This window comes from Macrotis lagotis, chromosome 1 (assembly GCF_037893015.1).
Source record: "Macrotis lagotis isolate mMagLag1 chromosome 1, bilby.v1.9.chrom.fasta, whole genome shotgun sequence".
NCBI lineage: Eukaryota > Metazoa > Chordata > Mammalia > Peramelemorphia > Peramelidae > Macrotis > Macrotis lagotis.
This window is the reverse complement of record NC_133658.1, coordinates 342,250,074-342,352,416: the sequence shown is the minus strand read 5'-3', so window position 1 is coordinate 342,352,416 and position 102,343 is coordinate 342,250,074. Positions and strand designations below refer to the sequence as shown.

The 102,343-nt window shown below is 37.9% G+C and overlaps 1 protein-coding gene and 1 pseudogene across 3 annotated transcripts; both read left to right on the top strand.

Moving 5' to 3' along the window:
* The first annotated feature begins 29,858 nt into the window (after nt 1–29,858).
* RAD21L1 (RAD21 cohesin complex component like 1) lies at nt 29,859–83,060 on the top strand. Of its 3 annotated transcripts, none has more exons than XM_074211785.1 (14): nt 29,859–29,959; nt 38,399–38,574; nt 39,278–39,407; nt 40,291–40,390; nt 41,637–41,743; nt 44,660–44,830; nt 50,490–50,594; nt 51,471–51,584; nt 53,839–54,068; nt 54,768–54,867; nt 62,569–62,708; nt 71,757–71,855; nt 80,661–80,741; nt 82,682–83,060. In XM_074211785.1, exons 2-14 carry the CDS (start codon nt 38,431–38,433, stop codon nt 82,868–82,870), a joined length of 1,710 nt encoding a protein of 569 aa, XP_074067886.1. In that variant the 5' UTR covers nt 29,859–29,959; nt 38,399–38,430; the 3' UTR covers nt 82,871–83,060. The 3 variants fall into 3 exon arrangements, with proteins under 3 accessions (XP_074067886.1, XP_074067887.1, XP_074067888.1); XM_074211786.1 differs by having other exon boundaries at nt 71,757–71,875; nt 82,682–82,762; XM_074211787.1 differs by lacking the exons at nt 71,757–71,855; nt 80,661–80,741; nt 82,682–83,060 and adding an exon at nt 70,266–70,427.
* Nucleotides 83,061–83,252: 192 nt separating this feature from the next.
* On the top strand, nt 83,253–85,588 carry LOC141505708 (T-complex protein 1 subunit zeta pseudogene; annotated as a pseudogene).
* The last annotated feature ends 16,755 nt before the right edge of the window (nt 85,589–102,343 follow it).

Sequence of the window (102,343 nt, the reverse complement as noted above, 5' to 3'; positions counted from 1 at the left end):
TAGCTTGTATGACCTTGGGCAAGTCACTTAACCCTGATTGCCTCACATCCAGGGCCATCTCCAGTTATCCTTATTCCTATCTGGCCACTGGACTCAAATGACTAGAGAAGAAAGTGAGGCTGGTGACTTAGCCCAGCATCCCCTCACTCAAATTTAATTTATGTGCTTCTCATCTCATTATTTCGATGATGTCATGGTCTTCTTTGAAAATGAAGGATAAACATTACACACACATGCACACACACACACATTATCTGTATATATTTAAATTTATTCAGCAATATTATTTTAAGAATTATTTTGAGCAACTAAGTCATTTTGACTATTATTAATTCTCAAATTAACTATTAAGTACATATGAAGAAAAAAGCTAACTGTACCCTGTAGATTAATTGAGTTCATAATCTCCTATCACCCCCTTCAAAGGATGTGAGTCTTAAATCTCTCCTGATTCCTTCCTGGTCAAAAGCATGGGATCATGGATTTTCCAGGCAGGCATAGAAAGGGGGAAAAAAAGGAAGGATAGAAGGAAGGAGGGAAAGGAGAGAGGACGGGAAAGAGAAGGAAGAGAGGGAAGGAAGAAGAAAAATAGGGAAAAGAAGAAAGGAGAAAAGGGCATGGATAATTTTAAAAAGAACTTTTCATTGTATTTTCCAGAGAGCTGTTATATGCTTTCCCAGTAATGTGTGGTCAGTCAGACAATATTAATTGATGGTGATGAGATTATATGGTCTCATAATACTTCCAATTCATGTGGATCTCTGGGGGGAGGGGGCAGGGGGGCATGGTGGCTCAAATTACCTTTATAGACTGACCTCACATATGCATACAAGTCTGGGAATATAGTGAGAATACTAAGTTATTTTCCCTGTAATTGCTATGATTACTAGAGAACTGGATTCAAAAGACTAACTTCCATGTACTGTATCCTCCTAGATACTAAGCCAGCAGTCCAGGTAAGAAACCACTAGGGACACAGTGGTGCCTGGGCTAATTCCTCATGGACCATTCAATTGGTTTCAACTCCACAAACATTTACCAGGTGTCTATGATGATGTGTAAAGTGGATGTTGGGGATACAAAAAATGAAAACTGACACAAATCTTGCCCTAAAGGACCTTACATTCATCTATGGTTGGACCCCATAACCTTGTTGTTTGTCAAAGATTCCTTTGTAAGTATAGTGAAATCTATGGATCACTTCTCAGAAAATATATTTTTTAAATACATAAGATAAAATCATAGGATTACAAAGTAAAATACAATCTTCAAAGGTTTTAAAAATAAGTTTGGGGATCCCTAATTTAAAACCCTTGCTCTAGGAGATGAGTAATAAATGATTTACAGAGTAGAGTACAATGTAGTCAAAGGAGAGATCTAGACAAAGGACTCTGGGAAACTTTAAGTAGGATGACTTTCCTTTCAGTTAGAGGGAAGACTCCAAAGAGAAATCTGACCAGATAGACTCTAAACAAAAGAGAATAGATGGAGAAAATTACTCATATATAAAGTGCCAAACCATAAACCACAAGAGGTAGCAGGTACAGTAAAGGTAGAAGAATATTAGTAGGAGGAAGTAATAATTCACAGGAAATAATATCTAAGAACAGTGAGTAACTGGTAGCTTCAATTCTCTATACACAAATACCCAGAGAATGGATAATAAACAAGGAGAACCAAAGATCCTAATGAAAGGCAGCACATCTATCCTCATGGGTATCACTGATACTTGGTAGCATGGGAATCATAACTAGAATATGGCTATGGACAAGAATATAATGTTCAAAAGGAATATGGCTGTAGAAGGGCACACTTCCACTCTTCAGTGTATCTGTATTCTCACTGAATGTGGATATTTCCTCCATCAGTACATTTCACAATTATTCACATCTCATCCTATATGGGTTTTGTCTAAGGTCTTCAATAAACCTTCCATGGGAGATTTTTTCCTATCATATACTTTGCTTTTTTGTCTAAGGTCTCTTTCTGTCATATACTTTGATTTTTGTTTAAGGTCTCCCATAAATCTTCCATGGTGAATTTTCTATCATACACTTTCTAGTGTCTTCTAAACTACTTCCTGTGATCTTTTATACTACTTCTTGTATTCATTAATGCTCTGCAAGACTGCTTTCTCCCACTATATATTTCTCAATTGACCTCTGAATAATTGATAGTTTTGAATCTTCAAAGATAGTTCCATATTTCATAGTCACATATCACTAACTAAAAGAATATTATTAGTCTTAAAAAGATAAATGTTTGACAAGATATTCCTTATTCAAAAAAAACACTAGATAAAAATGTGGTGGAATAGCAATTGGGTATTAAAGTAATATCCACTTGAGGAAATCCAGGAGCCAGGGTAGGTAAGCATAATACAGAGCATTTAGGTAAGGGTAAACAGAATGACAAACAGAAGCAATGTTGTCATGGAAATATGTTGTTAACCATCTGGACAGAAGGAGGACATAAGCAGAGAATTCAAGAAGCATAGAAAACATAGCATGGAAACATGGTGAGGAACTTCATCAGACATCTGCTAGAACTCTTTGTCTCCAGAATAACTGATAAATTCTTGATTTGCTTTATTCTTTGAAAGGTAAAGGAATCAATAAAGGTAACCAACTATTGCCCCGGACATGTTTTGACCCATAAAAAGGAACTGGCTAGTGAAATAGGTATGAGAACTTGGAGAAGTGATTATTGTACCTTTGAAAGCAGAATGGATATGGAGAGGAATTCCAGGCATCATCTGAAATACACTATAGTTTTAGAGAACCAGTTCCAAAGGGCTCAAAAAAGAAAAAAGATAGGTAGGGTCCTACAGGATGAAATTAGAAAAAAATAGACTGGCTCAAGAGTTGATATTCAAGAATGAAATTTCAAAGACACAAACACAAATATCCTAATGAGGAAGAAAAGGGAGGGAACTAAAGAATAAAGAATTTATGGATGTACCAGTTTCAATTTTTTTTATTCATATATAGAAAATAGAAGCAAGAGAAAGGAATTGAGAATTAAAACAAAAAGATGCAGTTCTGTAAGAATGTCAGAACTACTAAAGCTTTGGCTAAGCAGATTGGTAACAAATGCTAACTGTAATTAAAGGAGCTTTTTATTTTAGGCTACAAAAAGAAGGAGATCAAAGAAGGGATAGGATTGCTTCTGGGGAAGATGGAAAGAAAGCTGAACTACTCATTGCTTTTTTTTTTCTTCCAAGGAACAATATCTTTGTATTGAGGATAGAATAAACATTTAACACATAGTTAAAACACAAGTTAAGGGGGACCCTAGGGAAAAATTGATGATTGTGGTTGCTGGGCATTGCTAGAGGGAGTTTTCTTGACAGGAGTAACCAACAAGAATAAAATCACAGGTCTAAGGGAAAAAAGTTTTAATGCTATTATCTTTTCCCATTTGGCAGTTTCAGTTTTTATTCTGTCTTTGTTGTTTTCTATTCCTTTTATTTTTTAATCCTTGAAAGCTATTATTTATTACTATAGAACATTTATATTATATGTTATAATTTATTTCATCTTTATTATTTTAAAAAGCAAAAGCTTTTAAATTTTTGTGTAATTGAAATTGCCTATTTTGTCTTTTATGACCTTCTCCATCTGTTCTTTGGTTAATAATTTCCCTCCTTGCCAATAGTGAAGAAAGTGTATCTTATTTTATGAAGAACAATGAGAAGCTGGAACAAATGCAGAGGAGGGCAACCAAGATAATTAGATGGCTAGAAACCAAGTCAGAGAGATTAGAAAGAATTTAGAAAGTTAGGAAGAATTAGGAAGACTTGGGAAAGGTTTGATGGCTATCTTCAGGTATTTGAAAGGCAATCATAAGGAAGAAGAATTAAATTTGATCTGCTTGACCATGTGGGGGCCAAGGGGGAGATGGGTGGAAGCTACTGAGAGGCAGATTTAGGCTATAAAAGGAAATCTTCTGAGGCATGTTTCATGGACATGTCTTATCTCTTTAGGAGCTGGAGGGCTGCTGAGGGTCTCCTTAGAAGAAACTGAGCCAGAAATAATGTTATATGAAAGTAATAATGCTCAGGGTGGCTTTAAGGAATGATGAAGACTCACAAAAGGTCAAGGGATAGGCAAGATTTTTGTATGTGGGAGCAACCTGGTCTGGTCCTTCTGCCTTTTGCCTTTTTCCAGTTTCTGATGAAAGAGACTAGCAATCTATCTCTCCATTCCATCCCAGGAGCATACATTTTGGTGGCCTCTCCAAGCTACTTGTTGCCATGTTGCTATTGCAGTTTGAGTTGGAAGCAGTGGAGGAGGAGCTGGGACTGATCTTGGCTTGTTGGATATTGTCAACAGAGTTAAAGGTTCTGGGGTATAGACAAGATGAAGATATAGTGGAGAGACAGACCAGAAAGCAAAATCTGGAGGGGAGAGGGATTGGTCCCCAGAGTCTGAAACAGGAGACCTTCCCAAAGTCTAGCTCTTTCCCAAGTTTGACCATTGTTTGATCAGTGATCCCAACAATTTTCAAACACAAAATTCCTTCCCTTAATTTTTCCCAGAACTAGCTGTTATGGGAAGAAGTTTGGAGGTGATTATTGAGCAATACAGTCCATGAGAAGGGAAATTTGGGCTATGTTTTAACAATCCATGAGGTCACTGAAAAGTCCATTATCTGAGTCTTATGAATGAAATTGGTGGACAGATGGAAGATTTTCTAAGTATTAGAGCATAAGGGCTTTGGAAGTTATTCTATTTTTTACATTTGGAGCAGTTATTTCATTTCTTTAACCCCAGATCATTGTTAAACCAGACTAGAGAACACTATACTAAGAAGCCAGAGAAACTAGAGATAATAGGAGAAGGAGATAGGGTAAGAATTTATGAGTTGAACTCTCTCCAAGGAACAACTGGAAATGCTGAAGTCTTTGGGAAAGCCTATGTAAGCAAACCAATAAAATAAATTGACTAGTGACTTGAGTGTAGTGCCACCTGGTGGGAAAATTCTACATTTCCCTCTCTTGCCAGTGAATCAATCAATCAATCAATCAATAGACTATTGGAGTAGGTTTACAGAATGTGGAACATGAATTTGTGAAGGTTCCTAATGGTACTTTAAAGTTTCCTGAGATACCTATCAAGTGCACAGCCTTGTCTTTCTGTGAAGCTTCCTGATGATTGACTGTACAAAGATGAAAGTAGTTTTCCATCTTGAAATTATATGAATCTGGGGAATTGTCTATCCACAATTTGAAGAAAAAAAATATTGAAGAACAGAGATGAAAAAGGTATTCCAGACACAAGAGGTAGAATGGTTAGTTTGACTGGAGTGTATAATGTGTGAGGAAAATAAGTGAAGTAGATCTCAAAAGGCAGGTTGAGACCAAATAGTAGATGACCTTAAATGCTAAAATAATTGTTATTTTATTTTATAAGTAAAAGGGAGTTTGGGGCAGCTAGGTGGTATAGGAATAGAGCACCAGCCCCAAATTCAGAAGGACCTGAATTAAAATACAGCTTCGGACTTTTATTAGGTGTGTGATCCTGGGCAAGTCACTTAACTATGATTGCTTAAAAAATAATAGGGAATCACTGAATTTTTTTTTTAATCAGAAGAGTAATATGATCAGAGTTTTGGCAAGGTTTTTTTTTTTTTTGGACTATGTAGAGGATGGCATTAGAAAAAGAATGTCTCCAGAAGAGACATTCTATGACTACTGCAAAACCCCAAACAAGGGAAGATAAAAGCTTGTCTTGCCACCACTCAGATGGTGGCAGGGTGTTAGGGACTGTTGTGTGTGGGAGCACTAAGAACTATCTTCACCTAGAGAGCCAGTCTTATCTTAAGTCTTATGTTAATCTTATCTTATCTAAATGCCATGGGAGTGAGAATAGATTAGAGACCGAAAGGTATTTGAGCAGTGGTGTTTTGGCAAATAAATGGAGCACTTGGAGATCTTGATGGAGTACTTGTCTCCCTTGTCTTCCTTGTCTCCTGTCCCTCCAAGGCTTGCCTGGGGAAGATTGAGGGAGTCCAGAAGTGGGACTCAACAGCAGGGTGAATGGACCAAGAAAACAAAGTGAAGAAATGTTACACAGGTGGAATCAGCAGGATTGGTCCATAAATTGAATGTAGGGAATGAGGAAGAAAGAAAAGTCAAAAGTAATTTCCAAATTTCCAAATTTGGGGAATGATGATACCATCAATAGAAATGGGGAAATTGGGAGAAAGGGCAAGTTTAAGGAATGATGACTTCAGGTATAGGCATGTCAAGTTTTATGCACCAGTGGAGTATCTTAGAAAATATACCCTGTAAATAGTTGAAGATAAAAGACTGATACTCAAAAGAGAAATTGCATACAAACACACACACACACACACACACACACACACACACACACACACACACACACAGAGTAACAAAGAGGTCTAAAAATAGGTTAGGAAAGTTACAGATGCTGAAACAGGAAAAGAGTCCAATAGAAGGATTGAAGTGTGGAATCCAATTGATAGGTCAAGGAAAAGGAGAACCAAGTAGAACTCATCAGATTTAGAAATGAAGAAGTCTTATAAATCTTGGAAAAACTGCTTCAAAAGAGAGATCAGATTAGAATCCAGATTGCTAGGAGCCGAGTAAGTAGACACTGAGTAAGTAATGGTAATGAGTAATGACTGCTCTTCCCAAGAATTTAGCAGTGAAAGAAAGGACAGTTATGGCTTGGAGGAATGGGAGGGTGAAGGGAGAATTTTATGAATAGGGGATACCTAAGTATGTTTGTAGGCAGCAGGGAAGGAGCCAACAATAGGAGGTAAGTTAAGATAAGAGGGAAAAAGAAGTAGGAAGAAAGGGAAGAGGGGAAGAGAGACAGATAGACAGAAATAGAGACAGAGAAAAGGAATTATGGAATAGCTCCTTGAACAGACCTGAAGGGATGGATTTTGGACTTTGTATCTGCCCATCAGTGATCTAATACTATCATCAGTTCAGCTGATGGCAGTGTTTATAGTGGGAACTCAGAACAGACCGAACCAAAATTCTTGGCTCCACAAATTCTTGGCTCAACAAAGAAACTATGCCATGCCTAAAAGGAATTGCTTTGATTACCCCTTGAAGGGGAGAAAAGAACTTCCAAGTAGATAAGAATTATGAGTTACCCCTTTAATACATATGTTTTCTGAGTTTGAGCCCATTTTCTCTCAGAATTTGAATGTACTCGTGAAAGAATATATCATAGACTTTTTTGGGGGGAGGGTGGGTACCAACTGTTCTCCCATTCCACTTGGACAAAAAAGTTAACAAAATTGATTCATCAGATAATCTGAAGAGTAGGAACAGTTTAGATCTGGTAGGGACTTGCAAGCTATACTACTACAAAAAAGATATCCCCTACACTTCATGGGTACCCCTAGAGCCCCAAGGAGTTCCCAGTAGTCTCTGGGACCCCAATTCATCAATCCAAGAAAGAATTGAGGTAAGTCCATTTTTACCTCAGATAATATAATATGACCTCATACTTGAGATCTATCTCAAGATGATAGATTGATAGATCAATGAGATTTTATCTTTCCAGAATGTACAGAATTTTGAAGTTCTTGATTCTGTCATCTAATTTGTTTAGCTATCTCTTTCAGTTTTATGTAGGTTTTGTAAGCATGCCATTTATGCTTTCATTCAAGTCATTGATAAATATATTGAATAGAGCAAGGAACAAAGTTATCTAACTTCCCTGTACCTCAGGTTTAACATATGTAAAATGAGGGCTAATAAAAATCACAGGATTTAAAACTGGAAGGGACCTTAGAAGCAGCTCATTCAACCTCCTCATCTCACAGCTGAGAAAACAGATCTGCCCTTTTGCCTCATAGGACTATTATGAAGATTAAATAAGATCATGGATATGACAGTTGTTCGAAGGAAGCAGCAAGAAGAGTACTGACTTAAGAATAAAGAGATATGGTTTCTAGTCCTAACCAAAGCTTTCTTTGTGACCTTAACCCTCGCTCTGTAAATGACCTCTGTAAAATGAGAGGGGCTAGATTAGATCTCTTGAGGTGCCCTACAGCTCAAATATCCTATGTTTTATTTCGTAAATTCCCTTCCAGCTCTTACATCCTCAGTACCATGTCTTGTTTTCTTGTAGTCTTAAGGTCCCTTTCATCTATATACTATGACCTGAGATTTCTTCTAGCTTTATATAAGAGACTATTATTAAATTCACGTTCCAACTCAAAACAAGGGAACTTATGATATCACATGCTCACATCTGCCTAGCTGAACTTCCCTTGTCCACCCTGAATATGCCCTCTCAGAAATGATGAATCTGCTCTTGCAGAATCTTCAAAGTAAGACAACAAATTTGACTCACACTCAAACAAGTTACACACTAAGCTTTGAGTTTCCAAGGCAACAGGGATTCAAGCTCCAGGTCCAAAAGAGCTTTTTAGACTCCACAGGTAGCTGTATTCCTTCTTGTGGGTTGGGACACATTCTAAGGCAGAGAGCATGCAACTGAGGAAGGCAGGTAGACAACACCAGCTCAGAAGTTTGAGACAGCTCAGTGCTTAATGGCACCTAGATTTGATGTAGAGACAGCTAGGTGGCACAGTAGGTAGAAAGCCAGTCCTGGAGTCAGGAAAAATCATCTTCTTGAGCTCAAATCTGACCTCAGACACTCATTAGCTGTGTGACCCTGAGCAAGTCATTTAACCTAGTTTGCCTCAGTTTGCTCATCTGTAAAATGAACTGCAGAAGGAAATGGTAAACCACTCCAGGGTCTTTGTCAAGAAAATCTCCTTTGGGGGTCGCAAAGAATCAGACATGACTGAAGTGATTGATAACAACATTTAGTTTAAGTAGTTTAACTTCTTTAGGACTGTTTTCTCCCCTGCAAAATTAAGAGGTCAGACTAGAGAATCTTTAAGGTCTCTTTCAGTTCAAATCCCATGATCTTTTGCCTAAGAAAAGTAAAGCCATCAAACAGAAATATCTAAATGGGTGGCCTTTTTCTTTTCATGGACAAGGGGGTTAAATATTGAAAGGCTTCAGATCTCTTACTAGTGCAATGATCAATTAACAAAGCTGATGATAAAGCATGCTGCCCCCTGCCCTCCTGCCCCCTGCTCCCCCACCCCCATAGAGCCCTGATGGACTCAACACAGAGAGAGATGGGCATTTTTAGACTCAGCCAATGTTTTGCTTGTCTGTGCATATTTGTTACAACAGTTTTATTTTGTTTCATCTCTAAGGGCCCAGAAAATAGAATATGCAAAAAAAGTGTGATATGAGCAGGTGCTTACTCAGACCCCATCAGCCTGTTTAGCCAATGTAACCTCTCTACACAGAGGATCTTGGAAGGCTCTTTTCTGGCAAAATCATGATGGTATATAATAGCAGTACATTGGAGATATTGTGGCATATGTGTAGGCCTTCTGTAATTGGTTTAGGTGTGCTAACCACATGATGGAGGGAAGCATTGACTTTGAAAGTATTCATAAAGGCCTGTCAACTTCATCTTCTTCCTCTTTGCCTTTCTTTGCCCAATTTGTATAGCGATCAGTGATTGCCACAATGTCCAATAAGGGGAAGAATTCTTAGGGTCTTCTTCCCTTCTAATGTTTTAGGACTGATAGGAAATGAGCATTAGTTCTTGACCTGTTCATTCATCCTTCTACTCTAGATTCATGAAACAGAACCTTTACCCTTGGTCAAAAAATGAGTCACAAAAAAACTGAGTGTAGAAATCATCCAGCATTGTATTAATGGTCTAAGGAGAAAAGAGTGATCTTTGTGAGTAATCTTTGGTACCAAAACCCAGAGAAAGGGTCATGCTGGCTATTGAACATGAAGTTGTGGGGACAATGCTATGTGGGAATTGAACTTAAGTGTTGAGCTTGCTCTCCTTGAGACCAAGATAATATAGAGGACAAGATGCCCTTGAGATAGCTAGGGAAATGCTTGTGTATTTGGTTTTGTCCTATCTGTGAAGTAAATATTCCTTTGTAAAACCTACCCAATGTTATGTGGTTGGATAGAACTGGGATTCTAGTTGCTGGCCCTTAACAGTGAGCTTGAGTCAATGATGGCAGAGAGATGAAATGTCCCCAGATCTCCTCTGGGTACCCTGACTCTGTGAGAGGGTCAGAACATACAAACTATATGTAAAGCCTCATCTAACATGAAATTGGGTTCTTTCCATTTGTAGGGACTTTTGGAGAGATTCTCAATTTAGAACTTTCAAATGTATATACCTTAGTTTGCAGAATCCTTAGAGAAATTGGCAATTTTTTTAAGGCTCTAATTATACAGCTATTTTCTGGTGTGCATTTCCTTATTAAGTCAGCTCCAATGAGGTAATTTTGCAAACTTTGAATTTGTTGATTCACTGAAAATTTAAATATTGAGACTTGTTATATTACTGATTTCTGTATAAGTATAGATATTGCCTACTATGAGACATGGAGTTTGTAATGCTAGAATGTCAGTTACATAATTTTTCTTATTGCCTAAACAGATCTAAATTGCTTGCTTTATTTTGTGAATGTAATGTCCTGCAAGTTCATAGGGTAAAGCTTGCCTGTGTCCCTGAAAATTCCAACTAAGCAATTTGTAATGTTTAGTTCTATTTTGTAGGAAGTTTACCTGTCCTTGGGACTTATTTAACTTTGTTTGCTAGTTTCACTCTCTGAGTCTAATTGTTTTGTCAAGTGAGTTTCTAATCTCTTTGAGATTGCCCTTGAAGTGACAGGGATGCATTGAGGGAAATTGCAGCTCCCTTTGGAATAAGGGCCCAGAATAAATTTGCCTGTACTTTTTTTTTTAAAGGTTTTTTGGCAAGGCAATGGGGTTAAGTGACTTGGCCAAGGCCACACAGCTAGGTAATTATTAAGCGTCTGAGACCAGAATTGAACTCAGGTACTCCTGACTCCATTGCTGGTGCTCTATCCACTGCACCACCTAGCCACTTTTAAGAGTATTTCTTGGTGTGGCTAGGTGGCGACGCTTAATAATTAACTAGCTGTGTGGCCTTGGGCAAGCCATTTAACCCCACTGCCTTGCAAAAGCCTAAAAAAAAAGAGTATTTCTTATGGTCTTGAGACCCACTAGGGAAATTTTTGTGTGCCCTCTATAGAAAAAGAGACTTAGAAATTTTATCCAGACCCCAGCTGTTGACTTTTATGCACTGAGTCATGGAGGAGTTTTCAACCAGGACAATTGATTTCTCTTCAACTTTAAGATTATCTGAACTGGAGCTAAGTGTGTTGAAACTAGCTCCTATGGGCTCACAAGAGTCAATTGTTAAATCCTTAGTGAGAACATTTACACTTTGGAAATCATGCTACAAATCAGTGCTTATACTTTTTCTTCACCTGAAGAGCTGGTTGTTAAACATTTCCCAGCTTACCAATGACCCTAGGACAGCCAAGTGGCTTAAGAATAGAACACTGATCCTAGATTCAGGATGACTGAGTTCAAATTTGTGACTGACCCAAGACGAGATATTGAACCTTTGATTGCCTTAATTTCCTCACATGTAAAATAGGGATACTAATTGCACCTACCTTGTTGTGTGGATCAAATAAGATAATATTTATAAAATGCTTAGCATAGTAGCTGGCACATTTTAGGTTCTTAATAAATGCTTTTTTCCCTTTCCCTTCCCTTCCCCCCAAGTCTCTAAATTCCTATGTGAAAAGTCCCACTCATTCTGGGACTTGGATAGGAACAAAGCTTTCCTGAGATAGGAAGTTTAAATGTCTTTTTCTTAAAGTTAACCCATTCTGTTAGTGTGGATCTAGAGGGGAGGAGGGAAAAGAGGGAGGGAACCAAAGTAAGGAAAAGAACTCTTGGCTCCAAATTGGTTCTAAAGCAATTTGCAGGTGCTGAGTGAAGTCAGTTTGGTTTCTCATCTAAGAGAGAAGTGATGAATCAACCCCAGGTCCTAAATCCTTTTTAGGAGAATAGAAAGCACCATATGAGCTAGAAAACTCAGTTTTTTGAGTTGTTTTTGTTTTTTTCAGACAAGAAGCAGATTTTCTTTCCTTTTCCTTTTCTCTTTTGCCTTTGGCTTAAGGAAGGCCATTCAAGTACTGAGTCAGCAATAATCTGGTAAATTTTGTGAAATGTTCCTTGTTGGTGTTCCAGACTTCCTTTACAAAATAAAAAATGATGAATCATTGTGTTATCTTTTTTTAATTGAGAGAAAAGAATAGAAAGAAAATCAACCTCAAAAACCTAGTTTAATTTTATTATTTACTTTAAAAAAAATGCAAGGTATACCTAATAAAGATCTGTAATGCATGTGCCATCTTTTTTTTCTGATCTACTGTGTACATGCAAATGCCTATCTTATTTGGTGTTTGTGAAGTTCAAAAGAAAAAATTTAAATAAAAAGAAAGAATGGGAAGGGGGTGGAAACAGTGGAATGCACTTAAAAATTGGCTATATACCATGTGACTGGGTATGGCACAATTAGACTACACTACAATCAGACTACAACATTGGCCACTGAGAATGAGTGAAAAGTTGAAGTTATGGGCATTGTAAATGAAGAGAGCACTGGTATCATAGAAGTAGTACTGGACTGGACTCAGAATTTGAGTCCTGGCTTTGCTATTTGCTCCTTATGTGACACTGGGTAAAGAATTATTACTAGTTGTAAAACTTTGAACAGATTGTTCCACTTCTCTGAGTTTGTTTCCTCATCTGTGAAATGGGAAGAAATTTGTCCCACCTGTCTCATAAGTGCTGTTGTGAGGGAAGTGATTCATAAACATAGATATAATCATCAATTATTATTATTTTTTCTTATGACAGCCTGGTTCCCTGGGGAAGGATTTGAAGTCAGAGGAACAGGGTTTTAATCTTGGCTTGCCTACTTACAGACCATGTGACTCAATCTCAGTTTCTTCATCTTTGAATGGGTTTGTATCAAACTAGATGGTTTCCAATAATACTTTCAATTTTAAATCCTACAACAAACAAGAAGTAACCATTATTATCCTTGCCTTCAGATGCCCTTTGTTCCTATTTTACTCTAAACACTACAACACTACTCTAAACACTACACTAACAAAAACAATTTTAAAAAAATACAGAAATAAAAACACGAAATTAACCAATGCCTCTTGCCCAGCTACTCTTTGGGAGCTTGAGGGAACTGCAGCAGCTCAGTTTACTTGGTGAGACTAGCCAGTGGACAGGACCCTACAGTATTATAGTCCTTGAAAAGGAGGTTGATAAGTAGCCATAGCTCTTGAAAAATTGAAAAAGAAAATTATCAGTCAAGTACTAGACACCATCAAATGTTTAAATTCTTCCACATCAGAAATGATTTTATCAATGAAAATGATATTACAGGAAATGCTTTATCATACAGTTGATTATTGCACCCTAAAAGCCCATGGAGGGATCCATCTGATCTGTGGCTGAAATTACTACATGTATCACCTTATTTTCCTATTTGTATCCCCAGTACTTAGCACAGTACTTTGAACAGAGTAATAAATGCTTTTTTATTTATTCTTAAGTAAAATTCACCTTTGTCCATTTGGTTTTATCCTGATCCCTGGAGGAATATGGTAGGGGGATTGGATGATATGCTTCTAACAGTAACCTGAAGACTGTGGCAGATTCCCATGGAAAATGAGTATACATGCATACATGCTTTGGATATGTGCAGGTTGATTTCAGACATTCATGCAGGTAGACTATACACAAGACTTTAAACAGAGAGACACAGACTGACTCCCAAATTAACATGAAAAGGACAAATGGTTTAAAATTTAGCAATCTTAAAGTTCAGATAAAAGGACAGTTTAAACGGGGGACAAGGGGGAGGAGAGGAAAGGTATATTAAAGGGGACAAAAAAGTTAGATTTAAATTTTTTGACATCAAAGCAGTAAGTAACCTTAGAACACAAAACCCAGAATCAGAAAAACCTCAAAGGTCACTTAGTTCAGCCTAAAACTGAAATAGAAAGCCTCCATACAACCTCAGAGAAAGTGTACCACTTTCTCAGGTCACTGGAAATTACTTGTCCAACCACATCATCTCTCATAAATGGAAGAAACTTTAGGATAGAATATAAAACATTAAAACTGAAAGGGACTCATTTGAGGGGTGGCCAGGTGGCTCTGTGGATAGAGTGCCAGCCATGGAGTCAGGAGGACCTGAGTTCAAATGCGGCCTCAGACACTTAATAATTACCTAGCTGTGTGGTCTTGGGCAAGCCACTTAACTCCATTGCCTTGCAAAAACCTCTAAAAATAAAAGGGGGACTCATTTGTCAGAGAAGCTTATTAGGGTCAAAAGAGAGAAAGTGACTTTTCTGAAGCACTTTGAAAAGACACTTTGATGTGGAGAATAACTCATATGACAGAAGACCTGGATTCAAAAACCAGCTTTGCTCTGTACCAAGTTTGCAACTGTCACTTATAGTTCCTTCCCTAAATATAAATTCGAAATGATATATCTTGTGCCATCTTTCTCAGAATTGTTTTGAGAATCAAATGATATAATCTATTTGAAATCTTAATTCTGTTATTTCGAGAAGATTGCCCAGGGTCTGAAAGAACTAGCAACAGACTGGAACCCAAATTTCCTGCTTCCCAATTAATGTTTCTTTTTCCTGTTAAATCAATTCGTCTCTAAGTCTCCATCAGCATTTAGAATTGTGCTTTAGGCAAGGTTAATATGTATCAAATATTTGTTCAGTTCATTTCTACAAATATCTATTAAGTTATCTAAACAAACAGTCTTGGCCCTCAAGGTGCTTTCATTCTAAATGAAGAGATTAACATTAATAAATAAGTAGATAAATTAATTAATGAGTAAATGAATGAATAGATAAATAAATATAAATACACACATATGTATAAATAAATATACTCACATGGGATAGCTATGTGGCACAATGGCTAGAGTGCTAGGCCTACAGGCAGGAAGCTCCAAGTTCAAATCTAACCTTCAACACTAGTTGAGTCACATTTAACCCTGCCTGCCTCAGTTTCCTGATCTGTAAAACAAGCTAGAGAAGGTAAGGACAAGCCACTCCCAATATCTTTGCCAAGACAGTAAATGGAATCATGAAGAATTAGACACAATTAACAAAGAAAGAACAAAACAACAAATATGTATGTTATAAACAGACATATGTATGTGCACATGTAGGTATTTGTATACATGTAATTAAATACAAAGTATATACGAATTAACCAAATCTTTTCAAGAAGGAGAGAGTGCTAATAACTGGAGGGATCTAAGGATAAGGATCCAACAAAGCAGAGGTAAAGAAGTCTATTTGAAATATAGAAGACTTGTGCAAAGGCACAGGAGGGGGAGATCCTGCATGTGTGGAGAAAAGCTAGCAGGATAATTTGATTAGAATGCAGGAATAATATGGAAGGGATTGTTGAAAGGTGAGCAAATGACCCAGATGTGGTGGCACATATTTTGTAGTCACTGTTACTGGGGAGACTGGTGGATTACTTGAGATTAGGAGTTTTGAGCTGCAGTGGGCTAGGCTGACCAGGTGTCTACACAAAGTGCAGTACCAATATGGTGAGTTACTTGAAGCAGAGGGAGACCGGGCTGCCTAGGGAGGAACAAACTGGCCAAGGACAGAGAGACAGAGAAGGGAAATGCTTCTGTTCTGACCAGCCATGAGATCAGACCTGTGAGTGTCTGACTACCACAGACAAAGAGAGAGACAGATTAAAAATGAGTGAATGTATGAATGAATGGGAGGTTAATTGCCCAGCTGGGTTGAGAATCTAGGACTCTGCCAAGGGAGGGCAGATCAGGAATTGGTGGGGTAGCATGTATTGGTGGGGATACATTATACATACAATAGGAGGAAGGCAGGGTAGTACATATTGGGTTGTATTAAGAAAAGAGGACTATAAGGCAGTGAGGTGGTACAGTGGATAGAGCACTGACCCTAGAGTCAGGAGGACCTGAGATCAAATGTGACCTCAGGTACTTACCTAGCTCTGTGATCTTGGGCAAGTCACTTAACTCCATTGTCTTGCAAAAAAAAACAACAACAAACAACAAAAAAAAAAAAGAAAAGAGACTCATGTCTGTTCAAGATTCATGTTGTAAAACACACTTCTGAGGATAGACATTGTGAAAGGAGAGAGAGAGAGAGAGAGAATAGACTAAATGGGGGTGGGGTGGGAGGAATAGGATGAAGGGAAATACAGCTAACAATAGCAACTGTGAGGAAAAATATTGAAGCAAACTTCTCTGATGGATTTATGATAACGAGATCCATCCTAGAGACAGAGCCAATGGTATCTGAACACAACTAAAATACACTTTTTTTTCTCATCTTATTTTTCTTGAGGTTTCTCTATCTTTGTGGGGGGAGGGGAGATTATGTTTTCTTTTACAACAAGACTATTATAGTAATGTGAAAGTAAATAAATGTCAAAAAAAATTCAAGTTGTAAAGGAGGCATGCCAAAAACAGAGGCAGGCCACAAGTTGCCCCTCACAACTCTTGAGTGTGGCCCAACCAGATTAAAATCTAATTGAGAAATGTTTAATAAAATAAATAATGATACAATACAACATAGATAATGTTACTTTTTTTCCAAGTCAATATGCATTCCTGTTTGAGTCTGGTCCTACTATAAAGTCTCTTCCAATTCTAACAGTAGATATTGCATGTTCTAATAGTCTGTAATTCCATATTCTGAATGTCCCTTCTTTCAGATTTAAGGTTCTGTGTTCCAAAAGTCTATGTTCTATAATGCTTTCCAATTCTAATACTCTATGATTTCATGATTTGCCAGTTTTGCCAAAAGTAGTCCCAGGACAGGATCTTTGGATACCACCTGATCTTATTTTCTGCAAAGTCAGGTGAGCACAAGGTCAATAAGAAGGCAGAGAATGAATGGGGTCATCTAAAAGGGGTCTCTAGATCCAGAGAGGGTGCATGTGTTTTTGTCTTTCTCAGAAGTATCATTTTCATCAGTTTTTAACACAGTAAAATTGGTGAATTTCAAAGAAAATAATAACATTGTGGATTATAATTCAATATGGACTCTAATTACATGTTTAAAAGAGAATGTAATTATATTAAATACAATTGTTAACAAATACTTCACATTCAGAGCTCACAAAATTATTATGACTTGTGACCTGAGCATTTCAAATAATTTCCAATTCAGTCCCAATGTTCCTTTCTATACTTAGACTATATGACCTGCAATCTTATTATGTTCTTTAAGAATAAATGTTCCTCTTCCTATTCCATGTTCACTTGTGTAGCAGGCAGTTTGTACCTGTTTTATTTTAGTTTACACATGAACACAAATCCTGTAAAGATTTTTAGTTAACATAGCTCCTTCCCCTCCTTTCCTTCCCTTTCCCATCCCTTGCCTCTCCTCTCTTCCCTTTGGTCCTTTTTTTCTGGGAGTTCTGAATTGGGAAGCCTCCCAAACCCTGGCCAACAAGTAGAGCAATTATGACGTAAGCACCTGTGTTTGCATGTTTCATCACCTCCAAAGGAGGAAGCAGAGGAGGTAAATCCTCAGGGGGCTGGAATGTTCTGCCGTCCGCCACTTAATTCAGGCCTGACCTCCAAGTCACCTTCAGTTCTGGCTGCTGGGGCTCCGTGAGCTGCCAGATTGAGGTGGGGCTGTGCGGGATGAGAAACCCTGAATCCTAAGGGCTCGGCTCTCCAGTAGGAACTTTTCCCAGCACCAGGCCCCAATCAGAACTCAGCAGGTCCCCGGAGGCAAGCCCTTGTCAGAGATTGATGCAGGGGAAGATGAAGAGAATTTGAATGTAACAGAAAGAATTTGGGTAGAGATGTAAATTGACTCTTGAGATGTAAATTGACTTGAAGTAGAGAATTATGATTGTAACAGAAATAATTGTAATCTTGGGTGGGAAACCTCCCCATTCTTAAAATATCATTGTTTAATGTAAAATTTATATCCTGATCTCCTTGGGCTTTACCCTCTACCCAATTCCTGGTTGAGTATAGGGGAAGGGAGTTCACCTTTTGCCTTCAGGATGAGAAGCAAGGCATAAAAACCTGAGCTGGACTTCAGTTCAGCAGTCTTCTCTGACAATGGCCCAGCCAAGGCTGCTTGACTGTTCTTTTATCTCTCTCTCTCTCTCTCTCTCTCTCTCTCTCTCTCTCTCTCTCTCTCACCCTTCCTATGTCTTGTAACCTTTTACATAAATTGTTGTTTTATTTCCACCCATGTTTTCCCAGTTTGAATAATGATTCCTCATAGACAGAACCGAACCCAAGTAGCCAGTGGCTACAAGATGGATGCCATCTCTCCTGTAGACCTCCTCTCTGACATTGACATCAGCCTGGCGTAAGCCTTTATTGCCTCCAGCCCTGACAACTGTAATAGACTGGTCTCCTTGCCTCCAGTTTCTCCCCCATTCAAGTCCATCTTCTGTTCTTTTCCTATAGCACAGGTTTGATTTTATCACTGGCCCCCATCCTTAGATAAACTCCGTTGGCTCCCCACACCATCAGTCTCAAATAGAAAATCCCGATTAGCTTGGAAAGCATTTCTAACCTCATCCTTTCCTATCCTTCCTGTCTTCTTGCAAACCTCCATCCCCTGCATTTATTGTTATCCACTGACAATGACTTCTCTGCTGTTCTTTAGATAGAATGCCTCATCCCCTGACTTCCAGGCATTTTTTTCTATCTTCTGTCAAGTTTCAGCTCAAGTTCTCTCCTCTGTAAAAAGTCTTTTTGGGGGGCAGTTAGGTGGCACAGTGGATAGAACACCAGACCTGGAGTCAGGAGGACCTGAGTTCAAATCCAGCCTCAGGAATTTAATAATTACCTAGCTGTTTGACCCTGGGCAAGTCACTTAACCCCACTGCTTTACAGGAAAAAAAAAAGAAGTCTTTCTTAACCTTAGCACCTTCCATCCGTAGATTTCTCCAAGTTTTCCTTTATAGGTCTTGTTTCTACATAGTTGCTGGCATTTTGTTTTCCCCATTAGACTGTGAGCTGTTTGAGAGTAGGGACTGCCTTTTTGTGTTTGTTTGCTTTTTTATTGGTTTTATTCCACCTTTCAAATAGCAGGCATGTATTAAATGCTTGCTTACTTATTGATTTCTAATGGGCTCTTCCTAAACCCTTAGCTTATGATGCCCTTCTGGTATGTGGGTACTTTGTTGTTATTATAGGCCCCCACCAGAGATCAACCATCCTGGTCACTAGAAGCTGAAACTGATGTTTCATACTAGTGACTGATTCCAGTTACAAAGAGAATAAAACGGGGTGGCTAGGTGGTGCAGTGGACTCCTGGTGTCAGGAGTACCTGAGTTTAAATCCAGCCTCAGACACTTAATAATTACCTAGATGTGTGGCCTTGGGCAAGCCACTTAACCCCATCTGCCTTGCAAAATCCTAAAGAGAGAAAGAGAGAGAGAGAGAGAGAGAGAGAGAGAGAGAGAGAGAGAGAGAGAGAGAGAGAGAATAAAATGACATAATCAATCAAAGGAGGCAGGATGGTCCAGTGGAAATCCCCCTATAGCCTGCGCAAACTTGGACCTCAGTTTCTTCATATATAACATAGAGGAAATTGAAAAAAGATGCCCTCTAAGTCTTCCTCTAGTTATCAATCCAGGATCCATGATGTTCATCCTTGTATTACCTACTTTGCAGGTATTCTAGGGGCATATCATCTCAGACTGGCTTCCGCTGCTGGGAGCCTGGGGAGGACTTTCCTCCATTATCCTGCTTAATATTTCTACCCTATCCATGCCCCCATCTCAGCAACAAATGATCATCAGTTGGCATATTGAAGAATTCAATCTCATTTTGACATTAGCCAAATTTTTTTTTTTAAAAGATCACTGAGTTCAAGTTGAGGCTGGTTGACAATGGAGAGAGGCATTCTAAAAAGAATTTCTGGTTGTGGTTGGACTAGTTAGTGACTATAGGCCCTTGTCAATTAATATTCTTTGCTACCAAACAATGATGATGATGATGATGGTATCAAAGAAAACCATGACAATAGAGAGGTGATGCTATGACAAACACATGAATTAGATTTGAGTGAGGGGGGCTGTGCTAAATCAATAACCTCACTTTCTCCTCCAGAGTCATCTGGGTCCAGTGGCCAGATATGAATCTGGTTGACTGGAGATGGCCCTGGATGTGAAGCAATCAGTGTTAAGTGACTTGCCCAGGGTTACATAGTAAGTGTCAAGTGACAAAGGCTGAATTTGAATTCAGGTCTTCCTGACTTCAGGGCCCTTACTCTATCCACTGTGCCACCTAGTTACTACATAATACTAGATTCATGAAATCAAAACTATAGAACTAAAAGGGATCTCTGAGGCCCTCTAGTCTACCTCCTCATTTGACAAATGAAGAAACTGAGACTCAGGGAGATTAAATGATTTATCTAAGTAATATCAGAAACAGAATTCTCACTCTAAAGACAGTGTTCCTAATACAAATTACACATTTATGTCACCATGGTACAGTTTACTAAGTATTTTCATAACTATTATTTTGAAAAAGCACTAGATTTGGATGCAGATGATCTGGTTTCAAATCCTGACTCTACTATTTACTATTCATGTAACCTCTGAATTCCCTGTTCCTCATCTATTAATAAAAATGAGGGGATTGGATTAGGAAGACCCTTTTCTATTCTAAAGTCCTATGACCTAGTTCTAATAATACTCCTCCCTGAGGGCAGATAGAATTACCTGCATTTTATTAAAGAAGTAACTTTCCCAGAGCCATCCAGTTGCCCAATGGCAAAGTCCAGGCTAGAAACCCTGATTCTGGACTCCTACAGCGGACACTGCTGCTCAGGTCTTGCTCCCAGGATTACTTCCATTCCTTGGGAGTTCAGAAGGCAGGTATTACAGTATAGGAGTAACTCTAAAATATCCCTTTCATTCCAAGAGAATTGTCAGCAAGGTCCCTGATCCCTGAGCAGGGAGACTGACTACTAAGCGCTGTCTTGGGAGGAAGCTGGCAAATGTAAGATATTTTAAAAGACACCTGTTATCTCCACACTGTGAATCCCATCTGCTACCTTCCTGGTTTTTTGTGGGTTCCTGAAACTCACCAGTGATTACAGCAAATTTCAATGACAATTGCTAATGAGGGCAGAAACTACCAACTGTGGTTGTCTTACTTTCAACAACAGCAATATGGTAGGCTCTATAATCTTTCTGTAAATGATGCCTGGAGACAGTTGGCTTCCATTGAAATCCAGTCATGAAGAGTTCATTTCTCCCCACCCCTAGTGGTTTCCTACATCATAATGTAGAAAATCAGTGAGGTTTTGTATTTGACTAAATATAGCTCAAAAGCCAGTTTATTTTTTGTTATGGCGGACAGATGTACATAATAAAGGCAGGAATGTGAACCACAAGAGTTGAGGGCAGTAACCCTGCCTCCTTCACTTAGCTTTTATTCTTGCTTAACTACATTTGAATGCCAATTAGGGAGTATGGCAGAGGAGGTGGATGCTTCATGGCTTCTACCTTTATACAGCTTCTGTGGGTTAGTTGTTTTGGTTAAAGTATCTAAAATTGTTTTAAGTACTATATGTGTTTCCAGTGTATATGTTCTTCATATCTGTGTCCTGACTCCATGTGTTCCCAGTACACCTCTTTCCTAGTCACATAGATATTCCTTGATCACACAAGTTTTTGTGTGTTCCCTTCTCTACTAATGACCCAGGTGAGAATGTGATCCATGCAGCTATGTTCTGGAGTGAACTCAAACTAACTCAAGAGAGCCAACTGATAAACTTTCAGTGTGAACATTTACACCTCAGAAACTGGCAAATGTTAAAAACTAGGGCTGGATTTGTTTAGTTTATTGGCTAGACAAGAAAGAAAAGGGGAAAGTGGGAACAATGAAGATTAAATTTAAAAGTGCTGTGTATATGTTTTTTGGTGGGGGAGATTCAGTTGTTAAATATTTACAGAATGCACCAGACTCTATTTGTGCCCAGGAGAAATTTTTTCTTATTACTTCATCTGCTATGCTTCTTGATGAAAAATTAATCAGAGAACATTTAAAAAGCACCTAGTATATATTATAATATATATACATACATACATATATATTGTATTATGCTAAATGCTGTGGAAATAAAGAAAATAACCAGAAGAAATATCTTCTTGAGATACATTCTGTCCCTCAGTTGGCTGGTAAAACTATATATGTTTACCAGTTGGCTGGTAAAACTAAATATATTCATCATCTGAGGCTTATGACTATAGTTTTAAGTGGTTTTTCACTGAAAGAATGGCTCAAACTTGGAGTAGTTCTTCTGGTGATCCATATGTAAGAGGGTGTGCTTTAGGTGCTAGGTATAACAAAGTTAGAGTTAAAAGGAATCTTAAAAACAGAGAACATGTAGATTTTAGAAAGAATATAGGCCATTGAGATGAAAGGGACCTTAGAGACCAACCAGTTCAACACTATTTTATTGATGGAGAAATTATTTGCCCAAGGTCACACAAAGTAAGTCAGTGACAGAGTTGGAATTAGAATTTAGGTTTCCTGAATCCAGGATTCCAGTTCAGGGTTCTTGCCACCACAATCTCATTGCTTCTCTCTATTGCAAAAGACAGAATCACAAACCTGGTGGGCCTCAGAACCACATTGTTGAGCATAAAACTACCCTGGAGTGTTGGGTTATTTACTAAGAAGAGGTGAAGCCTTTGTCATTAAACCATTTCCACCCTGATAATTTGTCCATTTCCAGAAACAAGCTCATACGAGTAAGGATCCAAGATCTCCATCAACACAAAGGATTAATCAATTTATAAATCAATAAACAAATATTTATCAAGTTCCCACTATGTATCTGAATAAGAATACAGATAGAGGAGTGAAATAGTCCCTCCTCTTCAGGTGCTTTCATTGGCAGAGGCAATAAAAAAATAGATGCATATATCTTTTTGTACAAAATAAAGACAAAGTGATAAATTATTGGAGAAGAAGAGAATACTAGCAGCTAGCTGGAGGATGGGAGGCAGAAAAGGCCACATTTACAAGGTGACACTTGAACTAAGTCTTCAAGGAGATTTAGGATTATTAGAGGTAAAAATGAGCTCTGTGTGTGTGTGTGTGTGTGTGTGTGTGTGTGTGTGTGTTTAGGAGTGGGAGTCAGTTTCAGACATGGGGACAGCTAGAACAAAGATACAGAGATAATAAATGGAGTGCTATGTCTCTTCTGGACTTGCGCCCAGGAAAGGTCAACCTGAAAGGAAAGACACACACACACACACACACACACACACACACACACACACAAAGAGTAGGGCCAGTCATTAGATGTAGTGAGGATGTGGAGTATTCCAAAGGTTTTGATGGAGAGATTCACGGAGGAAGCCAAGTACAAAAGCTCTGTCAGTAATAGCAAAGCCAGGAGAGGGTTACTTGAACACATGCAATTTTGAGAGTCAAAGATGGCACCATGGGAAATTCAAAGAGCTATGAGACAACCTAACCCGCCTTTTAGAAACTTTTAGTTTAGGGTGGCTAGTTGGTTCAGTGGATAGAACCCAGGCCCTGGAGTCAGGAGGACCTGAGTTCAAATCCAGCCTTAATACTTAGCCACATAATGTCATTGCCTTGCAAAAATCCAAAAAAAAAGAAAAAAAGAAAGCAACTCACAGTCTAGTTTGTATATCTAATAATATAACAACATAAAATAATCTTTTCTATATATCTAATGAACAGTACAGACATTGATTATCACTAATTCTCCAGAGGTTCTTAATTTCAGTTTAGTGAACTTAAAAAAATTATTCTTGATAGCTTTTTTAATAAATATAACTTACAAATTACTATTACATATATGTATTTAAATTCTAAATGTAATTTCCTTCCCTTATAATATCATGTACTTTGTATATTTAAAAAGCACAATTCTGAAAAGGGATCCAAAGGTTTTGCTAGGCTGCCAAGTGTCTATGATATATATGATTTTGGATGATAGCTTCCCTAGAGTCTTCATTCTTCCTCTGAAATTGGAAGGGTTGGATAAGGTCCCTTCTAGTTCAGGCATTCTATGTTTGAAATTTCAATAGAGTTCTGATAGTCTCTGATTCTTTAAGCTTATGCTCGGTACTCAAATGTGTGATATAGCTGGCAAGTACTATTAGAGTTCAGAGAAGGGAGTTTTCTCCCTGATGTGGACTGAAGTGATCAGTGAAAGCTTTCTAGAGGTGTGACTTGAGTTCAGGTGCAAATGATGCTAACATGCCACAACCCATGACCCAGAACCAAAGCAAATAATTTTCTTCCACATAAACATCTCTCAGTCATAGTCTTCCAGTTAAAACAGAATAATAAATGTAGTTGGAAACAAAAACTGACTTGAAGGACAAATAAAAAGTTAATCTGAAATAATAGGCCATATTAGCTTGAAATTTTAGACAGACAGTCAGTGAAAATACCTCGAGTCTAGAGATAAGTGTTTAGTTTGAGGAACAAGACCAGTGTCATATGTATCTGGTGGTCCATAACCTCCAGCTCTGGGTTTATAGAGATTAGATTAAATCTTGATTGGAGGGGGGCAGCTAGTTGTCGCAGTGGATAAGGCACCGGCCCTGGAGTCAGGAGTACCTGGGTTCAAATCCGTCTCAAACACTTAATAGTTACCTATCTGTGTGGCCTTGGGCAAGCCACTTAACCCCATTTACCTTGCAAAAACCTAAAAAAAAAAATCTTGATTGGAGGAGGTGTAGAAAATCTTCAAAGTATCCTTTGGCTCATGTCCCCACCCTGTGTCTTCCTAGGAATCACAAAAAAATATATAACTTGTATCTAAATTTCTACAGAAAAGGTAAGAGGGCCCTTAGTTCCCATGCAAGCACTTAGGGTAATAATCCATGGGACTGTCATGTTATCATAAAGTCACAATAACATTTCTCAACTCTCTAACGCATCTTATCTCCCTCAAGATTCTTCCACAGTCTTCCAAAAAATTGCCCTATGGTTGAAACATCCTAAAAGGAGACATTATTTGGGGTCAGTATAGTCAGCTTTCCACAGGTATAAGTCTGTGAAAATCACAACACTAACAAAGGGCTAGGTGTTAACTTGATCCTCCAGGTCGTGGCTATCTCTTTCTTACTGCTCCCCAGGTTCAGCCTTTACTTTATCCTGGAACTACTCTTCATAGTCCAACTTGGAAATCTTCTCCTTTGTCCAGGAAGAAGGTATAGACAGGAATCCAACATTTTCTGGGAACTCCTCCCAGTCTATCCAAAAGGTTTGGTCCTTCACCTGCTCTGCTTATCCAGGAAATCTTCCATTGCCCCATCAGTGCCTTTAGGTTCTGCAATCTTTGTAGTCATGTGGTTCCAGATTTGCCTAAAGCAATGAATGGTTCCCCTGCTGAACTGAAGGTTTCTCTCTAAGGGATTAGGCATCTGTGTCTTTGTATCTTCATTTTCTCCCACTCATTCCTTCTCCCTACTTTGCTAGCCCTCTCTTTAAAAGGCTAATTTCATAGATGTAGCTCAGTTATATATATATATATATATATATATATATATATATATTAGTTATGACTTAATGTGGCATAATGACACCTCATTGTGGCATAAGTAGGATAATACCCAGAAGAGGTAATCATTCAAACCCTATCTAGAAGACATTACCATTACCAAAACAGAATAAACTGTAGTTGCCAATGAGGACAAATATGACATAACCTCTTCTGGAGGGAAGCCAGAACAAAGGTCTTATCATCAGATGAACTAGGTGGCACTAGACCTAGAGTAAGGAAGACCTGAGTTCAAATGTGACCTCAGGCAAATTACTTAATGTCTACCTCAGTTTCCTCATTTGTAAAATGGGGATTTTGTTTAAATTAGATATTATTAAATTATTAATTTAATTTCTTTCCCTTTTAATCTCATGTATTTTATGTGTTTAAAAATATTATTCTAAGAAGATATCCATAGATTTTGACCGATTACTGTTGGGAGCTAGGGTCTCTAAGCTGTTTGACACAGTCACAGCAAGAAGACTCAAGGCAGCCACACCGCCTGATGGAACAACATTTCCTTCTTCAATATATATAGGGATTCCATGTATACCCATATTTATAGGTCTATTATTGATTGCAAAACTTACTCATCCTAATACTAGAATGACTATAAAGGAAGGATTTCAGAGAAATTCCTTGAATAAAACATTGTGAACTCTGTCCAAATTTAACAGGACTGTCTCTCCCTGAGACATACAAAAGGCTTCAACATTATGAAATCTTTGGAAAATACAGCACTGGGAGTTCCAGGAAGACATCAGAATATATACAGGGAAAACAGATTCAAGATGGGTCAGATAGAATTCCAGGGAAATTAACAGTTTTGCCTCCCTTATCATACACAGGAATATATGATAAAGATGGTGAGAGAATAGTTAGTATAGGTGACCAATGTGTGAACTCTAATAACCTTAGTTTATTGGGAAAGAATAAAAAGTCATAGAAACTTTAGCGTCTACCAACAAGGGCTGAAAGGAAAATTGGTTATTGAAGGAGTCAACAGACAGGTGGACAAACATAACTGCCCTTACTATAGGTTGTCAAGGGAGCATATTGAAAAACATTACATATGCGGCACAGAAACATAAAAGCATTCCATTTAAACAAATTATATCAAAGATTATTATCAGGAAAGTTCTGCTTAATTAATAACTTTACTATGCAGCAACAAACTAGGCAACAGGCAGGTTGACGTCATCATGGTCTGAGCAAGGACAAGAAAATTAACTACATGATTGATAATCATGCTTGTAACCACTACATGATCAAACTCGTAACCATATGAACTATATGATTAATGATGAAAATTGTATACTTTTGTAACCAAGGAAATGATTTTAGTTTGCTTGTTTGATATGATTCTGAGACTATAAAAATAAATCTAAGCAGCTGACAGTCAACCTGCTCCTGCCTTTACCCCTTTGTTAACTCAACTCATTTTGCCGATTCTATCCCTCCTGTCAGGTTCCAAGGACCCCATGGAGGCTGGACCCCTGCAGACTACCAGAAGTGCTTCCATGATATATATGATCTTGTATCACTTTTCTAGAGTCTCCATTTTTCTCTTCTGTGAAATTGGAAGGGTGGGACTATATTATAATCTAAGGTCTCTCCAGAGTTGTTGTAAGGGATAAATGGGATAATATTTTTTAAATACTAAATACATTGTACCTAATACAAAATAAATACTATATAAAAGTTTATTCTATTCCTCCCTTTCCTTAACTCTGAATGGAGAATCATCCTCACTCTCTTCCTTCACCTCCCCTCCCATATTCAGTCATTTGCCAAATCCTATTGTTTCTCCTTTGTAACATCTCTCCATTCTTTCCTCTGACAATGCCAACACTTTTGTGCAGGCCATCATGTCTGAGTTTTTGCTGTAGCCCACTGTTTGGTCTCCTGGACATAAGTCTCTCTTCATTCCAATCCATATTCCACTCATCTGACAAAGTGATCTTCCTAATGAAAGGGTCCAACCATATCACCCTCATATTTGATAAACTCCGGAGGCTTCCTGTCACTTTCAGAATCAAATATAAAATTCTGTCTGCTTGTAAAACTCTTCAAAACCAGGTCTCTTTTTCTTTTTTGAATGTTATTTTATTTCAAATACATGAAAAGATTTTTTTGGTAAACTTTTGAGTTTAACATTTTTCTACCCACCTACCTCCCCTTTCCTCATACCCCTCCCCATGACAAATAATCTGATATACATTATACATGTACAATCATGTTTAGCATACCTCAGAGTAGTTTTAATTTGCATTTCTCTTATCAATAGCGATTTAGAATGATTTTTATGACTATAAATTTCATCTGAAAACTGCCTGCTCATATCCTTTGACCATTTATCAATTGGGGAATTTGTTTTCTTATAAATTTGACTCAGCTCTCTATATATTTCAGAAATGAGTTATCATAAATGCTAGTTTTCTGCATTCCCAAGTAATCTTGTTTGCATTGGTTTTATTTATGCAAAAGCTTTTTAATTTAATGTAATCAAAATGATCCATTTTGAATTTAAAAATGTTCTCCTTTTGTTTGGTCATAAAATCCTCCCCTTTTCATAGATCTGACAGATAAACTATTCTTTGCTCTCATAATTGGCTTATGGTATCACCCTTTATATTCCAAATCTCCTTATACTTTCTCATTCCAAGTCACAGTGATCCAGTGACACTGGTCTTGTTCCTCAAACTAAACACTTATTTTTAGACTTGAGGTATTTTCACTGACTGTCTCCCATGCCTGGACTCTCTTCATCTCTATCCCCTTGTTTCCTTCAAGTCCCATCTTCAGCAAGAAGTCTTTCTCAACCCCCCTTCAAGATAGTGCCTTCTAAGATTCTCTCAAAATTATCCTGCTTATAGATTGATTGGATATAGTTGTTCACACATCCCTTCCCCATTAGTCTTGTGAGCTCCTGGAGAGCAGGGACTGTTTTGCCTTTCTTTGCATACTTCAGTCCTTAGCACAATATCTGCCTAGTTAACTGACGAGTAACCTTCATCAGGTTCACACCCTCTCCATATTTATTCTTGAAAAGGGAAGGATTTTCTTCAATCTAGTTGACTTCAATACTTCAAAACGACTCAGGATTACATCAGTATAACATTAGATCACCAGCCCTTCTGATTGGTTAGGAAATAATCTCATATAGTTGACACACAATCTAGTGCGCAAATTAAGTTGCCTGTCCTTAGGGCATCTGTCATGATCATTGATAACTTCAGAGAGAGAGTTTCAGTTGGTCAGAAGCCAGATTATATAGAGAGTTAAGAAGAGAATGAGAGGACAGATTACCAGAAGTACTTCTTGGATGGAATTCAAACATTCCATATTGAATATACATATTCTATATGTGGATGCAAAGAATCAACTGAAGAGGGCCTGTCTATCCCCCTTTTGGTTCATCTCCATAGGTTTGGCAAGTACCTCCAAGATCCCTGAGTTAGTCATTTTATAAGTTCTATAGAGTTGAATTTATGTATGGGTTGAGTTGCAGGAGGAAAAAGGACTGGATTTGGAGAAAAGAAGGTTTATGTAGAACCCTGTGAACACAGAATTTTCAGTCCAGGAAGAATATGAGAGCAAACCTAAATCCATTCTCTGATGTATAGGGAAAGTGAGGCCAAGAAGAAGGGAAATGACTTGGCCAAGGCCAGAGCTAGGAACAGGAGCATGGGTGTTGACTAGAAATAATTCTAATTAGAGAAGTAATTTACCCAAGTTTACACAGGTAGTGACAGAAAGAGAAGAAGAATCTGGATCTGAATCTAAATCCAGTGCTCTTTTCACTATGCCATAATGCCTCTCCTTGGTTTGCCTTCATGACTCTCAGCTCTTCCCAAGAAGAAATAAGCTTTCCACGCTTGACATTTCATGCACTCAACAAATTGATCAAATCAGTTTGTGTGCATGGCCCTTGCTCAGGACCAGAAATAAAAGAGATAGATAGAACAGACATCCCTAGTGTGATCTCCCTTGCTCTCAAGCAGTTTATGACCTCATGGGGTGGGGGAAGAATATGGACAAATAACTGAGAATAGGGAAAGATGTGGGGGGGGGGGGAGGCAGAGGCCATCGAGGGAGGCTCTCCAGGACCCCCCAGAAGAATAAACTGGGGCCCGAAGGGACTGAATGACTTCAGTAGACTGCCTAGAATGGAGCACAAAACTAGAGACAGGAAATGGCAGGGCAAGAATGGGGGGAAACGGAGTAGAGAGAGGGTGAGTGGGGAGGGGCAGGGGATGGGAGCGAGGGGGGAGGGGAGGAGGAGCGCCTCGGAGGCCGGGGCGCGCGGCGGTGGCTGCCGCGCATGCGCCGGGCTTTGACACAGCTCCCGGAGCGCGGCGGCTGCGAGGGGGGCGGCCGGGTCCCCGGAGGGGGGCGACCCCTTTGCTCCAGCCGCCTCCAGGCCTCCAGCAGGCATCGGGGACAGAAGGTAGGGCTACGGAGAGCCAGGAGGAGTCCGGGCGGCGAGGCGAGCTGGGAGGCGAGCCCCGGAGCAGGGGGAGGCCTCCGGCCCGGGGCAGCGCCGGGGTCCCCCCGGCTCCCGGAGGGCTCCCCGCCTCCCGCCTCGGGGCCCTCCTCCTCCTCCTCCTCCTGTCAAGGACGGCGCGTTCCAAGCCCCGCCCCCCAGCGCTCCGGGGCCGCCCAGGAGCTCGGATGACGTCACGGCAGCCCCCCCGAGGCGGGGCCGGGGTTTTCCCGCGCGCTGGCCGCCGCCCGGCGCCTCCCCTCCCCCCGCTTCCCCGGCGCGTTTTCCGCCTTCTCTTCTCCATCCTCCCGCCTCCTCGTGCCCGGATCGGAGGGCCGTGCTTTGGCGCCCCGGTCCTCAGGACGTCGGACTCCGGAATGCCCACCGCCTTACGTGTGTCCCCTCCATTCTTTGCGGGGTTCTTTTGAAGGTTCTTCGTATTTTAAAAAATTTTTAGGAGGCGACTAGGCGTAGCAGTGGATAAAGCACCGGCCCTGGACTCAGGAGTACCTGGCTTCAAATCCGGACCCAGACACTTAATAATTACCCATTGCCTTGCAAAAACAAACAAAGAAAAAAAAATTTTTAGTCAGTAAAAATCCATCTTCTTTCCCTCCCCCCCGCCCATTTCCCTGTATCAGACTGAAATATTCTGTGGTCAGCGGTTTACCATCTCTGCATTTTCCAGTTCTGTAATCCGTATATTAACTACATCCCATCTCTTTTTTGTGTGGATATACACTTTGAGGAGGTCACCTGTCACAGATGCTTCTACTTCCTCTCCTCTCATTCTCTTCTTAACTCTGGCTTCTGACCCACTGAAACTCTCCGAAGTTATCAGTGATCATGACCTTTGCTTAGTCATGTCTTCTTGACTTCTCTGCAGCCTTTGGCACTGGATCTCCTATTCTTTTTTTAAAATTTTTTTATTTTATTTTTTTGCAAGTCAATGGGGTTAAGTGCCTTGCTCAAGGCACAGCTGTGTGTCTGAGGTCGGATTTGAACTCAGGTTCTCCTGACTCCAGAGCCGGTGCTCTATCCACTGTGCCACCTAGTCCCCCCAATCGCCCTAATTCTTGAGACACTTTTCTTCACTCCTTTTCTCTCCTGCCTAACTCACTGCTCTCAGTCTTCTCTGAAGATCTGCATCCAGGTTATGCTTGCTAAGTATTGTTGTCCCACACAAGGGCCCTGTTTGGTGACCACATCAGTTCTCATGGATTTGATTATCATCCCTCTGCTGATGATTTTCAAATGTAATTCATCTAGCCCAACTTCCTTGCTGACCTCCAATTACATTTCCAATTGTCTATTGGCATCGTGAAATAGATGTCTAGTAGACATTTTAAAACTCAACCTATCAAACCAAACTCATTCTCCCCCCCCCCCCATCTTCTCTCCTTTCCAACTTCCTGTTCACTGACAAGGGTACCATCAACTTTTCAGTCACTTATGCTTTCAACCTAGGTATCATCCTCAACTGCTCACTCCCTCTCAGTACCTATAATCAATCTGATGCCAAGTCCTGTCAGTTATACCTTCATTACATCTCTAGTATTATTTCCCTCCTCTGACATTATCACCACCCTAATACAGTCACTTTTCTCCTCACACCTGAATTGCTGCAATAGCCTGCTTGGTTGATCTGGTACCACAAGTCTCTTTCTCACTCCAGCTCATCTTCCCTTCAGCTGTCAGCCAAAATGATTTTCCTGAAGTGCAGGTACAACCATGGTACACATCCTCCCCTCCCACCATTTGGTAAACTTCAATGGCTCTCTTTTGCCTCCAGGAGCAAATGAAATACCCTTTGTGGTGGTAAAAACCATTCATAATCTAACCATCCACACACCTTTGCGGTCTTTTTCGACCTACTCTCAGATCCAGTGATGCTGGCTTTCCTCCCTGCTCAGCTCATCTCCTGACTGTTCCCCATGGCAAGAATTCTCTCCCTCCTCATTTCCACCTCCTGGCTTCCCTGGCTTCCTTCAAGTCCCAACTAAACTTCTAGAGTCTATAGAAGCCTTTCCTAATCCTTCTTAATTCTAGTGCTATCCTTCTATTGATTATATCCCTTTTATCCTGTAACTAGCTTGTTTGTACATACTTATTTGCATGTTATCTTCCCCTTTAGAATGTGAGATCCTTGAGGAACAAGGACTTCCTGTTACCTCCCTTTATTTTTCTTTATTACAGTGCCTGGCATATATTGACTGACTGACCATCCAATCCTCAGGTCTGGGGTATTACCATTACCAAGCAGATTAAAATTTTGAAATAACATTAGAAGTCATTTCCTACAGATTCAGTTAAATCAACATTCATTTATTATGTTCCTAGTATGTGCCAGGCACTGTTCTAATGGCAAAGAATACAATTAAAAAAAAAAAACCCTGACAGATTCTTTGCTCTCAGTGAACTCACTCTATAGGGGAGAAGGGCAGGGGGAAATTGGTAGCATACTATTAGGGAAATTATCATCTGAAAAATAAGAAAACATAAAGTGGCTTAAAGAAAAAGAAGTGATTGATAATTGTACCTATGGGTTCCCCATGAAACCATAAAAGATCTTTAAAATAGTCAATAAAAAAAAGTCTGGATTTAGTTTCAGGATGTTAAAAGGAAAAGTTCTACAATATTTTAAGGCTCCTTGCTATCAGAACAATGTTGTCTGCAAAGAGGAGCTTCACCCTCTTTGACTTAAAAATCTGAGGTGGACATCATTCTTGATTAAGCAAACAAACACCTTGGGCAAGTATACATTTTCCTGCTTTATACTTGATGATATTAATAATTAGAAAGTCAATGAATTATATAATCAGATTTAGAATTGGAAGAGATCTTAGAGGCTAAAAAGATGTAATCCTTTAGATATATAGATGAGGAAACTGAGGCCCAGAGAGATTAAATGTCTTTCCCAAATTCATATATTTAATAAAAGGCAGAATATGGGTAAACCTCGACCCTCTAACAACAAATCCAGTGCTTTTTTATTCTGAACAAATAACACATTAAGATCTTGTATTTTCTATACCTTTCAATTCTGTGACTATAGAGATGTGATCTGCTAGAGAATATCCTTTGCAATATCATTAACATTCAAGATATATTTATAAGTCCCTACTATGTGTCAGGTACTGTACTACAGGATGGGTATTCAAGTATGAAGAATGAAACAATCTTTACTCATTCTAATGATAAAAAATACATTTAAAATACAAACAGCATAAATGTTTATATATGTATATACCTTATATAGACACACATATACAAAGTAGTTAAATACAAAATCATTTTAGAAGACCTAAACAATTGGAAAAATAAGGAAAACCTTCCTGCATAAAATGGTGTCTGATAAACAAGATAAACAAGACCAATATGACCAGAAAGGATAATGATCATTGTTGGAAGGGTTGTGGGAAATCTGGGACACTATTCCACTGTTGGTGGAGCTGTGAACTCATCCAACCTTTCTGGAGAGAAATTTGGAACTACACCCAAAGGGCAGCAAAAATGTGCATACCCTTTGATCCAGCAATACCACTACTGGGTCTGTACCCTGAAGAGATCATAGAAAAGGGTAAAAACACCACTTGTACAAAAATATTCATAGCAGCCCTGTTTGTGGTGGCAAAGAATTGGAAATCAAGTAAGTGTCCTTCAATTGGGGAATGGCTTAGCAAACTGTGGTAAATCTATGTCATGGAACACTGTTGTTCTATTAGAAACCAGGAGGGATGGGAATTCAGGGAAGCCTGGAGGGATTTGCATGAGCTGATGCTGAGTGAGATGAGCAGAACCAGAAAAACACTATACACCCTAACAGCAACATGGGGGTGATGATCAACCTTGATGGACTCGCTCATTCTATCAGTGCAACAATCAGGGACAATTTGGGGCTGTCTGCAATGGAGAATACCATCTGTATCCAGAGAAAAAACTGTGGAGTTTGAACAAAGACCAAGGACTATTACCTTTAATTTAGGAAAAAACCTGATATCTTGTCTGATCTTTCTATTTCTAGTTATGTTTCTTCCTTGGGGATATGATTTCTCTCTCATCACACTCAATTTGGATCAATGTATACCATGGAAACAATGTAGAGACTGACAAGTTGCCTTCTGTGGGGGGTGGGGGGGAGGGAAGTAGAATTGGGGGAAAATTGTGAAACTCTAAATAAAATCTTTAGTTTAAAAAAATAAACAAGAGAATTTATATTTTATTCAAGAAGCTTTTGAAGTTGATTGAGAAGTCATGGTCAGATCTGCCCTTAAGGAAAATTACTTTGGCAGCAGTCCCGAATGGACTTGGATTAGTGAGAGTTTAGAAGTAAGGAAATTGGGGCAGCTAGGTGGCAATAGGAGCGGCTAGGTGGCACAGTGGATAGGGGCAGCTAGGTGGCACAGTGGATAGAGCACCGGCCCTAGAGTCAGGAGTTCCTGAGTTCAAATCTGGCCTCAGACACTTAATAATGACCTAGCTGTGTGGCCTTGGGCAAGCCACTTAACCCCATTTGCCTCTCAAAAAAAAAAAGTAAGTAAATTAATTAGAAAGTTGTTGCAATAATCTAAGCAAGAGGGGCAGCTAGGTGGCGCAGTAGATAAAGTATCGGCCGTGGAGTCAGGAGGACCTGAGTTCAGATTCGACCTCAGACACTTAATAATTACCTAGCTGTGTGACCTTTGGCAAGCTGCTTAACCCCATTGCCTTGCAAAAAAAAAAAAAAAAACTACAAAAGAAATAATCTAAGCAAGAGGTTATGAAGGCCTAAACTAAGATGATGGCTGTGTGAATGGAGAGGAAAGTATTCAATGTAAGAGGTATTGTGAAGGTGGGAACAGCAAAATGAACTGGATACTAAGGCTGAGAAGCTGAAGATAATGTCAATAATAAAAGCCTGAGACACTGGGAGGATGATGGTGCCTTCTAGAGAAATGTGACTATTTAGAAGAGGGAGTGATTTAGTGAGAGAGGTAATGAATGAATTTTAGGCAAAGTGAACTTAAAGTGTCTCAAGGCCGTCCAGTTTGAAATGTCCAGTGAACAATTGGTGATGTGGCTTTAAAGTTCAGAGGGGATATAAAGGCTGGATAAGGAAATCTGAGAGTTGACTTTCTAGAGATAATAGTTAAATCTATGAAAGCTGATGAGGTTGCTTAGAGAGTCTATATATAGGAATTCTTTCCTAGAGTCCATGAATTTTTTTTGGCAAGGCAGTGGGGTTAAGTGACTTGCCCAAAGTCACACAGCTAGGTAATTTAGTATCTGAGACTGGATTTGAACTCAGGTCCTTGTGACCTCCAAGTCTGGTGTTCTATCCACTACACCCCCTAGTTGCTTTTATGAAATTTAAAAAAAAACAATTTTGTTATCTGTATAATAACTTATTTCCTTTATAATCACATGTATTTTATTTTATGCATTTAAAAACATTATTTTGAGAAGGGATTCATCAAACTGCCAAAAGTGTACTTAAATTCCTGATGGAAAAAGATGAGATAAGACAAATTCCCAGGGTAAATCCTTGAAGAATACCTACAGTTAAGGGATGTGGTATGAATGATTAGTCAACAAAGGAGACTGAGGAGAGGTCAGACAAAGGGGAGGAGAACCAAGAGACAATAGTGTCATAAAAACCCAAAGAGGAAAAGAGTTTCCAAGTTAATCAACCATGTCAAATGCAGTAGATAAATTGAGAAGGATTAGAACTGAGAAAACAATAAGATCTGGTAACAGATCATTTCTAACTTTAGATAGAAAAGTTTTAAGGAGTTTGTAGGATCAAATAAGGCTTTTTGGGAAGGATTTGGTTTGTCTTTTTATGAATGGAGATTTAGAGATGTTTGAAGTCAGCAAGCAAGGAATCAGGTGATGGGGGGCAGGTTTTGTTTGCAGATAGAGTCTACTAAAGAGGATGAAGGGGAGCGGCTAGGTGGCGCAGTGGGACAGAGCACTGGCCCTGGAGTCAGGAGTACCTGAGTTCAAATCCGGCCTCAGGCACTTAATAATTACCTAGCTGTGTGGTCTTGGGCAAGCCACTTAACCCCATTGCTTTGCAAAAACCTAAGGAAAAAAAAAAGGAGAAGAACATCATACTTTGGGTAACGTCCAGAGAAAATCCTGAGGGGTGGAGTGAATGAAAGTCAGAACCTAACTGTTGCCATTTCATATCTTCATTAATGATGTCCCTTATGCAATTTGGATGTAAAATTTTGAGGAGAGCAGACCTATGAGTTCATTGGTGTAGGGAACTGTCATCAAGGAAACAGATTGGTAACTTCTACAATTTAAGGTCACTGAGATTTGTCTGTGGACGTTGAGAGACTTGTATCAAATATCAAACAGATGTGCCTAATATCACACAGATTATATTTATTTAAGGGTCTGGGTCAGGTAGGGAGGGGAATGGGAGAGGTGAGACTTGAACTCATTTCTTCCTGACTCTGAGATCTGCTCCCTCTCTACTGTGCCACACTGCCTTTCATAGTAATTCTTTTCGCAAAAATTTTGTAGAAATGCTAAGTTAGGCATATGGATCCAGAGCTTTTAGTTTTCTCAGCCACATTTAAAACAATAAAATCTGATTTTTTTTCTAAAATAAAACCCATTTAACAAAAAGTTCCTTCTGATAACACAGTATGGTTGAGAGTCATGAAATACAACATTCTCTGGAGAATAAAAGTTGAGGAAAGCAGTGGAGAATCATATATGCTTGCTTTTGTCTGTTGCAATTAGTTGCCATCCAAGAATTATACAAGAAAAGTGGTGTAAAGACTGTCTGTAAAAGAGCTGTAGACCAAAATTGAAGATGGACTTCCATTTGGAAGACTGAGGGCTAACCAACAGAAAGTTATCTGTGTGTTCCATTGGTATATGTACCATGTCAAAAAACTAGATGAACTCTCTGTGAAGGGTTTATGAAAGCATATTGGCAAAAGTTTCACAAATTGAGTAGATATAAACAGTTTGAGGTCACACCCCTTTAGTATAGAAGGAAAAAAAAGTCATGGCATACAATTAAGATTATGCATATTATCTTAATTACATGTAGTCAATAATTTGACTACTCTAAAAACCAAACAAATCATATACTATAACCTCTCTTCAATTTTGCTTCAGCACTAAAATGTTTTGCAGAAAGACAGACATAATATGTTGGAATGCATACAAATGCATTACATGTCTTTGCTGTAAATGAATGATAGTCTTTTATTTTACCCATTGTGTTAAGCTATTTTAATTTGCTTATTTTCCTTTTGAGTTTTATACTTATTCCTTTTTGTTTCTAGGTTTCTTCCTCTCTTCGTTTTCACTCTCTGACTCTGTCTTTCCTTTTTTCTTCATTTGAAAAACAAATTTCCTGTTTAACATTTCAGGGCAGCAACGCAGTTCACAGAAATTGTTATATTGTAAGAGATCAGCAGTTCACCCAAACAAACATACCATGTTTGCTGGTATCAGAAACTTTTGATTTAATGTGGGCATTTATTCTGTTTTCTATCTCATGTTTCTTGAAATTTTTTCATAATTATATCTTTTATTTTATTTTCTACTCCCCCTTTCTTATCTTCCTGCTTTTATAAAACGATCCTTTTTCTAAAAAAAATTATAACTGAAAAATATATATGTCAACATTATATTTACAAATCTAAAATAAAAATTCTGGTTTTGATTAGATATTATAGATAAAAGCTTAATCAGTAGGTGGTTTTATAAATGTTGATAAACATTTACTGAAAGGACCTCAGATTCTTTTGGCATTCTTTGTTTGGATCTCTTCTTAATCCATCATCATCTATCTTGTTTCACTCTTATTCATGTACATGTCAGATGTGTATATGAACACCTGCAATGTCATTATTTATATATAATGGTACACATGTGTAGACTGTACCATGTGTCACTGCAGGTGTACACATGCTTATGTGCAATCATATGTCTTTATGTATACATCATTGACATGTCCATGTATGCCATGTGCATGTCATATGCACCCTATTCGATTGTAAGATCTTTGACAATAGGAACTGTGCTATTTATCATTTTTGTATCTCCATTACCTAGCAGAGTTCTTTGTACATGGCAGGCCCTTAGTAAATTGTTTGTTGAATTGAGCAATACTATATGAAAATGACAACTTTATGTTTCAAAAAAAAGAACCTTTTTTTTAGTACAGGTTGGCAAGATTTGGAGCAGAAAGGGTCATTAGAAATCATTTACTTAAAGACCCCAATTTTAAAGATTAGGGAAACTGAGACCCAGAAAGGAGAATTAAATTGCCCAAGATCTTACTGGTGATAAATGACAGCATTGAAATACGAACCCATATCCCCTGATTCCAAATCCAGTTATACTGAAAAGTTTTGACCCTGTTTTAAATATCTTCTTTACTGTTCTTTCCAGCTCATTAAATCCAACTACAAAATACAGGCAACATGTTCTATACACATTTACTTATGAGCAAACGAGGACCATTGGCCAAAATATGGCTTGCTGCTCATTGGGAGAAGAAACTCACCAAAGCCCATATATTTGAATGCAATTTAGAGGCAACTATTGAAAAAATTCTATCACCTAAGGTATGTATTGGTTGAAATAGAATCCTATTTGTGTCAATATTTGTGGGAAGGAAAGGGATTTAAAAAAAGTGGATGGACTATGGACATCATACCCCCTTTTTTTAAACTCTGAAAAACTTCTAAATCACTTCTCAGCATAACTTATTTTAGGTCACACAGGTAAGTAATAATAAGTAATAGTTGAGATTCCAACCCACGTCCGTGTACTCTAAATGCAGAATTTCATCTATTATACTTCACCACTATATTTTCTATTTGGTAACAACTTGTAGACATAGAATAGTCCCTGAGAAGATGGAACAATCTTAAACCACGTTTTAATATTTCTGTTACAAATAATCTATTTCCTTTATCACAGTACAGTCATATAATAAGTACTCACTAAGTGCTTGTTGAATGAATGAAATAATTAATAAATCTCTTTGCACTATAATTCTTATAACAATAATTATTATTATATTATATTTTTACTTCTTCATTTCTCATTTCACTTAAGTGTTTCACTGCTTTCAATGAATATTAGAAAACTTTGAATAGATGAAAATGAAGCAGAGTAGAACTTAGGAAATCCATTTGAAAAGATAAGAAATAATCTTTAAACAGATAAATTTCTTATTGACTTGCTGATTTCTAAAGGATTTGGTTCCTAAGTTCCTTATAATGTGATGTTCTAATCATATTAACCTTTTGTATTTTTTAAAAGATAAAAATTGCACTGAGAACTTCAGGACATTTGCTGTTAGGAGTAGTTCGAATCTATCACAGGAAAGCAAAATACCTTTTGGCCGACTGCAATGAAGCTTTTGTTAAAATGAAGATGACCTTTCGCCCAGGTACATGCAACTATGGATTTGTTTTCTTCTTCTTGGTGCCTTCTTGAATTTCAGTTTTATTTGGAATATTCCAGTTTGATGTACAGTATTGATTTCAGAGTAAGTATAGTGAATGTTAAATTCCTTTTGACTGCATCTAAATTTCAAAGACTAGGGACATATGATGTCATTTTAAATTATTTTTACCTTCCATGTTGCATAAAAAGGTAAAAATTCCACTCAAAATTGTATTATTTCACATTTTTTTGTTTTTAAGCTATAAAATAGTATTAAAGCCACCAAAAGTGAATAATAGCTATTCATTAAAAAAATCTAAAAATACCTTAAGATTGATTAAAAATAAATATTACAAGCTCTTTGGAGTAGTTTTTGAAATCTTTACAACTCTAAAGAACTTCAATCACTTTTGAAGGAGCTCCAAAGTATGACAGACTTACAGCTGTGATAGTGACAAGTACCTTAAAATATAATTCAGTTACATTGTACAAATGCCAAGTTTTCCTCTCATTCTTCATAATGTAGGTGAAAATTACCAATAGATTTATGATTTCATTACATATGTGATTGAGAGTATTTTACTTTCCCTAGTAACATTGCTTACTATGTTTTAAGCATGAAAAGAACCCTGGATTTGGTTTTAGAAGTCCTAGTTTCAAGTCCCAAGGCTGCTAATTAACTAGTTGTATGACCTTGAGCAAACTACTTAACTTCAACAAACACTGATTTTTTTCTTCCATAAAATAGGAATGAATGGAAATATAAGAATAAATGAGATTTTATGTAGATAGTGTTTTATATATTACATATATGTTTCTGTGTATTTATGTAATTTTTAACCTTAAAGCACTATATAAATGTGACATATTATCTCTATGTCCTTTAGGACTAGTTGATCTTCCAGAAGAGAATTTTGAAGCTGCTTACAATTCTATCACTTTGCCAGAAGAATTTCATGACTTTGATAACCAGTTATCCAATGTGAAGTAAATTATTTTTCTTTTATTTCCACATCTCCAATAATATCCTACTCTAGTATCTTATCATACCATAGCTATGACTTGAGTTCTTACTGTCTATGCTAATTCAGTACAAACCCAGCACACAATTAGAGAGACTTCAGGTATTTGCTTAGTAATGATAGGAGGAGGAGGAAGAAGAAGAGGTTAGTTATGTGTGTAGTGGCCCATTACCCAGGGTTGGTCACCAGATGAATTTTTCTGGTTCCAGTAGCTCATAAGGGCAGTCTATTAAGGCATGGAGAAATTGTCATTTCCATTGGTGGAGGGAATATCCACACTGATGGATCATGGATCTTTTGAAATAATACAGTATTTTTCCATATATCTTGGTTAAACAGGGTTTTCAATATTTTTTCTTACATATTCAACTTACTTCAGAGAAATAGATTAAGTTTTAAAGAGAATTACCAAGTAACTCACTGAATACTTCTGTCAAAAACTTTGATTTTAATATAATGACTCAAAATACAGTGACAAAAATGAACTATATTGTCAATTTTTCCCCTGCTAAAAACATATTTTCTGGTTCTCTAATGAAATACAGAGGAGGGGAGAGGAGTAAAAAAATTTTTTTTTAAATCAAACAGTTTTGAGGACCTTGAAATAATTTCTAAAAATTATCTTAGGAACCAGGGAAAAAGGAGAAGAATGTGTTGATTTATGGCTCAAAATAATTAAATATGCTTCACTGGGCAAAAAAAAATGTGAAACCAAATCAATAAAATAAACATGTCATGTCACTGAACTCAAACACACTATTCATACCTATATAGTATTGAAGAGAAGCAATGACGGGAGAGTACAAGAAAGATACTTTGTAGTGAGGTAAAGCAAATTAGAATTTTTACGTAATTTTCCATTTCTCCTCAGACTTGTCTTAGCTTCTATATTGTAAACATATAATGCATAGGAAGATGTGCACTTTTGACAAGTTAATTGTCATTCATCTATTATTTGCCAAGGCAGAACAATATTTTGCCAACATTTTGTTATCAGAGCATATCAGTTGAAGAAAGTTTGTGACTATCTCATCTAATTTGCTCCTTTGTAGTTAACTAATGGTTTATAAAATATACAACTAAGAAAATTATAATCTTATATTTCTTATTTCTAGAATGAAACCAATTAAGGGGTGAGGTTTTCCCAATCTAATTATAAAATCATGGTGCTTCTGTTCATATAATAACTTGGATTTTAAACTTCTCTATAGTGCTATTGATGTTTCTGAGCACTTTACTCTGCACCAGAGCAAAGCTGAGGACATTACACTTAGAGAAGATTTCAGTAATGATCTGCTTTTTCAAGCCGGAAGTTTTGGTGAGAGTATTTTAGAAGTTAGAATTATAAATCATAAGCAAGTTCACTTATATTACTGTGCTGAATATATACCAGAAGAAATACTTTATCTTCTTGAATCTACTTGTATCTAAATTGTTTCTTAGTCTACTCTGTTTTTCTCCTACCCAGATACTGATTGGCTTTGACTAAATCCTTATTTCCTTATGCTAGGAGAGCTATAATAGCCTTATATTAATCTTCTAGTTTCTTATTCACTATATATATGACTTTGAACTGTCTTCTTCAAAATTTCTCCTCTTCCATCTCCTTATTTAAGGACTTACAGAGGCTTCTTTCAAACCCAAAGTCCTTTGCTGACCTAATGGCCTTCCACCAATTCCATTTCTCTATTATGTCCCAACATCTATTTCCTGCCAACCAAATTCACCTGCCACCTCATTTTTGTTTCCTGCTTTCATGTTTTTATCTTCCCCACTTTTCCAATAATTCATATCTTCCTTCAAAAACACATCCAAACCAACTCTCTCCAAGAAGTCTTTCTTTAATCCCATGCCATTTTAATGACCATAAAGCTTTTGTACAGCATATCCTCACTCACTTTCTCCATGTTTATATACCCATTTTGCCCTATAGTAAATCACACACTTAAACTGTTGATTTATAGGTCCTCATATTCTTCATGTGTGTATTCCATTCAACAAATATCTATTAAGTTAGATAATGCAGTGAATAGAGCACTGACCCTGAAGTCAGGAGGACCTGAGTTAAAATTCAACCTTAGACACTTACTAGCTGGGTAACCTTGAACAAGTACCTAACCCTGATTACCTCATATCCAAAGCTATCTCCTGTCATCCTAATTTATATCTGGCCACTGGACCCAGATGGCTCTGAAAGAGGAAGTGAAGCTGATGAGTTAGTATAGCATTCCCTCATTCAAATCCAATTCATGTGCTTGTCATGGTATCACCTCCATGGTCTTCAAAAACAAAGGACAAATGTCATCATTAAGAATAGCTAGCATGTTTATATTGCAGTAAAGTTGACAAAACATTTCATGCGTGTTATCCTATTTGATCCTCACAACCACATTATGAGGTAGGTGTTATTGCTATTGTTGTGGTTGTTATGATATTCTGTATATATTATATGCAAGGGATCCTGCCAGGCCTGCCCTTCTCCAATCAAGTGTCACTGGGAGCTAAGGTGTTTAAATTAGGACATGTAAATAAATAAGAATAGTACAAGGTAAGGATGATGTCACTTGTGAATTTGAAGCACAGCTGCATCATTTACTTAATTTACCTCCTTGAGTTTCAGTTTCCTCATCTGTAAAGTGGTGATAATGCTACTTATGATGCCTACCTCATATGAGAAAAATACTTTGTAAATTCTAAAGTACTAAAGTGAAGTGAGTTATTTCCCTCAGATAGATTATAAAATTGAAAGTAGAAATCCTGCTTTTTATTTCTTTTGAATGGTTTATCCTTACCTTCCCATAATCCTAGTAATACACAGCGGGTACATATGAAGCCATAGCTTGGTACACTGCTGAATTTACAGTGTCCACAGGTGGAGCTTGGTCTAAAGTTATTTTCCTTTTTGGCCTTAAACCCTGTTCCTAGCTCATCATTTCCCCTGATCATTAGTATCTTAACCCTCTTAGCTTTCACTGCCTCTTCTTTTTAATGTCCCGATTCTGGAATCTACCCCTATTATTCTTTGATTTCCTGTCCCCCATTTTTCCCCACAACTGAATATAGAAGAGAATAAACTTACAACTTATTTATATGAGAGATTAAGAATTCTCAAAGTGCTAAAAAAAAGTTTATCCACAGGACAAATCTTGTGCTTAGTAAATCTGCTTTGTTCTATAGCAAATAATAGTCAAAGCATCACTATCTTTCCAATCTCAACTGCCAGTAATACACCTCCTTTTCTGGTTCCTTATTAAGAATATAAAATTCTTTTCCAACGGCCTTATGCCTTTACTTTGACTCTTCCCAGCTTCTTATTCTCATGCTAAACTCAGACAATCAAAAATGACTACTGATACCTGCTGGTACCTGGCCCTTCACCTCCAAAAGAATATAACTCACTTCTTGGTCCAAGGGGAGTGGGGGGAGGGGTATAGGAATATAGAACCTTAGAGTGGAATATGGGGTGATTCTGTTCTCAGAGGATCAAGATTTAAATTACAGGTTCATTACTTGGACAAATTATTCTTGCAGTCTCAGCTTCTTTATCTATAAATGCTAGAGTTTGGACAAAATGACCTTGAAGGACCTTTCTAACTTACTGTACTCACACAAAGGGAAAAGCATCCAGTACATCTGAGCTCTGCAACTACACTGCTTTGCTCTGATAAGTTACCAACTTCCCTTTTCCTTCTATAAATACTTTGATGCATTATATAGGAAGTATAATTGGGCTAGTCTCAAACATCAGCAATTTGAATCTTCCTTTCTCCTGTTTTGTGTGCTGATTAGAGGAAATCTCCAAGTAGAAGGACTACTTGTACCCACTTAGGGCTATTGACTATACCACTGCCCTGACTCACAATTTAGCTATGTTAATACTTATTGATTTTGCATAAGTGTCCATGGGTAAAATTATAATATTCATTTAGTAAGGTTGGAAATATGTATGACATATGTAATAATGTTATTTCTGATCTGATCCAAAGCAGCAAATATTTCTTTAGGCAACAAGTTATTTTATTATATCTTTTCTTTTTTCTTTACAGAAAAGAGTATTTTGTCTTAGCATAAAATTCAATGATACTCGATGTTTTAGTTTATTGACTGCCAATTAAAATTGAATCAAAATTTTCTATTTTCGTTATAGACTTTTATATATTTGCCATTACTTATGTACTTTTGAAATTATAGGCACATCTCAGATCTTATTTGTCCTCATTAATCATGTCTTTAGGTGAGGAATCTGAACTACTTAGGAGACAGAGCTTCTTTGATGACAATATATTGACACATAACAGTACAGTTTTGACTCGACGCAGTTTTCCAAGTCTCCTTGAAGAAAAATCTGTATTGTATGATAGTGGAGATGGATTCGGGGATGAAGGAACTGCAGGGGATATGATAGGTATGGCTTAAAGCTAAACTGACAATAAAGTATTTCATTTTTTAAAGATGTTTTGATGAATAAATATATATGTTGAATTTTCAAAGATGTTCCTGAGGGGCGGCTAGTTGGCACAGTGGATAGAGCACCGGCCCTGGAGTCAGGAGTACCTGAGTTCAAATCTGGCCTCAGAAACTTAATAATTACCTAGCTGTGTGGCCTTGGGTAAGCCACTTAACCCCATTTGCCTTGAAAAACTAAAAAAAAAAAAAGAAAATGTTCCTGAAACTTCTCATCCTTTCTTCCATTACTTGAGTTTCTAATGAAGATATAATATTCTTCCTCATTCAGGACCTCTCATTGTACCCTTAATTTGATCCTCTTTCATTTCCTCTGAGAGATTACCCCCACAATTATCCTCTTTCTTTTTAATTTTAAATCCTTTACAATTTACTGAATCCTTTCCTGCAATATACCAGCTCAAATTGGTTGTTGCAGATTTGTTGGATTGTAGGTGTTTGGTGTTTGTTGCATTTGTAGATTGTGGGAAAGGAGACATTAAATTGAGAGAAATTTAAGGATTCTCTTTCCATTCTTAAAAATTCTTCACTCTACCCTATGCTTTATCAATCTGTCATGATTTATCTCCCTTTAATAACCGAATTCCTCAAAAGAGTTTTCTGTTAGTTCTACTTTCCTTCCCTCTTCTCAGTCCTTTGAAATCAATTTCTGACCTCATCACTCAATTGAAACTGATGTCTCCTAATATCTTTTAATTTCCATACATGACACTATTGAACACCATCTTCTTCTGATTCTCTGTCAAAGTTTTCATTGCATTGTTCTCTATAGCTATCGCTACTCCTCAATTTTCTTTGTCAAATCATATTACATGTTTTATTCTCTAACTGTGAATGTTTCTTAAAGTTCTTGCATGGGCTCTCTTCTCTGACTTAGTAATATCATTAACTTTAAGTTATATTCTCTAATCAGGAGACTCTCATATCTATGTATTCAAGCCTACTCTTCCTTTAAGATATAGCTCCTTTAAGATACTTTCCTACTTTCCTAATGACCTCAAATAGCTAGTGTTTTCCCTCTCAGACTACTTTCTATGTAATTAACAACTTGGTATATATATTTGAATTTGTTAATTTTACATTTATTCTGTATAAATATATATACATATATGTATATACACATATGTGCATAGACATTTATGTGTTTTCCTCATTACCATCTAAGTGCCTGCGAACAGTAATTTTTTTCTTTTTTTACTTTTTTATTTATTCTTATTTTGCAAAAATAATGTTTTTATACATTACTAAAACATTCATGTTTAAGAGTAAACATAATACCCCCCAAGAAAATATAGACCCGCATAAATGATAAATTAAAGGGGAGAGAAAAAATTAAAATTAAAATTAAAAAAAAATAATAATAATAATTGTAGGTATAGCCAGATGGCACAGTGGATGGAGCACTGGCCCTGGAGCCAGGAGCACCCAAGCCCAGATCCGGCCCCAGACTCCCAACAATCACCCAGCTATGTGACCCCATGCAAGCCACTCCAACCCCATTGCCCTACAACCCCCCCCAAAGACCCAAAATAAAATAAAATAGTAATAATAATAGTAGGGGTAGCTGGGTGTCAGACAGATCACAGGCCCTTGAGCCAAGAGCACCCAGCTGTGCAGCCCGCGGCAGGCCACCTAATCCCATTTGCCCTGCAACACCCCCCAGAAAATAATAATAATAAAAAATGTGGTTCAGTCTGTGTTCCAACACCACCAGCTCTGTTGTAGGTAGATCACATTCTTTAGGATAAGTCCATCACAAAAGTTACTTCCATATTTTTCCACTGTTGCCACTGCTGATTGCAACTCCCTCCATTCATACTTCTCTACTGCCATGAACTATATTTCCTCTCTCCTTTCACTCTGTCTCTGCTGTGGGGTAGTTGAGTGGCACAGTAGACAGATCCCTGGCCCTGGGGTCAAGAGGCCCCAAGCCCACATACCACCCCTTACCCAGCATCCACCCGGCCTCTATGGTCCCAGACAAGCCATCCAATCCCAGCCCCTTGCAAGAAGTAAAAAAGAAAATGTTATATCTGACCACTCTCCCCCCCATAGTCCATCCTCTCCTCCATCACTCACATTCCGTCTCTTCCCCCTGTCCCCCTTCTCTCCTTCTTACTCCAGATGTCTATACCCCATTGAGTATATATGCTGTTTCCTCTCCTAGTCACCTCTGATGAGAGTGAAGATTCCCTCATTCCCCCTCGCCTTCCCCCCTTCCATATCATTGCAATAGCTCAGTGTAATAAAGAAAAGTCTTATTATATGAAATATCTTAGCCTATTCCTCCTCTCCTTTTTCTTTCTCCCATCACATTTCCCTTTTATCTATTGACTCCATTTTTACACCACAATATATCTTCAAGTTCAGTTTTCTCCTGTGCTTCATCTATAAAAGCTCCTTCTACCTACTCCATTAAATAAGAAGGTTTATATGAGTATTATCAGTATCATTTTTCTATACAGGAATACATATAGTTCATCATCATTAAGTCCCTCATATTTTCCTCTTCTCCACTCTCTATGCTTCACCTGAGTTCTGTATTTGAAGATAAAACCTTCTGTTCAGCTCTGGCCATTCCAACAGGAACATTTGAAATTCCCCTGGTTCATTGAAAGTCCATCTTTTTTCCCTGGAAGATGCCGTTCTATTTTGCTGGGTAGTTGATTCTCGGTTGCATTCTAAGCTCTTTTGCCTTCCCGTATATTATATTCCAAGTCCTACAAGCTTTTAATGTAGTTGTTGCTAAGTTCTGTGAGATCCTGATTGCAGCTCCCTGATATTTGAATTGTGTCCTTCTGGCTGCTTGTAATATTTTCTCTTTGACTTGGGAGTTCTGGAACTTGGCTATAATATTACTGTGGGTTGTTTTTTTTTTTGGATCTCTTTCTCAGGGAGATCAGTGGATTCTCTCCATTTCTATTTTGCCCTCTGCTTCTAGTATATCAGGGCAATTTTCCTGTAATAATTCTTTGAAAATGATGTCAAGGCTCTTTTCCTGGTCATGACTTTCAGGTATTCCAATAATTTTTAAATTATCTTTCCTAAATCTGTTTTCCATATCTGTTGTTTTTTCAATGAGATGTTTCACATTTTCTTCTAATTTTTTCATTCTTTTGGCTTTGAAGTATTGAGTCCTGATTTCTCGTAAAATCAGCAATCTCCCTGAGTTCTATTCTTTGTCTGAAGGATTTGTTTTCCTCAGAGAGCTTTCTTATCTCCTTTTCATCTGGCCAATTCTGCTTTTTACAGCATTCTCCTCAATAACTTTTTGAACTGTTTTATCCATTTGACCTATGCTGATTTTTAACATGTTATTTTCTTCAGCATTTTTTGGATCTTCTTGACTAAGCTGCTGACTTCATTTTCATGTTTTTCCTGCATCTCTCTCATTTCTTTTCCCAATTTTTCCTCTATCTCCCTCACTTGATTTTCAAAGTCTTTTTTGAGCTCTCTCATGAACTGAGCCCAATTTCTGTTTTTCTTAGAGTCTTTAGATGTAGGAGCTTGTACTTCCTCATCTTCAGATTGGGTGTTTTGATCCTTCTTGGGATCACAGGCAAAGTATTTCTCAGTGGTGCTCTTCTTTTTTCTCTGCTTACTCATTTCCCCAGCCTGTGCCTGGTTTTGGGGTGCTTACTGAGCTTTTGAGTATTAGTGGGACACCCCCCCCCCCCACAAGGATCTCAGTGTGTGAGGCTCTGTCTTCCCTCCTGGTCTGTGAATGACCACAAACACACCCCTCTGCCATGGGGCTGAGGTGGGGGGGCCCTGCTGTTCTATTGGGGGGCCTAGACTGTGATCAGGATCTCAGTGTGGTCAGAACCCCAGCTTCCTGTTCCAGGGACAGAGGACAGAGCTGGGCAGTCTCTCTTCACTCCCCTCCCTAGGTTCAGAGCTCATACCCTGGGGGCTCCTGCTTACGGGCCTGCTTCTGGTTCCTGGATCTGGGCTGCCATGGCCACTGAGAGCTGGGATTCACGTGTTCACTCTGGCAGAGGTCCCCTGCTGTTCCCCCAAGTTGTTCCTGCTGCTCCCTGGGGTGTCTAAGTCAGGAAACTGCCCACGCTGCTATGACCTGTGGCTCCCAGCATCCTGGGGCTGCCTCCTGGAGGCTGAACTTCCTTCACTCTGGCAGGCCACACCTCTGGCAGGCCACCCCTCTGGCGGGCCGCCCCTCCGACCCTGTAGAGCCAAGCCTTTCCACTCTTTTCCAGGTTAACTTGGGTTGGAGAATTGCCTCACTGGATCCCTCTGTGGGTTCTGTCTCTTGAAAATGTAGTTAGAGTCCTTGGTCTTGCTCCAGAGCAACTAAGAGACGGTCCTCTCCTGTCGCCATCTTGGCTCCGCCCCTCGAGCAGTAATTGTTTATTCTTTGTACTTGTATCCTCAGCATCTAGAACAGAGGCTGCCATGTAGTAGCAGTGGACTTTGATTGCCACATAGATTGATTTTTGAGTAATGAAATATGTCTGGAAAGATGAGCTAGAACAAGTTTGTGCAAAACTGGTGGTTTATAGTTTATCTTGGAGGTTGTCAGGATTCTTGAACAGGAACATGGCATAGACCATGTCTTCAGAAACATTGTTTTGTAAGTTTCATGGAGGATTAATTGAATTAATTAAATTGAATTCATTTAATTGAATTCAATTAATTAATTGAAATTGAGAGATCAATTAGGAAAGTACTGAAATAAGGCAGATGATGAGTGTCTCCAAATTTGTGCTTTATCAATATGCCCCACTACCTGTGTCCCTCAGAATATCAAAAGAATCTTTTTTTAACCCTTTCTGTAATAATTCTGTGGTATGAAACTTGTAAAGTGTTTTTTATAGCAAAATCAACATTTTTTCAGTTGTTCAATAAACATTTTTTGAGATGGGAACTTTCAGAAAATAGATTTTTGTCCTAAAAACAAGGAGGTAGAGACAAACTGGGAAGCTAGGTAGCACAATGGATAAAAATGTTAAGCAGGGAGTCAGGCTTATGACAAAATGCTAAATGACGTGGAACACTGTTGTTCTATTAGAAACCAGGAGGGATGGGAATTCAGAGGAGCCTGAAAGGATTTGCATGAACTGATACTGAGCTAGATGAGCAGAATCAGAAGAACATTGTGCACCCTAACAGCAACATAGGGGTGATGATCAACCTTAATGGACTTACTCATTCCATCATTGCAACAATCAGGCACAGTTTGGGCTATCTGTGATGAAGAACACCATCTGTATCCAGAGAAAGAATTGTGGAGTTTGAATAAAGATCAAAGACTATTACCTTTAATTTTAAAAAAATGCATTATCTTATACTGTATTTTTCTTCCTTAAGGATATGATTTCCCTCTCATTACGTTCAACTTAGATCAGCGTATATCATGGAAACAATATAAAGACTAACAGAGTGTATTCTGTGGGGGGTGGGGGAGGGAAGGAAAATTAAGGGGAAAAATTGTAAAATTCAAAATAAATAAAATATTTTTATTTAAAAATGCTAAATCAGCTAAATGTTGAAATTGCATTCAACACATTTTATTCAACTTTTATTTTTATGAGTATACTTTTGAAATTTTCTATGATAAAGTTAAATATTATGTTTTTAAGACAATCTGTTAAAAGATGACCACAATATCCTGTTGGAAGACTTCAATTTGGATAAAGAAATTTCTTTGCCTCCAGAGCATCTTGAATCACCTGAGTCAGTAGTTGGTGAGTTCATATTTGCCTCCCTGAAAAAAATAACCATTCAAATTAAGTATCATAAGCACTAAGCTTATATGGTATTATAATATAGAAAAGAGGTAATAGGAACAAGGCACTATGTTAAGGGAGCTCAAAACACCTTCAAGCACTAGGACTCTAGGAAATTAGGGTGATGGTTTGAGTTCTGAGATGGCAAAACATTGATGTCTTGCTGCCTGGGAAAAGGAGTGACTGAACAATATTAGTTATGAAAGCACATTTAGGTGATTTGTCAAAGTACTATGCTTTTAAAATTACTTAATGTTGATGTACTTGGATACTTCAGGGATCTGTGATTTTATCAGCATGGATAGAATTTTAGATTTCAGTGCCTCTACATATTAATAGATGGTCTTTATGAATTTCCAGGACTGAAAATATTTTTGGACTAAGTGGTGAAATAAATATTACATAAAGAATATGAATATAGTTTATAATAGTGTGTTTTAGAATATAATGGCATAGTTACCTAATTAATAGTATTTTCCTGACTTGAAATGAATATAGACTTGTATAATAGTTTTTAACTTCTTTAATGAGGATATAAATATTGCAGGAATAATTAACTCCCATTTTGACTCTTCTCACTTTTCAATATTAAATTTGCTTTTGACCCTGGTATAGAAATTTGGACAGAGGGGAAGTTATATATAAATATATAATTATAGCTCCTTATGGATCCATAATTATTAGTGAATAATTTATAGTATGTGCCCACTATTTTTAAACTTATGTATATTGTTACCATTACACTTGATTCCTATATTGTCCTATAATTTGCTACACTACTTACTTCTTTGTGTTACATTTATTTTCATGGAATTATCATGATTTGTTCAATAGGAGAAGCAAGCAATTCTGAGTCTACATATCCACCTGACAGTCAGCAAATGAATGGACCTATATTAATGACAAATGAAGAAGAGGAATTTACCCTTGATCCAATTGATCTTAGAGGTCAGAGTCATTTTTTGGCTTTTGTTTCTTGAATATAAAGAGATTAAAAACTTAAAACATAATCATATCTGGAATTCTTTGGAGTATGATAATGTGTTTTAACACTTTGTGAAGTATGGCAAGGAGTCAGAACAAGAAGAAAATTTATAATACAGTGGGGGTATAATGAAGGAACCATGAGATGATATATTCATTTTATTCAGCAATTATTAAACTTTACATCCATTTGATGGAGTACAAAATTTAAAGGTGACTCGAAATCTTTGAAAAAGATAAGGAAATGCTGAAGACTAAGGGAAAAACATTTAAATTTCTCAAATCGGTGTAGCAATTTGGTGGAGAGAGAGGTAGTGACTTACCTCCAGGCATAACAGAATATGAGAAAATGGAATTAGATTGTTGGTGAGAGATAACAAAACCAAAAAAAAAATCTCTTAGTGAGACCTATCAGACATTTGAATGAGATTTAAAGGAAAGTTATGGAATTCCGTTCTCTGAAGAACTTTGAAAGTTAGATTGGTATCCTGTTTAGGAGATGGTAAAGACATTTCTTCCTGGACCACTATTTCCTAAACTCTTCCGTAAAATATTTATGTTCTATGGAGAATTGTTAATGTGGGCTCTGTGATAAAATTTCAATGTATACAAAAAAAATTTTCAATATTTGTGACAATTTTTCTGAATGAAAAAGTCTGTTTTGTTCTAAAATTTCTCTAAACCCTTTCATCCCAGTAGACATTCTGGGTTTCCCAAATTCACCGAATTAGCATATTTTTTGTCATCAGACATCTTGAGTTAAAAATAACATCTCATCTGAAACTTCATTCCTGCTTCACAGTCCAGTCTGGTCCTTGAAACAAGCCTCTGACTGGAAATTTCAAGTTCCAAATTTCATCCCTGTTCTCACTTCCCAAAGTCCATTCCTTCTCTAGCTTAGTGAGTTCTAAAATACCTTTCTGAAATGCAATGAAATTCAGATTTCAAAAGTTTGTTGATGATCAGACTTCTAAATTACCTTCCAATCTGACATTTTGGTTTTAAAAATTAAACTCTGACCAGAACTTTTGATTAATAATTTTTTTCTGATCCAACATATTGTTGGTTCTAAATTTCATTTCTGATTCAACGTTCCAAGTTCATAGATCCATTTCTGATCTGACATTTTAAGTTCTAAATTCCATTTCTGATCATTTATTCCCAGCTGTCATACCATTTCTAATCTGACGATATCAGGTTCCATTTCTGATTTGACATTCTTCGTGTTAATAATTCATTTCTGATCCAACATTTGACATTGAAAATTCTATTTTGAATCTGACATTCTCATTGTGATCAGTGCTGCTGCAAACTTGTCCATGCAGCTATCAGAAGTGCCACAATCTCTGTCATCATTACTGTGGACATTTCTATCTTCAGACTGGTAGGCTAGAAGGAAAGATGTCAGGACATATAAGTGCATCTTCCAAGTCTTCCAATTATCCTGGATAAAATTTTTCTGATGACAAAGGAGGCACAGGGAAGCCTTTATCAGAACTCCCTTTAGGTCCACTACTCTCTTCATAACCCAATAATGACGTGGGAATCGCTTCATTTAAAATGGAGCCTGAATATGATACCACAGGCTCTTTCTAATGACATCTTACTTAATGAACTTTGGGAACTCTGACCTTCTACTTCCTTTCTTCCTGAATTAGCTATTTATGAGTTCTATCAAATGCCAAAATGATCTGTAGCCAAATTACTTTGGGAATTTCTGACATAGAAATGATAGAATGAACTAGATACTAACTGAGCTTTGGAAGTTTCTTCCACTTCCAGGAGTTCATTACAAAAGTAAGTGATATTGTCCCTTTCCCCACTGGCATCCTTCTGTACTCATAACCATAACTTAGGAGAGCAAGCACAACATGTACACAATATGTGAAGAAGCTCTGTGTGTATTTGTGTCTGTCAGTATCTTCATCATTCTGCTGTGCTGTTCCCACTGATGCTCTGAAGAACATTTGAGAGACATTTTTCAAAGTAAATTATTTAAGGACTACTTGCCACTGACTCTCTACCTAAACTACACTGGAAATCAGGAGAGGAGAAAGGGTCAGAATTTCTCTCTTCATGAAATTCTGCAGAATGCATTATTGTACTCTTGAGACCCAGGAAGGGAAAAATTCAGCATACTGTATTCTGTTGATATGAAATCTCTCAGACGCCATTATAATAAGGAGCCTAACTAGTAAAATTTGTGACTATTTCTTAGATATTGCACAGGGAAGGAAAAGTAAACGTAAAAAGAAGGTACTCATTGATCCAGTGAAGGAACTCAGCAGCAACACTATGCACAAACAGCTTAGTAACTTCATGGATACATTGACTGTATTGGAACTTGCACCTCCAACCAGACGTTTAATGATGTGGAAGGAAACAGGAGGAGTGGATACACTTCTGTCAAGTGCTACCCAGTTTCTGATTAATCCTGAACTTAAAATGGTAAAATTTCTGGCTTTTTATGCTGATAGAACACTTACATTATATTCCGGTAATAGAACTTTAATAAATCCCTTTGCAAAATTTTGCAGTTTGAATAAATAGAATTAAAATACTTAAGTGACTAGTCTAGATGAATACAGCATATTTCATTGGGAAAAAATACCCATCTTGTAGTAAGAAAACTTGGGCTCAAATCCTATACCCCCATCTGTGTGACTAGACAGGTAGATCCTTATTGTCTCTGAGCTTGTTTTGTTATTTGTCATACGTATACCATACAATCATAGTTTTAGAGACCGAAGGGAATTTGAAGATCATTTTACAGGTGAGGAGATGAGGGTCAGAGAAGTTAAGTGAGTGACTTTCCCAAAGGCATATTGGTAATAAATATCAGAGTCATGATTTTTAGGTAGATCCTTGAACTCCAAGTCCCTCATTCTTTCCACAATACTGTGCTATTTTTCCTTGTCTTCTCACATAGGATTGTCATGTGAATTGAGGAAAATATTAAATGAAATGTACAACATAAATGACCAAATGCTATGTTCAATATGCTGTATGTGTTACACTATTATACCTTGTCACTTCCGTGCACATTTATATATTATTGATTTATCTTATGCCTAATTAGCTGAATTGTGTCATAAATTTTTTATTTATTTTATTTACAAAAATATAAAAACATATATATTTTCACAGTTGTTTAGAAAATGCTTTCAGTCATCTGACTTTAAAACTAGAAGAAAAATTTTACAGTCAAAATCTGAAATGGAAGAAGAAAGAAGCAATGACCTGCTAGGTAAGACTTCCAATCCAAAGAGAACTCTTTTACACTAAACATAGATATCCTTCTAGAGTGTTTATGCCTAACCTAAGTCCAAATACCACACATGTTCAAACTTAGCCTCCAATAATTTTTATTGAAGTTAAGGAAATTACTTCATTAACATTCCAATTTCTTGCCTGTTTAGTACAATTTTGATTAAAGAGGTTTTGTTGATAAGGGTTTGTGTAAGAGTAATGCCTAAATTGCTGCTCTGACAGAGGAAGTTACCCTCTAAGATAGCATACTATTCTAACAACAAGTAATAATAATGATTGTCCCTTATTTTCAAAGAAGACCATGACATCAGGGAGGTGATGCCCTGACAAGCATGTGAATTGGTTTTGAATGAGGGGGTTGCTGTGCTAATTTACCAGTCTCACTTTCTCCATCTGGGTCCAGTGGTCAGATAATTAGGATTAGGATGACTGGAGATGGCCCTGGATGCAGGGCAATCAAGGTTAAGTGACTTGGCCAACGTCACACAGCTAGTAAGTGGCAAATGTCTGAGGTCACATTCGAATTCCTGTCCTCCTGAATCCAAAGCCAGAGCTCTATCCATTGTGCCACCTAGCTGCACTCCAATAACAAATACAGTTTCATTATTAGCTGGATTATTTTTAAAAGGCGTATAAAAATATACATGTATATCAATATTTCTAAATCTATATATACATACTTGTGTGTGTGAGTTAGAGGAACTGATTTTAAATCTAAATTTATTACAACATTGGACAAGTCACATCCCCCTTTCCCCCAGGTCTTATTTCTTCATCTATAAAGTGAGAGGGTTGGCCTCTGAGTTTTCTTCCAACTCTGGATCTGTGATCTAATATCTGATTTCCTCAGCCATACAATGAAGGAATTACTCTTGAAAAACTCTACATGAGCTTTTGACTTGTAAGTGACTTACATAACCAGTGAAAATTGAAATTAAAAAATATATTTGAAGGGGCAGCTAGGTTGCACAGTGGTTAAAGCACTGGCCCTGGAGTCAGGAATACCTGAGTTCAAATCCGGCCTCAGACACTTAATAGTTACCTAACTGTGTGGCCTTGGGCAAACCACTTAATCTCATTGCCTTGCAAAAAAAAATCTTAAAAAAATATATTTAATCTGAGTCAATACTCATCTCCAACTTCCCTGGTTTCATAGAGAGTACATTGGAATTTATAAAACTCAAGTTAGTATAAAAATTTATTTTTAGTATTATAAATTAATCCCACAAATTCTTCATAGGTAATAAATCCCAAGTACCATAGAATTTCTAAGAACCACCTTCCTTGAACTCAAGAGTATATACAAAAAGGAAGGATCTGTTGGTTTTAAGACATGGAGAAATATAGCTAATTAAATTACCCTTATAAGCAATCTTAAGTCAAATTCCTTCTAAACAATGGCTTTAAAAAATCTATCACATAATTAACCTATTCATTGGCAATTAAGGTAATTAAGATTACTAAAATTGTTAAATACCCATCAGACTCCTTTACAGAAAAATTCTTGATAAAGATTTATGACTTGATGGCTCTAGGAATCCTTTTTCCTTATAATTACAAGATTTTATTTATACTTAACAGTCTTATGAAATTGATGAGTCAAATGTCAAAAACATGGTTACAATAAGCAACAATAATAATACATAAGAAATTTAGTTTTCCTCCTTTCATGTTGTTTGTTAATAGCACAATTCTAAATTCCCAATTAATGAGCAATATTTCTTAATGTTGGAATATTTATGAATATCACAATATCATGATTCAAATTATGTATTTGCCAACTAAAAAAAGAAAAATCTTCTCAAGTTAAATAATGTATAACTTAATAATGTACAGAAAATCAATCCATGTATTATTATCTCATTAAAAAGGTTGAATACATTTCTTAATTTATATAATCGTGCTACCTTTTCTTTCAGAACTAAATTTTGGATTAAATCAACTGGAAATCTGGATTTCTAAGTCTTTTCTTGTTTGTTTTTTTTGCAAGGCAGTGGGGCTTAGTGACTTATCCAAGGTCACACAGCTACATAATTAAGTATCTGAGGCCAGATTTGAACTCAGGTGCTCCTGACTCCAGTGCTGTATCTATTGAGCTGCCCCTGGACTTCTAAGTCTTAACATATACATATAAGTTACAGATATTTCTCTCTTCCATTATTAATTTTTTAAAAAACAAAACTTTTCTTTCTGCAGTTTCTAACCAAGAAACAGTATTAAAATAAGATTTTCAGCTTCCATTCTTTATTCTAGAATCAACACGTAATTATTTCACAAGAACTAACCAAACTAGCACTGTTTTATGAGATTTTAGGGGCTCTGGTGTAGTCCTCGCAAATCCACCCCCCCAAAAGGTACAGTGACCTCTTCTTAGATCTCCAGGCCAGAGGAGACAAAAGAAAAGCTGCTGGGGGAGCAACACAGAGAGACTTTTAATCTAAATCATTATTACTATTATTATTATTATTATTACTATTACTATTAGTTTTTTTGACATGCTAATTAACACCAGTTTTTGTAATTTGCCAAATCAGTAAATAAAACACTGATAGCCAATCAGACCAGAAAAGAAACAATAGAAAATAATAGAACCCTCTTCTTCCCCCCAAAAAACCCCATAATTTTTCAGGAAAATCTGTCCCATGGCACCAAATCATGAGTATTTGGAAAAGAAAAAAAAAGTCTACTTTTGAAAAGGAAGAATGGAGAGGAAAATTGGCCAATCAAAACACAGAGACACACCAGCAGACCTGACTATGCAGAGAGACAGCTAAGGGCTTCCCTCTGTCTATAATTTAATAGAAACACATGTAAAACACATAAAGAGTGAACCAGAGTGGCCCCCCTGAACTCCAGGGAAAACCCCACCATGCTCTCACACTAGAGGGAACCCTAAACACTACACAGAAAATACAGTAGGGTGCCAGGCAATTCCTTTATGCTTATCTAAGGAGAAGTCTTTAGCACCTTCCCCAGCAATCAAATGTTTATTTGAAAAAACCACCACCATAAGTGACAAACCTCCAACAAAACAGAGATAAAAATCCAGAGACCATTCCATTTCCAAACAATTGAGTTGAGCCTTTTTTGGTTCATTTATTTGTAATATTATATGTATAATCTTATGAGAGTAAACATAAATTACCCCCCAAGAAGATGAAAAATCTCAAGAATAATGAGAGAGAAAAAAATGTACTTAAGTCTGTGTTCAGATTCCAATGGCTCTGTCTCTGGGATGAATCGCCTTCTTTATCAAAGAATCTGCTTCATTATTTTTTCCACAGTTGCTGTTACTAGCTGTTATTTCCCTCCACTCTATTTCTTCCCACTCTCATTTATTCTATTCTCTCTCTCTCCTTTTACCCTTTCCCTGTTCAAAAATGTTTTGTATCTGAGTACCCTCTCCCATGATCTTCCCTATCATCCACTCCCTCCTTCCCTTTCCCCATTCCTCTTTATCCATTCCCTTTCTTCTCATTTTTCTCTAAAGTAAGATAGATTGCTATACCCTATTAAGTGTGTATTTTATTTCCTCTCTGAGCCATTTCTGATGAGAATGAAGGCTTACTCATTCCCCATCACCTCCCATTGCAAAAGCTTTTTCTTGACTCTTATGTGAAATATCTTAGCACCTTCTTCCTTGCCTTTCTCTTCCTCACAGTACTTTCCTTTATCACCCATTGACTCCATCTTTTTACTATATTATACCATTATATTCAGCTTCTTCCTGTGCCTTGTCTATATATGCTTCTTCTAACAGCTCTTATAAATGAGCAAGTTTATATGAGTTATCAATATCTTCTTCCCGTGCAGGAATACAAACAGTTCAATATCATTAAATTCCTCATAGTTAGTCCTTATCATCCATTCCCTCTATGGTTCACCTGAGGCTTATACTTGGAGATCAAACTTTCTGTTCAGCTTTGGTGTTTTAATAGGACAGTTTGAAAGTCCCCTGTTTCTTTGAAAATTCATCTTTTCCCTGAAAGAGGATGTTCAGTTTTGCTGGGTAGTTGATTCTTGGTTGTAAACCAAGATCTTTTGCCTTCCAGAATATCATATTCCAAACCCTATTAGTCCTTAATGTAGATGCTGCCAGATCCTGTGTAATCCTTACTATGGAGCCGCGGTAGTTGAATTGTTTCTGGCAGCTTTTAGAATTTTCTCTTTGACTTGGGCGTTTGGGAATTTGGCTATTATATTCAGGGAAGTTTTTCTTTTGGGATCTCTTTCAGGAGGTAATCAGTGAACTCCCTCAATTTCTATTTTACCCTCTGCTTCTAGGATCTCAGGGTAATTTTGCTGTATTATTATTATATTATTATTATTATTATTATTATTATTATTATTATTTTAGGTTTTTGCAAGGGAAATGAGGTTACGTGGCTTGCCCAAGGCCACACAGCTAGGTAATTATTAAGTGTCTGAGATTGTATTTGACCAGGTACTCCTGACTCCAAGGCTGGTGCTTTATCCACTATGCCACCTAGCCGCCCCCTCACTCAGTCTTTCTGTGGGTTCTGCCCCCTCTAAATTTTGACTAGAGTCATCATTTGATAACTTTTAGAATTTTGGGGGTAACAAGTTTCTGGGAATTCCTGCCTTCACACTGCCACCTTGGCTCTGCCCCCTACATATTTTTTTTAAATGTCTATCCATGCAGATTGCTCACCTTCCCATTTGAATGCAAAAATGTATTTACTGCTGGAAGAAACAGGTATGGATAGATAACCATTGCATAGGTCAGCCACTGTAATTACTGCAGCAGAGGGAAGATTGGACACCATAGGAGAGGGAGACAGGACAGTAACTGAAACTGGTTCTGTCCAAGAGGAACAGAAAGAGGAGTTTTAAAAAACTTGGAAGGATTGTGGGAAAGGACTTCTTAATTTCTGGTTTTTACTATTTTCTGAATCTCTGCGAAGGGACCTGCACTGTTTTTTTTTTTTCTGATGTCCAAGTTTTTTGCCATTATGACAAACCCTGGCTGCCTGATCCTCAGAGTGCCTTCTAGCTACAGGAGGATCTTGGGTGGGGGATGTTAGCTGCTTGAGCTGCAGAGGCAGAATCTTATTTTTCTTTGCTCTTAATTCTCTCTTTTTTTGAGGTCTTTTTCCTTTTTGCTCTAGTAAATTTTGACTCAATTTCTGATCCAGTTCAACAATGTATTGTGTATATTTATCTTGCCAGCTTAGCTCACTTATCTTAATATTCCTGGACAGAGTAGGCTGCAGATTGTTAACAAAACATGAGAGAAACTGAGTCTGGCCTCCTCCTTCCTTTTCATGCTTCAATCCTGAATTTGCATTGAAGGCTTCTACTAATCTATCAAAATATCGAGACACTGTTTCATCTTCCTTCTGAACAATAGTTTTAATTTTTTTTTAGTTTTTACTAGGCAATTAATTATTTGCCAATAATTTTGGCAAAATATGTGATCCCTGAATTGTAAGTTTTGGTCATATAAAAAGCAAGAGTTCTCTCTACTGAATGTCTCCAATCTTAGATTCAGTTTGTCCCATATTTTCAACAGTCAGTTAGCAATAAATACACAAAAACCACACAAAAATAAAAACACTAGACAACTAACATACAACATACACTAGACACAAGATGCTAGGAAATATTCCTTTAAGTTTTTATCAAATTAAAAATGCCAGAGATCTAACCACTGAACTATTTTACCAACCAAGATATCTACCTTAGATTCTAGGAATAAGCTGTGATACCCACACTGGTTGGAAAACAAACAAAAATCTCACCAAAATGAATTATTATTTTTTTTTGCAAGGCAACGGGGTTAAGTGGCTTGCCCAAGGCCACACAGCTAGATAATTATTAAGTGTCTGGGGTTGGATTTGAAACTCAGGTTCTCCTGACTCCAGGGCTGGTGCTCTATCCACTGCACCACCTAGCTGCCCCCAAAATGAAAAATTGGCCCCCAAAACCCTCGGTAACAATCCCAGAGAATTTCACTTCACAAAACAATACAGTTCACAAGTAGGGCAAATTAAATTTGAAAAATAATAATCTCACCTTTAGACAAGTGTTTCTGGCTTTAAAACGTGTCCTGGTTTGTTCGCTTTTTTCCCCTTGGGGATCCCATTGATGAGTTGTCCAGAGGAAAAGTTTATCCTTTTTCAAATTCAAGTCTAGATCCGATATCACATGTGCCATTAACTGTAAACCATTTTCTCCCTTTGTCTAAAACAAGACAAAAAAGTTAGTTTTATAAATGAAGTTTAATTCTCTAGGATCTTATCAGAACCCATGTGTGGATGGCATCCTTACAAATGCCAACATTGACCTAACATAATTTTATACACTTTCGACAAAGAGCCATAAAACTTTAGGTGGCCAACCAATGAGATTTCACAAAGATTACATGGCATAGTTTTTACAAATACAATTCTCTCAAATCTTATAATATTTACTGAAAATTCCTATTGTCAAGAATTCCATTAATGCTGAGTTGTTTACAAACAACAAAAGGATTTTCTCTCTGCTCTACCAAGGATGTCTCTTATCTTAAAGTTTGTTGATCAAGGTGCTAACATTGTGATTACCAGATAGATATTGACACAGGTGAAGTCAACATTGTAGGAAATAGGCTTTACATAGCAAACTAACATTTTGTAACCCTTAGTTAAAGGTTAGGAGACTAACTGATCAGAAATATATTGCTTAAGAAATATTAATTCCATCTTAAATACTATCCCATTAGACATGGTCAATGACTTCTCTGATTTAGCTATTTTCTAGGTTTTGCTCTTGAACTGGGGCTTTGTTGAAGTACCATGTTATATACCTGATGGATATTTTGGGTGGGGATAATTGACCTTGCTTAGTCCCACTCTGGGTTCGTATATGCTGACTTCTACCTCCCAGAATCTTTAAGGTTGAGATAGTAGGAACTTCAAGGCCCACTATGGCACATCAGTTCAGAATGCTAGGCACCTAGAAGCCCTTGATGCCTGAGTTGATCCTCTTTTTCTCCTTCAGTGTAATGCTCCCCAACTTTCCTAGGGCTTTCTTAAAGGATCCTTCCATTCCTACTCCCTCTGGACAGAGAACCTTGAAGGTTACAAGTATCTCTGGACCTTTTCTGGTCACACTAGTATGATATGGATTTCTTTGCTAGTGCTAACACTAACTTCTCTGGTAACCTCCTTTTCTCTTGCTTATGGGCTTCTGACTTTTTGTGAAGTTCTGAAGAGGAAAAAATCATTTACTCTAGTTTCTCATTGGAGTTACTGATCATTATTCAATCTTGTAAAACTTTTAGTGTTTGCTGGAGTAAGTATGGAGAAACTGGGTAGCCTGCCATCATTCAGGCAGTCATCTTGACTAGTTCATTGCCTACTTATTAATATATTAAAATATGCTGTGATATCAAGTGGGGGAAAATAGTGTTATGAATAATTGGTTTATACAACATGCTGAGTATTTGGAAGTTAGTGGATAGGGATGGGTAAATGCAAGAAGGAAAAGACTTATAGACATACAAATTATACATACAGACTCAACAAATTTCTATTGAACAATTGCTCCTAAATATCCCATATTCTTGGTTTTCCAGTTCAATGTTTTGCCCAGGTCATGTTCTTTACATATAGGATGTTGGCAATATCTGAATATTAATAATGAACTCTATTTCTTTATTTCTTCATTGATTCAGGGATTGGCATGATTGAAGAGCCATGTAACCTTCACGAGTTTACTCCTACTAAAACAAAGAAAGCTGTAACTGAATATGTCCCATTGAATAAGTCTGAGGCTGGCAGGCATAAAGACATCAGTGAAAATGCTGACACTGTAGTAAGTTTATGATTATTTTGGTGCAAATTTGTATTTTTACTTACATAAAGAAATTTCAGTGAGAAAACTCCTACTACCAAAGCGAAATAACAAATGTTCTACAATTTCTAGTCTAAAAGAAGTTTTTGAGTGACACTGATAGCTTAAGTGACTTGCTTAGGATGACATAGCCAGTGATGAAAGATTAAATTCATATCCTCTGGACCTAAGTTGGCTCCCATATAGTATCTTTCATTGCCTGACAAGTTCATTAACTAGATTTGTAAAAGCATAGTTCTTCATTCTAGTTTATTAAAAGTGAGTTTCTCTAGACTAGGCTAAGAATTTGTGTCTCCCTGTTAAATCATATTTTATATAGTACTTCATCTCTCTAATCGCTTCTTGTACATATAGTGTTTCATAGGCTTTCTTCAATAATTTTCACAGCTCTGCAGGATGAAACATGTTCGCTAAGTGTGGAGCAATAGACAACTCAATAAATTATAAGGAATGCTCTATATAAGTTTGGGCTGTAACAGAATTTTGCTTATTATCTTAAATTCTTGATTTATTTAACAAATATTTATATCACTTAAATTATATTAAAGTTACTGTATTAGGTATTAAGGAAGATGTACAATGTATTGTTCTTTTCTTTGAGGAGTTTACTTTCTGGGAGAAAGAGGGAAATAAGGGATATAAACAGATTTTTTTTTAAAAATCCAAATTCTCCTTAGAAGGTGAACTGCTAGAAGGCAGGGACTGATTTTTGCCTCTCCTTGTAATTCCAGAGCTTAAACAAAGTTAAGTACATATTAAACATTTAGTAAATGCTTACTGACTGACTAAAGATTTTTATATTCAAGAAAATTTCAGGGTTTTAAAAAATATATATGCTATGGAATATTCTTCTAGTTGTCACTTTATTGAACCAGAAGAGCTCAAGTTTTTAGTTTTATTCAAAAATAAATTAATGCATTTAAAGCTTTTTAACCATGCTGCCCTATATTCTTTTTAGAATTAATTTAATTTTATTTTCATTTCCAATTTCTCTCCCTCCCAATCCCCAGGGATTGGTGTCACCAATTTAAGATTGAGAGGTCTTGACAGTGAAAGAATTCACATATAGCCCTGGAATTTTAAAATCACTCAGTTTTTATTATACAAGCCTGCAAAGTATACAGATTAAAATCTTTTATCCTCCTGGAGAAGCAGCAAGGAGTTCCTACCACTGGGGAAGACTAGGACTGAGCTCTTCCCATTTTAAATATTGTCAGAGACCTCTCAGGATCAAGTGCCCTTAGATCCAAGTCTCTTACACCCAATACGGTGGGGTCACCCTCAACCCTCCGTCACCCAAATAGTCCTGACCCTCCAGGAATCCAGCAGATTCCAAGGTCTTACCTTCTTTTTGGGCCCCGTGCACAGAATTACTGACTGTCCCCACTGATGGATCAGATTTTGCCACAGATTTGCTTTTCTCTTCCTACCTAGTCTCTTCGCTTTGGGTCACTTGCACAGAGGGGAAACCAAGACTCCCAGAAAATGACAAACTGACAAATTTTGGGCAGGGGTGCATTTCTACCAAGTTCTGAAAGGGCAATAGTCCCCAGTGGGCATATAATCCCGAATGAGCCCCCAACTGTGTGGGATGAGTTTACTCACTTAAATAAAACTTGGATATTTCTCAAGGTAAGAAAAATTTTATTCTGTTCTTGAGAATTGAACCCCTCGCTCTATCTTAAACAAGGAGAGAGGAAAGGGTACAAGAGCAAGAAATCCACCATCTATTTATCCTAAAGCAATTCCCCACCCCCGACCCATCCTCATTAATGAGGAATGTGGTCTTCACAATCTAGATGTATAAATTACTTTAAAGAAAAAGCATATAATTCAAACAGAAACAGGTTTTCCCCTTCCAGGACAAGGAATGTTAGAAACATCTGGACTTCAATCTAGATAAGACAGGGTCAGTTTACTCTTTACATTTTGGTCAAGGTAACATTAAGTGCTTGTCAGGGGAGGAGGGGCAGCTCAACTATTTCTAATCTATAATATTCTATAATCTAATAATATTCTATAATAATAATATACTATTCTATAATCTAATCTATAATATTCTACTGAAGAAATCTCAAACTTTATCCCATTCAATGTCTTATGTTAAAACAAAAAGCCAAGACTAAATATTTTCCAGTTGTTAAGATAGATAGAATTCCAATGGTTCATTCTTATACTTAATTATTAAGCACCTGTCATGATTATGGCAATTTGCTATAAAGAACACACAGGGACACAAGGACATGTTCCCTTACATATTGGATGTCTGTTACAGACAGAGGTCTTATATGAGCTAGGCTCCAGGTCTGCCAGGTGAGGGATTTCTTTAAAAGAAACCTACCTCAATTGAAACAGTCATTTTCTCAAAGACCCCTCCTACTTATTAGACTTAATTGATATACTGTTGTCTTCCTGTTTTAACATTCCTGATGTCAAACAGACCAATTATCACTATATTGTGATTTAGCAATTATTTATAATCAGAGCTACTAAAGGAATCAGTTTAGCATGCTGTGAATAGGTTCAGTATCAGCAAGGAGATCCTGAGAAAAAAATTATAACTAATTCAATTGCTGTTCATCTACCTAAATAAATGAAATATAATGGCAAAACTTGGGATTTTAAAAATACAATAATCCTAACTCACCTTTGGAACTGGATTTTTTTTTTATAAAAGCTACTCTTTACAATGGACAGGTTTAGTTATTAACCATGTTTAAAAATACATACATATCATAACTTTCAGAATCTTCAAAACCATTAGAACATCTTAGATAACTTTAAATTTTCAACATGTGTTATTAATTCAATGAATTATTAAATTTTACAAGAAAATTTTTCCATTATTATATTATGCATTGTTTAGCAACATCAAGAATCCCAGAGGGGGTCATGATTTTGATATTTTCCCTCATTATCCCTACAAAATAATAATTTGCAATTTATATAGGGGAGAAGATAAACTAAGTTTTGCCAAGAGAAATTAGCACTTATTTCCAAATAACAAATGTTAGATAAGATACTCTAGTCATATTCATACACACACACACATACACACACACACACACACACACACACACACACACAGCATTTTATAAACATGTGGTGGCAAGCAAAAGTTTTCACAAACTTTCTTCTTTCACAAACAAAACGACCTTGTGAAATTGTTGGCAACGTATTCTCTAACCTTCTAAAATTCACATAGCAATGCTAGTAAGGGACTAAATCATTAGATGAAACTTCAGTTCATTCATTCTTTGCTATCAACAACACAATTTTAAATTCCCAAAAGTTTATTTTGAATCTGTCTTTAAACAAAAGCTTTAGATTACCTTGTACAGAGAATACAGACATTATAACAGACCACTCACATTCCAAAATTTCATCCAAAATAATATTCAAAGTCTGAGACACATAGGTTGGACACAGTTGTTTTCAATGTTAGATTAATGTTAAAACAAATTAGATGAGAAAATTTCACAAAGGTATTTATCACAAAGCTTTATAAATTACACAGAAGCACAAATACTTTCAAATGTAGACAAATATACTTCCCTAAGCCAGAGAACCAGGAATAATTTCTTTGATGACTGAATTGAGTTTATTTATTTATTTTCTAGTTTAAACCTGACAATAAACATTTAGACCAGGTTAGACATGAATTATACACTCAAGTTAGACACAAGTACACCCATGAACACAATTCTTTTTGGAACAAAGATTGGACATTTGATGCAGGGAACCATGGTCAAAGGGAGGGTTGAGATCAGTTGGAGACAAATTTTGTAAATCTTTTCTTTGCATTGTTAAGGGAATCTTCCTTCTCCTTTATCAAATAATTTAGGCCATGGTCTGAGGGCCTGCCTGACTAGATTGCATCCTTTTTGGGTCTGGGGCAGCCTGTGCCCACATGTGCTGGATAGACATCTAAGACCACCCATAAGAGACTCCTCCCCAAAAGGCAAAATCTCCAGTGCAAGACTTGGTCACACTCAGATCACCAGACCTTCCCATGGGCCCTGAGGGAGAATTTAAGGAGATTCTGGGAGGGCTCACTGTCTTTTATCTTTCCAGAATTCTGCTGCAGCCTGGTAGTTGGTCTGCCAAGATCAATTAGCAATCTGTGGCCTTTCCTTAATCTCTGCTTAACTTTCCTATCACTTAGTTTTGTGTTGTAACTTCTTTTTTTTTAAATTTATTATTACTAGTATTACAATAATTTTGTTATAAGAGTAAACATAAAGTCCCCTCCTCCCCAAAAGAAGCCTCAAGAAGAGAGAGAGAGAGAGAGAGAGAGAGAGAGAGAGAGAGAGAGAGAGAAATGTACTTCAGTCTGTGTTCAGATTCCAATGGCTTTGTCTCCGAGTTGAGTTGCTTTCTTTATCATAAGGCCACCAGAGACGCTGCTTCAATATTTTCCCCACAATTGCTATTACTGGCTGTAACTCCACTCTATTCCTTGCCACTCTCATTTATTCTATTCTCTCTCTCCTTTCATCCTGGCCTTGTCCAAAAGTGTGTTGTATGTGAGTACCCTCTCCCTTGATCTTCCCTCTCTTCTATCACCTATTCACCCTCCCCCCCCTTCCCCCTTATCCCATCCCTTTCTTCTCATTTTTCTCTAGGGTAAGGTAGATTTCCTCACCCTATTAAGTATGTATGTTAATTCCTCTCTGAGTCATTTCTGATGAGAATGAAGGCTCACTCATTCCCCCTTGCCTTTGCCCTTTCCACTCCATTGAAAAAGCTTTTTCTTGACTCTTATGTGAAATTTCTTAGTTTCTTCTTCATCTCCTTTACCTTCCTCCCAGTACTTTCCTTTATCACCCAGTGACTCCATCTTTTTACTATATTCTGCTCCTTCCTGTGTCCTGTCTATGTATGCTCCTTCTAACAGCTCTTATAAATGAGATAGTTCATTTGGGTTATCAATATCTTATTCCTGTGCAGGAATGCAAACAGTTCAATATCATTAAGTTCCTCATAGTCAGTCCTTCTCATCCACCCCCTCTATGGTTCACCAGAGTCCTGTATTTGGAGATCAAACTTTCTGTTCAGCTCTGGTGTCTCAATAGGAAAGTTTGAAAGTCCCCTGTTTGTCTCTTCTTTAAGGATATGATTTCTCTCTCATCACACCCAATTTGGATCAAGGTACAACATGGAAACAAAGTAAAGACTGACAGAGTGCTTTCCGTGGGAGGGAGGGGGAGGGAAGCAAGATTGGGGGGAAAATTGTAAAACTCAAATAATATCTTTAATAAAAATAAATTTTAAAAAAATAATAAAAAAAATGAGAAAAGAAAAAAAAAAGAAAGTCCCCTGTTTCATTGAAAGTCCATCTTTTCCCTGACAGAGGATATTCAGTTTTGCTGGGTAGTTGATTCTCAGTTATAAACCAAGATATTTTGCCTTTCAGTATATCATATTCCAATCCCTCTGCACCCTGAATATAGATGCTGCCAGATCCTGTGTAATCCTGACTATAGAGCCTCTGTACTTGAATTGTTTACTCCTGGCATCTTTTAGAATTTTCTCTTTGATTTAGGAGTTTTGGAATTTGGCTATAATATTCCTGGAAGTTTTTCTTTTGGGATCTCTTTCTATTTTACCCTCTGCTTCTAGGATCTCAGGGCAAGTTTGTTGTATTATTTCCTGAAAAATGAAGTCTAGGCTCTTCCTGTTCATGGCTTTCAGATAGCCCAATAATTTTTAAATTATTTCTTCTGGATCTTTTTACAGTGTCGGTTGTTTTTCCAATGAGGTATTTCACATTTTTTTTCTAATTTTTGGCTTTTTTGGAAGAGTTTTATTTCTTCCTGATGTCTTGCAAAGTCATCAGCTTCCTTTAGTTCCATTTTGCATTTGAAGGAGTTATTTTCTTCAGAGAACTTTTTTATCTCCTTTTCCAGCTAGCCAATTCTGCTTTTAAGGCTTTCTTCTCCTCATTTGCCTTTTGTTTTGTTTTTTCCATTAGACTTAAACTGGTTTTTAAAATATTATTTTTTTTAGTACTTTTTTGTATTTCTTTCACCAAGCTGTTGATTTGGTTTTCATGATTTTTCTGCATTGCTCTCATTTCTCCTCCCAATTTTTCCTCCACCTCCCTTAATTGTTTTTCAAAGTCTTTTTTGCGCTCATCCATAGTCTGAGCCCATTTTCTATTTCTTTTTGAGGTTTTGGATATGGAAGCTTCGATTTTCTCATCATCTGAGTATGTATTTTGATCTTCCATGGGACTAAAGTAATTCTCTATGGTCAAATTCTTCTTTTTCTGTTGTTTACTCATTTCCTCAGCCCAAAACTAATTTACAGCACTTCCAAGGCTTTGGGGGGTTTTGGGGGGGGACCTTTATTTCCTCCAAGGTCTTATGCTCTCTTGCCTGTGCTTTGATATGAAGATGACCACTCTGCCCTGGAGCTGTAAGGAGGGATCCTGCTTGGCTATCTTAGTATGGAAGCCCAAACTGCAACCTGGGCAAACAGCAGAGTCCTACCTCAAGGGAGAGTAGATAAATTTCTGCAGTCTTGCCTGACCCACTTACCTTCTGTGGGCTGTGCTCTGGAAGTGCAGGCTGCTTTCTCTAGGTTCTCACTGCAGGTTCTGTGGTCAGTGCTCCCTCACTCCACACTCATTTTGGTGTAGCAGTATTCTCTCCCCACCCCTTCAAGCTGTTCCAGGGCTGTGCTGCAACAGGGGCTTTTTTCTATCTCCCAGTCTTGATGAAACACACCTTTCCTGGGGAACTTCTAAGTTATCTTGGACTGGGGAAATGTATCACTCAATCTTTCTGTGGGTTCTGCCCCTCTAAATTTTGACTAGAGTCATAATTTGTTGGCTTTTGGAGTTTGGGGGAGGAGTTCCCAGGAAATGCTGCCTTCATGCCACCATCTTGGCTCCACCCCTTGTTGTAACTTCTTTTAATAAATTTGTTTTCTTTCCACACCTTCATTCTTGAGTCTTGGAATGATTCTTCACAACAGATAATCAAATTCAGTCAGCAACATATTGATCTACTTGTGTATTGAGATTTTGGGAGCTCTGGCCAGCTCCCCTAAATCTCAGATCTAGTGATCTTTTCTCAAGCCCTCCAGATCAGAGGAGAGAATTGAAAGGCCTCACTGAAAATTTCACAGAGATCCCTGATTTTAAAAATATTTTTAAATATGTATACACACACATATACACATATTTTCATATATTTATTTTTAATCATACTAATTAAGACTGGTCAGAAAAAATTTAGGATACATTGTAATTTCTTGAGGAGCCTCATATTGTATATTAAGATTTTAAAATAATCAATCAGTAATTAAAATTATTTGATATAGCTAAATGCATTCTTTATTTACTTTGCACAGATCAAACTCAGTTACCCAACTGCAAAGATCTTAGCTTATTAGCACAGGGTTTAATTAAAATGGAATTTGGATTTCCCAGTCCCAGAAAGAGTCTATAAATTAGCTTTTGGATTATCAGTTCCATATAGAATCTAATTCTTCACTTCTATTTTCTTCTAGCCAATTGATGGCAAGGATTTATCAAACTGCCTGCCTCCCTCCCCCAAGGATGGAGCCCTTCTCAACCTGAATTCCTAGACATGTGGGCAGTCTGGAGTTAAAGCCTTAACTAGATGGGGGATGGAATTGAGTAACCACATGTAGGCCTAGAGAAGAGGCTGTTCCCCACCCAAACCCAAGGAAAAGGTATGGGAGTTCCCTAAAATAGCCTCGGGGCCAGTCCAAGTTTGGGAACTTACCAAATTGTTGAGTAGAAACCTCATTGCAGGTGGGGCAAGGATCAGGCTTCTGGATCCTAGGAGTAAGAACTCTTCCCCACATCCCTCCCCCTTCCCTGCTCACCAGCCATGAACCAATGAACGTTTTACTCTATTCCTCTCTCTCACAGAGAGGAGATAGAGAGACAGTGATAGAGAGTGACAGAAATACAGACTGAGCCATAGTTGCAGCTGTCCTCTGGAAGTGAGGAGTGAGAAAAACTGTAACCAGCCAATTTACTTCACAGAAGTACCAATCAAACTCTTAGTTGAAAAAAAAAAAGATCCTTCTCAGCCATTCCCCAATTAGGTGTCCCTTCAGTTTCAAATTCTTTGCCATCACAGAAATGCCTCCAATAAAAAATTTTTGTCTATATAGGTTCTTTTCCTTTTATCTCTTTGGAGTATAGGTCTACGAGCATTATTACTGGATAATTACTGGATAAAAGGTCAGGTATAGTTTAATATTTTGAGGGCATGGTTCCAAATTACTTTACAGAATGTTTAGACTAGTTCTTATCTCTACCAAAAGATTAATTACACTATATTTTATTAGCATCTAAGAGAATTCAGTGTTTCCTGAAAAAGAATTCAATAAATAGGTTATTAAGTGATTACTTATGTGCAGGGTTGTATGTTAAGAATATAAAAGGAGAAAAATGATAGATAAGAATGGGGAAGGTGAGACAGTATGCATCATTTAAAATTCAAAATGTGTGTGATATTTTAAATTATTTATTGAAATAAACATTTATTTGCTGAATGTCTTCAAAAAATAGGATTGGCTTATTTCTTCTTTGGTAGCCATAATCTGCTCTCCCACTTCTAAGCATTCCTTCTGCTTTATTAGTTTCACTTTCTCTTCCACATATTCCTCCTTTCACAAATTAGTGGACAAGTCAAATTTAGGATTTGTGTACCATATAAAAATATATAAATAAAATGAAAAACAAAATAAAATAAGAACAGAATGAAATATATGAGTAACTATATCTTAAATAAGAAAATGTAATTTCTTGACTATGTTTAAATATAATTAGTATATTATCTGCCCATGAAAAATCACATTATAATCTCTTGATTCTTTGAAGAATGAAGGAAGTATTTTTCGGGAAGTCATATCTGTATTCTTTTAATCTATTGAAATGTAATTAATATATTTTAAAAAGTATAATTGCTTCTTTAATAACTATTAGCTAAATAACATTTATCTTTATCTGTTTTCTCTTACCAGGAAGCAACGGATATGGTTTCTTCTATTAGTGCAAAATCTTTGTCAATGAGTGACTCCTTGGAAAAGGAAATCGAAAATTGGCAAATTGATTTAGAAAATGTACGTGTGATCTTGAGAAGGTTGTAAGGCAGTTTCATTTCCTCTGTTTATTTTATTTATTTCCTTTATTTCTTTACTTCTTTTAGTATTTATTTAAAGTATATACTTTATAGTTATTCAACACTTGTTCATTATTCACAACACATATTCATTATTCAATAGTCATTTTATTGAGCACTATTATTGAAGGTATTAAGGAGCTTACAAAGACAATTAAAATGTCTCCTTGCATTTTTACAGTTTAGAAGAGAGAAAACAAAAATCAAAAATCTATCTAATGGGCTGGCTATTTGGCGCAATGGATAGAGCACTGGCCCTGGAGTCAGGAGTACCTGAGTTCAAATCCGGCCTCAGACACTTAATAATTACCTAGCTGTGTGACCTTGGGCAAGCCACTTAACCCCATTGCCTAGCAAAAACTAAAAAAAAAATCTGTCTAAGCCAGGACTGTCCAAAATGTGGTGCTTGTGGCTCCGCAAGGCGATTTTATGTGGGTGCTTGTGGGTTTACTAAATGCTTTAGTAAACCAAACTGATCTACTGCAGAGCTTTTACTAAAATTGCAAATCAAAATATATTGTCTATTGCTTCAATAACAACTTTTAAAAGTGAGGTTGAACAGCCCTGATATAGGCCAAAGGTTCTTAACTCAGGGTTCACAAACCCCAAAGGGATCTGTGGTTAGACTTCAGGTGGTCCGTGAACTTAGGGTAAAATTGTATCTTTGCTTCAACATAATTTATTGATTTTTATTCCTATGGTTTTTTTAATGCATTTTAAAACATTATTCTGAGATGAGGCTTTTTGATACAAAAAAGGTTTAGAATCCTTGATTTAAGCATTTGCTAACTTTAATGCATAATACAATATGAAAAGCATAAGAGAAAACAGCCGGGCATTATAAGAGGAAACTACTTTTAGAGTCAGGAAGGTTGGAGTTCAAGTTCTGCCTCTGATAAATACTGGCTGAGTAATGCTGAACAAGTTATTCAGTGTTTTCAGGATTCCAGGCTACTCTCTCAGAGCAGATATAAATTGATAAAGGGAATCTGCTCAATTTGATTCTATTTTTTTAAGTTTAATAAATAAACAATTGAGAGAATTACCAAGGACTTTATAAGATTCAAAGAAGGAAAAGTCATTCCAACTGAGTAGATATTTGCTTCGTGAAATCTATAGCATTTGAGCTGGGTCTAAAGGATGGGTAAAATTTCAATAGGTAGATATGGGTAAAGGGTAGGAAGGAAACAGGGAAAAATTATTTAATTCATCCTTGTAACAAATCTAGAAGAATAGGTAATAGTATCCAGTTATATCCCATTTTACTAATTATAAGTTTATAAAAGTACAAAATACATAAAATAACCAGTATATAAATATCCAGATGTATAAAATATAAATTAGAGAATGTTTAGTCATTTTGCACAAGGTTTCTTTGTTTTACCATAATTTGCTGTTGTTCAGTTGTTTTTCAGTCATATCCAACTCTTTGTTATTTGATTTGGACAGATACCGGAGTGCTTTGCCATTTCCTTTGGCAGTTTATTTTATAGATGAAAAAATTGGGCAAACAAAATAAATCCACTTGTCCTGGGTCTTCCTAATTCCAGATTCAGTATTTCATCCACTGCCAACATTTTGCTGCCCCCCTTTACCATCATAGTATATTCCTTAAAAAAGGAAGTTGCCTTAATGCATTTCAAATAACATTCAGTTTAAAAAAATAAATGTAAACCCAGCTTTTCAGGAACATAATTTTCATATGGAGAAAGGAAAACTTTTATTTAAATTACATGAGACCATTAAAGAAGGGAGAAGTTAAATAACTAAGTCATAATGGGTCTGGGGCAATAGCAGAGCAAGAATTAAAAACTAGTTCTCATGACCTCTGCTAGAGTGTTTATCTAATCAACCAAATAACAATAGAATGACAGAGCAGTAAACAACCTCAGAGAGAAGCAGCAATACTCTTTAGTGGAAATATTGTTAACTAACTTAAAGTTAGGAAAGACCTGTATTTAAATTTTTCCTCTCACACTCAGTAGTTATGTGACCATGGGTATTCCAGCAAATTTCTATGTTTTCCAATATCTGTAAAATGGGCATAGTAAAACCTACAATATTTACCTCACGGAGCTATTATTGTTGTTGTAGGTTGTTCAGTTGTGTCCAACTCTTCATAACTTCATGGACCATGGCATACCAGGCCCTTCCATCATCCAGTATCTCTCAAAGTCTTATCCAATTTCATCTTTATTTCCATGAGACTATCTATCCATTTCATCCTCTACCATCCCCCTTTCCTTTGCCTGCTTTCCCAATATCAGGGTCTTTTTCAATGAATACCATCTTCTGATTATGTGACTAAAGTATTTAAACTTCAGCTTCAGTATTTGAGCTGCCAGTGAATAGTCTGAATTAGTTTCTTTAAATTTTGACAGATTTACCTCCTTGCTGTCCAAGGGACTCCGAAAAGTCTTCTCCAGTGCTTCAATCAGAAAACATCACTTCTGTGGTGCTCAACTTTCCTTTCCTTATAGTCAAACTTTCAAAGTCATACATTGCTACTGGAAAAAATCATAGCTTTGACTATATAGATCTTTGTTGGCATGGTGATTTCTCATTTTTATCATGCTGGTCAGATTGGCCATAGCTCTCCTTCCAAGGAGCAAATATCTTTTAATTTTATCTTTGCCATCTTTGAGTCATGGCATATAAAATTTGATGCTGTTTGCATTTCTTTTTCCTCTATTTTCCAGGAAGATATGGGAACAGGTCTTAGTTTTTTTTTTTTTGATGGTAAGTTTCATACCTGCTTTTACACTCTCTTTCACCCTCATCAATAGACATCTTAATTCTTTTTTTACTTTCAGAGTGGTATTTTCTGTATATGAGATTGCAGATATTGTTCTCCCAGTGACTTTAATTCCAGTTTTTGATCCTTTCAGCCTTGCATTTCACATGATCTACTCTGCAAATAAATTAAATAAGGTGACAATATACAACCTTATTGTATACTTTTTCCAATCTAAAATCAATCATTTGTTCCATATTCATAACTGTTGTTTCTTGGTCCTCATACAGGTTCCTTAAGAGACTATTAAGATGATCTAAGTGTTCCCATTTCTTTGAGGACTTGCCATATTTATTGAGATCCACATGGTCAAAGGCTTTAGCGTAGTCAATGAAGAAGTAGATGATTTTCTGGAACTCCCTGCTTTCTATATAATTCTATATAATTAAGTTAATGTTGACAATTTTGTCTCTAGTTCCTCTGCCTCTTTGAAAACCAGCCTGTTCTTCTAGAAATTCTTGATTCATATACTGCTAAATCCTAGACTGTAAAACAAAAAAAAATTATGTGTAACCTTGCTGGCATGTGAAATGAACACAATTGTTGCATAATTTGTATATTCTTTAACATTAACTTTTTGAAGATTGGAATATAGTTTGATCTTTTCCAATCCAGTGGTCATTGTTGTCTTTTCCATATTTAATGGAAAATTGAATGCAGCAATTTAGTAGCATCATCTTTTAGACCTTTAAATAGCTCGGTTGGAATTCTGTCACTTCCACTGAGGTTATTGTTAGCAATGCTTCTGAAGGTCCACTTGACTTCATTCTATCTCTGAATCAATAATCATATTATCATGGTTATCAGTGATGTTAAGATATTTCTTGTAAATTCTTTTGTGTATTCTTGTCGCCTCCTCTTAATCCCTTAGTACTTTGCAAATCTTAAAGGCTATAAATGTCAGCTAATATTTAATATCCTCACTTTACAGAAAAGAGAATTGGAGTCCATGTTCTCTTAGAAAATTCTTCTCAAAGATTTGTTTTTAATTTATAGTGCCCAAATGAACTTAATTCCAACACACACATACATAAATATCACCTTTAATATAGATGATTCTGAGACCTATATATCTAGCCATGTGTATATGGATACATTATTGTTCAGTCACTTCAGACAAGTCTGACTCTTTGTGACCTCATTTGTGGTTTTCTTGGAAAAGTATTGGAATAGTTTGCCATTTCCTTCTCTAACTTCTTATTTTACTGATAAGGAAACTGAGGGTTAAATGGCTTGCCCAGGGTCATCCAGCTAGTTAGTGCATGCAGACAGATTTGAACTCAGGAAGATGAATCTTCTGGATTTCAGGCTTGGCATTCTATCCATGGTGCCACCTAACTGCCCTATCTATTTATCTATCATATATGGAGAGAGAGAAACACAGAGAAATGCAAAATACATCCAGAATAGATGAAAGATAATCTTAAACAAGATAGCCTTAGTAGCTGAAGGGACTTAAAAAGACCTGCACAAGGTGGGAGTTGAGTTCTAGAAGGAAACTAAGAAGCAGAGGTAAAGAAAGAGAGCATTCTCCAAATAGGGGAGAGACAAGAAAGAGGCAGAGACAGATGATAGAATGAACTAGGCCAGCATGGTTGAATTGTAGAGTATGTGGAGTGAAGTATAAGAAGAGTGGAAAAGGATGAATGATAAAGGGACTAGGCTATAAAGAGCTTTAAATGCCAATGGATTTTCTATTTGATCCAAGAGATAATAAGAAGCTACTGATGGTACTGGAGAGGAAGAGTTTATGCATTTTATGAAAATCACTTGGGAAGCTTTGTGGAAGATAAACTGTAGTAAGAAGAGACTTGAGAGAGGATCACAAATTAGAAAGCTATTATAAATTGTCTATAAAAGAGGTGAAAGGTGAGAAGGGCTGGAAATAAGGTAGAAAGGGTAATGTAAATAAGAGATGCTGAAAGCAAATCAGCTATAATGATTTGGCAATTGTTTGGATATTTTAAGTGAGGATGAAGAATGGAAGGTGACATAAAAATTGTGACCCAGAATGACTGGGAGGATGTTGATGCCCTCCAGAGTATTAAAGAAATTGGAATGAAAGCTATTTTTAATGGAAAAAAATTAGTTTGATTTGGGGAATGTTGAATTTGAGATTCTTGAGGAATATCCAATTAAAATGTGTAATAGAAAATTGGTGATATAGAACTAGAAGTCAGGAGCAAGATTAGGGCCGGATAGATACATCTAAGAATCATCTGTATATAGCTAATAACTAAGAACATGGGAGCTAATAAATCATCAAGTGAGATGGGGTAGGCAGAGAAGAGGACCTAAGGATCCCAGAATTTTGGGAAATATCTATAGCTAGTGGCCATGACACAGATGAAGATCCTGCAAAGAATCCTGGAAAGGAGTAGTCAGATATGTAGGAGAAAACCAAAAGTGAGAAGTGTCACAAAAACCAAAAGAGAAGAAAATACCCAGGAAGAGAAGGTGATCAACAGTACCAAAGACTTCAGAGAGGTCAAAGTATAAGGATTGAAAAGACTCAACCAACAATCTTTTATTCATTTCCTTTATTAAAATATTATACTTTTAAAGAAATATATGAGCTCAATTCTATTTTCCTTTCTGAATATTTATTTTAAGAATTTTCAGAACTTTTAAAACTACATGGCATATTTTAAGAAATAAATTAATTTGTTTTAATAATAAGGCCCATTGTACATGGCTAAATTTTGTAAGGCTTGTGAATGAGTAGGAAAAAAATTACCTTCTAAGGATTCCTTCTTGCAGTCTTTGGATAAAAATTTTTTATAAATCAAAGTAATTTCTTTTAACAGTTATTATATAATTTTCATTGTGTATGGTTATATGACTGTGTAAAATAATAATTTTTAAAAATTATAAAAGTAAAAATTCCCTTAGTGAAAAAATTTGCCTGCAGTAGCAAAGGACAGAAGATATAAAATTAGGCTATTCCTATCCATTTAAAATAAAAGCAGCTATCCAGCTAAATCAAATCAAAGCATCTCTTCTGCAACACAAACAAGAATCAATTTTTTTTGTTTGTTTGAGAGGGTGAAGGAAATTAATTGAATTATTTAAATGTTTTATTTCACTCCCTTTGCATACAAATTATATTTATGCATGATCCTAGACCACAGGACCTCTAAACTCTTCAATTCAGCTGTTTTAATAATCCATTGGGATTTTCATATAATTGATTCAGTTGCCAAATGTCCAAATAGATTAAGTTTATAGGCTTTATTGCAGTGAACTCAATTCTACCAAACCTTAGTCTGTTTGTGCAAAGCATGTATAGCCTTAGTTGGTAAATGTTTATTGAAAAGTCAGACCACCACTTTTTTTTATTTTTCCCAAAAATTCTTGATTTGCAAAAAAAGTCATTAAATAGGTAAGCAGCTGTTTCATCGATACTAAGGACAGGTTAGATGTGAATATGCTCATGTTTTAGCAGGAGCAATTTAAGATAAATATTAAAATAAAACGATCATATTTTTGACCCATCAATTTGGGATGATTAATGGATCATAGAAACAGAATCAAGAGAGTAAGTTATATTTGGGGTAAAGTTTTTGAGCTTAAAGACTTAAAGATGGGATAGCTAATTGAAAATCCCTATCTGTAAATTACCTTTACTTCAAATTTCATAAATATGCCAAAATTTTCTTGACTTCCTTAAAAGCATCTTGGAGACTGTAGAAATGGAGACATTAGGAAAGTGATCAGGGTTTCCATGCTGTAGAAGAGAAGTCAAATAATATGGCTCACAAACTGAGTTTTGAATGACATGGCACCTGGGTAGAATTGTAGCTAGATAACTTCATCTATTTCTTCCTTCAACATGCTTTCAAATACCATTAATTTTAGGTTCCTATCTTGGGCTTCTTTAGAGAATGTTAACACTCTTTTTTAACTGATATGTTTCCTGCTTCAAAATGATAATTAAAAGGATGAACCTACAATGGTGAAAAAAATAGAAAGTATGACTAATATTTTTGGACAAGAGGAAGAATAGATATTCTACTTACTTAAAATGACATGTCTGGTTATTAACTGTCAGAATGGTATTAAAAACTACATTGTTTTTTGAAGGAAGAAGAGAATATCAAGGAATTAGCCCCACTGCCCTAAACTTCTGACCATAAAAAACTAAACTTTGGGTAGCTAGAAATTAATAATGTCTGCTTTTAAAACAATAGTTTGGATGATTTAAAAATAAAATTTTTGTTGTTTGTTGTTCAGTCATGTCTGATTCTCTGTGACCCCATTTGTTGTTTTTTTGGCAGACATGCTAGAAATATTTGTCATTTTCTTCTCTAGTTCCTTTTATTGATGAAGAAACTGAGACAAACCAAGGTTAAGTGACTAGTTCAGGTTTACACTGCTAGTAAGTGTCTGAGGCTGGATTTGAACTCTGGAAGATGAGTCTTCCTGACTTCAGACTTGGGTGCTCTATTCACTGCATTACTTAGCTTCCCTAAAAAAATTTACTTGAATATTTATTTTTCTGTTTTGAGTTACTTTAGTTTACATGTATATAATAATGATCAGGGAATTTTAGCAAAGTATGTTCTAAAAATGATTTTTTAAAGTTAATCATTATATCTTCATCTAAAAATTACTTGAAATATCAATAATTTGATTTTTATTGAAAAATATTCCTATCTAATTGAATGAGTGTATGAAGTACTATGTAGCTAACTATATATCTCACAATCATCTGTTTAGAAATATTAATATGCACATGTGAATATTTGTATGTGTGTGTATATATATATACATATATATACACAAACATACATATATATGTGTGCATTACTTTGGGGCAACATGCAACTTGTATCAAATTAACATGACAAATTATTAGGATATAAACATTATTAATATTTTTATCCTCTGAAGCATATAACCAAAATGGTAGCCATTTAATTCTTGTTTGAGAGTTTTTCAATTTAACTCTTCAGCTTGAGTAGTTCCTCTTTGATAATAATATAAAAATATCATCATGTTGCCTTCCTTTTTTTTATCTTTTTTTTAAGTTTTTTTTTTCTTTTTTACAAGGCAGTGGGGTTAAGTGGTTTGCCCAAGGTCACACAGCTAGGTAATTATTACGTGTCTGAGGCCGGATTTGAACCCAGGTACTCCTGACTCCAGGGCTGGTGCTCTTTCTACTGCGTCACCTAGCCACCCTGCCTTTTTTTTTTTAAGAATTTGTATTTGACTTGAGGGAAAAAAAACTAACTTTCTAATTCTTCCCCCTTGGAGCTACTCACCTTGAAAAATGTAGTGGATGGCCTCTCAGTTGAGGTTGTCAAGCTCAGGAGTATGGACCACTTGTCAGATACATCAGATCAGAGAGAATTCTTGTTCAGATACGGGCAAGTCTACATGGCTTTTTAAGTCCTTTCCACCTTCTGCATTCTATGATTCTGATCTATTTGCTCCATTATTGTACCCTGGTCTGGCAACATTTACTGTTCCTCTGCCAACAAGTTGAGTTGGGCAACAGCATGGAGTAGGGGAGGAAGGAAAGTGTGGCCTGTGAATTCCTCTCTTAAATTAGTGCAGAATTATTGTTGAAAACTTGACACACTACTCTGAGAAACTGCTGACCCCTACTGTAGAAAAAAATCACTAAGCACTGTAAATTACTTTTAAAGTATTCAATCACCTATTTCATTTACATATGGCAATTTAAATATGAATCATAGAAGAGACCTAGAGAGCATTTAAATCCAATACACTTGAAAGCACTGCAGACATTTTCTATGGTTACATACAGGCATCTATAGGTATATCAGTACCTGCCCTAAGATACATACATCAAAAATTGGAACTATATTCATCCAAACTGATTTTTTTTCACTTTTTTTAGGAATAAGGGAAAAACCTTCTAAAATATTTAATAGGGACAAATACAGAATCTTCTTTTGAGATACTTTTCATCTATCTTTCCAACAGGTGGAGTCTTTGGAGAATGACCAAATTACTGAGGAAAAAAAGTGGGATGAGAGAACACTTCAGATGTTAGATTATTTACGGGTAAGAAAAGAAATACTGATTTGTTGAAAACTATCAGACGTTAATTAAATGACAATAAATAAATTATTCTGGAGATTGGCAACTTGTGGCATGTGAGATCCATAAATTCAGAAAAGGTTTGTGCTAGGAAAGCCTTAGATACCATCAGATCCAATTCCCTTATTTTAAAAATAAGGCATTTCAGTTTCAAAAGGGGGAGGGGACTTCAGATATCCCCAAGTGTTGGTGCTTTACCTCCCCAACTACTTTTGTTTATTCTCTATGATGTTGTTTATTCTCTTTACATTTATTCTGAATACTTTCATTGGTCCTTTTCTCTTCCCATTAGCATGTAAGGTCCTTGAAGACATTTGTAACCCTAGTGCCTAGCTTTTTGAATGAAGGATTGAAGTCTTTAGCCCAAGCTCATGCCCAGAATTAGCTGCATTCCTCAGTTCTCCTTACTTCTGCTCAATGATTCTTTCTACCCATGCTGTTGACATGACCAGGCAAGATTATTGGCAAAAATGTGGTTTGCTTCCCTATCAATTACCCCTTCCTCCTCCAAGTAGATATCTTGTATTCTGCTGCTCTCATCTGTTTGACAATTGCTGCTATAGTACAGGTCACTGACAGCTGACAACAGGTTAAAATATTACTCCTTCCCAGGTATAAAAACAGAAAAACTAGCTTTATGATTTGTGAACCTCACCCCATCCTTTCAAGGAAATAAATAATTGCAGACTTAGTATGCCACTTTTGACATCATTATAATCCTCAAGCTAGTCCTGTGATATCAATAAAATAATGATTTTGATATACTTGGAGTGAAATGACCTGATTTAAGTCTTTGTTGTGGTCTAGTCATTTTCAGTGGTATTAGACTCTGGTTTTTCTTGGCAAAGATAATGGAATGGTTTGCCATTTCCTTCTGTATATGATTTTACAGATGAGGAAAATGGGCAAATAGGATACAGTGATGTGTCCAGGGTCACACAGCTAATGTCTAAGGCTGGATTTGAATTCAGGGAGAGGATTCTTCTACTCTGGGCCAGAACTCTATCCACTGTGCCACTTAGCAGTCTCATTTAAAGTCAAGTCCTGGGGTGGCTAGGTCGTGCAGTGGATAGTGCACCGGCCCTGGAGTCAGGAGTCCCTGAGTTCAAATCCAGCCTCAGACACTTAATAATGACCTAGTTGTGTGGACTTGGGCAAACCACTTAACCCCAATGCCCTGCAAAAACCTGAAAAACAAACAAAGTCAAGTCCTAACTCCCAAATAGATCTTTTTTTTTTTTTAGATTTTTCAAGGCAATGGGGCTAAGTGGCTTGCCCAAGGCCACACAGATAGGTAATTATTAACTGTCTGAGGTCAGATTTGAACCCAGGTACTCCTGGCTCCAAGGCCAGTGCTGTATCCACTGTGCCACCTAGCCACCCCCCCCAAATAGATCTTAGACAAGTTATTTCATGTCCTTAAAATCAGTTTCTTCATCTGTAAGATGGAGATAATAACATTATGGCCTGCTTACCTTACAGACATGATGTAAGGAAAGCATTTTGTAAATTATAAAGTAATAGAGAAGTGAACTATTATTAGAAGCAAGGTGGATTTGAAAACAAAGGATTTTGATTTGATTGTTGGTTCAGCTACCTATTGTTGATATTGAGCAAGTCATTTAACTTCTCAGAAATTCAGTATAATCTTCAGCAAAATGAGGGATTTGTACTCAATGAATTCAAAGTTCCCTTCTGGCTCTAATTTTGGAATCCTGTTTATGTTGAATTTAGATTTTTTTCATTAATATTATAATAAAATTTGGCAAAACTGTACTATTATTTTTACATCCAGAGGTATAATGTCAGTTTCTCAAACTGATACTGATGATGTTCATTACATGCCCTGAGGTCTACTTTTGACTACCTTTTTTTTCCCTTTTCTCCTTTCTTCCCTTTCTCAGCATTCCAACAAGATGGGAATAAAGACCTTTAGCCTGATGAAACTTTGCAGAAAATGTGATCAAAAGCAAGCAGCTTCCAAGTTTTATAGTTTCCTTGTTCTTAAGAAGCAGCAAGCCATTGAGCTTAGTCAGAGTGCCCCCTATGCAGACATTATAGCAACAGTGGGATCAATGTTCTATAAAATCTGAGCACCAGTGAGAAATCTCAAAGCTTATGGGGCTATGTCTGCAGAAGAATTTCCATCTACATTTTTTAGTTTTTTGTAGAAAAACACTTTTTACCTCTAAGACCAGAATGAGAAATGAAGACAGGAGTGTACATATGTTAGTAAATGATTAATTATAATGGCAGAGAGCTTTTTTAATTATCTGGTTTAAAATATTTTATCTAGATATGTTCATCTAGCTGAACATTACATTAAACTTTAAATAGATTTATAATGGACAATCAGTTTTGTTTTATCTTTTTAAAAATGTGTCAATATGTTTAGAAATTATTTCAAAAATGAAAGAAATGCTTCTCTAATAATTAGAATATTTTGCTTTGAATTATGCAAACTTTATTGAGTTAATTAGCACTCAATTGTTTTCAGTTATCCAATGGATAATAATTTTTCTTCTATTTGGTATGAGGCATATGTTTGATATGCCCTATGTACCTTATTTCGCAGTCCTTGACATTCTTCCTCAGTGAATTAAATCACCTGTGTTTTTTAGTCTATTTGCAAGTCAATAATGCTCCCTATTTATTTGACACGTTTATATTTTTATAAACATTGTTAATTTGAAACTGTCAGCAAAGCAGACATTCTCTTATGGTAAGATGCTGAAACTTATCCTCTTTGCTGTTTATAATTACAGAAATCATACAGGTCATTGAAATAAACATTCTTCTCTTACTGTTTGCAAATTAGCCTGTATTAAGTGCCTGAAAGAATATCTGAAGTTAATATCCCTTACTAGTCTTATTTCAAAATAGGATTTAGAAATCTCTTCCATTATACTTTTAGTACTCCCTAGGACACTTATTCCAAGCTCATAGCTTTTATTAAATTACAAGGAAAAAACACCTGAAGCATGCTAAAAATCTAAGACAAAATTCAAATGTATTTCCCCTTAAAAGATGGATAGTTTAAGAATCATGTTAGCACTGGGTTCTAGAATTCAAAATGTCCAAGCTAGTAGGGATGTTAGGGATTATTTATGTAGCCCTAGCTTGACCAAACATACTCCCAGTTCCCTGCCCAAAGGGCAGACTTCAGGAGTTGCTTCCAGTGTGCCTTCCACCTCCTCCTCCTCTGCCAAGGCTCCCCAGCCATGCCAGCCATGACAGCACTGAACCCCAAAGCCAAGGTGTCCTGGGCCCAAGGGTGCTGGCCATGAACATCAGGGCAGCCCTGGGGCTCCAGGACACCATGAAAATGATGATTTCCAATGTAAACTCACCAAAGCTGGCAATTTGCCAACCCTACAACCTTACATGAGATGCAAATTCAACATTCAACAGCCTCTTTGTAGCAAAAGCAGTTACAGTCCAGGAAGATATCACTGATGGCAACAATACTTCAAATGTTCTCATCTTTGGAGAGCTACTCAAGCAGGCGGACCTCTACATATTTGAAGATTTGCAACCTTAGATGATAACAGAAGGATTTGAAGCTGCCAAGACAATGACCCTTGAAGTCTTGGATCAAATCAAACTAAGCAAGGAAATAGAGAAATACTCATGAATAGAGCCCGAACATCCTTGTGTACCAGACATTGCTGCTCTGGCCTATGTGTTGACAGACAGTAGTTGACTCAGTACTGACCATAAGAAAATCAGGGGACCTTATAGGTCTTTTCATGGTCGAGATCATGGAGATGAAGCATAAATAGGAAACTGACACAACATCTTGATATGAAGAAAAGAATATGAAAAAACAGAAGTGAATTCTGGATTTTTTTTAAATAAAAAAACAGGAGAAACTAGTAAAAGCAGAAAGGAAATTCATTGGAGATAGAGTAAAGAAAATAGAACTGAAAAGAAGAGCGTGGTGATTCAGACAAAGGATTTGTTATTATTAATCAAAAAGGAATTGACCCATTTTCTCTTGCTTGCTCTCAAAAAAAAAAGGCATAGAAGCCCTCCACTGAGCAAAAAAGAAGAAATATGGAGAGATTGACTCTTACATGGTGGGATGGCCTCTAGATGACTTAAATTCGTCTGAATACACACTGGGGGAAGAGAAGTTCAGCATTGTTGAGAAATGCAGCAATCTTCTATCTGTCATGTTATTTATCAAAGGACTGAATAAGCACATGATGACCCAGATCCAGGTGGAGACGGTCTGCAAGCTGCTAAGATTGCTACTGAACAGGACTGCATGGTTCCCATTCCAGTGCAGTGGAAACAGTCATGGCTGAAGCTCTCATTAAACATAAGTTCAGTGTCAAGGAAAGGGCCCCTCTTGGAGGTCAAGCTTTTGTTCATTATTCCCAAGATTCTTGCTCAGAATTCTGGTTTGGACCTTCAAGACATGCTGGTTAAGTATTAGCCTAAACATTCAGAATCCAGACAACTTGTTGGTGTTGTTTCAAAGTTAGGTGAGTCAGTTATTGCAGCCAAAGCTGGCATTTGGGAAAACTATTGTGTCAAGAAATATATGCTTCACTTCTGCACTGTGATTGCCACCACTATTCTCCTGGTTAATGAGATCATGCCAGTGGCTAAAGGCTGAATTGAATCACAGGTTTCCATCATAATCAGTTGAATAATGAAGGTCCTACAGAAAAAATTGAAAAGTAGTTTTTCTTCCCAGCCACCAAAGGATTTTCAAAAAAAAAAATGATTGTTTTTCTTACTGTTGCAGTAAACCTGATCTCTAAAGCTGAAATTATTGGCCCCATTCAATGTAAGATCCTATAACTGATCACAATATATATTTATTTTTAATTATACTGAGACCTACAATTAAAGTTTTAAGTCCTTTTTACCCCCTCAAAAAATAAAAAAAATTAAACTGAAACTCTAGAAAGCTAATGATTTTCCTTACCCCTAGGGCCATAAGTATAAATAAGTCCTCTATCAAACTTTAAACTAGGAAGTAAACAAATTACATTTTAATTCGGGAATTAGATTCAGAGAATGTTAGAGCTATAAGGGACCTTAGAGACCCTCTTTTCTATTTCCCCTTGTTTTTTTAGATAAGGAAACAGAGAGAGGTAACTTACACTTGCTCACACAGTTTTGAAGCAGAGTTCAAACTAGCACATAGATCTCCATCACTGTTTTTTTTTCTTGATACACAGATTATTTTTTCATTAAGGAAAGTAGTATACAGGTAAACTTTCCAAATCCAATGGAAATATAGCTAATTTCAGTCCTCACCTGCCTAAAACCTATGAATATTATTTTCTAAATTATAACCTTTTGTTTTATACTTCCAATCCTCCATTAATATGATTCAATTAGGATTCTGGTTGATATTTATTATTCTAGTATATTGCCACAGACACCTGTGATGCATCCAGGATAATTCTTCATCAGTTGCTTCTTCTCTAAGAGAATAATGGTTGGGAAAGCTTATTTCCACCTCACTGAGAAAGCTGCCAGCAGAGACATCTGGGAAGTGTAGTCTTTTAAATAAAAAGCAACAACAACAAAAAACGGGAGAAGAAAAATGACTCAAAAGGGAGAATTTTAAATATTGCCTCTATAATCAAATAGCAATTAGATGACTTTCTTTGGCTCCCCTATGAATATTAAAAATATTTTTATTTAGAGATCTAGGTGAACCTTAAGACAGAATTACACATTTCATTTATTTTTTTTTTTGTATTTTATTTTTTCCACTTATGTACAAAGATAGTTTAGTTTTCAACATTCATTCTTTTTTTTAATTTAAGGCAATGGGGTTAAGTAACTTGTCCAAGGTCACACAGCTAGGCAATTATTAAGTGTCTGAGTCCAGATTTGAACTCAGGTCTACCTGACTCCATGGCCAGTGCTGTATTGACTGCACCACCTAGCTACCCATCAACATTCTTTTTTTTTTTTTTTTTGCAAGGCAAACAGGGTTAAGTGGCTTGCCCAAGGCCACACAGCTAGGTAATTATTGAGTGTCTGAGGCCTCATTTGAACTCAGGTGCTCCTGAATCCAGGACCAGTGCTCTCTATCCACTGCACCACCTAGCCACCCCAACATTCATTCTTTATAAGACTGAGTTCCTCCCTTCTTTCCCCCCTCCCCAAGACAGCAAGTAATCTTTTATAGGTTATACATATACAATCATGTTAAACATATTTCCATATTAGTCATGCTGTGAAAGAAGAATCAGAACAAAAGGGAAAAGCCAAGAAAAAGAAAGAACAAATTTTAAAAAAATGGAAAGTATATTCATTGATCTGCATTCAGACTGTAGTTATTTTTCTGGCATTTTGGCATTTTCCACCAATGACAAGTCTTCTGGAGTTTTCTTTGATCACTGTATTGTGGAGAAGAACTAAGTTTATCATAGTAGATCATCACATAATGTTGCTGTTACTGTGCACAATATTCTCCTGGTTCTACTCACTTCACTCAACATCAGTTCATGTAAGTCTTTCCAGATTTTTCTGAAATTTACCTGCTCATGATTTCTTAAAGAACGATGGGAAGGGTGAGCCACATAACCCCATTGCCTTGCAAAAACCTAACAAAAAATAATGGGAAATAATACATTTTTAAAAACACTTGGGGGGGGGGGGGGCAGAGCCAAGATGGCGACAAGAAAGGATCGAGTCTTAGGCGCTCTCTGATAAAACTTAGAAACTAAGGACTCTAACTAAAGTTTCCAGAGACAGAACCCACAAAGGCACCCAGAGAGGCAGTTCTCCTACTCAAGGTAACCTGGAAAAGAGCAGAAAGACTCTGCTCCCCAAGGTTGGAGGGGCAGCCCACCAGAGGGGTGGCCCACCAGGGTGAAAGAACTTCAGCCTCCTAGAGGCAGCCCCAGGGCGCCGGGAGCCTCAGCTCACAGCAGCGGAGGAATCTCCTGTGCTACACCCCGGGGAGCACCAAGCACAAATTGGAGGAATGGGGGGGGGGGGGGACACCTCTGCCAGAGTGAGCATATGGAGCCCAGCCCTCAGGGCACACACTCAGCAGCCCCGGAAACAGAAGCAGGCAGAGCCGGTAAGCAGGAGCCTTCAGGCATGAGCCCATTGAGCTGAGGCAGGGGAGTGAAGAGAGACTGCAGAGCTCTATCCTCTGCCTCTGGAACAGGACTCTGGGGTTCTGACCACATTCAGATCCTGATAGCTGTCTAGGCCCCCCCATAGAACAGCAGCCCCCCCCCCACCTCAGCCCCATGGCAGAGGGGGGTGCTTATGGTCATTCACAGACCAGGAGGGAGGACAGAGCCTCACACACTGAGACCCTTGTGGGAGTGTCCCAAAAGCTCAGGAAGCACCCCAAAACCAGGCCCAGGCTGATAAAATGAGCAAGCAGAGAAATAAGAGGAATATCATTGAGAAATATTTTGCAAATGAGCCCAGGAAGGATCAAAATACTCAGTCTGAAGATGAAGAAGTACAAGCTCCTGCATCTAAAGACTCCAAGAAAAACAGAAATTGGGCTCAGGCTATGACAGAGCTCAAAAAAGACTCTGAAAATCAAATGAGGGAGTTGGAAGAAAAACTGGGAAAACAAAGGAGAGAGATGCAGGAAAAACATGAAAATGAAGTCAGCAACTTAGTCAAGGAAATCCAAAAAATGCTGAAGAAAATAGCATGCTAAAAAAACAGTTTAGATCAAATGGATAAAACAGTTCAAAAAGTTATTGAGGAGAAGAATGCTTTAAAAAGCAAAATTGGCCAGATGGAAAAAGAGATAAGAAAACTCTCTGAGGAGAACAAATCCTTCAGACAAAGGATAGAATTCAGGGAGATTGATGAATTTACCAGAAATCAGGAATCAATACTTCAAAACCAAAACAATGGAAAATTAGAAGAAAATGTGAAATATCTTATTGAAAAAACAACTGATATGGAAAACAGAGTTAGGAAAGATAATTTAAAAGTTATTGGAATACCTGAAAGTCATGATCAGGAAAAGAGCCTTGACATCATTTTCAAAGAATTACTACAGGAAAATTGCCCTGATATTCTAGAAGCAGAGGGCAAAATAGAAATGGAGAGAACCCGCTGATTGCCCCCAAGAAAGAGATCCCCAAAAACCAACCCCTGGGAATATTATAGCCAAGTTCCAGAACTCCCAAGTCAAAGAGAAAATATTACAAGCAGCCAGAAGGACACAGTTCAAATATCATGGAGCTGCAGTCAGGATCACACAGGACTTAGCAGCAACTACATTGGAAGCTCATAGGGCTTGGAATATAATATACTGGAAGGCAAAAGAGCTTAGAATGCAGCCAAGAATGAACTACCCAGCAAGGCTGAATGTCCTCTTCCAGGCAAAAAGATGGACTTTCAATGAACCAGGAGAATTTCAAGTGTTCCTTTTGGAATGGCCAGAGCTGAACAGAAGGTTTGATCTTCAGGTACAGGACTCAGGTGAAGCATAGAAGTGGAAGAGAAGGGGAAAATATGAGGGACTTAATGATGATGAACTGCATGTATTCCTGCATAGAAAAATGACACTGATAATACTCATATGAACCTTCTCAGTTAATAGAGCAGGTAGAGGGAGCTTTTATAGTTGAAGCACAGGAGAAAGCTGAATTTGAAGATAAAATATGGTGTAAAAATGGAGTCAGTAGAAAAAAAGGGAAATGTAATAGGAGAAAGAAAAAGGAGAGGGTGAATAGGCCAAGATATTTCATATAATAAGATTTTTCTTTATTACAATGAGCTATTGCAATGATATGGAAGGGGAGAGGCAAGGGGGAATGAGAGAACTTTTGCTTTCATCAGAGGTGGCTAGGAGAGGAAACAGCATATATACTCAATGGGGTATAGGCATCTGGAGTAAGAAGGAGGGGGGAGCAGGGGGAAGGGGTGGGGATGTGAATAAAGGAGGAGAGGATGGACCATGGGGGGAGAGTGGTCAGATATAACACATTTTCTTTTTCACTTCTTGCAAGGGGCTGGGATTGGAAGGCCTGTCCAGGACTATAGGGCCAGGTAGATTCTGGGCCTAAGGGGTGGTATAGGGGCTCATGGCCTCTTGGACCCAGGACCAGGGATCTGTCTGCTACACCACTCAGCTACCCCACAGCAGAGTTAGAGTGAAAGGAGAGAGAAAATATAGTACATGGTACTGGAGAAATACGAAAGGAGGGAGTTGCAATCAGCAATGGCAACGTTGGAAAAATATGGAAGTAACTTTTGCGATGGACTTACCATAAAGAATGTGATCCACCCATGACAGAGTTGTCGGTGTTGGAACAAAGACTGAAGCACATTTATTATTATTATTATTATTATTATTATTATTTGGGGGAGGGTGCAGGGCAAATGGGGCTGGGTGGCCTGCCTGGGGCCACATAGCAGGGTGATCTTTGGGTGTCTGAGGCCAGATTTGGACCAGGGTGCTCCTGGCTCAAGGGCCAATGCTCTGTCCGCCACCCAGCCACCCCTACTATTATTACTATTTTATTTTATTTTAGGTCTTTTTTTCCCTTCTTTTTGGTTTTTGCAGGGCAGTGGAGATCGGGTGGCTTGCATGTCACATGGCTGGATGATTGTTGGGTCTGTGGGGCTGGATGTGGGCTCAGGTGCTCGTGGCTCCAGGGCTGGTGCTTTGTCCATTGTGCCATCTGGCCATACCTACAATTATTACTTTTTTTTATTTTAATTTTTTTTCTCTCCCCTTTATTGTTCAAGCAAGTCTATATTCATGGAGGGGAGGGGGTATTTCGTTTACTCTTAAACAAAAATATTTTATTAATGTAAAAAAACATTGTACAAAATGAGAATAAAAAAATAAAAGAAAGAAAGAAAAAAAACACTTTGACAAATATGGGTACAGTAGAAGGCATGGGAGGCAGGGAGAAACCTAATCAAGTTAACAAATTCAGAGGATGAGGTCTTTGTTTTTGACATTGAAATTTCTCCCTCTAGAAGGTATAAATATCCTCATTGCTGCCACATTTGAGACTGTTGTAGAATTAATAATGTCACCTTAATGGCACATGAACTAGTACTCTTGCTCCAGGGTTAACTCTAGGAACCACAGTGAAGATGATTAATTGAAGATTAAGTCTCTTTCATATACCTGTTATGCACCTGAAAACATCCTTGGATTGGCCTTTAAGAGAACACAGACATTGCTGAGAGGAGAGAATTGTAATAGAGATATCTGGAGAGCATGATGTTCAGACATATGCAAGCTCCAGTTTTCTAGAGGGAAGATTTGTCAACTACATAGCCCCGTTGTGGCTGCTCTAGGGGCCTACTCCATGTGCTCCAAGAAACCATGCAGTCCTAGGAGAAGAGGCACCATGTATCCTGAAAGCAGAGGAATCAGATGGTCAAAGAGTCAGAAGTGGCCAGAGACAATACCTGGACAAGAGGAGGAATTCCAGGACCTAGATCATGGAGAGGTATGAAGGACAATGCTGTTTTATGTCCAAGCAGAAACTGGAACTGGAGATAAAGAGCAAAAGTGGTGATATTCATCAGTTTTCCAGATGACATGAACAAAAAGATGGCAACAGAGTTCAAGATACATGTAACCCAGGATAACCTAATCTTCAAATCTTAACTGTAAAGGTGGACATTCAGTAATAAAGAATTTAATATATTTTTAGAAATATCTTCAGAACTGAAGAGATTGTTTTCCTCTCAAACACCTCATATAATAAAAATGCAAGAGTGAATAAATACAGCAAGCAAGAACCATGATTGCAGCAGAATGACAACAGAGGGACCCATAAATGACTTTTTTCTAAATGTACACAAGGAGAGAGTGATGAAGATAGAAATCTGGTAGAGGAGATAGTGAAGAGGCAGACACAAGATATTATGGCTGTCAACATCCTGTCTAGAGGTAAATCGATCCTTTTTTTTATTATTTATTCATTTATTTGTTTGTTTGTTTATTTATTTATTTTAGTTTTTGCAAGGCAATGGGGTTAAGTGGCTTGCCCAAGGCCACATGGCTAGGCAATCACTAAGTGTCTGAGGCCGGATTTGAACTCAGGCACCCCTGACTCCAGGGCCGGTGCTCTATCCACTGCGCCACCTAGCCACCCCAATCGATCCTTTTTTAATAGGATTACATTACAACATGAGAGGGTTTATAAAAGGGGAGATGGGAGAAAGAAGTAGGGGGATAGAAATGAGTGATGTAGGAAAAGTCAGTTCAGGGCCTAGCAATGAGGGCAAGGTGACTGACCTCTGTGGTCTCAGAAAGAGAAGAACCCATTGGAGAATGGATGAAAAGGAACAGGGGAAGATTAAAAAGTGAGGTGGGGAAAGGAAAGACGTCTTAGTATGGAAGTAGAAGGGGGTTCTACTGATGAATGCTTCTATATATGAAGAAAATAAGAGATGGTCAGTAAAGGAAGATTAGGATGAGGTCTGGGGAATTTGGTGTTTGCAAGTCTACTTGTCCTGGGAGGAGGGAAGCTGGAATTTCTGGAAGCAATTGTCACTTGAAAGAGAGGAAGAGCATGGATATGGGGAGAAGATTTCCAGACAAAGGTAGAATAAAAGGTCAACAATGGTAGGCTGCAAAATCAGGGACATAGGAGGACCCTTACCATGATGCTGTATTCTCTCCGACACCTGAAATAATTGACATTGTTCTGAAGGTGAGTTCTGAAGTGCTATGGAAAAAGAGAAAGCCTAGAATGGATACCTTAATAGCTTTGATTGCATAAAGCAGCTAGGTGGCACAGTGGATAGAGCACCAGCGCTGGAGTCAGGAGTACTTGAGTTCAAATGCGGCCTCAGACACTTAATGATTACCTAGCCATGTGGCCTTGGGCAAGCCACTTAACCCCATTGCCTTGCAAAAACCTAAAAAAAAAAAAAAAAAGACAATGATGATCTTGTAGTAAATAATAAATATCTAGTGATGATAGAACAAACAGTACCAAAGGATTAATAGCCAAAAAAAAAAAGAATTATCGTGGATTGAAATTTAATTCTCCATGTAGCTTATGAGAATAGTAGAACTTTTGAGCTGGAATTGACTTTAGAGGTCATCTACCCCCAAATCCTTCTTTTATAGATGTAGAAACTGAGGACTAAGGTGAGGGGTTATATATTTCAGCATAGTCCATAGATTTAGATCTGGAAGGAGACTTTAGCATCATTTCAGTTCATTCTCCCATCTCATTTTATAAATGAAGGAACTGAATGTCATAAGGGAAAATGTCCTAGCAATTAGTTGGTGAGTTAATTAAGTCATGTCCAATTCTCCGTGATCCTATTTGGGGTTTTCTTGATGAGGATACTGGAGTGATTGCCATTTCCTACTTCGGCTCATATTATAAATGAGGAAATGGTATCAAACAAGGTTAAGTGATTTGTTTAGTGTCACACATTTAGTAAGTATCTGAGGTCAAATTTGGACTCCAGGACCAGCACTCAATCCACTTAGCCACCTAGCTGCCCTTTTTGACAGAGCTTTACCAATTGGCTTAGAAGGAGGGACCTCCCTGTCATCAAAGTTATTTAAGTAAAGGGCACAAACTCAATATTTTATTCCAGTCCTCTTATTTTACAGATGAGAAAACAAAGGACTAATGAAGTTTAATGACTTGGTCAAGGTTTTTGAGTTAAGAATTCTAACCAGGTTCTGATTTATAATACAGAATGCTGCCCATTATACTTCATCAAACTTGATAAAAATAAAAAACCTGATGATAGCAATTACTTTTTGGAGTAGAAGATCTTATATTTCCCTTGGGTCATAGCCTTTATACATCAAGGAACATTTACTGTTTATCTAACATAAAACCTCAGCTATTCCTACAATTGAATAACCTTCTTTTCTTAGAAAAGCTACTTAAATGACATAAGTCCTGGAAGTCCCTTCTGCTTGTGTAAAGAGCTTAGAAGTGTAAACCAAGTTGTTCCTATTTATAGAAGGAATTACAGTGACCATGTGGAAACTTAAATACAGATATTCTGTTAATAAATATGTTATATATCGGGATAAAAAAAAACCTCTCTCTTTGATTAAAAACTGCTGGGAAAATTGGAAATTAGTATGGAAGAAACTTAGATTAGACCAACACCTCACACCCTTTACCAAGATAAGATTCAAATGGATACAGGATTTAGACATAAAAAAACAATACTATAAGCAAATTAGAAGATCATGGATTAGTTTACCTGTCAGATCTATGGAAAGGGGAGCAGATTATGACTAAGGAAGAGATGGAGAACATCACCAAAAACAAACTAGATGATTTCAATTACATTAAATTAAAAAGCTTTTGCACAGATAAAATCACTGTAACCAAGATCAAAAGAAATGTAGTAAATTGGAAAACAATCTTTACAACTAATGATTCTGACAAAGGATTCATTTCTAAAATATACAGAGAACTGTATTAAAAAAAAAAAGCCATTCCCTAGTTGACAAGTGGTCAAAGGATATGCAAAGGCAATTTACAGATGAGGAGATCAAAGCAATCCATAGCCATATGAAAAATTGCTCTAAATCATTAATTATTAGAGAAATGTAAATTAAAGCTTCTCTGAGGTACCACCTCACATCTCTCACACTGGCCAATATGACCAGAAAGGACAATGATCATTGTTGGAAGGGTTGTGGGAAATCTGGGACACTATTACACTGTTGGTAGAGCTATGAACTCATCCGAACTTTCTGGAGAGAAATTTGGAACTATGCCCAAAGGGCAACAAAAATGAGCATACCTTTTGATCCATCAATATCACTACTGGGTCTATACCCTGAAGAGAGCAAAAAGGTAAAATCATCACTTGTACAAAAATATTAATAGCAGCCCTGTTTGTGGTGGAAAGAATTGGAAATCAAGTAAATGTCCTTCAATTGGGGAATGACTTAAAGACTGTCTTATATGTATGTCATGGAACACTATTGTGCTATTGGAAACCAGGAGGGATGGGAATTCAGGGAAGCCTGGAGGGATTTGCATGAACTGATGCTGAGTGAGATGAGCAGAACCAGAAAAACACTGTATACCCTAACAGCAACATGGGGGTGATGATCAGCATTGATGGACTTGCTCATTCCATCAGTGCAACAATCGGACAATTTGGGGCTGTCTGCAATGGAGAGTACCATCAGTATCCAGAGAAAGAACCATGGAGTTTGAACAAAGTTCAAGGACTATTCCCTTTAATTTATTCATTTATTTAGTTAGTTTTTTAGTTTTTGCAAGGCAAATGGGGTTAAGTGGCTTGCCCAAGGCCACACAGCTAGGTAATTATTAAGTGTCTGAGACCAGATTTGAACCCAGGTACTCCTGACTCCAGGGTTGGTGCTTTATCCACTGCACCACCTAACTGCCCCTATTCCCTTTAATTTAGGAAAAAAAGACAGATATCTTATTATCTGATCTTGTTATCTCTTATACTTTTTGTTTCTTCCTTAAGGATATGATTTTTCTCTCATCACACTCAATTTGGATCAATGTACAATATGGAAACAAAGTAAAGATTGGCAAATTACTTTCTGTGGGGGGGGGAGGATGTAAAATTGGGGGAAAAATTGTAAAACTCAAATAAAATCTTTAATAAAAAAAGAAGAACAGAAAAAGAGGATTGTACATGAAACTGCAGACCTCTATTATGTACATCCTGCTTTTATTTTTAAGAATAAAATAAATGTATCCCATGGCTTTCCAAAAAAAGTGAACAGAGTAAAAAGAAACAAAAAAAATATGTTATAAGTGTTTGGGAGGGAGTGAATAATAGAATGTCAAAGAGAAAGGTGTCTGAACAAAAAGCAAAATAATTCAGAACAGAATAGGACTTTAGAACATAAAATTTAGAATCAGAACCAAAAAGCATCTTAGAACACATAATGCCAAAAAAAACCCTAAAAAAAAAGAACACATAATGCCAAAACTGGAAAAGAATCTTAGAAAATAGAATGTAAGAGATGGAAAAAACCCTCAAAACAAAGACTGTTAGAATCTGAGGAAGACCTTATAGAACATAGAATGTGAGAGGTAGAAAGGACCTCAGACAAAGACTTTTGGACCTTGAAGAGAACCTTAGAACATATATGTGAGAGATAGAAGATATTTTTGCAGAGGAAATAATGTCGTGTAATGGGGAAAACTTGGATCTGGAGTCAGAAGACTTAAATTCAAATCCCAGGTATGCCACTTGCTACCTCCATGACCTTTGATAAGTCATTTTTGAGCCTCAGTTTACTCATTTGTAAAATGAGAGGGTTGAACTAGACAACTCTGAAGGTTTCTCGAAGCTCTAAATCTATGATCCTGTGACTCTGGTTATATTTTACAGATTCAAATGAAAGGTTCTTGTTTTCAAGGAGCCTACATTCTGTTTTATCTACTATTATCTACATATATGGAAAAATAAATGCCAAATATATATATATATAATCCTCACCCCCCCATTTATGATTTTATTAGTATGAGGAGCAGCTGGTAAGAATCTCTGTCACTAAAACCCTTAAAAGAGTTGCCCAGACCTGTAGTCTCCAATTTCAGTACATCAGGTAAAAGAAAATAGTAACTACATACCTCCAGTATGTGTTAAATTTGCTGAATTACAGATTTTAAGTATGTATTATTGTACTAATAATTACTTGTTATAAAACACAGAAAAATAGACATTTTGAAAGAATGAAATAAAGATGTGAAAGTCAATAGAGATCTACTGGAATTTATCCTTCATTTTAAGAAAATCCTTTGACAACTGTGTGGTGGAGATATAGTAAAGAGTTGAGATTTTAAGCAGTAGTCTTGTGAGTAGTGAAGAGAATGATGGGAAAGATGTTACGGAGGTAGAAATGCCAAGATTTGACCATTGATTTGGTATGTGAGATGACAGAGATAAAAAGGAGTTGAAGAAGTCACTAAGGTTATGAAACCTGGATTACTAAGAAGATAGTAATGTCCCCAACAGTAATAATGAAATTTGGAATGGAATGGGTTTGATGGAACAATAATAGGATATCAGTGAATATCACAACCCATGCATGACTGCTCCCACTGCAATTCTGCCCCACCAAAGCAAAAAGAGGGAGGGTGCAGGGCTCTTAGAATGTGAGAGTTACATCAGTTACTTCCATAAAACATAGATCCCTCCTGCTACGATTCAAAAGAGATGGGAGAGAGGCAAGGTTTGGTATGCTGACTAGGGAGGGAGGCAGTCCCTAATGAAGCACAAGTGTGCTTCTGTGGCTGTGATTAGATTTGAACTGCTGAAAGAGGCCAGTCTCTGAGTCAGAAGTCTGCAGATGGAAACTTGTTCAACAAAGGTTGCTGCAAGAGTGGGAGAATTGGGGCCGCTAGGTGGTGCAGTGGATAAAGCACCGGCCCTGGAGTCAGGAGTACCTGGGTTCAAATCTGGTCTCAGACACTTAATAATCACCCAGCTGTGTGGCCTTGGGCTCAGCCACTTAACTCCATTTGCCTTGCAAAAACCTAAAAAAAAAAAAAAAAGTGGGAGAATTGTTAAGGATAATAAGAAAGGTTAAGGCTGTGTTGGAGGCAAGCCCTATAATTCCCTATTTCAGGGAAAGTAGAATGAAATACATCTTCCCAACCTCTAATTCTTGTTCCTATATGCTTTGGGGATAGGTCACCATCAACACTTGGAGGTGACTGGTCTAGGGCATAAAGAGGTTAAAGAGCTGTAGGTTCACCAACTAGTTATGTGGCAGAGAAAGGCACTGAATCCAGGTCGTTGTGATTCTTAAGATTAGGTTAAGTGACTTGCCAGGGGTGATACAAGGTTAGTTACCTCAAAGATTAGCTGCTATCAAAATAGCTAGAAATCAATTTGTGGAGTTTCAGGAGGAAGAGGGAGAAACAATAGCAATCAGGATGGGTGTCCTGTAGGAGGCAGCACTAGAACTGCACCTTGAAGGAAGCTAGGGATTACAAGAGATGCAAGAAAAAGGTGATATCACTTGCAGTATAGCTAATGGATTGTTTGTTGTTCTTCCTTCATTTTCTTTTTTTTAGATTTTTTTGCAAGGCAAATGGGGTTTAAGTGGCTTGCCCAAGGCCACACAGCTGGGTGATTATTAAGTGTCTGAGACCAGATTTGAACCCAGGTACTCCTGACTCCAGGGCCGGTGCTTTATCCACTGCACCACCTGGCCACCCCTCTTCCTTCATTTTCAAAGAGGATCAGTGACCTCTTGAGAGTGATGTCTCGACTTGCATGTGAAATGGATATGAGCGGAGCAAAGTCATCATCAGCTTCCAGAATCATCAGAGTCCAGTGATAAGACAAAAGTCAAGATGACTGGTGTTAAGTCCAACATAGATTGTACAAAGACAGAAATAGGAGTTGAAATGTTATTTGACTGGAATGTAAAGTTATTAAGAGTTGAATGCTGAATCAATCTAGAAAAATAGGTTGGAATTAGATCATGAAATGCCAAATAGAAGAAGAATATCTATTTTTATCTTATCTTAGAGGTAATAGGGAGCAACCATAACTTCTTGAGTAAAGATATGAAATGATCAGAACTGAGCTTTAGGAATATCAATTTTACAGTTATGTGGAGGATGGATTGGAGGAGTCAGGAATATCAGTTGAAAGGCTAATATAGTAGTTCAGGCAAAGCATAATAGAAAAAATGTTGGATCCAGTGTCAGAGATCCCAGTTTGAATACTGATTCTGCTATTTATTACTGGTCTAACCTTAGACAAGTCACTTAACATCTTCCTTTACCCTTTTCCTTCTCCTTCCCTTTTTTTAACCCATAAATTAGGGGAATTTGTCTTTATACTATATAAGATCCTTCTAGCTCTTCCTATGATAGGTGATGAAGGACTGACCTCGGTGGTGGTGAAGTGAGTAGAGGGAAGAGAATTGCTAGGAGAGATGATGTAGAAGTAGTATGAACCCAGATTGGTTACAGTCTGGAAGAAGAGAAAAAGGGAGAGGAATGGGCACAGGAACAATCAATCAATCAACAAGCAGGTATTAAGCATTTACTGTGTGCTGGGCACTGAACTAAGAAGTGAGGGTACAAAGAAGATTAATAACAGCCCCTGTTGTTAAGGAGCTCACATTCTAATAGAGGAGATAACTGGTAGATATTTTGTTGTTGCTCAGGTGTTTCAGTTATATCCAACTCAATCACATGTGAGGTTTTCTTGGCAAAGATACTGGGGTGATTTGCCATTTCCTTCTCCAGCTCATTTTGCAGATGAGGAAACTGAGGTAAACAGGGTTAAATAGGTTTGCCCAGGGTCTTAGGGGTTACATTGTAATCGTAAATAAACATTAAACTCGATAGGCAACCTTTGGAAATGGGGGGGTGGGTAATGCATCCCAGAAGAGCTAAAAAGTTGGATACCCATGGTTTAGACTCCTATGTTGAATCTTGTAGGTCTTCTGAGTCACATCACCCAACAAAAATTTGTCAAGGGTTACATATAGAGTTTAATTTAGGCCTACAATGTAACCCCCTATTACCAATGAGTATAATAATAAAATACAGTAACAATACTGCCTGAATAGGTTTTGAAGGCCCCATGCTCTTGGACTGTGTGCTGGACACAACTGCTTTAGAGGAAAGACGCTTGAACCTGAGATAACTGGGAAAGACCTACTGCAGAAAGTGGAACTTGAACTGAGTCTTGAAGAAGCCAAGAAAACTGAGGCCAAGATGGGAAGGTGGGCAGTGGTGACAGATGCTGTAGGGAAATCAAGAAAGGCAAGAACTGGGAAGGCTGTTGGGTTTATTAGTTCACTGGAAATCTTGGAAAGGGAAGTTGTACTTGAGTGATGAGGCTGGAAGACGGGTCACAAGGGACTGAAAAAAATGTGAATTGATGTGGAGGCTTTAGGAGTCTGAATGTGATACAGAGAATTAAAAAATTGAGTTGGGAAGTGTGTGTGTGTGTGTGTGTGTGTGTGGCAGACAGAGACAGAGAGAGACAAAGAGAGATACAGAGAGAAAGAGACAGAGAGACAGAGAGAGACAGAGACAGAGACAGAGAGAGAGACAAAGAGAGATACAGAGAGAGACAGAGACAGACAGAGAGACAGAGACAGAGAGAGAGAGAAAGAGAGAGAGACAGAGACAGACAGAGAGACACAGAGACAGAGAAAGAGAAAGACAGAGACATACACACACAGAGACAGAGAAACAGAGAGACAGAGAAAGAGAAAGACAGAGAGAAAGAGACAGAGAGACAGAGACAGAGAAAGAGACAGAAAGAGAAAGACAGACAGAGACAGAGAAAGAAAGAGACAGAGAGACAGAGACAGAGAAAGAGACAGAGAAAGAGAAAGACAGACAGAGACAGAGAAAGAAAGAGAGAGAGAGAGAGCGAGACGGAGAGGGGCTGGTCACCGAGCTGGACCGGGATGCTGCCCGATGGATCTTCGGGGCCGGGGCCCGAGGCCCGGGCTGGGTGACTCTGCCAAGGGTGCCACAAGGCGGTAAGCGGCCGGCTGCGGCCGGGCCCCAGGCCAGCTGTTCCGCTGTGCCCGGGCGGGCAGCGGCGGCGTCTCGAGCCTGGCCCCCGCCCGGTCCCGCTATCTCTTTAAGAGGGCGCGCGAGTCCGGGCGCGTCACGCGGCGGCCCGTGACCAGGCGGCGCGGCCCCCACGCCGCGCGCGGCCCCCGTCCCCGCCGCCGCCGCCGCGCCAGCCGCCTGCAGCGGGCGCTCCCGAGGGCGGCTCTGCCCAGCCGCAGCGGAGCGGCCCGGCGGCCGCGGCTATGGAAGCCGGAGCAGGTGAGGGCACGAGCGCCCGCGCCCCGCGCCCCGCCCCGCGCCCCCTCCCCGCCGGGCCCCCTCCCCGGCCCCGCCCCGAGGCTGCGGGGGTCCCCGGGCCGGGCCGCCCCGCCCCGCCCCCGCGGGCTCACGCCTGTCTCCCGGCCGCAGGTCGCTGAAGCCGAGTGTCTGCGGCGCCGCCACTGCAGAGCCGCTGCGCCAGCCGGGCCGGGCGAGCCGGGGCCTCAGGTGAGAGGAGCGGGGCCGGGGCGCGGGGCGGGGCGGGGCGGGGCGCGGGGCCCGGGGCCCGGGGGGGGCCGCCCGCACTCGCGCCCCGGCCCCGCGCCCCCCGCAGACCCCCGACCCTGCCCGCGAACTTAGGAGAGGGAGCCGGGGTGCGCAGCCGGGGGTGCTGAGGGGCGAGTGTGCGCGCGCGTGGGAGGGCATGGTGCCCGGCGGCGGCCTCTCCCTCTCCTCTCCCGCACGATTCCTCCCGTTTCCCCTGGTCCCCAGCGTGAGGAAAACTTAGGGAAGAGCAAGTGCCGATTGGGATGGGGGGAGGCCAGGGCGGGGGGGGTGCCGAGGCAGACCCCAGAGGGGAGGGGAGGGGGTGCCTCTGCGGGGGGGGGGGCAGGGGATAGACTAGAGCAACGCCTCCCCCTCCCCCTCCCCAAGGTCAGTGTTTCCAACCATCTCCCAGGGGAAAAACCGGGCCCCAAGGGTGGCCCGGCACGTGGGGGGAGCATCGGCCTCCCGCAGAGACCGGGCGTCCCCCGCGGGCCCGCGGCTGCTCTTCCTGCGGCCCTGCTCGCCGGCCGTCTGACAGATGCTGCTCTCATCGCCTTTCCCAGATTTTCCTTCCCTCTTTGCACAGAGGGAGGAGGCCCCCTGAAGCTCCCAAAGGACACTGCTATGTGGTTAGGACTCATCCTACAGAGCTGGGGGGGTCAGACGATCCTGAAGCGGACAGCCCTTGGTTGCAGTGTGATACAGCAGGAAAAGGACTAGATTGGGAATCGGGATACCTGGGTTCTAATCCTGACTGTTGCTTTATCAGTCATGTGACTATGGCATATTCTCCATCTGTAGAAGGAGAAGATTGGAGCCGATGATCTTTGTGAATGTTGCCCAAGCAGATTCTGCATCTACAATGGAGAAGAAAAATGCCCTCTACCCATAACTGAAAATTTAAGTTTAGGCCAAGTTGCTTGGATGGCTTATGCATCAAACCTGCCTAAGGTCTGGGGTTGGAGGAGGTGACCTCTTCTGGCTCTTAAGATTCAACAATTCCCTGGCGAAGCACTGACCTTGTAGGCCTAAAAAGAACAAAGGGCATGCCCTGCCATGCATGCAGCCTCCTTTCCTGGCTCTCCTTTTTTCTCTCCCATCACAGCTGGAGCCTTACCGGTTACTGTGTCTTCCTTAGGCTCTCAGGGAACAGAATTGGGGGCAGGGTAGGAGGGCGGGTAGGGGAAGAAGTGGCATAACCTACCCACACCCACACACACTCAACCCTTGTCTTTTCCAATCCGGTGCTGGTGATGTTTCTGCTAGGAGATAATGAAGGCTCAAGTCTGCCCAGTGGGGAGGGAAGTTGAGGGATCAACCATAATAGAATGTTTCCATTGCAAGGGTTTTGACAGCCTCAAATATAGAAATACCTCCCTATGCTGGGGAGGTTTCTTGGAGCGTACCCCAAGAAATCTTAGGGACCCTAGCTTCCACAGAGCTAAGAAGCAAAGGAGTTGAGGGGAAGGGTGGGGAGAGAGATGAGTCATAAAGACTCCAATTTACATGGTGGATGCTTCTCCAATCAAACTCCCAAAGATCATTTAGGGAATCCATTTCCCCATTGAC

Bases quoted from the DNA above. Each gene is read 5' to 3' on its own strand.
- RAD21L1 (XM_074211785.1), top strand. From the start codon at position 38,431: ATGTTCTATACACATTTACTTATGAGCAAACGAGGACCATTGGCCAAA. The intron at 39,408-40,290 runs GTACATGCAACT...TATGTCCTTTAG, and splicing joins GAAGATGACCTTTCGCCCAG to GACTAGTTGATCTTCCAGAA. The intron at 54,868-62,568 runs GTAAGACTTCCA...TCATTGATTCAG, and splicing joins AAGAAGCAATGACCTGCTAG to GGATTGGCATGATTGAAGAG.